General features: G+C 45.0%; 1 protein-coding gene across 1 annotated transcript; it reads right to left on the bottom strand.

Annotated features, from left to right (window-relative positions):
* Positions 1 to 4,607: 4,607 nt before the first annotated feature.
* Positions 4,608 to 108,456, bottom strand: C9H1orf21 (chromosome 9 C1orf21 homolog). Its single transcript, XM_059854541.1, has 6 exons — positions 108,323 to 108,456; positions 63,912 to 64,117; positions 45,621 to 45,715; positions 16,477 to 16,553; positions 12,697 to 12,757; positions 4,608 to 5,382 (listed from the first exon to the last, which is right to left on the bottom strand). Exons 2-6 carry the CDS (start codon positions 64,003 to 64,005, stop codon positions 5,344 to 5,346), a joined length of 366 nt encoding a protein of 121 aa, XP_059710524.1. The 5' UTR covers positions 64,006 to 64,117; positions 108,323 to 108,456; the 3' UTR covers positions 4,608 to 5,343.
* Between the last annotated feature and the right edge of the window lie 14,796 nt (positions 108,457 to 123,252).

The following is a 123,252-nucleotide window of genomic DNA, read 5'->3' as shown; positions in this document are numbered from 1 at the left end:
GGACAGAAAAGGCATCTCCGCCCTGTGCTGGCTCTCCGGTGCTTTTATGTAATGGAGCACGTGGCTCCCCACGTTCCCTGGGGGGCTGGACATGGGTTCTCTGGCTGCCAGGCTGGAGCATCTCCCTCAAATGATGTCAATCTTCACTGCACTGGCATTACAGCATCATAAAAAATTACAGAGCTGCTATTTTGGGTAGCATCTCTCTCCGAGTCAGTGAATAAATGCAGCTCCATATGACTCACTCCAGGGGATTATTAATAGACACAAAAGCAGAATGCCAAAACCCCAGGAATATGCTCTGTTCCCACATGGAGCTTTCTAGCTTCTTGCAGCAACTGCTCTTGAGAACTTTTTGTCTCAAAATTTAATTCAATACACAGATATATTAAAAGAATTAAATGTATAAATTTTCCGTTCAACTCGCACCTCGAAGGCTTTAGCAGGGGCTGTTCTGCAGAGATGAAGGATGGTTGCTCCAGGGTGTCAGGCTCCATCTGGGGTGGCAGAGCAGCAGGGTGGAGAAAGGGAGTCATTTCAAGGGGGAAGAATCACAGGCTTCTCCTTTTGCTGCCATGGGTGTCCCTGGTGTTGGAGTTGGCTTCTGTGAAGGAGGTCCCACAGTCCCACACGATGATGATGAAGATGATGATCCTGAGGATGATGATGGTGACTCTCCCATCTTCAAACTCGGAGTGAGCATTTCCCTGGATGTCATGGGTAGATGTGTGCAGCTAAATTGAAAGAAAATAATATCATTTTTTTATAAAGCAAATACATGAACATCTTTGAGTTCTATCAACTTTCCCATCTTGAAGTACCCTGAGCTGGGGCTTCTTTCCCTTTGCCACAACAGCACAGTAACAAGAATAGGAATTTCACTCAGGGCTTACCCAACTTCTTGGATGTCTCATCCCCCCAACAACAAGCAAATAGGGTGCCCTTACAAAGCCATCCCTACATTTCTTGTCTCCTCTTCCCCGAACTCCTACAGAATTAAACTAAACAGAGGGAGATTTCAGCCTGAAAAAGGAGAGTTGCCCAGCAGCACCAGGACCCAAAGCAGGGTCTTGCAATGTTCAGTTTTTCCAAAAGCATCTTCCATAAAGCCACATTGGCAGAAGTGCCACAAATCTGTGCTTTCTCAGTGGACACCCTAAAAATTGCCTGTACCACAGTGTGGCTGAGATCAAAGCTTTTGATTTTCCAGAGTGCAAGTGCCATTACTTCCCCCCTGGGCTGGGGCTGCCCCAGACAGGTAAAAGATTCTTTAGCACAGGGGTGTTGCTCAGACTCTCCAACACACCACAAAGGACTTGAGTCAGGGCACTGGTTCTATAATCATGGAATTCCAGAATGATTTGGACTGGAAGGGACCTTAAAAATCATCTTGTTTCATGGGCAACCTGGAACAAGGTTCCCTCCTGCCATGGGGACCTTCCACTAGCCCAGGGTGCTCCAAGCCCTGTCCAGCCTGGCCTGGGACACTTGCAGGGATCCAGGGGCAGCCACAGCTTCTCTGGGCACCCTGTGCCAGTGTCCCACCACCACAGTGGAACTGGACACCACCCTTTTTGTGCAAAGCCCATCTGACATCTGCTCCCTGACAGACACACACCTCACCCAGCCTCTCCCATCGTGAAGGTCTGGTGTGTCAGCCAGGCTGATCTGGAGTTGAGTCATTGCTGACTCCAAATGGAAGTGACAGGAAATTACTGCTTTACAGACCTGGTAAAACCAAAATAGCTGGGAACAGAATATTTCTCTCCAGGCCCATTCTCATGCGATGACAGCGACGTCTTCGGAGTTCAAACACGACTCTCTGGGGCTTCATGGGTCCCTTTGCTCCTGTCTCATCATCCAGACTTAAATCCTGCTGTACTCTGGGGCCAGTCATCAGCCTGGATGTCCTTACACCAGGAAAGAGGCACACTGCAAAAAACCCTGGGATTGCTGAAGCCCTGCTGCTCCTGCTGTTTACAGGGCATGGAGAGGTGCACTGAGCCAGCCTGGAGCTGGTGGCCCATCCGTGGTCACAAAGGGCTTGTGGCAGGGGAGGACACAGAGGTGGCTCTGCTGGATCCTGGCAGGGAGGCCTAATTCAAAAGAACCAACCTCTGACTGAACGCAAGGGAAGAAGTCAATGTTAATTGGAGGGTGGAAGGGGCTGGCAGGGGGCACAGGTGAAGTGGAACTGCCAGAAATTAAACAAGAGATACAACAGGGCCCAAGGCTGGGCCTGGGGTGGGCAGCAGCTCCTCAGTTTCCCCTCCCAGTGCTTGGGGCAGGCTCCAAGGAGGAAAACCAGCACCACTCAAAGGGCTCTGGACAAAGGAGAAAGCTTCTTTGGCTTTCTTCAAGGGAAGAAGGTTGATTGCAAAATCCCTCCAGCACCATTTTCTCCAAGATCCCAGAAAATGATGTGGAGCTTAGGAAATACTGCATAAGCCTCCTGAAGAGAGGCTTGGGCCTCAAATCACTTCCCTGGCATTTTGAGAGGAACCATGAAATCCCATTTACAGCCAAGCACAGCATACCAGATAGAAGCAAGTTCTCCTTCTCTTCCCAGCCTCCTCTTCTCCTCACTGCTGAATGTATTTGAGCAGAGCAAAGCAATGGGGAGGTAGAGCTCCAAGGAGAGATGCATTTTCAGCCAGAGCAATCTGCTTGTATTATTACCGACCTTCAGCTGCCAAATATATTTAGACTTCTAACAAAATCTGCCAGGGTTTTGCAAAGGTGGAAGAATCCCAGCATCCCTGGAGATTTTGCAAAGGTGGAAGAATTCCAAACCTCCTGCCCACCCCAGTGCCTCCCAGCCAGCAGCACCACAGCCTACCCAGGCCTTCCCAAATATTGCCATCTACAGATCCAGAAGGGAGGCTTTAACTCATCCAGAAGTCTAAAGCACCTGCTGCTGGGTGGAATACGAGCACAGGAAAGATGGGAATTGCTTCTCCTCTCTCACAAAACGTCCAGCAAAGCACAGGTCTCCAGTGCCAGCAGCAGCAGCAAGGAAAATGTTAAATAAAAGAATTATTAAAACTAAGAGGTGGCTAAAAGAAAGACCAGGGCGTGTCTAACACAGTGTTTGTGTGGGACATTTACACCCAAGATGTTCAGCACCCGGACAAGGAAATGTTCCAAAACAACAGACCCAACCCCATCACTCCTGCACTACTGTGAAAGCTTTCCAAAGTGCTTTGCAGAGAAGGGTTTGTGGGACCAAGCCCCAGGACTCTTTATTAATTAAAGTGTTTTAAATAATTGAAATGCACAGCCTCTCGACTTTCCCAAGTGTAGTCACCTGCTCAAGAGCTGGCATAAATTATGGAAAAAAAATCATATCCAGGAGGAGAGAGACATCACCTTGAAGAATTCATCCCAAAACCCAACAGCTCCGTAGCACTGAGAGATGCCACAGCCCCAGGAACAGCCATGGGATGGGAGGGAGGCAGAGAAACTTTGTCTCCAAGGGGTCAGGATACTCGGGAGGAGCTGCCTGGCCAATGCAGCTGCTCAAATGAGCAAGGATTTAGGGAAATCAGAGCTGGTGGTGGTTTTTGTCCATTAATAGGATACACCTGAATGTGCCATAGAGGACCCTGACACTCAGCGTTTATAGGGGAAGTGCTAAAGCTCTTGGGTTGTCTGAATCCTGGAATGCAGCAACCACTGGACTCAGACTGAGGTGGCCAGGGGCCTGGGGAGCCTGCAGAGCTCAGAAAGAGCTTCTACCTTTAGGAACAGGTTGATTTTCAGCCTCACAGCTGCTGCTGCTGGATGGGCTCACACCCAGCCCTTCAGGGACAACTGCCAGGTCTGTCCCCACTGCTCATCCCCAAAAGCCAAAGGTAAATCCAGTGCAGGGATGGCAGCAGAGGGAGCTGGGGGTTTCTGGAGATATTCCAGGTACAGACCAGTACTGGTGGGGAATGAAATCTGATGTGGACTGTCCAGCCCCACTCAGAGCCAACATTCAGGGAAACCTCTTTAGTCAAGAAACTCAGCAGTAACTTGGAGATTTGCAGAGGTCACAGGTGATCTTTCAGGGACTTAGATCCTTTAGAGGGATCTGTTTTTCAGGAAGCCCAGTGAAAAATGCCCAATATTTGGGCTGAGTGCCCCACTCAAGTGTCAGCCACATCCTAGGAGATGCTGTTAATGCACCCTCAGTCTGGTCCACACCCACCCCACAAATGAACTCAACACAATGAGAGCAAACTACACTGACAAAGCTTCTCCACTGGCTGCAGTGCAAACCCTGCCCCCATATGGCATCAAAGCTGGAAGAAATATCAGCACAGGTAACAATCTTCTTTGAAATAATAAATACAAAAGCTGTATTTTTTTCCTTTTTTCTTTTTTTTTTTTAACTCATGACAGCATTTGTTAAAAATATTACATCTGCTTTTGAGAAGGTAATATCCTCTCCATTTAATATGGAAAAATAAACTCTACAGGACACACAACACATCCCTCCAGTTGGCACAGAGCTGCTTTAAGAGATCAGATCCACGGGACACATCAAGGCAGAGGAGAGGCTTGATCTTCCTTGTCCCCAGACTCTTAAAACATCGTGTTGTAGGAATGGTAAAAGACAAGAATACATAAAAACAGTAAAATGTTTATTTTCTTAGAAAAAAAGAGATTCAAAATGATTGTGATCACACTCCCATTCGTGCTCAGCAAAGCCAATACTGCAAGCTTAGTCCTTGATTAAGATACCTTTTAAATGAAACTTTTTTTTTTCCTCTTAAAATACAAGTTCCTGCTCCTGTATCACTTCCAGTATTTCAGTGATAACATGCTTTTAATGGATAATAGTTTCTCAGCTTCTTCTCAGCTGAGAAACAAGGCCTGCCATGGCAAAAACATCCCATCTCCAAAGCTTGGAATCACCAGCACTAACAAGCACTCTGGCCCCAACACGGACGGACACACAGCTCAGGGGTGTTTCTTAGATGCTTGGATGTTCACTTATGGAAGCTTGGTATAACACTACCTCATCTGATAGAAAACAGGCCAGAGCCTCAATAAAATCAACAACGTCTTTTGGATTAACTTTTAAGGATTTGCTGCGTATCTGGACACAGAAAAAAGTGAGAAGTTGCAACAAGTTTTAACTAGCAGCAACAAAAACAGTTCCTTACGAGTTCTTAGCAATATTCCTCATGTGTTCATTAGGAAACACTGTAACTGAATGGAGCATATAATGTGGAAATGGTCTTCTTCTGTTATGGCGTGCTGTTCACTCGAGCAGACGTCCCAAAGGTTGTATCCAGAAGGCTGGGTTGGATCTATTTACACTGGAGGTGCTCCTGGGCGAGGGCAGAGCTGGCACTATGTGACATCCTCCTCCTCTGAACAGTAGTCACGACCCTGCAGGGACAAAGGCCAGGCAGTTGGTACTTAGAGAAGCACACGGGAATAAATCCAGGCAACACTTACTGAGAGCAGTTCTCTGAACCTGGGGGGTTTAAATTCAGAGCTGGGTAGAAACCTCAGACACAGGGAATTTGCAGGAAACCAGGATAGGAGACACTTCCCTTTCTGTCACTAATAATCTCATAAACATCATCTCCCAGATAGTGAATTCCAGGGTGGGCTCCAACAAACTGATTTACAAACCAGCTTTATGTAAAGATCCACCTTGATGGACACAGCCCCGAGATTTGTTGTGAAAGGATAATCTCCGAGGCAAAAGCAACAAAGCATATAATCCTATGAGCAGCACGAGGCAGCTGCTGTGAACAAGAATCCCTCATCTGATAACCCCAGCAGAAGTTCAACCCCAGAGCAAAAAATGCCATTCGTATTGAAATTAAGCTTGTACTACAGGGGATTCAGCCTAAGCTTCACAAAACATGGATTTCTTATCAGGCCAGTCATGTAATGCCTTCTATCCCATCCCAAACACAGGTGTGGAGCAGCATCTCTCTGGGCATCTATTCCCCTTGGAGAAGGCACATCCCATCCCTCCCTACCCAGCTCCTGCAGAGCAGCAGGAAAGGACCTGCTGGGAGCCACTGGCCTCGCTGCCCTGCACAAAACCAGCTGGAGCTGAGCTGCTCAGCACAAGCCACCCAGGGCATCTTGCATCAAAGTGCCTCAAATGCAGGACCCAAAATCTCCACCTCTGGACTGTTTCCCATTGTTCCTGAGTGCTGGGTGCATCACCTGAGCACCTGGAGAAGGAGAGTCAGATAGACAAAAAAAAACTGGGGAGGTGTTTTGTAGGAGTGATAGTTGATTTGGGACACACAGCTGGGCTGCACAGCTGGAACAAAGGCTCCAAAATGTCTCAGCAGTCCCAGTGTCAATGGTAGGACTGCAGAGCTGGCTTTGCTGGAGCCCAGACCCAGGAATGTGCAGGGCTCTGACAACTCCCAGTGGCCCAGCACTGAGAGCAGAAGGGTTTTCTAAGTACGTTAAAATAACCCCCAAGAGACTCATCAGCCCAAATTCCAACTCAGCTATCACTGACCTTGAAAGAAAGGGAAAAAATTACATTTTTTGAACTAAAAGCTGTAACTCAAAAAGAAGGAACACTGAAATTCTTTGCAGTGAAACTCAAATCTGTTGGTTTTCTCCAGGCCAGGGACCACATTTGGACAAATCCAGGAGACTGAGCTGGTGGGGATGAAGGCTTTATCCAAAATGCTTCAGAGCTGTGAAAGGCAGCAGCGACTGAGGGCTGAGCTCAGAGTATCTCCAGGACATCCCTTTACTCAAGAGGAGCCCCATGGCCCAGCACTCCCCACTGGAGGCCATCACTGCTATTAATTGCCCTGAGCAGACCCAAATCTGACAGAAGAAAAGCCATCCTGCATTTTCCCCTCCTACCCCTCCTGCTGTTCTCCTGCTTCTGGGTGTGCTCCTGGCTGCCAAGTGCATCATTCTCAAATGGACACCAAGAACTGCTCCAAACCAACGTGCTGAGCCAGTCCTAGCCATGGCACAGACACACCAGCTCCCACCAAGGCCTGAAGGCCACCAGGAGCTGGGCTGGTCCTTCCAGATACGTCACTTCCATCTGCACTCTGCTGGGGCTGGGGACACATCACACACACCTTCTGGTGGCCTGGCCAGCTCAGGTGAGTCCCACTGGTGCCCAACAGAGCTTTGGTATAAATGTTACTCCCCAAATGTATTTTTGTCATAACAACAAGGTCAGCATTGCTCAGGAAGATCAGAGAAGGAATGAAGTACCCTGTTGTTACAGCCCTCCCCACTGCACCAGAAATCCAAGACAAGGCTTGTGCCCTTGGTGCTCCTTGGGAGGGACTGCCACTCCCTGCTGGCAGAGCCAGCCACAACCCAGTGAAATACTTTAAAATGTCTATTTTTGGCCTGTGGGTTGTTTCAGAGGATGTCTGCCAGATGCTGGATCCCTTGATCAGTGAGAGACTGCAGTGCTTGAGATGGGCCTGGGAACACCTGATGGGAAATGGTCAGCTCAGAGCTGGCAGAAACCACACTGCTCCAGTGGAAGTGTCCCTGCTCACTGCAGGACTTGGACCAGGTGGCCCTTAAAGGTTTCTTCCAACCCAAAGCACTCTCTGATTCTATGGTTCCATGACTGGCAGTCAAATTCTGTCTGGGGGAGCAGGCTCCTGCATCCAGAGGGGCCAGAGGCACAGAGCAGGTGGCTACTGACAGGAAGGTATGGGGCACCCATGGACTAAGTAAGTTGTGGGGTCAATCTGCATGGGCCATTCACCTTAAAGTTGGACTCAATGATTATTGTGGGTCCCTTCCAATTCCGTGATTTCTGAGAAGTTTTAATGATTGAAAGTGTAAATGAACTATTTTGAGGAAGATGAGAACTGTGGTATGTGCCTCCAAGTCCAGCTAATCCCTGAGGAATCCCATCTCCCACCTCTGCAGTTTCAAAATACAACTGGCAGCTTCTGTAGATGTCCACAGAACACCAGAAACATTTCTAAATGAGTGAGTGAATTGAAGGTAAATTAAAAAGCAGTCTGATCTTCCTTTCCTGCTGCCTGCATGCAAACCAGAAGGGCTCATATCCCTCTCTCCCCTTGCTGCACCTCCAAAGTGCCCCCCTCCTGATGCCTCTCCAGGGGATGCTCATGGTATCCTTTTAGGGAATAAAAAAGAGAAAGAAAAATTCGCAGGAAAAAGGCCCTTTCCCCATTGTGCGGGTGGCAGGCCAATAAACAACCAGGCTCAATGGCCCCTTGTGCCTGAGGACTGGGCCAGGCAGGGGAGGGACAGGAGGACAAGGATGGAGGGGATGCAGGGGAGGGAGAGGTGGGAGGGGAGGAAGAGGAGGCAGGAGAGGCAGAGGAGGGAGAGGAGGCAGAGATGGAGAGGGCCAGCATCTCCTGTGGGCTGAGGACACAGTGGCCCCTTTGAGGAGAACCCTTTTCACCAGGCTGGTTTTGTTCACAGAGCTCCAGAAAGGCTGGGAAGAAAATGCTGGGAGGCGGCACTAAATCACTGCACAGCACGCTAATTTTTGTCCCTTTCTCATTTTGTTAGGGAAAAATCAATGGAGTTATTAAGAGCAATCCACTTTGCTAATGAGTTTCAGCCTAATCACCGTGCCCTGGGTCCGTGGGGCTGGCAGCCCGCTCCCAAGGGCACTCCCTTCCCTCCATCCCACACAGGGAGCTGCTTTGTGCCCACTCCCTGCTGCCATGGCCGGCATCACTAACCAGGGATGCAGGCAGCTGCTGCCAGCTGTCCTTCCCACGGCATGGGAATCCTCCCACCAGCTCCAGGTGAGCGGGCTGGTGCAGAAATCCCTGCACACCCACCCCAACACAAGTGCTGGTGCTCAAGACCAAGCTGACCCAGGAGAGAACCCAGGTCATTCACTGACTTGCCTGAACACCAACACAAATGCCCTGATACCAAGACATGTTTCTATCTTCTTAATCAGAGCTGATAGCTCAAAACCAGATCTATCCCACCACAGGAGTGCAGTGATTGTCCCAGTCCCAGCTGCAGCCAGTGGAGCCCATTTCTCCTCTGCTGGGCACAGCAGATCTCAGATTTATCCAGCAGCAGCAGAGTTCCCTTTAGGAGGACTGTTCAGTCGCTCTCTGCCTCCTTCTCTGGTCTCCAAAGCCATATTTCTGTTTATTTCTGTGTATTTCTGCCTTCATCTCTCAGGTCAAGCAAATCACTTGTACTCCTGACCCACATCTTTCTAATTTACTCCAGGGAACGCTCTCCTCGAGTTTAATTGCTGCTATTACCTGTTGCTCATCCTCCACTGGAATATATTTCTGTGATTTCAGGCTAATTTTCAATAAATGATGATAATGCTGACAGCAGATGAGCTGCCTCCTTCCCACTGCCTGTCTCTGTTCCATTTCCCCCTGAACTCTGGAACACAGGTGCTTTTTGTCTCCCAAAGCAAAGCCTGTGACTCCACTCCCAATAACCTCAGTGAGTGGGAAGCCCCAGCAGGACTGGCTGCAGCTGCTGCCAGATGTTGGGAACATTTCTGAGCCTGCTCTGCCACCACTCAGGGCCTTATGCTGCACACAGCTCCTTGGTCTTCCCCTCAGCCCTCCTCTCCATGCTCTGCCACAGGTCAGAAAGTGTTTGGCCAAGGCTTTCAGGCCCGTGGTGGGATTCTTGGGCTTGTCCTGTGAGCTGGACTCCACGGTCCCTGTGGGTCTCTGCCAGCTCAGGATATTCTAACTACACAGCACAGTAACTACAGCTTCTTGTGCTGTCCACTGCTCAGCTCTCTCCAGCTGCTCCCAGTCTCCCATCTAACCTCTAACTCCGGCTTCTCACCAGCTCTTGGGAGTATTTTTACCTCAAATTCTCCTGTTTCTGAAAGGACTGGGCTGACTCCAGCAGAACCAATATCTAAGCCTACACTGGAGACTGACTTACACACTCTCAGCCAGTCCCACCCCAGCCCTTATCCCAGTATTTCCTCCTTCCAGCAAACCCTCTGAATGGCATTAGCACCACCACAGGCAGCTCTGTACATGCCAGTTCAGCTCCAGCTCCTGAAGCAGGGACAGACTCACTCAGAGACAGAGCAGATGTCCCCCTCTGAACGACTCACAGTGTTTTGACACTGAATTTTGGTAGACAGAAGCTCCATGCTTCATGGCATTCTGTTTTTTCGGGTGACATTTGCAGGAGGCAGTGGAGCTCTGTAGGGGCAGCCAGGAATGCCCTACTGGGGGCAGCACTTCCAGAGAAACTCTCCAGACTGCTTCAATAAGGCTTTTTTTGATCTCCAGGACTCACAAACACTTCCTGTGTGCAGCTGACAGAACACCAGCCCGTGTTCTTTCCATTTCCCACTCTGGCTGCAGGAGTTTTATCCCACAGAATGGCTGTGCCAGGTCCAAGCCCCCATGCAATGCTCCTGCCCAATGCTCACATGTCAGAGCTACTGCTGGGCACTTGGATCTGGTGACCCAGCACCCCTGGGGATCTCAGTGGAGCTGAGGGTGTTTTGCTCCTGACTGGAGTCTCCATCACAAATGAAACAGCCCTGGTAACCATGGGAACACCACAAGGTTTGGGACCTCACCAGCCACAGGCAACACCCCCCACACATCCACAGACCTTTTCAGCTGCCACTGACACAATCCTTCTAAATGTTTGACTGCTGTCCTCCATCTCCCTGCAGAAGGGACTGAAAATGCTTATTTAAGGATCAGACAAAGCCCCTTATATTTTCCAATCTTTTTTGGCATTTGTGACAACACCTAGAAAAAAAATGTGTTGTGAGCAAAGATGAATTAAAAACCCCAGAAGTTCTCTAATGAAGACTATTTCCTCAGGCACAGGAGGTCCCCAGGGAACACAAATCCCACATTCAGCTGCACATTAACTCCTGCCAATCCCATCAGCTGTCAGCAGCTTGGTCTCTTTGACAGATAAACTGTGGATTTCCTCTGAACAGACAATCTCCTGATCCCCAGGATAAATTATCCCCAAGATAAATTAGCCCTGGAGATCACCTGGGAGCATCTCAAAGGGGATCCAAACAGCTCCAAGCACAGGAGACAGGGTCAGCTGCACTGCAGTGTGGCAGCTGGGAAATGAGGGTGTTAGTGCCCTGCCACTGACCTCAGGAACAAAAACTAACCAAAATTCATAATTAGATACAGCCTGATGGCATTGTCTGGTCTGCAGATAAGATACATCTTTGCAAAATCCATTTTACTGGAGATTCTGTGCTCAACATTCTGGAAGCTGATGATGTCCAGGAAAAGCAATCTGAATATTCATAGGGTGAATGCATTTTATTCAAAGGAGGTATAGCTGTATTATGGATATGTAGAAACTCTCATTTTAAATGCATTAGGTTACATAAAATCTTGCCCCTGTGAAACACTGGGTACAGAAATATTCTTCTCAGGAATCTATGAACTCCTCACTTTAACTCTTCCTTTTTATTTCTTTTGTTTTCATAATTTTTATTTTTTAAGAGGAAAGGAACAATTGTGTTGCTTGGGACAAATACAAGATGCACCCACTGCAGCACTCTGACTCCTGGGACCAGGAGCTCTGGCAAAAAAGGCAGAAGTTCAGAGCCAGGCAAGTAAAAATTTCCCTTCTACTCTGCAACCCATCATGACAACTTAATAGAACAGAACAGAAAAGAACAGAAGAATAGACTAGACTGGACTAGAATTATTTCAGTTGGAGGGCACCTGCAATCATCAACTGCCTGAGCACTTCAGGGCTGACCAGAAATTACAGCGTGTTGCTAAGGGCATTGTCCAAATGTCTCAAACACTGACAGGCCTGGGGCATCCAGCAGCTCTCTGGGAAGCCTGTTCCAGTGCCTGACTTCCCTTTCCATAAAGGAATGCTTCCTCATATCCAGTCTGAAACTGGGAGTACAAACTGGTACACTAATCAGTGTACTGCTGATTAGTAGTCAGTACTCAGAACAAATTAGTTCCTCAGTGTACTGCTACTGAGGAAGAAAATATTTAATATAAAGTATTTAAACAAGATGCACAACTCCCAGACAGGCAGTGTAAAGAGTAAATTGGTGTGTGAACATCAGCTCCCCCATCTCCCTCCCTCATACTCCCAGTATGAGCTGTGCTCCAGCTCCTTCACTGCTGTCTCACAAAGAAGCCAAGTGTGTCATTTAAAAGCTTTCTGAAACACAGAAGCTGCTCTTAGGACAGCTGAGATATGCAAAGAATTATTCATCCTCTTCTTCAAAACATCTCCAGCACCATTATTTCACTGGCACACCCCTGGGGCAGGGTTACCCACACTCACAGCCACACCACCCCTTGGAGCCAGTGGCTATTTGGAGGAGATTCAGCAAGAATTCCTGGGGTATCCCAGCTACTACAGCATTAATACTTCAGTTGTCTCCCAGTGAGATGAAAGATCAAATCAGCAATGATGTAAAACCCCACTGTGCTCTTCACCTTTACCTAGCATGTACATCCTGAACATCTGAGTTTGCCTGCCATGAATCCCAGACTGGTGACATTCCCCCAAAACAAAGGATTCTCTCAGTACCTCCTGCAAACTCTTCACCTCCCTGGTCTTCCTTGCACTTGAGCTATGTAACCAAGGAGCTGGAAGGGAAATCTTGGGCCAGACCCCTCCAAATCATGGAGGACACGGAGAGCTGCAGCAGGCAGGTCACTGTCCTCCCCATGCAGCTGTGCCCACCCCTGAGGGACACTGGATGCTCACATTACTGTGCCTTACCTTTTCAATTTTTTCATCAAGCATTCTGAAGAATTCTTGTTGGCTTTCAGAGATGTGCATGCTGGAAGGCAAAGGAACAGTATCAATACCAAATGATTTCCTCCATTACAGAACAGCCCAGGGTTGTTGGGGGGCCCAGCTGTCAGCTTCCACCACGGTGAAAAATAAATCACTTTATGCTTTCATTTACAATGCCAATTTTTAATCCTTTTTCCCCCCTGTTTTTCGTTTGCCCAGAAAAAGTTACTGCATTTAGTTCTGTGTACATGTGCAACACGTGCGGTGGTGTCTGGGATCCACATGCATCCAGAGGAGACTGTTCCCTTTTCCAGGCTGACTGCAGGAAGCTGATGGCACAGTACCTCTCCTCTGAGAGGGAGAGTGAGAGCCCCCTCTCCTTCAGGACAGGAGGTTTTCCAGAACTGGAAACCTCACCACCACAGAATGAGACACCCACAACATGAGGTTAAAGACTCTGTCCTCTTGTCCTGCCACTTGTAATGGGGGAGAAGAGACTGACAACTGCTGTCCCCTCCTGTCAGGAGTTGTGCAGAGCCACAAGGTCCCTCCTGAGCCTCCTTTTCTCCAGGCTGAGCCCCTTTCCCAGCTCCCTCAGCCACCCCTGGTGCTCCAGACCCTTCACTTCAACCAATTCTTCAGCACCAAGAGGCTCAGTGGCACGATTTTGCATTAGTAAAGAGGGCTGGAAAACATTCTTTTTCCATTGTCTGTAAAATGCTGATGGTCACACAAGACTACAGGTCCCCCCCCATGGGGAACTTGCAAGCAAAAAAACCCAGAAAGGATGAGGAGACAAGGGTGAGGATGGATGGCAGGTGTTTATTTATGGGGCAGGTCTTTATGGTTTTTTGGTGTGTTTATTTATGCTAGGGGATGGTGAGAGCCTCCCTCCTGCAGGAGTAAAACCCCTCCAGGAAGGTGAGGCTGGAGCATCCTCTGGACAAGCAGCAGGGAGGAGCACTGGGCTCCCAGGCAGCTGGGGAAATGTGCCAGGGACTCCATGTGCAGCACAAAAAGATGCAGAAAGGGGAGGATGGGGAGCGGAGCCAGCTGCGACAATGATGCCAAATGGTCAGAAGGACACACAGCTCTTGGAGACTTCCCCCAGCACAGAAAGCTGGCTCAGCTTGCTAAATTCCCACCCATCCCCTCTTCCTCAGAGTGATCCTTTCAGCTGTAATGAGTTAATGCTCTCCCCAAGTGCCCAACAACGAGCTGCACTTCCCCACAAAGCTCAGCATTGAGCCCTCCCTGCTATGGGCTGAACGTATACAAAGATCTGCTTATGTGGGACATAAATGGAGCTCAGTTCACACGAGGAGGGCTCAGAAATGGCATTAAAACCTAAAGCTGGTGATTCAGGAGCAGGAACAATTCACCTTTCAGTGGCTGAGGGAGTTCCTGTCCCCAGCTGTCTGCCTGTTCCTCAGGTTCCCACCTCCTCCTCAGATGGGGAAGAGATGCTTTTTTTGGGACAGCTGACCCCATCACCTGCATATTCAGGTGCCTTGCAGAGGGATTTTAGGGCAGTGCAGCCCTTCCTGAGTAGGCAAGTGCTTGAAAAATAGTCTTGCCTTTCCAACATCATAAATCCAATTTCTAATAAAATGAGATAATACTGTAGTGACTCACCCCAACCATAATTCGTACAAGAACTAAAAGAAGGCAGGGGGAAAAAAAGGAGTATTGTGTAGTCATATCCCTGAAATGGATTCCCACAGGATAATCCCACAGATCTGGTCCAGTGGAAGGTGTCCCTGCCCATGGCAGGGAGGTTGGGTTAGCTGATTTTTCATGTGCCAACCCAAACCATTCTGAGAGTTTGTGATTTGGCAGGGTAAGAGTGGTCTGAAATAACCACTTTCATTTGGTGCTTCAGGCTGCTGTCACTCCCTGAGTTATGAACCTGTCCCAGAGTACTTGGTGGGTGTGTTTGATCATTCAAGGTGCCAGGGGGGTGAGTTTGGTGATGAACAGGCAGAGCAAGTGCCTGTGAGCTCAGAGCAGAGTGCAGGGGGAAGCCCTGAAGGTGTGGCAGGTACCAGGACTGGGTGTAAAGAGGAAGGACCAACCCTTCTCCCTCTGCCAAAGACCCCCATAAAGCTACTGCTGGCTCCCTACATCCTCTGGTTTTACAGTCCAGGGCTCTGGATGGAAAAATCTAAATCCTCCTGCAGGGGGAAGAGCCCTTACAATCTTACTTTTCAGCTGACATCAAAATATTGTAAAAGAATTTATAATTTGGCACTTAGTCCATGTGTTTTTTTAGAAGTAACATCAATTGTACCAGAACAGTACTGTAAGATACATCTAATAAGCTATCTACTTATTGCTGCTCTTCCAGCTGAGTGGATCTTTTCCACCCCATGCCACCCCACCCTGCAGTCAGAATTGTCATGGTTTTTAGGTGATAAACCTTAAAAAAGAAAAAAAAATTGTACATCATAACAGCTGTTTGCTGACTTGGCAATTAGCAACTCAAACACACGTGGCCACTTTATAAACAGAAATGCTGTGGTAGGTTGGGCAAACAGCAAAGCCCTGGGCAAACACTGGAGCCAACAACCCAACAACCTTATGTTACATCCTACACCTCTCTGGGAAGTTTCCTTATTTTTGCAGGTCTGTGACAGAAATATTTATCTCTGTCAATGCAAGGTAAAAAACAGGCTTTTTGGTCAGTTCTGATTTCTGTAGGGACTTTTCAAATTAGAGTTTTATGAAGGAATGGAAGCCATGGCCCCATGCAATTCCTCTGCTGTGGGTGTACCAAAAGATGACCCAATGAAAGAACAGCCCTTTTTTATCCCAGAGTAATTAACTTCATGTTAGAACATCTTAAATACATCTCTGACCCTGCTGGGAAGGACTGAGCCACAATAATGAAGCACAGCTTTGCTGAAGAGTGCTTCTACCTCCACCTCCCTACCATGAATTTCTTTGCAATTGCATCCAAAGCACTTGGCTTTTCCCTTTGAAAAGAGGCTGAATTACACTGTCAGCTGATTAGGAAATAACTGAAGCTTCCAGACTTGAAATCATGCTCAAGGCACTTGAGAGGCAGTAAGTTTAGGTGAGTGCCATGAGGGCAGGGCACAAGGAACAGCATTTTCAAAACCCAAATCACAAACCTTTATCACTTGTTCTTCACAAACCCAGTATGTGGCTCTGTGTAATCAGTTATTCCTCAGCCAATTAGTGATTAAAATGTAACACTCAGTTAGAAAAGAAATTAGTTACTACTATCAATAACCAGCTCTGCCACAAGAGGCAAATATTTCATGTAACAGTGACTGACCCCAGGCAGAGCATGGGCATAGAAGTGCCAACCAAGCAGCTACAGAGCAAGTTCATTTATACAACCTGACCATTCCCAGTCCCAGGCAGAACAGCTGCTAATCTAAACCAGGAGCTAGCAAAAACCTCCCTGGGACTGACCCAGCTGTATTTAGGAACCCTAGTGGATGCAGAGAAGTTTGTTCTGTGTAAGTTGTACAGAAAGCTGAGAAATAGCACAGGGTCTTCTGTTTGGCACAGTAGAATGCATCTCACCTTTTTTCAAGTCCTGCATCTTTGCTGTGCAAAGGAGTGGAGGCTTCGAAGACTTGGGACACAGGTGATCTTACCTCTAGTACTCAACTAAGCATGACTTTGGGGCTGCTGGGTCATTTTGTCTTTGCCTAGGCAGTAACTGTGAACCTCACAGATACTGCTTGTGTTTATTTGTATTATGAATTAAACAACAAAAATTGAACTTACTTTGCTCTGGGTTGATGTACTAATCCTGGGATCTCTTTATTAGATTTAAGTCTTGAATTTGAACTGGCACTTTTTTCCTGAAACACACAAAGAGCACACAACAGCATCAGTATTTATGAAGCACACAAAGGTGACAGGCATTTGTCATCAGGGTGTCACACTCAGCTGGGTCCAGGCTCAACTGAATGAGAAAAGCTCAGCAAAAATGAAATTAAAGGTAACACAAGAGATGAAATGACCCCAGGTGGGCAATTTTTAAATGCCCTGGGCTCAGTGGCATGTCTCTGGGTCGCTGGATGAAATCCAGGGATCAAACTCCATGCTGGCTGGTAACTCTCCAGCAGTCCATGGAAAATGGGGGGTGCTCATATAAATCAATACCAACACCAGGCTCCACGTCCCCCAGAGCAAGGCAAAGTGCTGGGAAGGCAGTCCCAGAGTCACCCAGCACCCCAGGCTGGCTCAGAGCAGAGTGGGGAAACAGCAGCATCAAGGAATGTCTGCAGGAGGAAGCACATGTCAGATGTGCTGGGGAAGAGCAGCAACTGCTCAGCCACAAAACTGGGCACAAGGGGCCCAAGGAAGCAAATCAGCTCTGAAGATCCCAGAAATAAGGGAGCGAGGCTGCTGGAGAAAGTCTAGAGAAGACCACAGAGATGTGTCAAAGGGCTGGAGAGCCTCTGCTCTGGAGCCAGGCTGGGAGAGCTGGGAATGTTCACCTGGAGAAGAGAAGGCTCCAGGGAGACATCACAGCCCTTTCCAGTGCCTGAAGGAGGTCCAGGAGAGCTGGAGAGGAATCTGGGACAAGGGATGGAGGGAAAAGACAAGGGGGAATGGCTTCCCACTGCCAGAGGGCAGGGTTAGATGGGATATTGGGAAGGAATTGTTCCCTGTGAGGGTGAGGAGGCTCTGACACAGGGTGCCCAGAGAAGCTCTGGCTGCCCCTGGATCCCTGGCAGTGTCCCAGGCCAGGCTGGATGGGGCCTGGAGCAGCCTGGGACAGTGGAAGGTGTCCCTGCCCATGGCAGGGGGGGCACTGGATGGGCTTTAAGGGTCCTTCCAAGACAAACCAGTCTGTGTTTATAGATAAGAACACAACCCTGTCCTTTGCAGAGGACCAGAACCATTAAAAACATCTTTAAAAAGGCCTGGGAGGGGAGAGTTGAGAGCCAGCACTGCTTGGTAAGACCTCCTCATCATGGCATGAGCTTCTGTAACCCAAAACTTAGTGCAAACACGTATCTATTATCTCCATAATCCTTCAGAGGGATACAGCCCCTTCCAGATCTTCCCAGTGCCATGTGTTAGGGAAAGCTGCTGGTGCAGATGGGAGAGGTCTGAGTCAAATCTTAGAGCTCACCCACACCACAAATCCCTCTGTATTCCTTCGGCACGTCACACCCATGGCAATTTAAGAAACATAAACCCAAGAATTAGTGTTTTTGTGGGTAATTTTGGTGGTTTTATTTAGCCATATTTAGTCTTTGAATGTCTGAATCACACAAGATTTTGGAAAGGACTACTAAATCACTGATTTAAAAAAAAAAAAGGAGGCTGTCTAGCAGTTAATATTTTAATGAATAATTCTACAAGGGCTGTAAACATCAACTGCCTCAGCATATTTAACACTGTTTAATGCATATCTTCTAATCCTCCTAACCAGGGGACAGTGCCTTGCATGAAAATAGCAGTGAGAGAGAAACAAGCCCTTCTTCTGAGCCTTAACAAGGGTGTCTGTGTTTGCTACACCCCACCAGCCACTGCCTGCTCAGGATCCTGTGATATCACGCCAGAGCAGCAGAACAAAAAACAAAACCACTTTTTCCAAAGGATCTTCCAATCTCAGCAGTGCTAGGAGGGTGTGAGATGTACATGTTGTGTGTGATGAACACGTGTGTACACAGACACACAACCCATGAGCTCATGTCTGACTCGCATGGCTGTCAGAGCAGAACAAAAAGAGAGGCATGGGTCTCATGGAGAAGACAACAAAGCCCTAAATCAGCTAAAGCCCAGCCTCCTGAACATTCATCCTCAGATCTACTCCTTGGGATGGGAAGACTCTCGATCTACAGCTCCTGTGTTGTGATAAATCAAGGCAGCACAAACTCAGCTTTCCACACCTCTGCTCGTGGTTTGGTGTCAGCGCAGCTCTATCAGGAGCTGGAGTCAGTCCAAATCCCAGCTTAAAGAAACTTCTGGCACTTAGGAACAAATAGAAAGACACAAGAAAAGTATATGTTGCCTTCTCACTGTGGGTTCCAAAGCAATATTCAGAATATTAACTGACACGCATGGGAAAAGAGAATAAAATTCCTGTTTAGTTGACTTCAAGATTCCAGAGTTTACTCTTTCCCTCCTGTTGCTCTTGTTAATTACCACACCTCAATTATCTATTACAATTCTCCTATTAAGCAAAGAGTATGTTACCTTCTCCATCTGTTGCTCAGCAGGAACAGACAGAAAAGGAAGAGTTAAGAGAAAAATAAAACCCAACCAGGTCTCAAATTGGTTCATTGCTTTGTTTGTAACTCTTATTTACAGCAGTGATATTTCACTGCACTGATCAAAATATTGGCTTGGATAAAAATAGATATTCAAAAATAATTCTTCCAAATGCAAACAAATAAAATATTTTTTCCTGATAGCTCTGAAGACAAACTGACTCATCAGAAATTAATGGCTTGGCTTCTAATACCAAGCTAACAAAAACACCTTGAAATGCTTTAATGCAGTCAGATTGTTCTTCCAGAACAGACATGACTTTGGCTGAAGGGTCACTTCTGGCAGTCCAACCTCATTTTCTCCCTTATTTAACATTAAGTAAGCTACCATGCACCAAAAGAACTACAACTGGTTTCAGAGATCTAATCTGTTGCAAATTGAAATGAATATGCATAATGCAGAAGCTTGGTTTTAATCTAGCTCTGCTTATAAGGATTATTTACAATAAATGCAGTAAATGCTGCCTCACACCACAGGCTTGAAAGGAAACCCCCCAGCATGCTGCATTTGTAGAGCAGCAGTAGCAAAAAAAGAGAATAGTGGACATTTTATTCCACATTATTTTGCAATTAATCATTATCAAGGTAGGGCTGTCATCCAATCAAGGTGATTTCATGTGATAGATTTGTTAATTATTGTTAATTCCTCCATAAAGGATGCACCATCTCCAGGATTTCAGGGCACTAACAGATGGCAGTGACTCTGCTGCCAGATGCTATTAACACAGCAACAGCCACTACTGCCATTATAATTAAATATCTGTCAACATTTCCCTTGATGCCTCCCCTCTGACAAGCCCATTTCTAGAGACATGTGAACTTCATTTGAAGTACTTTGCTTTTCTTTAGAAGGCTGCCACAGATTGACTCAGGTAAGCTGCTAACAGTCCTTCTAAAATAATATTCCTGATTTATATCAAGATGACACTTTTCTTCAAAGGAGCCAACAGCACCTTTAAACTGCTTTCTAGACCTGAGCAAATCATCATTAAAGTCAGTTAAAGGAAAAATGAAGTATTTGCTTTCTTTTTATACCATAAAATATTCTTAAACATAATTGTATTTGAAAAGGAGGAACCAAATGCATCAGTTAGAAATGGACTGAATTATGAGATGTTAAATTTCAATATGCCAGCCCAGCACTTTTTAACCTCGCTCAGTCATGAGCACCAGCCTCAGGTACTAATATCTCACATGGGCTGTCTGCATCCATCAGGATGAACAAGGGAGAAGCACTGACCCGTGAGATTTACTCAAGTTTCCTTGCTTTATGTGTACTTAAGGGCTCATTTTTCGTGCTATCCTTTGGCAGGAAGAAAGCCTCTCTTCTTTTCTCTTCCTACCTGGGAGCAAAACCACCTGAAAACATTATTTAGGGTAACTTTATAATGAAGGGGAAAACCAAATATGGAAAAATCTCAGATACTAGTCAAATTGGATGCAATTTCATCAGAGGAATCACATTAGCCCTGCCAGAATGCATACAGGTATCCAGTCCAGGAGGGGGTCTGAAGCAGAATGCTTTATTAAATACTCTTGCTGTGCCAGGTCAGTATCTCCTCAGTCCAGCATGAAGAAGCTGCCCCACCCCTGTCAGTATCTCCATCCTTGGAGATGTCTAAAAGCTGCCTGGACTTGACCCTGGGCAGGAGGTTCCAGATAGCCCTGCTTGAGTCATGGGGCTGGACCAGATGACATCCAGAGGTCTCCTCCAACCTCATCCAGCCTTTACTTCTGTGATAAAGTATAATCAGAGCCTGGAAAAACCCACTTTTGAGTAGGTTTGTTGAGTTTTATCCCCAAGCAGCAGTGGGAGAGACTGAGGCCATTCAGGCATGCAAAGGAAAGGCAGCAGCAGACACAGTGCCTGGCATTCATTTTAGGAAAAAAAACTGATTCTGCAAACCCAGCCAGCACCATACAGTGAGTCTGCACTGACACAGGGAGTGTAACCCAGGCTTGGCAGGGAAAACTCCTCTGTTTTCATCAGGGACCCAAAATGTGTTCCAGAGGGCAGACCTCATCCTGAAACCAGCCACTTAATGGAGCTCCTCCTTCCCAGGGAAACTGCTGGGAAATTCTGCTGTAGGAACTCCAGCTCCTGGAATGCAATACAGAAAAGCAGGACTCGTAAAGCCCAAAAACCCCCAAACCATTACTCAAAATGGGATAAAAACAGGTAAAAAAAGAGAAATGTGTAAATCCTGAGCAGCTTTCTGCAGCCCACCAAAAGGCCTCCACTGCTGAGAAGACAGGGAATGCTGCTTTCAGTGTTTATTTACCAGTCATGCAGAGGGGCACACACAGTGAGTGGTGCAGTAACACACTGATAACTCTTTTAAAATGCTTTTGAAATGTTAAAAACTGTGAAGGGATTATTTTCAGAAGAACATATAACATGCCCTTTACACTCAACTCAAGCTGCAAGAGCTCAAAATTCACAAAAATCCAGCCAAAAGTATAAAGTCAGGGGAAAAATTAAGAAGAAAACAAGGGAAGATGAAGGGAAAAGCTCCCTCTGGAGTGAGCTGAAGGACTTCTGCAGTACCTAAATATAGTTCAGCCTCAGCCCAAGTCAGTGGCCTTTGAGCTTTGATGGAGGACATCACTGAAGAGCAGGAGACAAAAAAAGGAGGGCAATTCCCACCACTGAAGGGTTTTCACAGAGCATGTATTTATAAGTCTAATGGCTACAACTTTCTACACATCCTTATCATCTTTTCTCCCAGGCAATATCAGAAAGTCTGGGCTAATTAGTTACAGTAATTCCAGTTAATTCTGTCGAGTAGCAGCCAAACACCAGGGCTTTGTGTGAAAAGCAGGCATGGGAGCAGCAGCTGGCCTGATGACAGGAAATTAGGGCAGGTAAACAGATGAAATTACAAATAAGGCACATAAATGATAAATAAGTCCTACCAACAAATCCTGCAGGGAAACTCTTCCCTGCACCTTGCCACCCTGCTCCCTTTCAGAGCTCTGAGCTTTTATCAACCCACACGGGTGAATCCTTGGGGCTCTTTATAGCTTGGGACACTAAGGTCCAGAAAAATAAAATTTGGATTTCTATCTCAAAGTTCCTTTCTGCAGACAGACTGATAAACCTCAAGGTGTCCCCTAGAGAAAACAAGAGGAGTACTCACTGGTGAAATGCCCCTGTTGTGAAATATGAGGATTATGCTGCCCTGACAGGCAGGGTTTTCTGGTTCCTTCAGTGCTCCTCCACAGCACTCCGAAAGGTCAGCCAGGACAAGAAAATGAGCATAGCAGAGATAAATAAAGCCAGAACACTTGTCTCTAAAGGTGCATGAAGTTTCAGGTCACATGGGAAATTGCCGTGCTCCTGCAAGGAGCCCTGCCCATCCGTGTGATAACCCCAGAGAGCACGGGCGGGAAGCAGAGGAAGGGACATGTCTGCAGGACTGTCAGCAGGAAGGGATTTGCAGAATGAAGATGGGGAACATCCCCTCTCCTTGGCAGGAGGCTGAAAACTGTCCCTCACAGCTGTACGCCCCAGAAATCCAGGTGGCAAGGTGCCTTAGAGCACGAAGAACAGTGGCATCAAAAGATATCCAAAATACTGCAAACAAAATGCTACGGGCAGGAAGGAGACCTGCTCTCCAGCTCTCATTAATATATCTGATCTTCAATGGCTTGGGAACATCAGACTGGTTGAAACTTTAATCTAGCAAATAAAAAACAGACAGAAAAAAGTTTAAAACTCCACTGCTGATGACGTGGAAGACTAGGCTGACTCTTAAGAAAACCTCAGAGAATATTTGGCAACAAAAAGCACTTGGCAACCTTGCACTTCTGCAGGTATGTTGCTCTTCTGGATTGTAGAGCCCATCCTAGATAACAAAACCTGGCTCAAAAATGAATTTTCTGCTTAATAATTTTCTGCGCCATCAACTATTCTGCCTCTCTCACTCAACCAGCTTTTACAGAAATACACTTCTTTATAGTAAATGTAGATATTACTCATGCTCCCAGCTCCTCATGCGTGTCTCCTGAAGGCCTTTTTCCACCAAGTGCAGCAGCACAGAAAGAGCTGGCAATGAGCATGAAACAACAGGACTGGGTTAAGTCTGTCAAACATTTACAGCCAGGGACAAATGGTGTGAGAGGGTGTTGGGGTGTCGGGGTAGTCCTGCTCCATGAAGGCTCCTTGCTGGAATGGCAGGAGGGTCATAGCACCACAATTTTGCAGAACTTTTTACTGGGATGGTTTTGAAGAGTTTTATGCCCTTCAAACCTATATGAGAGAACACAGCTAGAGAAAGGGGTGTGCCCTGGTTAAATAGCTGGGTCTAAACTTTCATCAGCTGTAGCAAATTCTTAAGCTGCTTTTCTTGAGCCAAAACTGGTCTTCTTCAGCCTGTTTTTGGAACATGCTCTACTTTAACCCTCTGTAAAATCAGTTTCCTGAGAGATGCCTTCTCATGCAAGCAAAGCCTCCTATGATCTTCCTGTGCTGTCAGAACCAAACAAGACTGATGCAGACGCACACAGCTCCTCCCTCACTGCCTAAATGCAATTTTTGGGGTTTCACTGTAGGATGGGCTCATGGAAATGATGGTGACCACCAAACAGCCACATTGAGGAAGGTGGTAAAAATAGCAGTTGGTTCCCCCCAGCTGCAAACAACAGCATGGTGATGGTGCTTCCTCTGGAGTTAGGGCGGTCACTGGCTTTGATCTGTCAACTGCAGGTTTGGGCTGACTATGCTTATTACATTTTTTTTATTACATCCAAGCAGTTCCATAAAGTGCACTGACATTAACCAAGCCTTAAAAGGGAATTTAGCAGGATACACGTGAGATAGAGCAGCTTGGCCTTGAGGAAAGGCTGAGAGAATTGTGATTGTTCAGCCTGTGCAGTGCCTGAAGGAGCCAAAAGGAAACATGGAGAGAGACTGTTTACAAGAAATGGAGTGCCAGGACAAGGGGGAATGGCTTCCCACTGCCAGAGGGCAGGGTTAGATGGGATATTGGGGAGGAATTGTTCCCTGTGAGGGTGGGCAGGCCCTGGCACAGGGTGCCCAGAGAAGCTGTGGCTGCCCCTGGATCTCTGACAGTGTCCAAGGACAGGTTGGACAGGGCTTGGAGGCCCCTGGGCTAGTGGGAGGTGTCCCTGCCCATGGCAGGGGGTGGGATGAGATGAGCTTAAAGGTTCCTTCAACCCAAACCACTCTATGATCCTATGAAGATACTTTTCCCCATCTTGTTCTAACCTGGCATTTACAAAGGATGGCACAAGGGAAAACAAAGACAAAGTCCTCCTGGGTTTTTTGCTTACTATTAAGAGGAAAACCCGAACTAATTAAAGATGTGGTGCAAATGAAAAGATACTGTTACAACATAAGTAAGCAGAGTGAAACGGTAGCAAGAAATTAGGAATGATGTAACCATGAGAAGTGAGATAACAGAAAACCAAGAGGGGGGGGCTACTCAGCAATACACATACATTAACCTCAGGAAGGGTTTGTGTGCTCCAAACCAGAAAGAATTCCCTACAATAAGCTCTCATTCTCCCAGCACTGTCCAAGGCTCTAATTTTGAGATTTTCAGTAATTGCAATTATGTAAATGCCATTGCTGGAACATATTTTCAATGTCTGTATTTTGCTCCTCTCAACGTCTGTTTTACTTGCATTAATTCTCAAATTTGCACAAGGCATAAGATTTAAGACCCAAGAGAATGAATAACAGCTCTTGCTACATGGCAAATTCCAGCACGCCTGGGTAAAATGTGCATTTTAAAGGATGTAATAGCTAGAATATTATTAAGTATCACATATGTACTATGACACACATGAGAAACATTAGGATTGCAGGAGGAGCCTTACATCTGATCTGTGTATTTTGTACCACCTTCTCCTTGCTCTAGCTAGCAGTTCCTTTTGAGCAGCAGAAAGAACCACTCTTGTTCCACAGACTACAGTGGCCTGCTCACTTACTGCATTTCCAATCCTCAGCTGTATAAGCATGGATTTTGCCTGGATTCTCCCAACACATTTATCTGAGAGTAATACTGAGAAGAGAAACCATATACATCAGAATGGAAGACAATCATAAACGGCTTAAAAATTTTATAAGCCATTTAAATCAGTAATGGAGGCTGAGTTTTAAGTGTTTATCTCCTCTAAGTTTCCTTGGAAGAAGAGCAGATAAATAAATGTAACTCTTAAGTGCTGGCAAAATGAGGCACCAATATATTCCAATGAGGATGTAGAAATATAGCTCTGATGCTCAGGGTGGTGCAGGTTAGAAGATATCCAAACCAATACTGGGAGACGTAGCCTAAAATTCAATTACAGGCCTGGAAATACACAAGTTCAACATTTGGGACATTAATGGTTAGATTCAGTGACCTTAGAGGCCTTTTCCAACCTTAGCAATTCTATGATTCTGTCAGCCTAAGATGACCAGTACTTCAGAGTCCTAAAATAACTGTATGCCTGTTATAGCCTTTAATACCCACTCTGCTTTTCCATCCTCTCATCTTCTGCATCCCCTCTTCCCAAAACCACCCCTCATAGGTGGGAGAGGACATGGAAGAGACTCAAAATGAGCTCTCCCCTCCTCTTCCAGAAGGCAGCAAATCTTTCCTCCAGGAAAGGCTCAAAATTAGGTGTCAGCTCCCTTGGGAGCAACCAGCCATGGAAAAGGAGACACCATGGTATGCAAGATCAGGCAAGCAGGGATGGATCCATTGTTCACCCACAGAATTTCAATGTCTCTCTTGATCAGAACATGAAACCCTACAAGATCAGTCTCCTCAGATCTTCACCTGGTATCAACCATCACAAAAGTAAGATATTTCAAAATACCACCCAACTGCACCACCCCAGGGCATGGACCCAAACCACTTCAACAGATTTCTGTCTAACCTGTTCTCCAAACTCCCATCCCACAGGTTTTCCCAAGAGTCTGTCTTTCATTTCACCACTTCCCTGAAAGTTCAAACGTTTAACCTACTACCCAGCTTTAATCCTTGCCTGGTGCCTTCCTGCCTCTCTCAGGAGTCGTGGAGAAAATACGATTGTTGTGCCTTTTAAAGCAACCTTTCCTATACTGAATGACTCGTTTCCTTCTGTATTTTTAGGCTAAACAAGTCAATTCTTCCATCTTCCATTACAGCTCACGCTTGCTAAGTGTCCTATTCTTGTCACCCCCCTCTGGCTCTTCCCCATCTGCCCACATCTTTCCTACCAAGCACATTTCCAATTTCAGCCACAGTATTTAAAGCCCCTTGGAAGTCAGGATGGATCACATGCACTGCCATATGTATTTTTTTTATTCCTGTTTTTAATTCGTTACCTCAAACAAGCAAGGTTGACCTACAACAGTTACAGGGTGCACCTGTAAACTATGCATTCATACTCAAAAAAACCTAAGGTAAAAGAATGCTGAAGGAGAAATTAGCTAAGGTCTCCTTCTCTAATGGCTACAAAACATTTGTGGTACAGTGCTCAAGATGTCTCTCACGCCAAAAAATTGGTGGGGATGGTCTGTCTTACTGCCTCAATGCTTGAAATATTAAACAAAACAATTTGGTGCTAACATAAGTATCAGGAAGTAAAAAATCCCCATGTTCTATGACTCACAGATCATCAGGTCTCCTTAAAATTAACCAAAATCACATGTAACACGCAAAACAGGTGTTCTTAAATCATTTCAATTTTGCTATCTAAGCAAAACTGGCTTCCAAGTCTATAGCTGATTTCCAGCCACTTGCAGACAGTGAGTTTTAACACAAGTTCTATTTTCTTTTCAAGTGAGGTGAGTGAAAAGATAAGCATCTCTAAAATTTAACAGTGCTGTGCCATCACAGGAATGTTGAAAAAGGATGGACCAGCATATCCCAAACAAGAAAGCTCTCTGCCTGAGTCAGAAGTGCACTCCAATGCATGGTCATAGGCATAGTACTTACCATGAGGAGAAAACTCGAGTTTAGTATGGAGATGTGGCCTCACTTTTCACTGCAATGTTGTACTATTAGCATTCAATTACTTCCCTACACTTAATTAACTCCTTGTTGAATCTTAATGTGATAATGAGAACTTTAATTCAAACCATGTACCATGTCAATGCTATGATCCTAACAGCCAAAATAGATTTTATTTAAGTCACCCAAGCCCCATAATTCCTCTTCCTTTTTATAACACTGTGATTCATACAAAAGCACAGCAGATGCATCAGGACAAGAATCTTCCCTGATTGCCACTAAAAAGATTAACAAAATCTATTTTGAAATCAAAATCAGTTGGCTGTGATTAATAGTTCTCACTTGTTCATTTCTCTGCAAACTGAAGAGCAGCAGAGATGGTGATCAAGGCTCTCTGGAGACCCTGTATGTATGTTCAAGCACCTGGTTAGGTCATTCTTTCTGACAAAACTTTCACCTTTTGAACAACCCACAGCAGAGACCCCATGATATGAATCCCTCTCTTGGCCCTTCTATGCCTCACACTTCATGAACACTCAAAACTAGACTAGAGACCTACCAAACCCAGAACATCAAGGCCCAGCAAAGAGCTCACTTGACCTTCCAGCAGGTTCTTCAACTCTATAAGAAACACCAACAACAAACAGATCATGTAACTTTACAAAGAAAACCGGAAACATCACGCTTGGCACTTAGCAGCCAAACCTAACAACCTGACAAACCCTAAACTTCCCAACCTGAAGGGTTGCAAAAGCAGTTTTGAAACAAAGGGAGGCACGAAATGTGTGTGAGGATTATGTGATTCCCCCAGCAGTGAAATGCAGAACTGCTCTAATTCCCTGACTGCTCACCAAGAGCACAGCCTTCCACATCACCGAGGCTTTGGGACACAGTGGAGTATGTCCTTAACAAAACGTGCCTAAACTCCCTGCTAACAGTTCTCCTGATGTAAACTTCAACACTTTGCTCCTGGATCTGCAAAGCACTTGAAGGCCCAGAGGTCCTTAAACATCCCTAAACACGGAGGTGCCTAAATCCCCTGGAGGTCAATGGTGCACAGGCCCACTCGCTGCTCTCCTGAACCACGGCCTGCACAAGTCCTCCAGCATGTGCTGAAGACTTATCTTGCAGTTATTAAACAGGATGATGACAGGAATGACTCCGTGCTGGAAGGACTCTGTTTAGAACAGCTGGGTGAGGCCTGCAGGGAGGGAAGGCTGAGGGGGAAGATGGGCGACCAACCCGCCCCAGCAACAGCATCCTGTGCCATTGGCAAAATTGCTGAAATAACCTTCAGCAGAGGAAGGAAGGGCGAGCAGCAGATGGGGATCACAAGATGAGGGCACATTTTATGATGTTTAAACAACAGTGATCATCTGAGTGTAATGAGCAGAAGGAAATAGGCTCCTTTCAGCCAAGGCTCCTGTACTCCTTTTTTCTAAATGAAGAGTCACACATGGCCTAAACTTACAGCTATAAATAAGCAGGTGGTAACATTGCACTGTCCTAATTAAGTTCTAGGGTCATTAAATCCTTTCTGTTACTACGCATAGGGCTTGCTGCTTTGCCTCAGCCATTCCAAGGCCTTGGCACGCGCTGCTCACCCGAGTTCCTGCCTCAAACCTGAGCTCCTACACCCATGGACTCTCTTCTCCAGCCCTCCCATGGACTTTCCTGCTGTTTGGCAGCACCAAGTGAGCAATCCGTGACCATGCAGCCCAGACTGGGATGGCTCTCAGCGCCCTTCCCCATCCCTCACTTCCAAAAGGGCACATCACACAGCTCACTCAGCAGCTGGGGTGCAGGGAATGCTCAGGATGTTGTCAAGGCTTATCTGGGAAGACAAGTGCTTAGATGATTAGCTAGTCTCTCCATAATCCTCAAATTTGGAGTTTGGTTTAAGCCCCAAATTCCTGAGGCTTAAAATTGCTTTCAATTAATTTTAATACTTAGGCACGTTGGGCCCTACAGCCACCCCCATGGACACTCAGCACACGCTCTCCTGAACTGACCAGAAACTCTAGCCAGCATTAATAACACAATATGTGTTCTGAGAATATTTTTCAACATCTGAAGGTATTTATTTTCCTCTCAGCAGGTCCCTCTCTCATTAAGAGTGCAACCTCACAGTCAGTTTGGAATCATGGAGTGGTTTGGGTTGGAAGGGACCTTAAAGCTCATTCCATTTCAACTCCTGCCATGGGCAGGGACACCTTCCACTTTCCCAGACTGCTCCAAGCCCTGTCCAACCTGGCCTTGGACACTTCCAGGGGTGGGGCAGCCACAACTCATGGCCATTTGACTGAGGTCTGACACTAAACAAAGAAGACTGCAGAGGAGAAGCCACAGATGTATCAGGACTAAGTCCTTCATTCCAAACATTCAATAAGCTGGACTTCCCAAATGAATTTGGAAAGCAAATTTTGCAGCATAATTATCTTGCTGAAAGACAAAAGGATCTCTCAAAGTGTTTTTTAAAATTCTTTAACATTGAAGTATTGATTTAAACACTGTAGAGTTACTATTTATCACAAAAAACAGAGAACAGTGAATAATTGCAAGACAAGAAAACTAATAAAATAACCAGTAATATGATTTAATTCTACATGCAGTACTCTGCTTCTTGTTATATTTGGTCTCAGCTATCAGCCAAGAATTCTTCAAGCCCTGCCAGAGCTACAAATACTAGCCAGAAATATTTGTCGTATCACAGCTCAGTTTTCAAAAAGTAAGATGCTGGACTTTTACAGCCAGAAAAATACAAGGCGCAAAGGACAATAAAAAATGGACTTACTTAATATTGTTGGAATGCATCAGATCAAACGAATCCAAGTACTCTTGATCCTGCAGGACTGCAGCATGACAAATACACTTCATTTAGATACTCAGCCCCCGTGAGTCAAACCAGTCTGGAAGATTCAGCCTCACAATTGCTGGATGTTACTCAATTAGTGTGAGGCAATGATTTCCAGCCCTCAGCAACCGAGGCAGCCTCCTCCTCTGGAGAGCCAGACAGCTTTACCTTGGATTAAAGTGATCGATTTTTCCACTGTGTGCACAGAACAGCATCGTCAGGCAATCTGAGTTCACCGGCCACGTTATTAATGGACTTTGCTAATTTTTTCAAAGTACTCATAAAATACAAAAAACATGGTGCCTTGTAATGAGGTGCAATTGCAACAGCAGCTTCTGCAACACATGTGTCTCCAAGGAGAATGTGTTGACACAGACGTGCACTTAAGAAGTTTGGGCTTTGTATTTCCTTACTGTCAGGTACAATATCTTCAGCCACAAGCAGTCCTACTCATTTCAGCCAGCCCACCTGCTGCAGTAAGCCCTGCTCCCAGGAGAAAGACACCAGCAGGAATGAGTGTCTCCCAAGAAAACCTCTTTGCTGTGTAATTCAGAACCCAGACTTTCAGTAACACTAGTCAAGGTAAATCCATGCATGAACCTAACAAATTAGGAAAACATTAGGAACCCTATTTCTTCATCTTGGATCAGGAAAAAATTAGGAGCAAACCCAAATTCTGCATCTTGGCTCAGTCACAGGTGTGCAGATGCCCAGCCTCCAAGCCAGGAAAGCTGCTCGGAGATCCTGTTTTCACCCACCCGACTGTAAAGCATCAGCAATGCTCAGTTGTCCAACTAGAATATTTATCTATTTAAAGTGAAAAAATGCCCTGAAAACTATTAATGACTGGAATCAGGAAAGTTCTTCAGATGAGTTCATGTGTAAATATATTGAAGGTACTGACCCTGGAAGAAATGTAAAGCAGGATTTGTGTACTATTTTAAAGAGGATGAGAAAACCCTTCTCCAAGCTCATTTTGACATAATATAATGATGTCAAAAGTTCACTACTTACACGTCTGTGCTAATTGATCAGAGTGGCTGAATCTAAGCTGTGACTAATACCAAAGTGCAAAGCTGGCTGAGAAGAAGGTACTTTACAATGGAACATTGTTTAAATGGAGGAATACATCAAGTAGGATTTTGCTGGTATCTGTCCACAAGCTGGATTTTCACTAGGGAACTGCTTTCCAAAACTCCAGAGAGCACCAAGCCAGGAAAGACTCAGTTTTGCAGGATTCAAAGTTATCTTGGCAATTTGGAGAGATGTCCTGAAAAAGTCAGGCGATCATTCCCAGAAGGGCGAAGTCCTAGGTAGTACACCAGCAGAAGTAACCAACAGGATAGAATAACACATTGATATATCAATAATAAAATAACCAACATGGAAGCACTAGCTTATGCAGTAGCTCTGCTGGACATGATCTAGAAGCTTGCTGGATACCAGCCATCAGTATCCTGATCTTGCAACCAAGCCAGGCCTCGTCCTGATGCATCTAGAAGCTGGGATGGCTGAAGAATGAGTGACTTGGCTACAGGCACCAGGAAGGTGTCAAAGAACAAGAACGACAACAGCTCCACATGAAGTGGAGAAAACACTCCATGAACTAGAGCTCCTCAGCCTCCAAGGTGACAGCAGTGAGACACAATGGTCTCCTGCTCTCCATACCTACCAGAACCCCAAGGACCAACAAATGGGTCACCAACACGGGGATCTGGATGGCAAAGTGTTTAACTAATACTGTGATGGCAGAGCTCCAGCCCTTGCACTGTATTCTTCACAATCCCAACATGCCTTCTCTCCTCTATCAATCCTATTCCTAGCTATCAATCCTATTTCATACATTCTCAATCCTTTTCCTAGTCCACTCCCACAACTTTGCTCCTGACAACTTCTTCATTCATGTAAGGCAATGAGCTTGAAGCAAGAGCAGAATAATTATTTGGTATCTCCCACCCCAGAGTTAAGTTCCTCTAAACTCAATTAATCATGAAGAACCGCTGGCAGCTCCCTATTTGCCAGCAAGACACACCAAAGTAATAAGTGATTTCACATTCTGCTTTTGAAGGCAAGCTATTAAATTCACATACTGTATTACTTTAATCAAGAATAGTTAATTAAGCTGTTCCCCTGATATGAATTTTTATCATTCTGCACCAGCCATACATTACATTTTTACGACTCAGACCAGGCCTATGATGCATGTTTGCAATCTGTCTTTCCAAATTAATCTGTCACCACTTGTAAACTCAAAGTGGAACCAATACATTTGGTCTCAAAGGTAACTGGGCCGCGTTTGGGGACACTGGGGACTGGAGGGTGGGTGATGCTGAAGCACCACTTCACAAAAGGGTTTCAGTGAATTACAAGCCACCCACCATGACACAAAACACATTGTTAATATTTTAGTCTGTTTGCCTTGTTTTATTTCCTTCAGTGAACTCGGCTTCATGCTCTATGCTACCATTCATAAAATCAATTCAATAACTTACATGCTCATAGCAATCATCAGCATCCATAATGCAGGAGTCATAAGTGCAGGCCATAAAGCAAGGGAGATCTGGAGTGTCATGTCATTAAAAACATTAACATTTGATATGAATCTAAGTCTAAATTTATTACAAGCAAAATCCCCTCAACAACTTTCTGTTCCCGGAGCTTAAGGACAGGCTAAAATCACAATGTTTTTCTAGAAAAACAGACTTCAAACACAGCAGCCAAGGAGCCAGATATGGATCTCTTATCTTTTAAAGGTACTCACAGAAGTAGATAGCAAAAAGAAAAAAAAAAATGACGTCACCATTTGGCTATGTGACTTAATCATAAAAAAATAGGTTTATGAAGTAAAAAAGTGAACAAAATGAAAACTTGGACAAGTTTTTCAAATATTAACTGGGAATACTCTGTTATTATGCTGTGAGAATCAGCTGGAATTTACCCCCAGGAAAATAACATAGAAAAGATGTGTCATACCATCTAGCCTTTTGTGAATCTGGCCATCAAGTCAAGCCAAGCCTTCCATAATCCCATCCAACCACTTTTATTTAGGTTTTCTAAAAGGCAGACTGATGAGGCTGATGTGAACTGGCTCTTTTCACACCTGACATTTTTACATATTTTTTAAGGCAATACAACCAAAGGAGGTAGTTTAAAATGGGACTACTGGATCCCTACTTCCATCAAGAACCCACTGAGCTGGCCCTGGCAAAGCCCCTGTCTATAGAGACAAAAGGAGAAGCACATCAAGGTACTTAGGTCACTTATCTTTCAATGAAGATAGAAAAAAACACTATATTTTGTTTATTTTAGTAAGAAATCAAGTACAGCCAGAAAAACAGTTACCAAAACCCAAGCAGGCTCACAAGGAATATGCAAGTCTACTCCATGAGCCCTTGAATTGGCTCTTGGCCCTTCTATGTATTTTTCCCATTTAAGAGATTTGTTTAGATAAACTCACAAATATGGGTATTTACATAGCATGACAGAATGTATTTAGACATTTTAAGTAGAGGAACATTGTTCCAGGCCCATCATAAGACGAAAGCATGCCAAACTTTAACTAAAGAAACATGTTCTAACACCGAGAAACTTTTATAATTAATCCTCGCCTTAAATCATCTCAGAGAGAGTTATGAGTCTAATTACCATCAGTGGAGACATTGCTCATGTTACCGAAATGGCTGAAAGCAGACCCTGGCTAACAGACAATCTGAATCCCTCCCATCCCATGACCAATTTACAGCTAAGCCCTGACTCACTGCATTAAGTCCGAAAATATTTCTCGGCATTAGCGACAGCTCATTGCAGGAGGAACAACGGACACGGGCGTGGGGGAGAAAAAAAACCCCTCCAAACTCCACTGCTTCACAGAAGGGATGAAGATAATACATTGCTAAAATAGCCTTTTTTTTGATGCTGTGATTTTTTTTTTCTTTAAGATCACCAGGGCTATTCTTAGAGGAGTTACATGGTGTGCAGGTTGCAGCGAGCGAAGGCTTGGCCAGTGGCCAGCCCTGGCTGGGTTTGCTACGAGGCTGAGCGATGCCTTAGCTCGGGAAGAGATTTCTGCTTGCTTTTCTAATGAAGAAAAGGAAAAGAGGATGCAGAGAACTCCATACACAAGCAGCTAAGAACGAGCTGTACTCTGGAAAGATGTGCCACTGTCTCCTCGCCGTCACCCAAGGCCTGTTTCGGGGCTGAATGTTTTCCCCAGGAAGGAAATGAGTGTAAACACTTCAGAGGCAGCGTTCCCATGCGGATGTTATTCTTTGGAAAAGCTGGGCAGGATGCAGTGACTTGGAGAGCCAGGAGATCTCCAGCAGCAACAAATCCCACATATATACAAGCTGCTAAACTTGTGAATGCAGCCAAGCTCTTACGAAAAAAAGTAAGGCACGTTTTGACCTTGACTCACTCTTAGACACTGTGAAGCAACTTGAAGCTGGTTATTTCAGAGCCCCACCAGGCAGCTGAGATGGCTGAGATTTCCTATGCCTAGCTCAGGTGACTGCTTGTCTAAGGAAATGAGCTCTCCAACTCTACAAAGAAGTTGCTGATGCCAGAGAAGTTGCTGACGCCACTGGATCCCTGGAAGTGCCCAAGGCCAAGTTGGACAGGGCTTGGAGCAAACTGGGATAGCAGAAGGCGTCCCTGCCCACGGCAGGGGGTGGGACTATACAATCTTTAAGGTCCCTTCCCACCCAAACCGGTCAGATTCCATGATTCCAGGAAAAGGAAAGGGTAATGTGGCAAACCCACAGCATTTCAGCAGAAGTGCCACACTACCAGCATTGCTCCCACCAAAACACCCTCTGTGTTCCACCACACCTGAAAGCCAAACCTGCCCCTCCTCTCTCGCACAGCAGCTTTGTTTCTTTGAAAGGCTAAAGGAAAGGAGAAAACCAAGGGAAAAGGGCAGCCTGATGGCAACTCCCTACCAAACTGCCCCTCCACACTATGGAGCCCAACAGAATGTCCAAATGTCCACAGAATCACAGAGTTTGTGTTGGAAGGCACCTTAAAATCCACCTCATTCCACCCCCCTCCATGGGCACGGACACCTTCCATTATCCCAGGGTGCTTCAATTCCCATCCAACCTGGCCTTGGACACTTCCAGGGATCCAGGGGCAGCCAAAGCTTCTCTGGGCACCCTGCGCCAGGAAGAATTTCTTCCAAATATCCAATCCAACTCTGCTCTCTGGCAGTTTAAGGCTATTCCCCCTCAGTTGTGTCACTCCAGACCCTAGTGCCAGGTCCCTCTCTCTTGTAGGCCCATACTGGGGGAAGAGGACAGCACAACACCCCTGTGGCACAGAACTTTCCCCGCAGTAGGTTGTGCTTTATTTTTATCACCCTGGGCTCCGGAAACTCCCCCCAGCTCACTGCCCTGGAAGGATTTTGGAATAAAAGTACTCGTTTGGATAAAATTCTGGGGAGGAACTGGTCATATGCGAGCCCATTCTTGCTGTGTTTGCAGGCACAGCAGCTGCTTCTGATTCCCAACACTTGCCTTCAGGTGCTGCTGCAATACAAACTACATTTAAATACATACACACACACAATTATAATATGATTACCTTATTAAGAAGCACTGGCTTTGTGTTCCCATGCAGAGATTATCTGTTGGATTAATATATTTTTTTTAAAGCTGCCTGTCTTTGATGGTATCCCATGGAAAGATTACATATTAGATAGAGCAGCACATGGTCCACACAGACCAAATGTGGGAGATGAAAGCAGAGCACCCAGAGCTCTGTTTGAGCTCCAACATTGCTTTTTCCAGGAGCAAAGAACAAACAATTTAAAGAAAAAAAAAAAAAAGAAAAAAAAATTTCTTCTCAGTGAGAACAAACATGAAACTGCATATTAACTTAGGTCAGTATTACTTTGATATCTGTATAAACCACTGCTTTCTATCAGAAATTATTCATGAATTATTCAGGAGATTTTTTTAACATACCTACGTATAATTCAAAACTCTGTATGCACAAGAGTCTAAATTATCTGTCCAGCTTTTTCAGAATATTGAAGTACTTGCCTTTACTGGCACCAACTTACTTTCACAGAGATTTTCTTTCCATCCCTGACTTTTCTTACTTTAAAAAAATCCTGAACTCTTGAATGTTATATTCTTACATTGTTTCCCCTCCTCCCAGTCCAATTTCTTACTCTTCTTTCCACCAGCTGAAATGAAGAAATCCCTTCCAACACACATTTGAGTCTCCCAGCTGCCTGCAGAGCAGCTGGTTTTGGCTATCCACAAAATCAAAGGGAAACAACCAAAGACCAAAAGCTCAATTATAGTGAAAAACAGACGAGGCTGAGCTCCTTCCAGCCCTGCTCTAGGAATACATAATGCAGAAGGATGGACACACTCACTGTTTTACTCCTGGAGGTGGCTGAAGCACTTCTAGTTCAGCTAGAGGCAGGCCAGCTCCTTTTTCCTGGGGGGGCTGCACACCCATCCTGCTTTAACCTGCCACCAGGGATAAATCCCCCCTCCTGGGTCACCCACCAGCTCCCTGAGGGTCATGCCATGGCTGCACAGCACAGGGCAGCACAGAGCCCTGGGAAGGCTGTGGGTGAGGCTGCTGTGCCCTTCCCAGAGCTCCCAGAATGCATTCCAGGTCACACCAGGTCCTGGGGAAGCCTTGACATGCCAATCCTGTCACCCTCAGCACACAGCAATCAAGGCTAAAGAGCTAAAGGACCTGTTAATGCAGCTGATGAGCTTCCCCAGCAGCTCTCTTTCCCTTTCTCTAGAGAAGACACCACTAAATCAAGATCTTTCCTGCTGATGTGTGCCCTCACATCCCAAAAAGCCTAAGCTTGGGTAGCCCAGGCCCTGCATTTCCCTGGAAGAGTGAAGAAGAAAAGAAGTTCACTCAAAAATGTTCACCACAGTTTCAAGTAATTTTGAGCAAAACACCATTTTCTCCACAATAAATGTGAAACATTTCCCACCTTTGCTCACATCTAGCGGTGAAGCACAACCAAAACATGGAACAAGCAAACACGAAACTCCAGCTTGTAGTGGTGGGAATGTTCCTGCTCAAGGATGATGTGAACATAAAATTGCCTAAAAGATGGAAAGTTAACCAAAGCAGTGACTAATGAAACTGAGAGATCACAAAGGCTGTAGGGGTAAACATCTAATGAAGCACCTAGAGATGAATTTGTTGTTATCTCTACACTCTGCAACAGTCTGAAATTAGCACCTCACCAGACATGGAGATCCCAGACCCTACATTTCCACCACAACCACTTTGACTCTAGGAGTCCCTGAAAAAAAAGTGTGAGCAGACCACATTGTATCCATAATTAAATGTGAACAGATGAAAGGCTGAATTACTTTGCCACTATCACAAGGAGATCAGGAGATCACAGCTCACCACTGGTCAGGAGTGCTCCAAACTCAGACTCTCAGGCCATAGCAGCTACCTGCATTTACAGCTTCAGTCTCTATCAGTGACTTCTGATGATTATAGGTATTTCTGCACGATCCATTCTGCCTGTATCTTGCCTCATCCTCTGTTCCAAAACAGCACAGTTAATAATTAACACCTACTATGAAACTGCTGAATAGCAAGTACCAAAACAGAGGATACAGAGAGCCTCTGTATCCTCTTGCTGACAGATTGCAAAATCCTACAGCTCATCTTTCTTAAAGATTCAGTTCTGCAAGAGTGGAGATGCTCATGTTCTTAAAAAAAAAGAATAATAATAAAAAAAGAATCTGAAGGTTCCTGAAACTCACAATCATGGAAGAAACTCTTAAATCAAGAACTTGACAGACACCTTGCCATGACTGCTGACTCCTCTGTTTCACCAATAGCTCTGTGTCCACCCTCCTCAACAGCAGAAGCTTTCCCAGAGAGGGGGGGAAAAATCCCAGGCAGAAACTCACCTGTTAAAATGATACAGGCATGGAAAGAACACGAGCTGTATAGAACATGACCTGCTTCCACAAGTGACGGTGGGAATGTCTCTGCAGGTTTTGCAAGAATCCTTTCCACCAACAATAAGGGCTGGTTCTGAACCATGTTCCTGAGAGCTGCCCATCACTGCTGCATTTCCTCCACCATCAAGCCCACAATTACATGTTGCTCCTGGACACTGTTATTTTAACACACTTTGAAAGAAATAGAATGACATATTTTCAAGCTTTTTACTTTAAAATGACATTCATCAAGAACTTGAAAAATCATATTATTCTACCTCTCCACAGAGCACTGTGCACATTCATTCAACAAAGGGGAAAGACAGAAACAAGGTCTGGTCTGAAGCAATGCACCTGGAGCTCAACAACTTTTGTATGATTTTCTGAGTTGCTAAAAATATTTATTAATGATGTTCATTTAACTTCTAAATTTCCAAAATTAAATACTGGAGGAAAAATGAATACTTCTTCACCAGAACCATTTTAATGGAATCCAGAAGAATATTAATACCCAGTGCAATCTTTTACTTTGATGTCTATATAATATGTAGTGACCCGTAAGTGGAATGAGCTAAAACTGTCATAAATTCATTATGAGAAACCATTCTTTGAAGAATATCAATGCAAATTTGAAATGAAATGAGCAATATGGATATGAAATAATTGCACAGCGTTTAAAATAACTGGCTCCAGCAGCAATGTCCTTTCTGTGCATTTTCTATTTCAGCTGCAAAAAACACTGGAGAGGCTGGGTTATGAAAATTGAAATGCTGTAATTACTTAGTACTGATAGTGATAGGGCAGCATTCATTTAGAATCTTATGCTCTGGGGAAAAAAAGAAATCCAAAGGATGATTCTGTAATTCTCATTTCTCTGAGAAAGGGAACCTCGGATGGCATGCAGTGCCAAATGTGCCAACCCAGGTCCTGTCAACAAAGACTGGAGGAAAACACTGTATATTCCCAAGGAGTTTTCTAGGCATCAGCTTATAAAAGTAGAATGCCAAATTTCTCTTAGTATCCTACAAAGGTCTGGCTTGGAAGGGACCTTAAAGCTCATCCCAGTCCCATCCCCTGCCATGGGCAGGGACACCTTCCACTGTCACCAGTTGCCCCAAGTCCTGTCCAACCTGGCCTTGGACACTTTCAGGGATGGGGTACCAGGCCTCCAGAACTACAGAGGTATTTTCTTCCATGGGTCTGCAGTGCACCTTCCCCCAGTGGGGCCCAGCCCCTGCCTTGCCCTCTCTGTCCCAGCACTGCTCAGAGTGGCTCTGCCCGGAGGAATCCCCACCTTTGCCCTTGCAGGTGCCCGGGGCAGGGGTGCCCAGCCCACCCACCTCTATCCCAGTGTGAACCCTGCCACCTCGGGCAGAAGGAGCTTGGTGTTACACCCCTCCCTCCTGCACCTCCTTACTTTTGAATTTTAATCCCTGGCTTCTCTTTTCTCACTGATTTTGGAGTTGCACTTTTGTAGCAGCGGCTTTTGTTTTGTGGTTTATTTCTTCAGGTGGAGGGAGGAGAGTGCAGATGTGGAGCAGCTCCATGCTGGGCTGTGAGGAACCTGTGAGACCTGTTCCCACAGAGCTGCCCCGGGCCCTGGGCTTTGGCTGACACAGCACCTGGGCAAAGTGGATGCCTGTCCCTGTGGGAAAACATGCTGGGGAGCAGGCTGGCTTTGGAGCCCTCCACCCCCTGCTCTCTCCTAACTCTCAGCAGCACAGGAGCTGGATGGATGAACACCACAGGAACCTCTGCACACTATTCCATCTCCAGGCACATCTGCTGATGCTCACTTTGTCCTTTTAGCACTCCTATGCCCCAGGACCCAAAGAAAAAGGGCGTCTCAATTTCTTTTTCCCCTCCCACAATGACCCAAGCTGCATTTTGCTGTGGGTTTTTGTGGGTTTCACCCTGCCAGGACTCCAACACAAGAACCAACAACAACTCCAAGTTTTTCATTAAGCTGAGCCTATACATATATATACACATATATATATATACACACACACATACTTATGCTACATCTATATGTACTGGTACTCCATACCTAAAGAGGCTCCAAGAGAGATGGAGGGGGAATTTGGACAAGGGTCTGGAGTGACAAGACAAGGGGAAATGGCTTCAAACTCACAGAGGGCAGGGTTAGGTGAGCTACTGAGCAGAGACTCCTCTCTGTGAGGGTGGGGAGGCCCTGGCACAGTTGCCCTCTCCCTGGAAGTACCCAAGGCCAGGTTAGACAGGGCTTGGAGCAAACTGGGATAGTGGAAGGTGTCCCTGCCCATGCCACTGGATGAGTTTTAAGCTCCTTCCAACCTAAACCAACCTGGGAGTCTGTGATCTGAAAGCAGACAGGAAAATAAGGGGGACAAGATGCAGCGAAATTAATAGCCTCTCTTTTATATATAGAAAAATATATATATAGATATCCATCCTTTACAGTGGATAATGAACCAGCAGGATGAAGTTTTCCCAACACTTGAACTGGAGCTGACCCTGTGCTGGAGGAACGGGGCTCCTGGAGAATGTCACAAGCAGCAAGGAAAGCAAACAAGGGGCCAGCACAGGATTTAACACAGCCAAACTCCTCAGGATGGACATAACCCAGGAAAACCTCTTCTTTCTAAGGGCTTGAAGGCTCTTGAGCATTTTTGGTTTCTTTCCTCTTATAAGCAGAGCATGAGCAAGCTCTAACCTGAAATGCTGTGTTCCGAAGCACTGGCACGGCACAATGGTTTGAAATAAATAATAAGGACATTAGAGAGAGAAACCCTGACACTGGAATATGCATTGATATGTGCTAACTTCAGTTTTTAAAAAGATCTTCACCAATGTACTGCACCAGTGCTGAAATAAAAATGCAGTTATGCATTTACAACACTGCAATTCAAAGCTTACCTAGCAATAATAAGCAGCACAGGCTTTAAGTATTTTAAAGTACCAAATTAATTCTATTTCCATGCTTAAATTTGCTCTTGTGATATTTTACAGCTGTAGAAAGGAAAACACCACAAGTACCCCCAATAAACTCAGTGGTGGCTACTCTATTTCTTTTAGCTGGCTTATTTCATTTTTATTTAGTTTTTTTAGCACCTAGATTGGGCAGGTTGCTAATATAATTAAAACGTATTTTCCTAAATTGATGTGGAATTCAACATATACCAATCTTTGCACTGCACAACAAAAATATTTATGACTGATGTATCTATAAGATGCATTTTACATCTTGTGTATAATATATACATATATATTCAAATAGGGGGTCTTCCCTTTCACATATTACATTTTCTGTGGTTATTAAGGCATTTCATTCTGCATTTTCTGCCAGGCTTTTAATTTCACACACTTCATCAATCAGATATTACTGCCTACTTTAAACAAATCACTACAGAAAATGATAACTGGTGTTGAATACAGAGTCAGGGAGGCAGGGGGGTTGCAATTCCAAGCAATGTGGAGCTGGGTGATAAATAGAGAACAGCAGCTGGGCTGAGAAGCTCAAGAGAGACAAAAATCACATTTGCAGGTAAGTGGAGTGGAAATGTGTGGAAATTGGGTAAAACAAAAAGCAAAACATTGTTATTAAAGGTGGAGTGAGAGGTAGCAAGAGCAATAGAGAGGCAATTTTCTCCCAGCTCCAGCAGGAATTAATCTCAAGCTCTAACATGCAATTTCACTATGGAGCTCCAGGATGAAACACAGGATTATATCTAATTGTTTAAGGGGTTTGGATAACAAAGCATAAAAATCCCAGTAAGTGGCCTTTTGTGCCAGTACAGCCCAGAAAATGATGAATAAAAGTTATAAAAACATCCAAAACCTGAAGTGCAATAAATATCAAGATAACTACTCAACAGAAAAGAAATGCAGCTTTAGGGATTTGGTATTTTCAGGGATATCTGTACTATGACAGCCCAGTTCAGAGGAAAATTGATCCAGCTCCTGAAGTTTGCCAAAGCAAGGCTAAGCTGCAGGAATACCACACACCTTCTCATTTTACCTCTTCTGGCAGTAATATTTTACAATGGAAAGGCAGGAGTGCTGTGAGAGTATGGAAATGAGGACAATTAAATTTGCCCCATTATGAGTATAAAAAAGGCTGTTATGTAATTGTACTGTGTATATTTAACATGATGGTGTAAGAGCTCAACAGTCCCCTCCAAACAAAAAGTTAACAGGTCTTTATTAATATGTTATTTTTATTTAGGTCATACCTGCTTGTAAAATATTAATACTGCCTGAGTTTGGCATTTTAGCTTTCACAGTGACAAATCCACCCTTAGCTGTGGCTATTCCTTAGGGCCTAAAAACCCCATCCAGATCTGCTGAGTGGCAAACTCAAGGCTGGCAAAACTCCCTTTGTTTTGGAGAAGGCTTAGCATAAAACCTTCCCCAAAGATGGGGAAATGCAGGAGAGGTTTTGTAGAGCCCTTGTGGAGTCCCGGGGAGCTGAAGTTTAGTTTTAACACAAGCCAATGTGCCACATGTTCAGCACCACATGTGGCACATTGGCACCAAGCTGGGCATGGAGACAAAGCCCAGGATCCCCACAAACCATCCCAGGCAGGCCTTCTGCTTCTGAACTCACAAATAACCACCCTAGCTGCTCATTTACCTCCAGGAATAACAGCACCTTCTATGCATCACCTCACATGCACAGCTCCCATGTTTTCTTACATGTGGGTAAAAAAAAATAAAATATATATATATGCACAGAGCAATGCTTGTGGTTTAATAGCATATATAATATGTAGTACAAATTACTTCTGTCTTTCACTATCTGCTGGTTCTTCGCTGGTTTAGCTGAGCAGCCACCAAAGCAGTGGTGCAGTGACAGCATCCAGGGCAGCCCCAGCTCTGCAGTGCCCAATCCTGCTACATCCCATTCCCACCCTGCAGGCTGGGATGTGGATGGGATGTGGGACTGTCAGCTCAAGTGCAATGACTCTGGCTTTGTTTTGAAGGTGGAGGTGCTCTGGAAGGTGTCAGAGGTACCTGGAATGAAACCAGGAGCAGAGAGATCCCAGTGGCAAGTGGAGAACTGGAGAAACAACCTGACTAAAGTGAATGAGGCCTATGGATACTAAGGAACAGCAGGAAAACAAGCTCAGTTTATCTTTTCTTATTTTTTTCCCTCTTGTCAAAGGTCTACATTTTAATCCAAAGGGGCCTTTGATTCCAGCAGAAAATGTCTTCCCATGGAGCATCTTGTGTTTCCCCTGGCAGACAGCCCTAGTACAGCCATTCCTGCTGGCACTGTGTCTTAGGAGCATTTCTGCTCCACCATGCCAGACCTGCCCGAGTGTGGAGCCTTGCTCAAGCCTCAGGTGGAAGCTGAGAAGGTGGTGATTCACTGACAGATACCCACGCTTGTACCAGCCCTTCTCTGGCTCTTCCTCAAGCAGAATCAAAGCCTGGGGCTCAGGCACCAGTGGCCTGAGCACCCAGTGTGAAATGACAGCTTCCCTGATGACTGCCATGCCCTCCCATTCTCTTCATCTACTCATGTGACCTTCTTTCCCCCTGACTCAGAAATACTGCAGCACCAAAGGCAGAGATGGCAGCACATCAAAGAGCTTAAGTTACAAGGGAAGCAGGTTTATTTTCACTTAAGCTGAGATTTTTTTTTTTTAGGCAAGACTTCAAAATACCTTAAAAAAGTAACAGAGATGATAATGGGATCGAAAAATTCAAAGGCATCTGAAAAACATAATTCAAGCACCAGAATCAGGGGATAAGATAACCCACCCAGAGCAGTTCCCAGACACTGAGGTTACACATCTCATCTGGGCTGTGTTTCTGAAGGGGATGTGAATTTGCAGCCCCGTGGCAATAAAGAAATTGGGGTTAAGAAACAAGAGAGGAGGAAAAAGGGCCAGTCAATTCTCCCACCGCCTTTTCTTGTTCCTAAAATTTCAGTTGCCTGGAAATGGCTGATGAGAAGATGGGATTATGTAAGTGCTTGCCAGCTTCTCACACACTAAGGAAATTAAAGCCTCAGTGATGGGTAGCTTAACCCATCCTCTAAGCAGTGAGCTAAAACATGTTTACTAAGGAGAACTCCAATAGTGAAACCCCTTTAAAAAAACCAGAAGTGATGAGGACTTGACAATTCCCAGGATTAAAGAGCTGCATATATTACAGACAAGGTAATCTCCTTACAGTAAGATGAGGAAAAGGAAAATAAAGCCTTTTTGGTGGGCAAGACAGTTTTTGTTTTAAGGCATATCCATCCTGTCTGGCTGAAGACTTTCTTGTGTTATTGCCTTTTTTTTTTTTCCTCCTGATAAACGTGACAGAGAAGAGCTACACCAGCCTTCCAAATCCTTACTGTTCCATTTTCCAACAAACTCACTGCTCCCATCAAACATGACCCACCAATAATAAAACAAGAAGCACTGTGCTCTTCCTACATTTAACCAGGCGAACACTTGGGTGCTACAAGACAGCTAGCACCAAAAAAAGTGCAAAACAGCTCGAGCTAGTTTTGAATAGACATTCAGCATGTATGTCATCCCAGCAGACCTGAGCTTTCCTGAGCTTTCCCCTGCTGTCATTCCAGTGACATGGGACCTTCTGCAAATACTCTCATTTAACTACAGCTGAAGGCCAGTGGAAAATCTAACAGATTCATATTATATCCAGAGCTGGAAGGGACTCAATGGGATCACTGACTCCAACTCCCAGCCCTGCAAATGACTCCCCAACAGTCTGCTAAAAACCTCTAAATCCTGCTCCAAACTGAAGTTGCACCGCCCATTGGAGCACCAGCTATGTAAAATTGCAGGTAGCAAATGGCTGATCCAGAGGTTGAAGAAGAAATCCTGTTGCCTGCTGCTCAGCCACAGGACAGGGCAGCAAAATAAACTGCATTTGCTACTGCATTTGCTACAGGAATGCACCTGCACTTGTGTGAGGTAAGTATGTGTGTCCAGGAGAGGAAATATAAATAGCCAAGTTGCTGGAGCTCACATCTTCATCAAAAGTAAAAAATCCCAAACTGGCTTTTTCTACAGCTGCCCAATAATGGCAAAAGACAAATCCTCAGCTGGTGATAATGGTTATGGTTCCACTGGAATCTGCTGCTGCTGTTTCCCCTCTGGACCTACAGATGGAGGGGAGAAAACCCAACCATTCTATGTGAAGAAAAGCTGCACTGAATGAGTGGAACCGGACGTGAAAAGTTGCACCCAACTACAAGAACTGTGGCATGTCTTTGAAGTCTTCGACTGGTCAAAGCCCCAGCCAGCCAATAAGAAAATCTATAGCCCTTCAGCTTTGGAAGAGAAGAAACAACTTCTCAGAAATGCCAGAAGTGACTCAACCGTGATTTTTAAGCTGCTTCAACAACATCTTAGTTATTTCAAGTAGTCCTAAGAGTTTGCCTGTGATTGCCTTCCCTTAATGGAACTACGAGCTGGCAAAGTGCTCAAATCGGGGCAAAAGAAACACACACGATTGTTATGACTGCTGTGTTATGAATATATTGTTTTTTTCTGTTCCAAATTGCCTTCCCTGGGAATTTTAAAATACAGAAAACCAGCAAGCATCTACATAAGTAGGTCATTTTCTTAATGGCAAAGAAGTGCTGTTTTACTCCAGCTCATTCGTAACACAGACACACACATTTCCAAATGAAGAGCAATTTCGGATCTGCAAGGAAGGGGAGTGACTTAAAATCATGGAGGCGCTCACTCCAAGATCATGTAGAGTCTAATTCAGAAAGACAAGAAGGAAAAAGTTGTATTTTGCACCTTCCATGAGAGCTTTGCAGGGAGTGGTGACATTTTGGAGAAAATCCTCTTGCCGCGCACAAGCCGTTGCTGGAGGGTGCTGCATATTCCATTACAAAAGCAGAGCCACGTTAGTTCATTAGAGAAGTGATAAGTTCAATCCTTACCAAGTTTTCTTGGTTCCTGGCTGCTATTTTCTGATCATCTTCTCCCCCATTTTTCATGTATTTGACCTCTTCCACTGGTTTGATCCTATACTCATCTGAGCACCAAGAAAAAAAAAAAGAAAAAAAAAAATTTGAACCAGTGTAGTTCAGCAGCTGGGATAAAAACCAAACTAAAACCAAAACAGCTGACTAGAATAGACCCTAGTTAAGCAAAGCAACTAAAAATTACATGTATATCTTTTCAAAGGCTTACATGTGACTAATACAAAGGAAGTTTTTCCTGCCTAAAGCTTCAGTAAGCATTTCAGTAGCTCTCTGGTCTAGTATAGCCATGGCACCAGGAAAGAGGGATGTTTAGTGTGTAGTCTCTCCCAAATCCCTAGTTTTCTGTTTAATATGTTCAATACAAACAAGTTCTTTGCTCCTGCACCCTCCCTGGATATTTATTCTCAGTGGACCAACAAGCCACGGACTACTTGAGAGAAGGCTGCTCATGGGTGTTCCCTGCACAGCAAAGCTGATGGAAGATACTGAAAATGTAGGTTAAAAGCTGGAAAAAAAGCCAACCCACACCATAATCCCTTTGTCCTTTTTTAAATTTTGTTTTTCCTACCGACACAATGCACAGTCACAGAATGATTTCTGGAGAAAGGGCCCCATGCTGATCATCTTCCTCTTCCCACTTCCCCCACCAACCACCATTTTTCCTGCACACAAACATTACCCAGACAGAAATTCAGCCTGAAAATAAGTAAGAAAAAAAAGATTCTTGGTTTGTCCTCAACATTTATCAGTTCTTCAAATACTAGAATTCCCAGCTCTAATGCCAGTATGGAAATGTTACCTAACATAGAGGTGCTATACCACAGTAACCGCAAAGCTCCAAGAAGGGATTTTTTTTCCTTGACAGGACAAGATGGGATTTGAAGAATTATTCTTCCCTGCAGCCTGTGAATCCAGTTCTTGCAGGACCAACACTGCCCTTGCTCAGTCACTTTTTGCTCTGCTTATCTTTGCAGCATGTGAGTCTACTGGAAAAAAACACCCAGAGTTGTGCATCCACCCTCCTCCATCCAGGAAAAACAATGAAGGAGAGAAGCTCCATCCCACAAAGGTGGAAAATATTAATTCTAAGTGAAATGAGACATAGTTCACTTGGAATAAAGGGCAAAACCATGGCAAATTAGAAGATACTGCACAAACTTTCCTTATTTTCTTTGGGTTTTCAAGCAATTTCTCTCACTTATACTAAGAGAAAACAAAGCACAAATAGATTTTTCTGGGATACTGTATTGTTAAAAAAAGAATCAATATTATTTGAACAAAGTTGTTTTCAGGAAATAACCACAGAGTCTAGAAGTTAAATAAGCCTCGCTTTGAAAAGTAAGGCTTATTTTAAAAATAAACTTGTTTCAAAAAACAATCTTACTTTTTAAAATACATGACGGTTTTGCATTTGGACTAGTCCACATCTATACATTTTCTTTATCACAGAGTTCAAATAAACTGAATCTATCAAATAGAAGCATCTGAGACACAGAACCTCAAATCAGATGGAAGAATTTAAGACAATATTATCAGATTGGTAAATGTGAACAACTCAGAGGTTTTGGTTTTTTTTTTTTTTTCCCAGTGTAATTCAGCTAGTCTGGAGATGACAATTCATAAGCCCAAAAGGGCCGAACACAATAAAGCCTGGGAATTAGAAACAGTTGATTGACTGCAATTATCTAACTTACATTTTCCTCCCTGCCTCTGTGCTCTGTGTTGTGATTAGCAATAAAACCCACACGCAGAAAAAGCATCAAACTCCCACAGAGGCACGCAGGGATCTGAATGGGGAAACAGATGAGCAAGAGAAAGCAGCACAAAGGACATTTCCCCACCCACAGCCAGTCCAGGGGCACTGGAGGAGAGAGGAAGTTCAGCCCAGCCTTGTGGAAAACGAGAAAGGTGTGGAGGGGCTGATGTTCCATGACAAAAATATCCCTGAAATGTGTCTGCTGCTTATTCCAAGAGATTAATGGTGATTAAACACCACATCCAGGCAGCAGCTGATCCTGTGGGAATGGTATAGGAGGGATGCTTCCTTGGACACATCATCCCTTGGAGCAAGTCAACCAGGGCACTGAGGAGTCCCTGACTGACAGCCAGGAATAATCAGACTGACATGTGAAATTCTGATACACCTGGACAGGACAGAGTCTCCCTAGAGATCAAAAATTTTAAATTCACAATGGACATGGGCATCATTTGCCAGATGCATCAAGTAGCTCTGAACTGGTGGCCAGAAAACTGCACAGATTGCTTATGATATTTCCAGAGCTATTTCCAACAGTGTTAGTAAACTTCAATACTTTCCTGATGATACAATAAGTATTCAATTCTCTCTGGCACAGCTGGTGTTACTGTCCCCTCCATCCTACCAACTGCAGAAGGGCAGACAACTGGATAATTTATACCCAAGATATGCAGCAGCAAAAAGGTTTTGAAAAATAAACCTGTAATTTTCAAAACCTTTTCTGGATAAGTTGAATCTACCACAGCAAGTCTTACCCTGGAGAAATCCAACTTCTCCTTAGGAGAATGGCTTCCCACTGCCAGAGGGCAGGGTCAGATGGGATACTGGGAAGGAATTGTTCCCTGTGAGGGTGGGCAGGCCCTGGCACAGGGTGCCCAGAGAAGCTGTGGCTGCCCCTGGATCCCTGGAAGTGTCCAAGGCCAGGTTGGACAGGGCTTGGAGGAAGCTGGGCTAGTGGGAGGTGTCCCTGCCCATAGCAGGGGGTGGCACTGGATGGGCTTTAAGATCCCGTCCAAACCATTCTGTAATTCTGTGGATACAGATAAAAAAATCAGGAAGCCCCTGCAGATGTTGGCAGAATCAGCCTAGTAACAGAAAGTGTCTTACAAAATTAATATAAATGTCCTGGCTCTAATAGATGGTATGTGCTGGAGCAGAAGAAATCTCTGCTTGTATCTCAAAAAGCAATAAAGCTTTGACACAATCTAAAGCTGAGGATCTGCTTTAAAGGCCACAAGATTATCTCCTGGGATGAGACCCACTGGGGAAGGGGTTGAGGGGCTGGCACTCAGGCCCCAGTGGTTCAAGGAGTGATGAACAGCCCAGAGCTCCAGGCAGCTCCCAGCTCCAGCAATCCAGGGGCTCTCTGCACGCACCACGGTGAGACCACAAGGCAAATGCAGCACTGGCCTGTGGAAAGGCAGGGTTCAACTTCATTTTGGTCAATAACTGAGCCATAACAACTGTTTTATCAGCTACACACAGAAATGAAGGGAGCAGATCAGAGATTTGCTATGTTTGAAGCAACATCATTACTCATAAGCTCTCCTAGTTCCCTATCATAGGCAAAATCCCTTCCTTAAAACAAGGAGCACTGGTATAATACATTGGAAATATTTGTTAGTATTGAGTAGTCTTTGGCTGGAGGGAGGTATAAATAGATATGATTCCACTTTGCAAGGGAAAAGAACAGCTAAGTAATTATACAGAATTATACAGCTAGGGAGGACACTGCTTGCTGGTGTAACAGAGAGCCTTACTCACAGGTAAGACAACATCCTTTATTTCAAAATTATTAAACATAGGAATTAAAATAAAATAATTATTTCCAGAAGGTGGGTCTTGCACTGCATTATGTTATTTTTGGGAGGACACAATGATATATAGGCTTCTTTTGACTAGGTGAAGACAAAATTTGTCTTCTATAGATACTTTACACATAAGGCAAGGTGTTCAGAAACTACAGATTCTGAGCTATTTATGAGATTGTTCTTGTTCTAAACCTACTGTCAGGATGAAAGCTCTGCAAGTGCAAAAGGGATGTTTACACAACACACAGACCTTGAAGCAGATCATGAGGTGTATGGTCATTAATAGTTTGAGGTGAACATGAAAATTGGATTAAAGACAGGTTGGATGAATGGGCCCTTAATGCCTTTCCTGTAGGGATGTGCAAAAAACTGCTAACCTGGTTTTGCCCACTAAGTCAAGAGTGACCTGGAATTGAAGAAGTAAAAGGTGATAAAAACCATCTTTTGAGTTTTAGCTTCTGATTTCTACTGAAGTAAACACAGCATTTTGAGGTATTTTGGTCTGAGTGATCAGAAACAAATCCAGAGAAATACTGAAAGGTTGACTGAGATCAAGCAGGACCTCATGAAGTCTGCCAGCTAACAAGACCTTTAAAACTGTAAGATGTTCAGGATCAAGGAAATTTGTACTCTATGAGTATTTACCTTGGTCTTTTCCCTAAATACAGTTTTATATCAAAAAGAAAAGTGAAACATGTTCATGCTTCTTTCTTGTGTAGAACTAAAAATCAAGTAGTGAATATGATAAAAAAATAAGGACAGTATCACTCAGAATGTGATACATCATGGATCCTTATGCTCCTTTCAGGAGTAAAAACAAAATCAAGGCATTGTGTGGTGTATTATATAAAATGAGAAAATTTCCAATAACTCATATGGGGGAGGAATGGCTTTACAGGACTGTCACAGCAAATCCTGAGTTGAAGAAAAGCAACTCAATTAAATCAAAAGAAAAACAACATAAATGAACGACAAAAGACAGAAATATTGCGAGCATAACACCCACCACAAAATCACAGGATATAAACCAGAAAGCAGAAATGCTTCTAGCTCCAAACTGTGGAAAGGCACAGGGAGGAAGAATTTCGAAGTTGAATATGCTGCAAAAATTCTCAGCAGGCAAATCTTATGAATGAAGATCTCCATCTGGAAACAGATAATTCCACTGAAACATGTCACCCAGTTGCCATGGCAATGTGACAAAGAAAAACAGCACTCATTAATAACAATTTCAGTGATAAATGAGCATATCAACTTAGAATATTGAAACAATTACTGGGTGGGGGGCACAAAACTGTGGTGGTTCCCATGAGAAAAATGTCTTCAGCACTTCCAGACACGGCTGTAAGTGCCTTTACCACAGGAATATGGGCAATGACATCAATTCTAGCTCAGTTTAAAGGAAGAAAAAGCTTAACTTTGTCAAATATATCTAGAGTCACTGTGACTTTCAGAGAAATACTTGGTTAAACAGCAAGCCTTTAGATAAGTAAATGAATAGAATGCTGATTTACACTGATTCCCATTTCAGACATCTAAGGACAAACAGATTTGGTTCCACTGTCATCAAGAGGGACGACGGGTGAGCCTCTTCTATAATTTTAGCACAATATCAAGTATCAGGCAAGAGGTGAGTGGTACTTCAGTGATCCCACCAAGAGGGAAGTTTCTGAACACACCTTCATCTCCCTGTGCCACGTATTTTTCTGCAGTTTCTTTTGCCTTTCTATCACAGGACATGCCAGGATTTATCCTCCATCCCTACTAAACCACAGGTCTGTTCTGTAAAATAGGAGCTTTATGTCCAACAAATTCCTCTGCTCTGCACTTGGTTCTGCCAGGTGCAGAAAGTGCTCCTGCTGCTGTGAATGCCAAGGATCAAAGCTCCACGTGCTCCCCTCTCCCAAAGGCTTGAAAGCTCAAATCTATATTTAGATAAAGGACTGAATTGCTTTTTCTAAAAATACTTGTTAAGAACCGTAAGAGATTTTGATGCAATTTAACTGAAATATAGAGCAGCAGGTGAGCCACTTAGATGCTGAGCACAGAACATGCCAAACATCCCAGAATGGTTTGGGTGGGAAGGGACCTTAAAAATCATCCAATTCCACCCCCTGCCATGGGCAGGGACACCTTCCACTGTCCCAGGTTGCTCCCAGCCCTGTCCAACCTGGCCCTGGACACTTCCAGGGATCCAGGGGCAGCCACAGCTTCTCTGGGCACCCTGTGCCAGGGCCTGCCCACCCTCACAGGGAACAATTCCTTCCCAATATCCCATCTAATCCTGCCCTCTGGCAGCGGGAAGCCATTTCCCCCTTGTCCCATCACTCCACCCTTTGTAAACAGTCACTCCATCTTTTTTGTCATCTCCCTACAGGCACTGGAAGGCCACAATTAGGTCACCCTGGAGCTTCTCTTCTCCAGGCTGAACAATCCCATTCTCCCAGCCTATCCTCACAGCAAAGATGCTCCATCCCTTTGATCATCTTGATGGCCTCCGGCTCCAACAGCTCCATGTCCTGCCTGTGCTGGGATGCTGGAGCTGGATGAGCTCCCCTGGAGCCCATCCCCAGGGCCACAGGGAAGGAGGAACATTCCAAAATCCACAGCTGCCCTGTGGGAGGACATGAGCAGTGGTGGGCTCAGCTCTAGAAAGAGCCAGGCTACACATCAGGGGAAAAAACAAAATCACAGAGCACCAGGAGAGTCAAGGAGCAGAATTAGATTGCCTGGGTGGCTGCAGCTTCCAGCACCTGAGTCATCAGCCTTGAGTGCCATGGGCTCATGTGCATCTGCTCTGGAGGACTGGAAGGGTGAGATGAGCTACTCAGGTTATTCCAACCCTGTTATGGATCTGGGTATCAACTGCCTGGATCCCAAAAATCCCAAAAAAAGTCAACAGTCAGAAAAAGTAGTTGCAAAAATCCTGCAAATTAATATTTCTTGAACTAATTATTAAGAAATGGAGGATATCTAAGTTATCTTCTTAGGTCCAGCTTCAAGCACTCACAGAAAGCAGCAGCTCTATGATTCATTTGAGTCTAAAGACTTAAAGCATTTGCTCAGCTGTGGGGGTGGGTTTCTGATCCACTTGGATGTGGGCTGGGAGTGAAATTTCATTGGAGATCAACCAGTATTGGGTGAGCAGCCTGTAGTTTTCTTCATCACCAGCCCTCAAAGCTATCAATTCACAGGCAATTCCTGATCCAAATGATCATGGTTTTACTAACATTAACAGAATAATAAAAATAGCTTAGGAAATAAGCCAACCCATTTTTCTCAAAGGATTATCTGAAAATGCTCATTCAGATTTCCCAAATTAATTTACCTTACCCTAATCCAATCTAAAAATACAGCCACTGCTGGGAGTCGAGGCAGTGGACACCACCAGATACTAAACAGAGAACAGGTGCATGAGCAACACAGCAATTCTGCCAACAAAATCTAAATCCTCTGACAGAATAGCTCCTTAAAAATCAACACACCACACAGATCGCAGCACATCTGCAAAGACCACCCTCAAGCACTTTTCCTTCTTCCTACACAACTCTGACATGTACCCAAAGAATGCCAACAACTCCTGCACAAGGCAGATGTGACCACTAGGGCTGGTTTTTTGGAGGAAAAAAAGGGATTGAGACACTCAGTGTAACAAAAGCCAGTCCCTAAGTGGAGGATTCCTGCAGAACTGGAAGGACTTTCAGCAAGACAGAGGAACTCTTTCCTAAGCTCTCCAGCAGCCCTATGGCCATCCAGTGCTTCATGAAACATTAACTCCCTCAAGGGTGATGCTTACCTGAAGAAATTTAGCAACTTCCCTTCCACTTTACCAAACCTCCTTCCTGCAGGCCCAGCCATGACATCTTTCAGCAGCAATCCTTAAGGCCAACAGGTATGACACAACACAGCTCCATTAACTGCCCTGGACATCATCTTGATCTCTGCTGATGGAGGAGCTCAAACCCTCATGTTTCTGTGTTAGCCCACCCCTCACCAGTGCTGTCAGCAGCTTTCAGAGCTGCTCACAAGCTCTCCATCCCTTGGTAGCTCTGTCCTCTCCCAGCCTGATGTCTGCCTGTGGCAGAAGGTGCTGTCCCAACCCCTGCACTGCTGCTGCTCCTCAGATGCCTCAGTTCATCTATCCTGCATTTTCTGATTACTTTCCCCCCAGTTTAAAGGTGGCAGCTGATGATGAACCCATTAATTTAGCTCCCTTGTTTAAATCTATAGGTTTAACTCTCAAATTTGGCATGTGACTCGCAGAAACAAACCACTGTACATCAGCTGTCACAGCCGGAGATGCGCAGCCCAACCAAGGAGGGGGTTACTTGCTTCCCACCTTCACTTGGTTCCTTCTTAGCTCCCTCTACTTGTTTTTTCTTCTTGGTTCCTTCCACCACTTGGTTTCTCTTGGTCAAAACCTCCTCAAGGCTACTCTACATTTTGAGCTGTAATCTAGTGCAAGCCCTGTGAAACCTGGAGTTGTACATACAATTTTCCATCAAATGATGAGTTAAGGATTGTTTTAACTAACCTTACACCAGGGGCACAGGCCCACTGCTCTGTATCTGCCAGGACCCCCTTAGCTGTAGGTAGGTCAGAGGAACCACAGCCTCAGAGGCCATTTCATTATCTCAGGGAAGATTTGAAAATCCAACCTCAACATCCCCAAACCCAGTTAATGCTAAACACACAATCTCTGCCTCGCTCCCACTGCCTTTGTGCTCAGGATCTGAGGAAACACCACATGTGAGATGGTATTGAAAAAACCTGCCATGTGATCATATAATTAAAGACTTTTGTGCACTCCTCTGTAATTACAAAGCCAAAGAAGAGTGCTGGTGGTGTGCACTCACAACTATCTTTCAATTTCTGCTTGCTGAAACTATATAATTCGCATATACATAAATATATATATATATATATAAATATATATACACACACAGACACTTTTTTTTACCTTTTTGTTTTCATTTAATTAACATATAACTTTGAGGCAGACACCAGGTTTTTTAAAGGAAACCATTTCCCAGGTGGAGGAGATTACAGCCACAGTGCTTGGCAGGAAGGATACCCAGTAAATGCAATTAACTAGCCCACTAAAAAGATGAAATTGAGAAATGAAAGCAGGAGAGGGAACAAGCTGCAGAGAGATTAATTAAAGGAATGGACAAGAGGAAAACAAAGGGTCTGTGCCTTGAAAACATGACTGTTCATGTGAAGTCCCCAGGTGGGTGTCTGGATCCAGGCTGCCTTGAACACAGCACAGCATGGCCAGCTTGGAAAGGCTCCTTCAACTCCATTTCACTGCTCTGGTTTGAAATTCTCCCTCAGTAAGTTTAAAAAAAACCACCAAGCACAAAACACTTAATTCTCTTCAGGTTTTTCAATGTCATTAATGAAACTCCCAGTCTCTGCTGACCCTCCCTTCACCCCCATCTGTCTATGTACTCCACTAAACATTCCTCACTCTGGCACAGAACCTGTCAGGGACTATTCAGTTCCAGGAAAAACACCTAACTGGCCATTTCTGTGAGCATCCCTCGTGCAGCACTGCAGGCTTTGCCTTTTACAGCCCCTCTAAGCTATCCACCCACCCAAAACCACTCCTGAACGGAGCTGCCCCAAGCATTCCCTGGAAAATAAGTCATTACCACTCCACACCCTCAAAATTACACATCTCCTATTATTGAAAACACAGGATGAGGTGCCTTCAGTTTCCTTGTCAATAAAAAAGCCAATTCCTCTTTCCTTAACAAGCAATGCCATTCTCAATCAGTCAACTATTAAATGAGATTGTTGCCCCGCAACATATGACTTGAAATGGATTTTCATACCCTTTCTGGGATAGGAACTTTTTTCTATTAATACTGGGCTATCAAATTTTCCATGCTCATGGGCCTCAAAGAGTGTTTGTAAATCAGCAGCTATTTCATTTTTATTAATTCCAATATGGAAGGAACTGAATAAATACCCTGAGCCAGCAACATCTCCTCACTGTCAGTATCTCTTTAAACCAAGAGGGGAGATCTAAGGAAACCTTGATTTACAAAATACAGCACACATTTCCAGATGCAAAAGATACAGAAGTTAATTACATTATTTTACTTACAGACCATCTAGCAGCTCCAAAAGTAACCTATTGGAAAGATTAATATTTTGCTCTGGTTACAGATTTTCCATGCCTTCTTCCCTTCCCTTTGGGCAACACTTTTTAAAAGAAAGCAAAATACTGATGTCTGAAAGAAAAGAGTTTAGTAATAGCTAAAAAAAACCAATCCCACCCTGTGCATCCCTGGGAGTGCTGTCCAAACACTCCCGGAGCTCTGGCAGCCCTGGGGGCTGTGACCACTTGACAACAAAATACAGGAGATAACGTGCATGCAAATGCAACAACTACAACCATTACACAACTCAGGAGACTTCAGTGGAAAAAACCAACCCACTACACCCCCTTTTTTCCCTCTGAATAGCTCAAGATCATTCATGGAGCCATAACTCCTGGAACAAAGGTGACTGCATGCTCCTTCCCAGCACTACAGAACATGAAGTGCTCTGCACCCGAGCTGCCTGAACAGCCCCTGCAGTGCTCCTGTGACAAGAGCAGAAAGGAAAAAGAGAATTTAAAAGCACCCTAACCCTGATCCTTTCTGCCAGAGTCCCCACTCACACAGGTAAGAAGAAAACCTGCATGGCAGGGTATAACGACACCCCTCAGCAGAAGCCAGGCTTTGTTTTTCACAAGCACACGAAGCAGAAGTCTTGACATTTTCCATTTTGCTCCCATTTTTTTCTGGTGCTAGCTCAAGACAGAGCACTGTCAGTCTTGGGCCTCTGACCAAGGAGAACATGAGACCACTTGGTTGTAATATTTATTTAAAATACCCATGATGGCACAGTGTTTTTGAGAATTACCTACTGGAAAAACGCCTTCTATGCTCACTTCCTCTATCCCATAAAGGCACCTCTGGCTGTGCAGGCCAAAGATACACAAATACTTACTGGTTAGGTACCTTTCCTTTGTGTTTAACAGCTATTTCTACCAGTAGATATTTCCCACTACAAAATTACAGCCTTAAAAATTTCCCTTTTGTGTGGCTGAAATGAATACACATCCATGCAGCTACACAAGGCTTACCTGGGGAATTGGGAATTATTCCCCAGAGTGGGTCTTTTCCGGCCAAATTCCAGGCTTTGGTTTTTTTATTTCTCCAAATTTGTGGCCCAGGAGTAAAACACATGGAAAATGGCTAAAGGAACACTGCAGTAACTGAAAGTAAATGGCATTTCTACCAGGATTTTTCCTCATTTGCATGTCCAGGTAGGCAATGAATGCTGGAGATAGTCATGAAAAGATTAAGTGAAAAACTAAGTGTGTCTGCACCATAAAATAAACGGATTTCCTTTAGCACCAAGGCTGCCAGAAAACACATCCTGGCTCCTTCCTGGCCAGCACCACAGGCGGATGTATGGCCCTATTTATAGCCCACTAATGCAATTGTGAAATGCACACCCCTTGCACTTCATTCCTATGGGCTGGGACTGCACTCTCCATGGGGCTAAGCAGCTTGGAGGAAAGGTCACAGTGCCTGGAATTACACCATGTTCTCTCTGCCCACCCTCAGGGACTGCAGGGGTCCCTCAGAGTTCTCTGGGTGATGCTGATGGAGAGCTTGCAAAAGGGGAAGCTCACATGAAAATAAGCAGCAAGGAAGTGATTACCTGCCTGTGATTAATTTCTGCTCCTAAAACAGGGATATCAACTGTTTGTCCACCTTGGCTCACCTTCTGTCTCTGTACTGTAAATCCCCACTGAAGTGCTGAGTCCAACTGTGCCTGCATCTTTCCAAACCCAGCACTGCAAAGATCTGGGTAAAAACAGCTCCCTTCCACTGAGGAGAGTGACTGTGCAGAATAATTCCCTCATCTAACACCTTGACAAGGGGTTGTAAAAACAGAAGAAATCCAAGAAGATTAACCACCAGAAGAAGGTCACTATAGAGTGCAAGGGCTGTCTCATTTATGGATACCTGTTCTAAGTCCAGCTCTCTTTCAGGTAGGAAAACCTCAGCAACCTTTCCATGGCAAAGATCTTCTACCCATTCAGGAAAGACATCTCTTTTTGGGTCTTTCTGATTATCTTTTTCAAATAGGCACTGAGAAATCTCTTCAAACACTGTTGCCCTAACTGCCATTTCAGGCTAAATACTTTTCCAGCACCCAGATATCTAAAAAGCTGCTCTCCCATCACTTCTCAACTGGTTTTCTACTCTGCTGGTTTGGTGAAAATAGACACTGAAAACCAATCTTGCCAAAAGAGGCAAGGTACCTTCTTGGAGCCCAGAGGAACCTTTCCACAGGCCTGGATGTCACCCCAAAGGAACACCAGATCAGTATTTCTGCACTTCCAAGGGGGAAAAAAATGGGCAAAAGAGTAGGAGAAGGGAGAGCTATTTCAACCACTATCACTACATACAGACCACAATTAATGGACAGCTGCTGTCAGTCCTGAGTGCACTAAGAGGCCACAACCTTGAGAGCCTTGAGAGCCACCTGCATCTCCTGCCCATGGATCCAGGAGCTCTGCTTCTGCTGAGACTTGGGCCTCCAGTCCCTGCCAGAGCAGGTCTGCCTGCCTCTTGTCCCATCTCCTGGAGGAACCTCAGCCCCACATTGTAGGGAACTCCTCTCCCATCTCTCCTCTCCGTCTCAGCCTCGTCTCCTGCATTCCCTGGATCTGGTTCATTGCCACGCCTGGGACTGCTCTCTTTGTAATCTTTATATATCTGTATCTCTGTGCTGGAGAGGGAGGAAGAGCTTGTTTTGCTACCACTCAGAGCCAACCCATAGTCCAGAGCAGCCTCTTCCCTCTTCTGCAAAAGCAGCACTTTTCCCAAGAGATATAAAGATGAGCCACTTCGGTACATAAAATGTGAAAATAGAGTTTTAATTCATGTGGAAAACACTTTTTTTTTTTTGCATGTATTGATCATAAATACATAACTAGACAAAACCTGAGGGTGCGGTTTGGTTTTGTTTTGATTTTCTTTAAACTCTGTTGCTTCCTTATGGTAATAAAATAGTAAATTATTGACTTACCAAGGGTGTTCTCAGAGTTACACAAACACATCATAAACCCAGATAACACATGCAATTTTGTTACATTTCCCACATGAATATAACCAGGGTGGGTAGGGTTTGGTTCTATTCCTTTCTCTCACTTCCTGAAGCACTAGTTTAGAACTGCCCCCTGTTTACTTAGATAAGAAGCAGGCCATCAACAAATTGCTAAACAAAGCAAGGAAAGAGAATCACAGACTCACAGAATGGGTTGGGTTGGAAGAGGCCTTAATGATTATCCATCCCACCCCCTGCCATGGGCAGGGACACCTTCCACTAGCCCAGGTTGCTCCAAGCCCCATCCAGCCTGCCCTTGGACACTGCCAGGGATCCAGGGGCAGCCACAGCTTCTCTGGACACCCTGTGCCAGGGCCTGCCCACCCTCACAGGGAGGAATTCCTTCCCAATCCCTGATCTAACCCTGCCCTCTGGCAGTTAAAAAACAAAGAGTCCAGTACAGTTCTGGAAGATGCTCGTGCACTTCAACCCTCTGTTGCAATCACTCCCTCACTCATCTGCTGTTCTTCAGCTTCCAAGCACTGGAACAAGATCTACTTTACAACAGGAGCTGCTGGAACCATGAACAACATGAAACCTTCCCTTTCAGGAGCACAGCCAGAATCTGAATTCAAGCAATGAAAATCTTTTCCTTTGAAACTCACTGATATTTGGTTTTAGACCCCTGAGACTGAGTCTTCAGAGAGTGGGTGCCTACAGGCCACTCACTTCCATGGAGCTTGGATTAAGAACAAGTGCCTGGGATTGTACCCAAAATATTTTTCATGTTTGAAAATGTCCTTAAAAAAAGTTACAGTCTCAAAGTATGGAATTAGAACACAGGATGGGGTTGGTCCCCTTGTGCATCTGTCCCCAGAATGAGTAAGAGCTGATACTGGAGAAGATAGCAGGACAGCCACGTGAGCTGGAGCAGTTCCTCGTGGAGTGTTCATCAGCCAACCACCACAGCCATCAAATACAGGCTGCCAGGCAAAGGGAACTGTGTGTTTGGGTGCAGGGAGACCTTCTGATCCCAGCACACATCCACACTTGACAGGACACAAGTTCCATGGCTTAAGCTACAGCATTCCAGACAGCTTCAGTTCACTGAGGACAGCCATACTGTCTTCTAGAAAGAAGAAATTCTCATTTTCAATTTTAGATATTTTGTTTCCCCCTGACAAATGAGGGGAAGGGAGAGGAGGTAAAATGGTGTAACAACAGGAAGGTGTTATTCACTGAAAACACTTCTCAGATATTTTTCTGACTGAAAATTTTAGCTGAAAACTTTCCCAGTCCAAATGGCCAGATGACCTCCAGCATTTTGTGTACTGGAACAAGATGGGTTTAGAAGTTATCTCACGTTAATTAATAACATCTGAACAGTCTTGCTAGGCCTAGAGATATTTTGAATTTTCCTGAGCAACATCCCAAGACTGAAGTTTTCAGTAAGATGATACTTCTGGCCTGTTAAGCAAAGAGCCTTCAAAGCAAACTAACCTCTAAAAAGATCTGGACACACTATTTTTGGAGATGACAATGCTTATTTAGGAGAGGTACATAACAGTCCAAATTCCCCCTTGTTATTCTCCTGCTGCATGGAGTGGACATATTTTAAAGGTTTCAATTATTTTAGCAATTTGGCATTTACTTCAAATTAAGTCAGGGTTCTGCTGTCTTTGACAGAGACAAGGAAGGAAATACCTGTCACAAGACAGGGATGAACAGAAGGGAGACAATCCCACAAAACACACTGGGAGAAAGAAAGCAACATGAGGAAGAACACTGCCCTAGAGCTTGTGAAGCAATCAGATCCCATCACAGAATCCCAGAGGGGTTTGGGTTGGGCTTAGAGCCCATCTCTTAGAGCCTCTGGCAAGGCCATAGTCACCTTCCACAATCCCAGCTTGCTCCAAGCCCCATCCAGCCTGCCCCTGTGCATTAATCAATTTTTCAATCTCATTATAATACTCTACTGCTGAAGATTTCCTTTCCTAGCCTTCTCCCAGCTGTTCTGAGGTAAACTGCTTTATAAACTATTGTGTTTTGGGTTCAGCTTTATTTAGACAGGTTTAGCAACTGGAGCTGCTCTTAATAACAGAAATCCCACCATGACATTCCCATTTAGTCAGAAAATTCTGACCTGACATGTTCACTCCCCCTTTTGCAAAGCACCCAGGAGCTCCATGGAAACATCTGGATTAAGCCTCTCTGACTAATGAAGACATTCTAGAATATATTTTTCTCCCCAAATCACATTACCACTTACTTTCTTACAGAAAGAATTACTTCAATAACCTCCCCCTCAACGGAACATCCCATAATCGTTTATAGAGGCACAAATAAAATTAATCTACAGGAGATGTTATATTATTAAAACATATGCTGAAATCAACAATGCTCAAGGCTCTATCATGGCATTTTGTTCTTCATTGGTATTTACATATTACAGTTCTTATGTATTGCCCTGGAAATCAGCTTTGATGTGGAATGATGAATAAATGAAGATTTATTATTACTATCCTTATTAGAGGGATTTTAAAGTCATTAGAGACCAACAGACATAATAATCATATTATATTCAATCTTCTCTAGAACATCTCCTTTGATAGGCCTGCTAACTCAATTATTTAAATATATATTACAGCAAAATGCAGCATGACTCCTACAGCTTGGGACAGGGTGGAAATTTTTGTGTTTTGGTTTCATTTACCAGGATTTGTCCTTACAGAATTCATGGGTTTCATGATGGGTTTCTTGGTTTAAACACCAGGATTTCAAATTCACAGCAAACACCTGGTTCAGTGTGTCTGCTCAGCTAAAATAAAAGGTTAAAAAGCTGGGCAAGAAATAGGGTACAGGAGATCAATCTTAACCTGCAGTGACTTTTAAAAGTTAAAAAAAAGAGAAATCTCTCAGAAGCCATGATCTCCCAATAGTCAATAGACTTGATGCAACCAATCCCATCATGAAAGCAGAAAAAAAGATCCAGAGGTTCTGAGGAAGAGCCAAAGCAGAACTGCACCACTCCAAGAGGCTCAGAAAATTCTCTCTGGATTCAATGTCAGTCAAGTAAAAACTACTCATGGGGGAAAAAAATCCAAACACTGCTTAACTGGAAAGTACAAACCTTACTATTGACTCCTTCTGCCTGCAGCTTGTCTGGGGCAGGTGCCAGAGGAAGGAAGGTGACCTGCTCCCAGTGGGGTGTAGTCACAGAGCTAGGGGCAATTTCCTGTCAGCCACATCCCTCAGACCCCTCTGCCTGCCCAGGGAAGGCAGCACCAGCACTCTGCTCTTTTCCTTTAATCCTCTCAGTGCTGCACCAAATCCCTCAGGACTTCCTCCCCCAGTGAAAGATCTGAGGCAATGTGGCCATCACAGCCATGAGGCTCATCCCTGCTGCTTCTGCACAGGCACCTGAGGTCACCTTGGTCCCCAGGTGCCAACACTGCCTGTGCTCCCTGTCCATTCACAGCATGGCTCATGCTCACTGATATTCTCAGGGTGTTACTGACACATCAGCCACCTTCCAACCCCACCTCACTTCTGCTTCCTTTACTTTGCAGCCTCCTCCCCAAAAACTAACCTCTAATTCCCTCTCCCCCACCTCCTGGCTCCTCATTTCCCTACACTCACCTTGGTTTAGCTCAGCCTACTCCCACTGCAGGGAACTTTCAATCCCCACAGGCAGCACAGATACTCTCAGGGCCACTGGCTGGGTGAGACACTTCTGTCCCTCCCCAGAAATAAGAAAGGAAGCATCAGGGTGGGCAGGCCCTGGCACAGGGTGCCCAGAGAAGCTGTGGCTGCCCCTGGATCCCTAGCAGTGTCCAAGGCCAGGCTGGATGGGGCTTGGAGCACCCTGGGGCACTGGGAGGTGTCCTTGCTCAGGGCAGGGGGTGGCACTGGCTGATGTGTTAAACTCCAGCTCAGTCTCCTCCTGCACCCAGCTCCTGACCTAGAGGCTGTCTTTCAACAGCAAGGGGAAAATGTGACTTCTGTGGCTACCATTCAATGAGTTAAGTCAGACTCCAACTCTACTAAGAAGGAATCAGTCACGGACTCAAAGAGGAATGACAAATCCCACACCTAAACTAAAGCATGGGCCAGGAAATGGTTAAGAGCAGGTAGTACTCCTGACAGTAAAATACAGAACGATTGACAGCTCTCAAAAGGATCCCAAAATACCTAAATGATACTGCTGACACCAGTCCAGCTCTATAAATGGGAGCCTTTTAAAATCCCTTCAATCTTCTTGATCCTCTGACTCCAGAAGCTACTTTAAGTTTCCTGTGTTAAAGTTATGATCTTTGGCCCACAGCATGTGGTTAAACCACCACCAAAAAAAAAAAAAAAAAGAAAAAGAAAAAGACTGAGACTTACATTTTGCCAAAAATTGCTCCCTCACTAAGTATAAGCTAAAATCGAAACTGAAATTCCTCTGAGCAACTGACAGAATTTTCTGTTTATGACAGCACTTAAAGCCTATTTTAAACAAAAACAATGTACTGAGCTCACAGTTCCAAACTCAGCATCTCCCAGGGATAAGAAAGAGGGCTGAACAGTCCTGAAGTTCAACAACTCCCTTCTCTTCAGGTAACACCTCTGGGAATTCTTACTCTGGGATCCACTGGGAGACCAAGGCAGCCCTCAGGCAGGCTGGAAAAAACACCAGGGAGATTTGGTGTACTCAGTATGAAGGCACTTGTTTTAAGAATAACAGTACCAAGGCAGCTTATTCACAGCTGAGCTAACTTTCAGGCAGATATCCAGGCAGATCTAGAAATTTCATTTCTGAACAGTCTTTCAGATAATTCCTGACATTTTAAAATCTGTATTTAAAGATTTATCCCTTTATCTAAAAAAACCTTTGTGTATACTGACAGAACCTGGGGCAAAAAACCCCCCATGAAGCTGAGTATGATTTTATCTCCTATCACTTTAACTCTCCTGATGCACAGACCTGGATCACAGACCAGTCTTCACAGTGAACCAGATGTTTTCATCCCACATTCCCAGCACCACTAAACCCCTCAGTTTCTAGTTCCACTGTCCCTTCAAACCCTGTTTGCCACAGGACTTCAGAACTAATGTTTTATTGCTTTACAGAAGTGAGGAATTACTTTTCCTACCAATTCATATTTTTAGGAAATGAGTCAACTACGTTGGTACCCAATGGCGTATAAACATATATAGAGACACATATATAAATACATACATAAACATCTATACAAATACATATATAAATATATATACAAATACATATATAAATATAGATATATAAATACATGAGGGGGTTGTGCAACTTGTTGTCTTTGTGCTATTCCCGGACTTGTGGCGGTAAAGACAGCGTAGTACCGTACATCACCTAAAATGTAATTTTTTCACTAAGGATTTCCCCTCTGTTTCAAGTGTCATGGTACCCTCCCCTGGATGGACCAACTGCTCTGCCATTGTGTTATATTTTGAGAGGCATTTTGCTTTGTGTTTGGTGAAAGGTTAAGACTCCCATTTACACCTTCCATGGTGCTGGGACAAAGACAATCCCGCGACACTCACCCCCAAACACATCTCCGTTCTGGTAGTTCTTGCCCTTCTGAGTTTCCTCTTCGTTTTGAACAGTGGACACATGCTTGGCGGAGGCACAGCCCATAGCTTCATTCAGACAGCTCCAGCTGCACCGAACCACAGATCATCTCTAGCAACGCCCGCTCATCCTCGCAGGAATAATCCAGCTCCCCGCTCGGCTCCCGCGTGCCTTCCACCTAAACACGGCCAGAGAGAGAGGAAAACATTCACACAAGGCACCCTCCACACGGTGAGCTTCGAGGAGATAAAAAGTGGAGTTTGTCAGGAGGAGCACAAGGGCACAGCCTCCACGGCCTGAGGCTGCTAAAACCAAATTCCCGGTACACTCAGGTCATGAAAAAGGTGCTCCACCCTTCCCTGGGACAGAGCAGTTGAACTCAAAGCCTCTTCCAGCCTGATTCTTTAATTCGTGGCTTGAAGAAAGCAACATGCAGCTCTGTTTCCCACCCAGACAGCAATTCTCACAGAACACAGAGGGTTTTGGGAGAGGAGATAAGAAACCATCAATATCTGCTCCTCCTGCTCCTTTTACCAATCTACCCATCGAGCCAGATTTCTTAAAAGCATTTTACTGACTAAGAGCTGCTAATTGCAAGTGTTGGGACAAAATAACCCCTCTAAATCAATTAAAGATCTTATGTTCCCAGATGTGAAAGGCGATAGTCAGCTGTATTATCTTTTCTCCGCGTGTTCATTATTCTACTCAATCCATAAAACCTCCATCGCTCAAAAAGACAACCACCCCCATTTTAAGATGGAATAACACTCCCTGAACAGTCCAGATGTCACATAAAACAAAAGGGAAAAGAAAAATCTAATCCAGAACTGTAATATTTTAGGTTAAAAAGAAATTCAAATTAATGAACTGTTTATTGCTAAATGGTTCTGCACTGGAACAAAAGCTACCTCAAAGTTTGGTGAGATGACCTGGTTTGCCTTTCCACCAGCCAAACTTTTCAGAAGAAAAGCAAGAAACTCTCCCTCCTTTTGCCAAGGTTTTTAGCTGAGCTGTAGCATAAGATCATACATGCCATTTCTTAACTCATTTCTTCTGAGCATGTACTTTACAAGGCTGTGGATCATTTTGCTCCATGCTGACCACAAGTTCATGTGCAACATCACACAAATGCTCTTACCTAGGGAGAGCTGGAGCAAGATGATCTTTAAGGTCCCTTTAAGGTCTCCTTCCCACAGGACCCCAAGTATTCTATGACACAGCAGTATCCATTCCAGCAGAAATGTGTAATCCCAAGGGAAATGGTGACTTTCCTTCCCCTGAGCACTCAGCACTGGGCAGCTCAGTGACATACCAGCACTTGGTCTAGGAGGGTTCTGCTCCTGCCTCTGCAGGGATTTTCCTGCCCATCCCCAAAGCCACAGACATGAGGATGTGGCAGCCAGGCTCAGAGTGATTCCATTTAGCAGACCCTGGCTTTCAGCAAGCAAGGGGAAGGACTCTGGATGCAGAACCACCTCTAACTCCTACTCACAGCCAGCTTCCCCCTTCTCTGCACAGAGCAACAGAGCAGTGCTTCTCCTCCACTTGGCAAGGGCATTCCAGAACACACAGTGTGTATCTGCTAACCCCTGCTCCCAGCAGCCACCCCTCTCTAGTTTTATTCATACATCCCCCTGCATGCTGTGCTCCTTTTTTCCTTTTCTTATACAGGCATACCTGAGCCTGAATTTCTCATTGCCCAAGGTTTCTCTTCCCCCTTGGACAAAGCTAATTACTCACCCCAAAGCACTGGATGTTATAGGATCACAGAAAAATCAGGGTTGGGAGGGACTTTAGGTTCATCTCATTGCAACCTCTGCCATGGGCAGGGACACCATCCTCTAGCCCACGCTGCTCCAAGCCCCATCCAACCTGGCCTTGGACACTTCCAGGGATCCAGGGGCAGCCAATGTTTTGGGCAACTAACACCAGGCATTGTTGCTGTTAGTGGAAGGGAGTGAGCACACCCCTCTGGAACTATTTTTTAACCCTATATGGTTACATAACTTCCCCCCATCCCTGAAAACCTAGATTTTACAGGAAAAGTCATTATAAAGCCAGGGGAGCTCCTCAGTTTTTGCAGCTCAGGGAGGGTCACAGCTGACACTTCATCCTCTCCTGGGTCCAACTGGCAGCCTGCACTAAGGTCTTCATCCCACTGTTGGGGGGAAACAAGGATCCAAAGGGATTTAAAGCATCAGCCAGGCTGTGCTTGGAGATAGGTAAAGACACAGGGGTGTGGGAGATGGAGGAGAAACAACAGACTGGGAGAGGGAACTGCTACCTGGACTGGAAATGAAACAGGGACTTATCTTCCCAGAGGACATAAATTTGGTTAAAGACAAGAGCTTCTAATGGACCAGCTGAAACAAGTGAGGGGGTAAACATAAACAACAGAGTCTGGTTGTCTGACTGACCAACTGATTTCTGGTTTCAAATACAACCAGTGGTGTTATTCCAGGGCAAAGGGTGTGGCCAACTTTAGGAAAAGGAGCAAGGGAAGGCTCGATGTAACCCTGGAAAGGATGTGGAGGTGTTTGGGTGAGAAGGTGTTTGGGTGAGACCTGGGCAGGAGGCTGTCATGGGGGAACTACTGCCCACCACAGCTCAGCCTCTCTGAGCAGCAGAACTGCAGGCACAGAGGTACCTGTTGAATGAATTATGCTCCTGCCATATTCAATTATTTTTCCTGTTTCCTTTTCTGCCTCTCAGCAGGGACCGTTTACAAAAGGGAAAACAGCTGCTTAGTAATAAAACCCAAATGTATTTCCCAGAGGAGCAGTGGGCTGGGTTTAGGAAGAAGATTTTTTATGAATCCTTATACAGCCAGCATGCAGCACAACAAACTGCAAAATACGTAATTATTGATTAGTGCTCAGGATGGTGATGGTCCCAGGACCACTGAGCTGCATGAACAATCAGGAACAAGGAAATACAGAAGAGGAATGCAGAAGGATAAAGCTCTTTGGGGGAGAAAAGGAAAAATATCTACTGTCAAATCTTTCCTGCAGCATTTTGGTAGCACACATCAACCTCTAAAAATATGGTCAGGCATTTTGAAGGCATACTGTGATTAAAGAAAACAGATGGGGATACAAGATCTGGAAGTTTCACCTTTTACATTAAAGAACAGCAATCACAGCAGCACCTGAAAAAGCCATACAATTAATAGTTGGGTTATGGAGGCAGACTTCTCCTGGTGCCAATAAACTGGGCTGAGAAAGCTACTGAAAAATGACCTCCAAGGTGAGTCTAACACACACTTCCAGGCATGTTCCTTGGACTGCTGCTAACATAGTGCTGTGAGACACAGGTAACTAAACACAACCCAGAGACAGCAGAGCATTTAATACCAAGAACAGAGTGGGAGGAAAGCAGCATTAATTTCACAGGAGATGAAATCCACAGTACACAGCAGCAGGATGCTCCCGAGCCTTGGGAAACCTCCCCTGCCTGAGGACCAGAGTCCTCAGGAATGAACTCTGGGAATCACTCAGAAGAGAGGTGCTGGTCGTCACTCAGCGGGATGCCTGGCAAAGCTTTGGGGATGTGAAACACAGCACTTCACAGGGCAGCAGAACAACACATCCGTTCCTCCTCCTCTTCCCCCACTTCTGCACACATGTAATCTTCCCTTTTGTCTTCCACAGCATTTTGGGGGCACACAGATTTTCAGAAGCCAAAAATAAAAAGAAAACCTCAAACCATTTGCAGTTCATGTTCACCACCCACCATCACTAATTATCAAGATTTGAGAGGCAATTTGCAGGCTCCAATCTGCAAAACGCTGGTGAGAAAAATCTCTCAGGCAGATCAAAAGTGTCTACACCACCCCCAAATGAAATGCAGCAGGTTGAGGATTAACATCTTACACGTGGGTCAGAAGAAGACTAGAGGCACTCTCAGATGCTGTGCTTTGTACCCCAGGTTTCTTCTGAGCTAAAAATGGGGGAGCTCAACTCTCAGAATAGAGAGTACCTTTGGAAACCTTCAGCAATTCCTTTCTTCTTTCTTCTGAGCAATGCCTATGATGTGTTTTTTCTTTTACCAGCTCTTTCAACACTTCATTAATCCACTCATTACACCCTCACCTCTTATTTCTGATGGCCAAAGGCTGCATCCTTGACAAAACACATTTTGCTTCCACAAACGCTTCATACAAATGGAGGACTTCCAGTGATTTACAACAAATGCATGTTAATTCTTCTATTACAACAGGTGTATTTCTTTTCATCTTTATTGCATTGAGATAACTGAGCTTGCATCATCTTCAGGCTGCAGGTACATCCACAAGTTTCTTTCCGTGCTGACCACACAGGAAATCAGGTTAAAATTTCACAATGCTCAAGAGATCAAAGCAACAAGTTTCATGCAACCATGAAAAACCCCCAAGCTACAAAAGCCACCTATGAAACAACCTGTTCCAGGCAGAACTTGAGGATTTAACTCACTGCTACTCATTACATTTATCTCCTATAAGAAACAGTCCTGTTTGGTTTCCATTTCATTTTTTTTCCCAAGAAGAAGAAAGCAGAAATGAATTCTGAATTTGTCCTGCACAAGGGGTGCTGGTAGTTAGCACCCCTGGGACTTCTCCACTGCAACATCTCTCTTTCTCAGCTACCCTCCACCACAAAAGATGACTTTTTGGGTTTTATTCAACAGCCAAGAGGCATTTTTGGAACCAAAAAGATATCACTTTTGCCTTTGAAGTGCACCAATGGCCTAAGGAAGGAGGGAAGGAAAAAATTATTTTAAAAAAAAGTTCATATAAGGTCTTTTTCTCCTTCTTCAAACTATTCAAATTGGCATGAATAGTGCAGTTATATTGAAAACTAACCCACTGACTTGCTAAATAAGCAGGGCTAAATGAACAGCAGAATGAGTGGTGCAAACACTCTGGAGCAACATCTTCCAGTGGCTCTAGGGGGAAAAGAAAAGCCAAAGTGAGTGGTGACTTCTGTTCCTTGGGAGCCACAGACAGAACATGCTGCCCTCAGCCACTGGTACAAACAGCCAGGAAATGCAGCATTTTCTGCCCTTCTGTGAATGGTTTGCATGCTCAAGTCCTGTGCTGACTGCAATTCCAGCTCCTGCTGGAAGCAGGCTGTCCCAGAGGGGCAGGTGAGCAGAGCAGCGACTGCCTGGAAGGGAGGGAATCAGCTCCAGGCTGGAAAGCCAGGAGCACAGGGAAACACACCAAACCAGCCCAGCTGCCCAGGCCAGAGGGCTGCCCTGTGTCCTCCCTGGGAAGCTGCACTCAGCACCAATCCCTTTTCCAAGAGAAAACAGGGATGCTGCAACTTGACAGCTAAAACCACCCAGCATTACAGAGAAGATCATCTAGCTGGTTTGTTTTCTCAGCAGGGAGAGCCTGGTTTGAATTAATTCTACTAATTCACATCATCAGCTTAACAGAGGACAGCCTTTGCTCTGCTGAGGCTTAGATCACCTTTTTCATCTGCAAAATTTGCTGATCTTATTTTCTTTTGCTTGCAATCATGATTTCTGCTGATCCAGTACATGGGGTTTTGATATATTAAAGCAACAAGTGATTTCCAAATAGAAAAGCTCTCAACAGCACCATGATACTTCCTGGGAGCATCTTCTCCTTGCTCAGACTCTTAAGGAGAAACACCACCAATAAATCCATGGAAAAAGATTTCAAACATCATGGAGTAAAATGCAAATATGGAAAGGGAATTGCATTGCAATCATCCTCGTCATCCACACAGGGGGAAGTTAAAGTAAAATCAGTGTGAAAAGCCCAGCAGCACATGAGATGTCAGTCATACAACTTACCATTTTTCCAAAGAAAATTAATTACATTTCATTCTGAATTTCTTTTACCCTCAAATACTTTAGGAGTAGTGATACAAAGATTACCACCTCCATTACAGAATGCAGTTTTAATATTTAATAACTTCCCCCCCTCTGTGAGAATTAATAGACAAAATTTTGAAGATAGATGAGATTCAATTGGCTGGCAACACTGTATAATATTTGTTTTCATTTGCACACAAAGATGGCCTGTTTCAGGTGAGAACCCAAACTTCTCAAACATATTTCATCTGCACAACCTCTCCCAAACCAGCAGCAGTACCAAAGCTTGCCTTTAACACAGAAGCAGGTACTACTCAACCAGATTTCCAAAGATTCAGGACATTTACCCTCAGTATCTTCAGGAAAAACAAGAACTTTTCATTAAAAAATAAGACTACATGACAATATGCAGAGAACACTAAATATCTCCTGCCTCTGCAGCAGAGATTGCTGTGCTTGTTAGAAGGACATGGCAGAGAGATGTTCACAGAACCTTGGAATGGTTTGGGTGAGAAGTGACCTTAAAGTCCATTCCATCTCATCCCTGCCATGGGCAGGGACACCTCCCACTGTCCCAGGTTGCTCCAAGCCCCATCCAGCCTGGCCTTGGACACTGCCAGGGATCCAGGGGCAGCCACAGCTTCTCTGGGCACCCTGTGCCAGGGCCTCACCACCCTCTCAGGGAGGAATTCTTTCCCAATATCCCATCAAACCCCCACTAAAAAAGGCTACAGTCAACACCAGATAACTAAAAACCCATCAGCAACCACCACAAGGGATCTGATTAAAAGCATCAAGATCTTTCCACTGACTTGAAGTGGCCTGAGGTCACTTCCTGAAATTCCATTGTCATGAAACAAAAATTGTTTTGTGATTTATTTCCAAAGGGATTTTGGAAATGCATTGCTGGTGCTGGCACCCTGGGCTGATGTGATGTGAGGGACCAGGCAGGACCACAGAAAAGCCAGGTTCCATTTTCAGTGCATGACTTTCTCGTGTACCTAAGAATAATCTCCAGCATTTACTGTAATGGGAAGGTAGCTCAAGCACCTCTAAAGTATAAAAAAAGCAAGCAATAAGCTCTCCCATTTCATTTTATTTCTGTCTTCATGGTTTAAGAGTAAGATGCTTTACTGAGCAGGACACAGTAAAAGGCCCTGAGGTACAGGAACAGAGATTTATGCAATATTTAGCACGCTCTAAGCACAGGTCTGAGCATCATCTCCCTCTTGAAGACTCACTCCCCTTGCTCTGCCTTAATAAAACAATTTAAAGATGCAACCATTGCATCCAGGCAGTCACCACCATCATGTCAAATCACACTAAAATAATTGATGTAGAAGCTGCAGCCACTTCATCAACAAGACCCTCCCTGCTGCTTTGGAGGAAAACCTTGAGGGATAATTATCACACTGAAAAAACAGCCTTGTTCTCCTGAGTTCCTCTCATCTTCCCACCAGGGCTGAGGGATCAATCTCCAAATGTCAACACTGACTCTGGCCTGGAACTGAGCTCTTTTAAGGACTGCCCCTCTCCCACAAAAAGCAGTGGGTTAACGAGTCTCTCCTAAAGATGTGAAGCACATACTTCTTTATTTCAACAGGAAAAGCATCAAGGACCTCATACCACCCACTAGTGTAGCAGCAAAGATCTGGAATTTAAGCCTTGTCTTAATATTTGATTGTCTAATCTTCATTTTTTCTTGTTTCACACTTTGATTTCCTTCCCAAACTACTTCTTAATCTTTCCTGTGTGCCACTGTGAAGGCAGAAATAACCACTCTGAGATGGGTCCTAATGCAATTATCTGCAATTGCCCATTTGCAGGGTCTCACCTCCTTTCAGACCCACTGATTTACCATAACAGCTCTGTAACAAAAACCCCACAGTCAGCTGACTGGTTATTCCCTAGAAAATTCTTTAAAATGTTCACAAATGTGATGAGAGGCCCTGGCATCTCCCTCCATCTCCAGCTCCATCAATGAATGATGAATTCATACACAGAGGCAAGTCACCTCTCTGCTCAAAAATCCAGCACAGAATTACCCCACCTCACAAAACTGCTTTGACTCTGCCCTGAATATACACTCTCCAGTTATGCTGTGAGCTTCTAGCTTCCACCTGGAGAGCTTTCCATGCATGCTGGTAAGCTTGGCCAAACAGCATGTCTGGGCCAAATTCCTGCCCACAGAGGAAGAGGAAAGCAGCTGCAGCTGGAGAGGGGTGGCTGGATGTCCCTGGATGTCTCTGCACCCACTCAGAGCCCACAACCCACCCCCCACCTCACTTCCAAGGCATTTTTTAATCCAAAGAGCTGCAGCAGGAGCTACTTTATGTGCCACTGAGGATAAACAGAACACAGAACAACTGAGCTCTGCAGAAGCCAAGGGGCTGAGATGCTGGGGACCTGCTGCTGATGTGTCAGCAAGGAAACATTTGCCATATGCATAACTGCTGCTACTGCTGCTGTGCAGTTAGGGGATGGAGCAGCATCAAGGGGCCTCCTCTGCTGGCAGATGAGCTAGAGAAATAAGAAATCTTTCTTCACTAACCCGGTAACACTTAAATGACAGAATAAGTGCAGAGATGCTGCTCAAAGCCCCAGGAGGTGACTCATCCAGGCTGCTGAGGATCCCAGCACAGGCACCCATTCCATGCACGTCTGCCTCCACGGCTCAACCAGCAGCTGCAATCTTGCTAAAAATCAGCAGGTAAAATTCAGGATAAGAGCTAACAAAGCAGCTCACTTCACTCTTAGCTCTTCTGAACAACTGCACAGTATTTCTACTGTGTTTTTTGGTTTTTTTTTAATGATTTCCTAACTGTAGTCCCGTGGAAATGGCATGAGCAGGAATGAAAGGAATGCACACAGCAATCTGCATTCCCAAAATGACACTAGTGACTGCTCCCTCCTGCTTTGCAAGATGACTCCTCAGCATCAAGGAGGAGAACACAGGATTTTTGGTGCTGAAGGCCACAGTGCCTGAATGTTTGTGCTTGTATGGTTTGATCCAAGAGCTCTATGCTATTCAATCTCACACCCTATCCCACAGGTTGTCCCTGAGAATCCCCAGCTGGGAGGGGAACTGAGAAAGCTGCTCTGGGAGCAGCAGAGCTTCAGGAAGCTCCAGCCCAGAACAGGGAGCTGGAAAAACACAGGTGAGAGAGGAACCAGGTTCTGCTCCTGTAAAACCTATTGTGATCCATTCCCTATTTTCATCCCACCCCCCATGCAGTACTCAGGCACTGGAGCTTCTGGACATCCCTCAGAGAGGCAAAAACATTTCCTTAACACAGATTTAGGAGTTTACTCCAGTCCCAGCTTTGGGAAGTGACCTTCTCCGTTTTTTCTTTTTTTTAAATTTTAAAAAAAGTCTTAGAACATCATTAGTTACTGTTCCACGGTGAGATGCTGAATGGATACATCCATAACCAAGCCTAGATGTTCACAAAATAACATCTAAACCATGTTTCAGCCTATGGCATAATTAAATGAGCAGCAGACTAGCCAAAACCAATTGCAGTGTTTTCAGTTCTTGTTAACAGAGTTATAACTCAAGCACAACCAGGCAGGGCAGAACTGGATCAGTGGCACAGGAGCAGGGAGGGCTGCAGATCTCTCCTCCCACTGATGACAAGGAGCAGCCAAGACAGCAACAGCCCTCACAAGCATTTAAAACACAGAAACCAGCTTCTGTCTTTTTTTTTAACTACCTACATCTTATTCCAGCTGGTAGCATCCTGTTTCTGTATTTTGACTTCATGTTACATTTCCCAAAAGTGACCATGATAATTTTCTGTGTAGAGGGAGCAGGGCCTTCTTCTGCATTTCACTCACCTGCACAGTGCCCTTCAGCTTTGAGCCACAATCTAAGCACCTGTTTGAACTCAAAAACCACCATTTAAAACCAACTGTGTATAAAGCACAACTTTCTGTTTGATAGTGTAAATTTTTCCTGGATACCACTTGAATTTATTGAAACCAAATACCATGCAGAATAGTAATGATGAAGCAATTTTGGTACATAAAGAGGTTTAAGAAGCATCTTTTTAGAAAGGTCCACTAGATATTAATTAGATATTGAGTCAGATTCAGCCCCAATGCATGCAAACACCATGCCAGAGCTTCCTGCATGCACAGCATGGATGCAGGGACTGCATTAAAGGAAGGCATTACATAAGTCATCCTTGCAAAGTGTGTGTGTACCTTCACATCTCTGCAGGAACAGTGAAGGGTATAAACTTATCTGTGTTGTTCACCACCAAAAACTGAAACTGGAGCTGACCTGGCAACCAGGAACCACCCAAAACTATTCTGGGTCCTGCTTCCAACTCCCTTTAGGCAGCACACAGAGTGTAACCCACTGAGGAAGGAAGGAGCAGAGGGTCCCCTGTCAGTCCAGCTGTGGGATTGGGAAGCTCCTGGATGCAGGGAGATGAGCTGCTGGCTGGTGGTCCTGCAGTTGTGAAAGGTCTGTCCCTGAGCAGGGGCAGGCTGGAGGAAACAATCCCGAAAGAACAGGACAAATGGAGCGTTCTCCCACGCCCCCTCACAGCCACGCTGGGGCCAGACCACGGTGGCATTTTCCTGCCAAATCAACACATGAATAGGAGGAGGGGAAAAGCCCAGCTGGAAAGAGCCTCACAGCAGTCAAAGCAAGGAGAAAACCCATACAGAGCAGGGAAAAAATACAAATTCTGCTCAGCTGTAAGAGTGGAGAAAAAATGTATTATAAATAATTGAAAAGGCTTCCAAAGACCATTGAATACAATCAGTAGGAATTGAAATGTAATAGGATTTTTTTTAAGAATTGTAGTGTCAGAACAATACAAATGGCTACAGGATCATAATTCATGTGGAAAACCCTGGTCAAAATAGGCCAGAGCAGGCATCCAAACACGCTGAAGCTCTGCAGATGCTCCTGCAGTTTTCTCATGCAGGGAAAACTGATGGGGAGAAGAGTCAGTGCAACACTGTGAGAGTGGGACAAAATTATACAATGCCCCTGAAGAAATGAGAAATATGGATTGCAAAAGACTGAGGCAACTTTGAAAAGCAAGGACAACGTGAGTGCACAGTGTGTTTGGCTTGAGGAGGGACAGAGCAGGAACTGGCCCTGAGAGTGTAAATACATCCCCCAGGCTGGCCCACACTGGGACCCTCACTCACCCCTAACAGCAGAGGACAACATCCACAGGCCAGTGGAAATCTCACCCACCATACTGCTTTCATCATCTCGAGGACAACACTGTCTCAAAAGCATTTCCCAAGTTCTTCCACTGTGCTCCAAGCAGATCTCCTTTTTCATGGGGATCAACTGAGCTGCCCCTCTGGGAATTGAGTCCTTCTCCTTCTGCTCACAAGGATTCTCCTTACAATTACTTTATTATTCAAATGTTCAAATACAGCTGCTTTTCCAATTCAATTAGTTATTCTGTAATGTCAGTTATTACATAATGTCACTAGGTAAGGGGCCAAGGAACATGAACCTCTGTGAACTACCCACACAGCCATAAAGAATTCACCTCCAACAGCCTTCAAACTTTATGAACTTTGGCCTGCTGATTATTTGGACAGAAAACCATCACATTTCAAAGGTGCTCATAATCAAGTGTCCAAGGCCAGGCTGGATGGGGTTCTGACCAACCTGGTCTAGTGGAAGGTGTCCCTGCACACGGCAGGGCATGGAATGAGATGAGCTTTAAGGTCCTTTCCAATACAAACTGTTCTGGGATTTTGTGATTCAGTAGCACAGCATCAGCTCAACTATTTTAAAAGCCTCTCAAAAAGGTTGTCAAGGTTTTATGATCTTCCCCAGGGACTTGACTCTGAAGTTTTTTTTAACCCTGTCACATTTATTAATTTAAATTCCTTTTACATTTTGTTCCTTCTTTTGTTTTGTTGTTAATTGCCTCCTTGTGTCCAGCAAGGACTAACAGCAGTAACCTGAGGTCTCCAAATCCAGCTCTGCAGGTCCAGCAGAATCACTGAACTGTCCAGGGTCTGTGATTCCCTGTGACAGAGACACTTGGACACAGCTGTTAAAAGGCAGCCAGCCACCCAGCAGCTGGACACTGTGGAGCTCAAAGGCCCCTTCACTCCACATTTAGCTTTGTGCACATGAAAACAGCAGCTGCTCTCCTGAGAGTCAATTCTGCAAGCCCTTTATGGGCTTTCTCTCCTTCTTGTAGGGTCAAGTGTGAGCAGGATTCCTTTTTAAAATTAGAAACAGAGGTAAGTTTATGAAGGCTGAATCAGGCTGGCTCTCTTAGATCCACTTTTATTATGTTAGGAAAGCAATACTGAGACTAAATTCCAAAAACATTGACTTGGATAGTAAAAAGAAGGAGGAGGGGGGGAAAAAAGGAAAATGGGAGAGCCAATAGTGCAATGAGCAAGGTCCTGCAGCCTGAGCACCTCCCTCCCAAAGCCAGGCTGGGATGGTCACGGCTGCACAAGGAGCCCGTAGCTGGAAGCTGATTCAATGTTACTTGCAAGAAAAACCATTTAAGTGAGTCCAGTTCCCTGGAACAGCCCTTAACTCAAAACAACACAACTGGAAATGCCATTTATAGCACCTGTAAATCATCCACTGCCAGACAACTGATAAGCCCAGGCTCAGGAAAATCAGCGTCCAGAGCAATATGCACCAAAACACCATAAATCCTTCTCACTCTTACTGTATTTTTCCATCCCCATGTCATAAGCAAGTTCTGTGCAACTGAATTATAATACTGTAGCTGAGCAATGATATTTTAAACAGACTATTTAAAGGTGCCTTTATCCCACTGCAAAACACATCCTCAACACAGCAACAGCACAGAAGCATCCACCCCAGAAATAATAACTGGATTCTTCTCTCTTGACTTTGTTTCTCTTCAGTTTCATGTTTTATAATTAAAAATCACATGACAGAGAGCCACTATTTTCTCATCTCCAGTGAATCATTTAATACATATGTCAGTGCTCATAAAAAGCCCTTACTGCATCCAGGTGAAGTTGAGATCCTCAACTCCAAAGATTAAATCCAGAATGTCATAGTGAGAGCTTGAAGCTAAAAAACAGCAAGGACAGAAACACTGTCTCTGGTTCATCAAGAACAACCAGTTTCTGCTCAAGGCCAGGCTGGACAGGGCTTGGAACAACTTGGGCTAGTAAAAGATGTCCCTCCCATGGCAGTGGGTAGAATGCAATGGGATCCCTCCCAACCCAAACTATTCTAGGATTCTATGACAGGTTTTAAAAGATGCTAAAATAAAAACTAAAAATTTTATTTTTCCTTATTTTTTTCCCCCTCACTTCCCGATGGCTAAAAGAGAAACAAAGTCTAAGTGCTCAGGTTTACAAAAAATGCTGTTTAAAACCAAAAATAAAAAATATTCAGGACATTCTGCCAGAAATAATTTCACTTTGCTTTCTGATAGGCAGCTTTCTGTAATGCACCACTCCCTCATCTCCTTCCTTTGCTGTGTGGTAACACCTGAGCCCTCCCTATGTATGACAGCACCACCACCACCCCTGGAAGGGCTTTTTCAACACAGCCAGACCCAGGGCTTGGCTGGAGACCTGCCACAGGAGCTCACCAGGAATCCAAGCAGCTTGAGAAGCAGTTCTGATAAGGAATTTAGTGAAATCAGCTTTGTTTTGCACCAGTATCATCCTGCCCCCTCCCAGTGGGATGATGGGAAGTGACTGCTTACTGAGATAGCACAGACCCTCTGAAGTCCACCAAAACACCAGGGGAGGACAGAAATGCCATGGGAAGAAGGGAATAAGTTGCTTAGCAACTCTCTTATTCTGACAGCCAGTTGGATGAAAGAAGTTGAAAAGATAAAGGAATTAAACATAGAAACTTTGTTTTCTCCAAGGTCCTCGGCTGACCTGAGTCACATTACTCAGACGGTTTTTGATGGGCTAAATCACCCTGTGCCAGTTGTGGATGCAGGGCAAAAATAACAGGAATCAGCAGCTACCCAGTGAAGAAATAAAGCAGCAGAAACCTTGGGAATGCAGACTGGATCAGCACTGGGATCTACACAAAGCAGCCACTTGGATTTCCACACCCAAATGCCAACAACTTCCTCCCAAGCAGCCCAAAAAGTGAGTTCCTGAGCAAGAACCAGAGTTCAAACTTTAAATACAGCCAAGATGCCAAATCAGGATGGGGCATTTGCCAGCCAGCACCAGCTGGAATGGAGGCTGTAACCCCAACAGCTCAGTTAATCCTCTCTTTTTAGGCCATAGAAAGATCTTGCAGAGGCCTCTGAATTCCGAGAACAAATGATAGCATTAAGTTAAAATGTGGCAGGAGGAATGATGCGGGTGCTCACAGACCCCAGGGTTCAAAGCTGGGCTTTCCAGCAGCTTCAGCCTGGGCAGCACACAGATCCCCCTGCTGAGACCCAACAGAACAGAACTTGATGCAAATGAGTGTTGTTTCTGTAGATAGAGCAGCTTAAAAAGAAAAATAAAAGTATTGATTTTTGCTATTATTTGACAGAGAAGATCAATCTGCATGTGACTAGTGCATTTCAGTCTATAACATAACTGATAAAAGTGTAATGGAACATTAATCTTAATTTAGGGTTAAGTGCCTTATGGGGGGAGGAGGGAAGGATCTGATTTTATATAAGCCAAAGTACGGCCTCAGAGAGGGACATTAACAGATTATTTTATCAGTGTATAAAAACCAGTACCAGTATTTCAGAGCACAGCAGACTTATGAATAAGGAGAGGAGTAGGTAATCCAATTTCACATGATAAAATCCCAAATTTTTGTATTTTCACCATGGCACTTAGCTTCCCTCAATGGTTTGAGAGTGAAAAGCCAGCCCAGGCTGGCAATTTCCCCCTGAGCCCCCAGCACTTCTTTCTCTCCCTGCAAGCTGCCACACACCCTCACAGAATACCAATGACATGGGATGGGACAACTGGGAACCAAACCAGGGGCTCCAGAACAGGCCAGACAGTGTAGCAATAAAATCCATTTATTTTAGCAAATCAAACTAAAGATATGAGGTAAATACACTGCCCTGGTCCCTTCTCACCCACTGCACAAGGAGGAGTTCATGGGTGCACTAAGGCAGAGCTCGAGGTGCATGCTGTGCCCCTGACACTTCCCTGCTCCCCACTTGGCAAGAACACGGTTGCTTGGTTGATATAAAGCCATAACTGATTGGTTTTACTCACAATTTACCTGGGAAAAATATTCCACTTCCCATCCAAGCCAGCTAGAGCAGGAAACACTCTGGGAAGATCTTGAAAATTACAGATTGATCAGCCTAACAAGTTGTTTGAAATCAGAATTAATTCAGGATAGTGTTTGAAAGCAACTAGAAGAAGATGCTAAGAAATTTTAAGCTTCAGTCAGAGAAGTCAGTGTGCTTGGTTTTTTGGAATAAAGAAAATGTCATGTTACTTGAACATTCAAAAGTCAGGGACAGCAACTTGAAGGAGCTTTATTGGAGACATTTGGAAAGTGGCTTGGAAGGAAACCCCAGAATGTCACCTGGCCTGCCGGAGGGAGAAGAGGGAAATCCTCACAAGAGCAAGTTCACCCTCATGGACATCAGTGTAAGTGAGGAACTCCTCTGGGAACACTCCAGAGCCTGACCTGGGCCGGGCGAGTGGCCCTGTGACTTCCCTGGTCCTCATTAATCCCCCTGCAATCAACTTCAGTGACAAAAAACCACCCCAAAACCCCAGAGCAGCATTCATCCTTGAGTACAGATACGGGCTAAAACACATTTCCTGCAAGGAGTGGCCAAGGAAGAGCTGTACATCATGGGTGGTGCCAAACTGCAAATTCATCCAGACTAGAGAAAATGGCCAAGTCCCAAGGGGCCAGAGAACAGCCAGACAATTCAGCTGCCTGAATTTGAATTAACTTATCCTGACAAGCACAAGGTAACACAGATTAGAAGGAATAATGTACAACTGTGATGAGGGTGTTACTGTGGACAACTAATAACAATGTTTCATTGGGATCCAGAAAACTCAGTGAAAAACTGATAAAAACCAACACAAAGCTAGATCAGCACTGTGCTATTTTGTTTTATTCCCTCATTTCATTATTTACTATAGGATATTCTGAATACTGAGTTAAAATCATTTTTAAAAACTACAGCAAAACACGTGTCCTGGTTTGTATGACGAGGTGGGCTGTAACAGACACTCACATTTTATTTTGGTGATCAGGATTATATCTCCCAATCATCCCCACATAGACTCTGTTTATGCACATCAACAGTCAACTGGTCTCACCAGCAGAAGGCTTCACCCTGATAGACTGTAATTCAGTAGGTCTCTCACAAATTCTAAAAAGCCCTCTTGAAGGCACAGCACCATTTCACAGCAAGCTCTAGTCACGGAAAACACTCTAGAGAGGTGTCACGATGTGGCATCAGGACATGCCAGGCAGTCCTTGCAGATTATGCCTGTCTCAAGCAATCTCTGGTGAAAGCCCCATGAGCCCCTCATGGCTGGGACACCACCAGCAGACCCATGAGCTGCAGCTCCTCCTCCCTAATTTCCACCAGCCAGGGGACATTGTTTACCCAGATTAAATTTTCATGCTCAGCATGAGAGACTCCACAGGCACCCCCCATGCCTTCCCTAAGAGGGAGGCATTTGTATTCCCGAGCAGCAGCACAGGCAGCTCATACTCCCAGACAGCTCCTTGCCAACAGCCCCTCACTGATCTTCAGCTCAACCCTGAGCACCCCATCCCATCAGCTGCCCCGTCAATGGATGCTCTCCCTCCCTGTAAAGAAGCACAGTATTTCGTACCAGGAGGCTCAGTCAAAACAGCAGAGAAGGAGAGCTGATAAACAATCCTGGCTGGCACATTTCCTCCCACTTCCCCAGGCTGAGGGCAATGCACTCTTCCCACTTGGATCATTTCCTGTTGGTCCCACACACAGAGTCCGTACATTTTCAGTCGTCTCACAGTAAGAGTTACTTGAATTTCCTTTTTTCAAGGAGTATTTTTGTCACAGTGCAGCTGGGGCTGCTATAATGTATTTTGGACTGCTTTTTTAGCCTAGAAAACCTCTGGTGTAAAACCCTACATGATCTTATTTTTTTTCTTTTTCTCTCCTTAGACATTTTATGAAACTTCATTAGATGTTTCAAAAGCCCAGCCACCTTCAGCTCCTCTAGATACCCTCTTGGTTCAGAGAGCAAAATTTGTATCTTCCAACTCCCCAAGGTAAATGAGGCAAATCTAGGACAAGTCATGAATGAGCAAGTGAGCAGAAGCTGAGGGTACCTCTGAATGTGTGTTCCTGTTCTCCCCTACATCCTCCCCTCTGGCATGAAAATGTCACAAAGGTGTTTCTGCCCATACAGATATATAAAGTATGTGTACACACACACAGAGATATAAATATATGAGTGTATATCCTATAAAGGCAAACAAAGCATCTAGCAGGCACCAATACACACATCTCTGTACTTCAAAATCAGGATTCCTAAAAATGCCTGTCCTTTCCTCCTCCTCCCCCCATGGTGCCAGGCTCTCCCAGCTCAAACAGATTTAAGAGCACTTTGTGCCAGAGCTTCTGCCAACTGGTTTCCAGGACAGAAAACATCTCTCATCCTCTCAAACATCAAAACTGCTTTCCAGAGGGGCTGCAAGACAAGCTTTAAAACTACTTTCCGGTTAATTATCCCAACACTGGGTTTTAAAACATTTTCCAAAACCATTGCAAATACTTCCCCTGATTATAAAAGCTGCATTTATTTATTGCCTTTAACCTAAACCTCAAGTGGGGTTGATTAATAATAATCCAAGTGAGATCTCCCCCTCTAAATAACAACCCTGTATGGAAGTTCTAAATTAAAAGCAGTGTATTCTGTGACTGTGCAGCTCTCCTCCGAGAAGCTGGGGAGAACTGCCTGCAGGAGAGGAAGGATGGGGTGGGGAGGAAGGGCCCATAACCCTTGTGACACATGCAAGTCAAGCTCCCCAAGCCAAGGCACTCCCAACGATTCCAGATGAATTTCCAGTGATGCTGGGAGCCTTCATTTCTGATAGAAACAGCCCAAGCCTCCAGATTTATGTAACTCCTCCTCGATGCCAAGCAACAGCCAGCAGCCTCTGCTGAGCTGTGCTCTGATGGCTCAGGTTAAGAATAAGCCATGAAATCACAGCACTGTTCCAGATGCCAAGCAAAGAAATGGCTGCATCCTGCTGGGGTTCTGCTCTCCATGGCTTCCCAAACATGAGATGACAAATAACAAGGATTGTTCAGACTTTCAGTGCCTGGCTGAGCAGCAGATTCACACATCGAAGAGAAGTGTCCTGCAACAGAGCAAACATCTCTGGTTGCAACAAACAATAATAATAATGCAGGTTTCAATTGAAACACAGCTCTCCAGGAGTATCAGTTTGGTAGCTGCTATGAAAGTACATCACTTGGAAATTGTTTTGTTCAGGGTGGGTTTGGGGCTTTTCACCAAAAACAATGCACCTGTTATGCACTGACAATATTCTTATTATGCAAAGCAAAGCTTTTCATGCTGTACACTACTAAAAACTTGAAAGCAGGGGACAAGGACGAAGTATAAATGTTGACAAACCTACAGTAAAGAACACTGACAGAAACCTTCAGATACTGGTAATATCCTTTCTTAATTGTAGGCTTCTATTGTTAGAGCTTCACACTATGGTGATGGGAAACAACACATATAAAAAATAAAATAAATTTGAAAAATTGCTCATGCCATTCATAAACACGATCTATCCTATCCCCTGCAGAAAATAAACCAAGAAACAGATAATTCTATCAAAACAGCAGGAGAATGGTACAACTTTAAATCATAAAAAAGGTATTAAAAGTCTCCTGCTTGTTTGGTTTTACCCCTGCTTTAAATCTTACTCTCATCTGCTGAGCAGAATCTTGTTTTCCTTCTTTAGATAACAAAAACACACTTGGGAGTTTGATAGGATGCTATCACATGACCTCTCTCTACACCCAAAACCATTTGTCTCTGAGTGCATATATTTTACAACCTTGAATTCCTCTGCTTTAGTCCCTGCCAAAATCAGCCCTTCCACAAAATGATGAAATATTCACCGAGGGCCTCCTCGATTCATACCTGCAGCTGCTCAGGCTGAAAGGCCCTGCTAGAGGTGAATTATTTACAAAATTGTGTTTTAACAACCACAGCTGCCGAAGGAATTTGTCTCACCAGGTATAGCACCAGTGAGTGTCTGACCAAGGATGCTGAGCTGGGGGTGAGCAGCAAAGGTGAAGAGTGACTGTACCACTGAGAGAGACCAAATTAAAACTCCTGTGTAGCCAAACCTACCTGGCTCATCCCCCACACAATCACCCCAGGAGGAAGGAGTCAGCCTGGCATCACAGCCCTGCCACAGCTGACCACATCCACGCTGCTCCTGAAGGACTCAGGACAACACCACACGGTGGTTTTGACAATCCTTTGAGACAGTTCCCCTTCTTTATTTGAACATTTCTTTAGTCCGATGCTGCTTCATTGTTAAGGTTTAAATTTATAGCATCCTGGCCTGAGAGAAGCCACAGTTCACCCAGAGAGCTGAACCCTGGCTCCACTCAACAGGATTCCTGCATTGCTCAGGACTGTCACCACAAGAGGTGCTACAAGCACATGACAGTATTTATACTGTAAATACTAATTTTAAACTGTAAATGGATGATACAAATCAGTCCTTCTTTTACATACAGATGTTGCTGGCCTACAGAACATCTATCTTCTTCTAAATATCATGAATATCTGTTATTATGTCACCTTAGAGCTATCTCCTTGCACCTGAAAATGCCCTTCTGGTGTCTCTGCAGCCTCACTGTAGCTTCCCTCATCATCAGCCTGTTCTAGAAACATCCTCACAGGTGGATGTCCACCACACCTACCCAAACATGAGCTATTATGTTGTGATTATGTTATTATTGCCTGGGTAAGAGAATCATTCCACCAGGACTTAAACATTCCCCCTGCATTGTCTTGTATTACCCAAAAAGACTGCAAGTGTTTCACCCAAGGTGAAGGAGAACTTTGTCTTTCTCAGAGAGCCTCTGCTCCAAGCCTGTGACATGAGGCTGGTGTGGCAATGCCACCTGAATGTGTCTGACTGTCACTGACTCCACCAACAGCTGCATCACAAACCCCTGGCTTTAACAAAGCACAGGTGGAATATTCAAACCCATCTGGAGCTGCTCTACCAAGCACTGGAGGAGGACTGGGAGCAATATTGATCCTACCTGACTCATCTCCCTGGAAAACACAGCTCCTCTGGGCATCTCTAACAGCCCAAAAATTTGCCATGCAAAAGCAGAAAAATCCACTAATCCCTGGGATCAAAGAGAAGCTTAAAGCTTTGGGGATTTGGCTATCCTTGGAATGGTGCTCTTACAGAACTGTGTGTATGTCAGACACCTTCACTTAGGGCTTTTTTTTAATGGCATTTGGAAAAACAGTACCCCAGGTTTATCCTTCAAAATGGAGATATGCTGCACTTGAAGTCTGAGGGCTTTATACAAATCATATAATTAGTACTTGGACAAAAAGATCAAGAAAAATTTGTTGGTTTTTTTTCACTGTTTAAGTGCAGGTATAATTTTTAAGAGCAAGCTGGCTGTCTGCCAAGAAAAAGCTTGTAGCAGAAATTTTTCAGGGGAAAAGCATCACGTCCTATTCAGTTTGCAAAATCCTGAGTATTCCTGAAGGCAAGCAGAGTTGAGGAGCATTAGTTAGAGGATTTGATGGTACTGCAATGCAAATACTAAACCCTTACAAAAAGAAATTTTAGCAAACTCACTAAAATGCATCTTAACACTGCATCTTAAAAGATTATACTTGCCAGGCATCATGATGGCTTCCTGAATAATCTCTCTTAAGACAAAAGGTATGAGATTATGCAGTCAACAATTGCCAGGAGTGCAGCGACCTAAAGGGTGATCACTCCTGACACGTAAGGGACACAACCTCTTAATGGAATAAAAAAGCACTTTTATAGGAAATCACATTGATTTCAGAGCTGAGGTAGTAAGCTGTTATTCTGCAAACATTACTAACCTGCCCTATATACAGATAAAATTGTACATGAGGCATGCAAGCACTTTTCAGTACATTATCCACTTTTTAAAATAATTTGTATTTCAGCAGAAAAGCCAAAACAAAACCAACTCCGCCCTCCTTTACCAAACAGCCTTAACTTCAACTGCAGAGCCAGAGGTGTTCAAGTTGTAAAAGGTAAGCATTTAACAGTTAGACAGACTAGAGAATAAAAGCTCTGTGCAGAAAATGGTAATTGAAATAGCAAATTTAACATCTTCTCAGATTCATGGAGCCACCTTCAAATCTGGGGTAGAAGCTGGCAGAATTTGGATTCCAGGCACAAGCCAGAGGTGCCCACTGCCAGCAGGAAAAGGGTTTGGGGAACAAAGCACAGGGGCAAAATGCTAAGAACTTTAAAAAAGAAAAAAAAAACATTTTGGTGTTCAGTATTTCCTGTATCCCAAATGCTCAGAGAAGCAAAGAAAAAAAGAAGAAAAAGTTCTGTGGAAAAGGTGCTTCCCAGTGCCTAAAGGGGCTACAGGGGAGCTGGAGAGGGGCTTTGGGCCTGAACTAAGGATTACCCTCATTTTCTGCCTCATCCAAAACTTTACTGTGACAGCAAATCCATATCCCAAAAATTTAAATACTCACCCTGTTCAACATCCCCTCTCAACACGACATCCCACAGGGCTTCCCTTCTGATGCAAGTGGTTTAGTACTTAGAAGTCAACCAACACGCTCACTGAAGTGGCATTCCCTCAGGAAAACATTCAAATGAGCTCCTCTATTAAATTACAAAATAGAGCAGCCTACAGTTGTTTAACATGCACTCCAGTTCCTCTTACAGCAGGGCATCCTTCAGTGTTTAGCAGGAGCATGTTCCTCTACTATTCAATTATCTTCTTGCTGAAGAAACACCAGACCTCTGAAACGAAGGTTAAGCATTTTTTATCCATGAGAGTATTTAGGACACCACTAATGATTGCAATATTGCATTTATATGGAGTCTACCTGCATGAAATGCAATGAAAAAAACTGGCTGCAGGCTGCAAAAGCAGCTTTAAAAATGGATACCATTATCATTCAGCAACATTAAAATCCAAGGGAGGAGAAAACCCCACCAGTCTTAACTCTGTGGTCTGCCTTTTGTGAACTAAAAATCTACAGAAGGATTTTATTGCAGGGGTACTCCTGTGGATAAGTACCAATAACAATCCAGAATCCTGATGATCTGGATTAGAAGAAGGTTTCTGCATCCTCAGCAGGAATTTTTCTCTAGAAACCCAAGACAGCTTTGACCAAGACTTTTTCCACGACTGTGAAGATGCCTTCCCTGCAGAGAGGGGGGGAAACAGCTTGTTGGATCCCTTACCAACTCCTCACTCCATATATTTTTTTCTATTTTTTTTTTCCTGAGCTGTGAGTCCAGGTGAAGATGCAGAGATGCACCTCTAGGTCACAACGACACATTTATCACTCTGCACTTGGAAGTCTCAATTCCAGACTAGCTGGGAACATGGATTCATGCTCCAAGCATCCTGACCCTGGTATAAGCAGGAAGAGCTGCCACAAACTAGCTGTACTGCACAGCTGGAACCAGGACCCTCAAATGCACCAGGGACCAGGAAAACTGCACCAAGGCTGGGACAGAGCAAGGCAGGACACACCAGGAAGAACATCCAGCCACAGAGGTATCTGCTCTACCATGGGTCAGGAAGAAAAAGGTCATGGAACACTCACAGAGCACAGTGTGAACATAGGGGAAAAAAAATCATGGTGTTTCCAATCAATTGAAAAGAAGTCAATAAAGGAAATTATCACTGCTTTGGTAGGATTCCAGTCCCAAAAAGCCAACGAAATCTTCCCCTTCCATGTGCATGTGTTTTCTTTATACATAAAGAAGGAAGACAATCCCATTAAATGAGAAAATAAATGTATATAGTTCTCAGTATCAGGCTTCGTTTTCAGCCACTCACAAACCCCAAATTCTTGTACATGGTACAACAGGAATGCACTGGGAATAAGGGATTTCATTTCAATCCTACAGACAAGAAGCTCTGCCAGGCAGGTCAGCGAGACCTGAGATGGGAGAAGCTCTTTGCCAAGGCTCTCTGCAGATGTGCAGGACGAGATGCCCCATCCTGCAGCACCAGGAGGACCAGCACTCACACAGTTATTCACAAGGAACTCTGTGCACTTCTTCTGCCCTTTAATGCTCTCAAGGCTGCATCCACACATCTGAACAGAAACAGGAGCTTCAGTGTTCCCTCAGTTCTTGCACTTGAAAGGAAGTGTTTCAGATGACAGCAGAAGAGAAGAGACTGATAATGGGAAGCAAAAATTTGGTGGGGAGTTATTCAAATGTGAAACTGTTAATTAAATGTGTAAAATACTTCCAGAAGCAGCAAGGGATAGGAAAATAAACCAAAACAAAACCAAATGCTGCATCTACTGTAAACAAGTGTGAACACAGAGAATAAATATATCTACCTTCCAAACTGGGATTTGACTTTCTAATCTCTTGTCTACAAATTTCAGATTTGCTTCTTTTTGAACACATGTTCTGTGAAGGATGTCACTGCAAGATTAAGACAAGAAGTAAATATTTCAGCATTTAGAAAAGAAACAGGAAAAACTGTTTGTTGTTCAAGATTTCTTGAATTGCTCAGAACACAGCAAACAGCTTCTGCTCCTGTTTAACAGAAAGGGTTTACCACCATGTAAGTAAAGAGTGTCCCTTGTTACCAAACAGGCAGCAGGGAGCTGTGACAAGCTCAGAACAATTCTAGGCACAATTCACTTCTAGGGCTGCAGATAAGAAAGGAGGAGTTGAACAATTCAAAGCAGTTTGTGGAGGAGAGGAAAGAGCTGCACACAATTTCATTATTACTTCAAGTTCTGTAGTACGTGGGAGCAGCATGAGAAAGAATCCCTCTGTGCTGGACACTGTAAAATGGAGCAAGAGCAGGCTCCCCCCAAAAGCCTGTGATTAAAGCATAAAATAGAAGATAAACACTAGCACAAGGTCACACAGAAGACAATTTGCAAGTCCTACTCAAACTAATTTTACTTCTAGATACACAAACAACTTAAACAGGATTTAACAATAAGCACTATAACTATCATCCAGCCCCTATAAAATGCTGCTCATTCCAGCCACCAGGCCAAGCTTTCAGAATATGGTGGGTACCACACAGAAGATGGAGGGTACCACAATTCCCATCTTACATAGGTGCAAAGAGACACCTAAACATCATTGCAGTGGGTTCCAGATTAAAATAGATCAGCCCTCAGCCTGTGAACACAATGAATCACCCTCAGCTCAGAAGATGGTGTCCTGGCTGAGGCTGGGAGAGAGTTCATTTTCTCCCCAGTAGCTGGTACAGTGCTGAGGTTGGGATTCAGCCTGAGAACAATGTTGATGCTTCAGCTGCTGCTGAGCAGAGCTCCCCCCAAGTCAAGGACCTGCAGGGTCCCAGCTGTGCCAGTGAGGAGCTGCAGCAGGAGCTGGGATGGAACACAGCCAGGAGAGCTGATCCCCCTGGGCAGGGGATGTTCCACACCAGGGGTGGGAACTGGGGCAGTGGCCAGGAGGGGCTGAAGGCTGCTGAGGGAGTGGCTGGGGATCAGTGGGTGGGTGGTGAGGGATCACTCACTGCACTGGCATCACTCATCTGTCTGGACTGTACTCCCTTCTACAATGGTCTCCCTTCTCATTACTATAACAATACTAATAATATCATTATTGCTTAATTCAAGTATTAAACCATTCTTATCTCAACCCACAGGTTTTACCATTTTCTGATTCCTCTCCCATTCCTCCAGCATCTGTTAAACCAGGCCAGGTGGTTTCCAGAAGCAGATCCAGCCAGCTGAGGTCTCTGCAGCCAGCCTGTAGCATCAGCTAAAACATTCCATGCTCACAGACTGAACCAAAGCTCAGGACACTGCTGGGCTCCTGACAGGAGCAGCTTCATGGGGAAAGGGGAGTAAGCCTTTTGGGGGGAGTTTTATGGGGAAAAGGGAGATGGAGAGAGACCAGGATGACTCTCACACACACACAAACTGCCAAGGAGAGACACGCAGTGATTGATGCTGTACATAACAAACACAACTGGGAAGAGTCTAGACAAGCTTTCAGTGTGTAAATATCAAATTATATGAAACATGCTGGAGGGACTTGGAGCAACCTCTAATTTTAAGGTTCTACCTGAAATTTAAAAGAAAGGCAGCAATACCCTCCCTGGCTCCCTGCCTAAGCAGATTCTGCTGATTTGCTTAACCAGACAAATCACATAAACCCTGTGGTTTATAAACACTTTAAAAGTTTATTCTCAATGAGTAAATTGAGAAAACCTATGGGTCTGGGCTTTTTTCTCTGAAGAAAAAGTGAGTGAGGGAGGAAAATCCCCTTTGCCTTCATCCTTCCCCTTCATTCTTCTTCATTTTCATAGTGAGCTACAAAACTGCATTGTGCCCAGCACTGTCACTGTCCTGCCCAATGCTCACAGGATAGAGTCTATTTTCCCTTTGAGAACAACATGAAAATAGTTTCCCACTGCTTTCTTCCCAAACACTTTGCCTAAATTATTAAAAGGCAATGCTAACTGCTCCTGCCACAACCCTGGTGCTCTGTAAACACTTCCCACAGAGCACATCTGAACCACCAATCCTTTATCACCTCTCCAATTTCAGAAATCTATCAGTCCTGCAGTTAAAACTCCTCACATGCTTCTGTGATGGGCAGCAAAACCAGAAGTCAGTGGTAAACAACATAACCTGCTAAGTAAAGTTAAATTAAAGGTTTGGGGGGGAGGGGGTAGTGTCTGAAAAGGGGGTTTGATCTTTCACTAAATAAATAAACAATTAAATAAGCGACCCACAAGATGAATGCAGTTCACCCTGAACACAGGGAAGAGAACTCCAGAGGGATGACCAGGATTGTATCAAAAAACCTCAAGTTCTAAGAGCAACAGATGCTTCCTCTCAAATCCTTCCTTTTGGGACCAAAGACAAATCCTTGGGATTCTGCTGGATGCCAAGCCATCAGGTGTAACTCACCAGTCTCATACCAGCCACACATCAGTGCCAGCACATCTGGGCATCTCTACCATGGAGCATCACATAATGTGGAAGAAACTGGATTCTCCCCAAACAGCCTGCTCTTCATGCTGATTCCCTCTAAAAATTCACTTTTTTCTCTCTTCTCTTTACTTTCTGTCCTTCTCAAAAGAAAAGCTGGACAAGGAAGGTTTTAGCAGACCCATCTCAAAATGCTGAAATTGCTTCAAAGGCTCCCTGATGGAAAAAATACCAGCACAATAGTGAGTTTTCAACAGAAAACCTGAATCCCCTGAGAAAAGCTAGTATTTTCAGCAATTTAGCACTTCCCATCTCCTTATCAGAATAGTACTGATTTTCTTTTCAGCCAAAGCACTTCAAACATACACATACTTCAATCACAGCAAGCCTGAGGGCTCAAAGTTACACATATGCCAAGAGGGTCTGGTGAAAGACAACCAAAACCACCAGCCAAGACTTTTGGTCCAGTAGTGAAGTGCCCAGCTTGCCACAAGTACTTCCATGGCCCACAGTGGGCCAAAAGCAGCACTGAGTGTTTATTTTATTAACAGCAAGTTCACTTATCTTAAACATGCCTGACATCACCATTGCCCCACATCAGATGCCATTCTCCAGCTCTGTCTCCTCCTCTCCTCCAGGCTTCCAGTAAAATTAGACCTTGCATTAAACTTCCAGTAAAATAATTACAGTTGGCAGGTATTTTTCAACACTGATTTGGAAGCCAAGAAACCAAAGCAAAACAAAACAACATCAAGTCAAGCATTACTCAACTTCCCTCAGAAATAGCTTGTTCTGTAGATCAAATACTGTCACTGGCAGATGGTTCTGCTCTCCAGTATTTCATGTGCTCTATGAACTTCACAAAAGCATTGCCTGCATACCTTACAAAATTTCCCTACAATAAAATAGGGGAAAATGTCTCAAGGCCTTCAAAACAACAACAAAAAATGATGACAGAGAGAAAAATTCCTCTTCAAATGTAGCGGGCATTTTTATTGTGGAGAAAACAATGAAAAGAAAAAGGAAAGCAAGAAGGAGCTAGAATCCTTCACAAGATTTCTAAGCAGCATGCATCACCACCATCGCTTTCTCCTGCATGCAGATGATATGCTAACAAGCCCTTTAGATAATTTAGTCCATATATATGCTGTGTAGGTGTTTGCTAAAACACTAATGCCAGCATCCAGTCACTACAACGGGCATGCTTTCTACATTATTGCATTAAAAATTGTTAGGAGAAGTCACAGGAAAATGTGACAAGAAAGAGAACTCCATTTTCAGAAGTATTTTAAGTCAGTTCACCTCCATTTATTTTTCACCAGCAGCAAGGCTGTGGTTAGAGCTGTTTCCTCCTGGCATTGCTAACTCAGCATTCCCTTGATTCCCACACTTTATCATTCCCCTTTCCTGTTTTTGTACTCACTGCTGCCTTTTGAGGATGCTGAGCAGGGGCAGGATGAAAAATCGAGAGGCGAGCCCTCAGCTTTCTGAACAGCAACCTCAGGAAGCAAAGCATTTAACAAACACACTGGAATGTTGATCTTTAATCTTCAGGTCATTCAGCCAAAAACATGATGTACAGAAAGGAAAAAGTGATGTTCTAACAATCCTTGAGGTTTCAAAAACAACAATTCTGTCCATTCAGAGAATCATACCTAGCACTTTCTCCTCTGTCTATACCTACCACTTCTGTCTCATTCCACACTCTTAAGAAAATTCAGGATGTTTAACAAAAAGTCAATCAGGTTTGACTGCAAACATCTTTTGCCAGGATAACTCTCAAAATCGCCTAAGGGCTTGAGACACTCAGGTGCTTTAACTATCAATTGAACAGGACACTGCATTTTGTACAGCTCTGAGATGGCTCTGAGACCTTTGTCAGTGTTTTTTTTTTTTTCCCACATATACACAGAGAAAAGGATGGATCATTCTGGAGATGAGTCACTACTGAAACAACAGAATAAACTCCTGTGAAATGCTGTGAGGTTTCTGCTTCACATTCTCCAGCTCCTTTCTGGGATAATTTGGCAAGGTTCTGGCAAATGCTCCTCCACAGAAATCAAGCAGAGATTTTTGTCAGTGAAATTAACCTAGAAGTGCTTAATATTAATTTCAGTCTCCACTTACCTTCTCCTCCCGCTTCAAGTTTGCTTCCTCACAAAGCTGACAAAGGAGAACGGAAAGGCACCAGGAGCAGGGTGACTGCTGACACCAAACCCACAGCCAGGACAGATTTCCACACCCCCAGACAAAGCTCCAGCACATTTGCTACTGCCTGAATATGTACAATGCTACAAGGTGGTTTAGACTGGCTTCCACTTGGAACAAGTTCAGAAGGAACATCTTTTGGCCAAAGCCAATTAACACAAGTAAAATGGGGGGGAGTGAAAGGTAGGGGTAAGTGAGGCTTTGGTGCCAAGCAGTCAGCAGAAAACGACCTAAACCCAGAGCTTCCTGCTGCCATGGTCTGTCTGCACATCCACCCTCCCTCCTGAAATCCTGACAGACCTGAACACTCTCCTTGGGCACAGGCACCACACTCATTACTGCCAGCCAATCCAATCTGCACACAGATCACTAATTAACTCCCAACAGGCAGAAGGTACCCAACCCAGGATCACAGGTAATGTCCCTGTCTGCCACCAACGCTAATCTCAGGGTCATCAGGGGACACCGGGTGCTTACCTGGACAGCTGTCCTATGCTGCAATCTGCCCCACTGTCTCTGCATGTGTCCTGCTACTCATTTATCCCTATTACCTTCTTATTTATCCCTATTACTTTCTCATTTATCCCTGTTACCTTGTGGCTCTGCACAGCTCCCTGACAGGAGGGGGCAGCTGGGGGGGACAGGCTCTGCTCCAGGAACAGGGATGGGACAAAAGGGAATGGCCTCAAGCTGTGCCAGGCAAGGTTTAGATTGGGAATACTGAATTGAATATCAGGGAAAATTTCTTCATTCAAAGGGCAGTCAGGCCCTGGAACAGGCTGCCCAGGGCAGGGATGGAGTCACCATCCTTGGGGGCATTCATAAGACATGTAGATGTGGCACTTGGGGACATAGGTTAGTTGTCTTGGCAGTGGCTGGGGGAACAGCAGGACTCAACTTTAGAGACCTTTTCAAACTTCAGTGACTCTAAAATTGTACTTAAAAGCTTACTTAATATTATAGATTATTATTATTAATGTTACAAATATACCTTCAGTTAGGGACACTTGTGCCTTTTATTAGAGTTCCTCTGGAGGAACAGGGGCATTCCTACCATCCCTGCTCCCACATCTCCACACAGGCACTTCAGGAGACTGGACATGGCAAACCCTTTGTTCTCAGGGTCACTGCCCAATCACTTCAGTCATTTTATACTGGAATCTGATGGAGAATCGAATAAACTTCTTATTTACCATACAAATTATAGTAGGACTAAAAACATTCTGATTGGCTGTGCATAGTTGAGCAAGCAGAAAACAGGAGGAAAAATGCAATATTAAAAAAAAGTGATCAACTCTGAAAGTAAATGAATTTTTCTACTGGCTTCAAATAGACTAAATTAAGGGAGTTTCACCAAAACAAATCATTAACTCTATAAACATGAAAGTGAGTTTTGTCACTAGCAAACATTTGTACCCCAGACACTGAGTAAGAGCACACAAGGGACAAGTGCACTCACAGTGTGCTCAAAATCCACCACCTTGATTGGACTGTCAGTCCCTTAACAGATGATAATCCATCATTCCTCAAAGACTGCAGGAATACTAGACTTCCTTCAGCACTCATCAGAGAGGAAGATGAGAAAACAATGTAAAAGAAATTAAAGACAGGCAGGCAACCTCCCCCCCACCCCAAACCCAACAGAACAGCTGCTCCTTTTCATCAGTGGGGAAGGCACTTTACACCTTCATTCCCCTGTGCTGAGCAGAGCTGGTTGGCATTTTTACACCATTTCAGACAGGAAAGCAAAAGGCAAGTAGCACAGCAGAGGCAAAAGAGTTCCACCTTTCCATCCCTCTGCTCTTATATCCATGGTAGAAACAGGCTTTTTTCATTTTCAAATTTGATGGCAAACTTTCATTACATTCCTTTGCTTTCCCAAACCGTTGTTATCCCACAAGCTCAGCTGAAACAAAGAAAGAAGCAATTCCTTTTTTTAGGAAGCCTTCAGTGGAATCCCCCAATCCCCCCAGCCATCCTACACAGACCCCACAAGCTCACCCAAGACTTTAAAGGCGAGGTGACAATAGTTATTCCAAACAACTACATCCAGTCTGTGAAGTCCATTTCATCCTGCACCCAAGGGAAACCAAAGGCAAATACACGGGAAATGGTGTAGGAATACAGAAACCACCAGGTAGTAACACTCTCTCCTACCCCAACTCAAGCACCCCAACCCTTCTCTCCTCAAAGAGTAGCTAAAGCTGTAGGAAGTGCAAAGCAGCAAGTCAGCATGGACTGACCATCACAGCTGTTGGGCTCTCCTGTCCATTTCCTCGTTCCTTCCCTCTCCCACACCTTGTGAGCTTTGGAAAACCAAACTCCTTGCTGAAAGGCATGACTGCACTTCCCAGAACAACACCTGATCTCATCTGGGCTCTCCTAGCCCCAACATAAAACAACTGGCAATGTGGTGAGGGGAAGTTTAAGAAGAGGACATGGGAAATGGTGCCAGTGCTGGGAGAGGAAATTCCATAAGAAAAGCTTTTTGACTTGGAAGCAAAATTAATCAAGGAATTTCTTAAGCGCTTTTTAGAAACACCTTAAAGCTTTAACCAATAAAGAAGACCCCCATGGAACAACTTTATGTTGCCCAAGACTTCACAGACAGCACACACATGAGGTTCCCTGCCCAAAACCAGCACTGGAGCTCTTTGTCCTGGACACAAGGCCCTGCTGCACCAGCTCTGTGCCTTCCCTCCATTACCTCTGCTGACAAGCCAGCTCTTGTTCCTTGGTGTCCTGCCAGGACCTCTCCTGTCAAACACCCCGTGTGCCAGCACAAGTGGCAACATGAAACTGCACGAGAATTGGTGCTGCTCTGGCTTTTGCAGGTCACTGCAACACCATAGAGCACGGGTGGGGACACGAAACAGAAATACCAACCAGCCTGCAGCTAAAGAGCAGGGCCTTTAACCAGGCAAAGCTACTGGAATCACAAATCTCTACTCCCACAGCCAGCTAGTGCTCCCTCTTTCCCAACAGTGTGCCCACAACGAGCCTGATTTCTTCCATCAACCCCACCCCAAGTTTAACAAGTGAAGGCTCATCCATTAAATTTCACCTACACCCTCATTTCTCCCCCAAGAACACACACTCAATTAGCTACAGTTAAGGCACCACAATAAATTGGATTTTAATCAAATGCAGTTTCTTTTTCTTCTTGTTGCTGTTGCTTTGCCTTTTACTTACTTATCTACTTGTCTGTCTTGCAATCAAATCCCAGAATACAAAGCAGCACCACTGAGAATCAGGGAACTAATACAAGTGGTGATTATTTTGCTGTAACACCAGTTATCTAAGTGGTTTGTGGTAGAAAGAGAGAAGGTTTAGGGAACAAACAAGGGGTGCAGCCAGAGATCAAAAGAAATACTGCTCCTAAGTGGAATATTAACATTTCCCTATGGAAGAGATGACAGGAAGATCAGTAAAGCACATTAAGCAGAATCACTGCAGTTTACAACTGGAATATTTAAAAGCTTTTTGGATGATCTTTAGTATTTCAGAATTGAAGAAAAACCCTGACTGAATCTTTCCTCTTCTGCCTTGCCCATACCTAGTGGTGCTGTTCAGCATGATTCCAGGGACAAATTTTCTGTCTGGAAACAGCCCAACTCTATGTGACCCATTAGAAGAGAAGGGTGCACAATGGAGAAAAGCAACACAAAGCCATGGCAGAAATCAGCTCTGGCCCTGAGCACTCACTCAAAGTTTTCATTCATAACACACACCATGTGAAGGATGGGAGAAAGAAGCATTTGATCATTTCTGCCCCTGACCACACACTTGGGACAGCAATGCAGAGCACACATGTGCCCTTACACAATGTCCTTTCCAACACCAAGTGCCTCCTTCTGGTTTTGCTAGGCTGTGCCTTAGTTTCTCCTGCTCATGTCTCCAGCCTCATGCCATCAAGCTGTTTAGCTCTTCACATTCCATCTCAGCACTCCACCTTGCCTCCTCCTTGTTCATTACATTGATGAACATTATACTCCCACTCTCCATGTTATTTTTCTGGTTACTGACACCAGCTCTGGATGGTGACAACCCAAACACAAATGCTCAGGCTCTGCCTTTACCCCAAAACTAAGAGTCAGCCAAAATGAAATACCCAAGGCCAGGCTGGATGAGGCTTGGAGCAACCTGGTCTAGTGGAAGGTGTCCCTGCCATTCCAGGGGTTGGAATGATAATAATCTTCAAGGTGCCTTCCAACCCAGGCCATGCTATAAACATCTGTGAAATCTCCTTTGCTGGGCACCATGGTGGCCAAGCATTACTCTGAACTTCTTCCTATAAGTTAATTTTTAATGCATGCTAAGCCCAAGGTACCTTAAGACTCCAGTCTGTATGAGGTAGGTAGGGACTGCAGAAAGGTGGTGGGAGCTGAAGTTGGGGGACAACCAAACACCAGATGTGCAGAGGAGCCATACACCTTCGAAAGAGGGCAACCAGAAAGACATGTGCTAAACCTCATCTATACAAATTCTCCTATTTGTAAACAAATTAGCATAGCCACAATACATGACTGTACTTCTGTCTTCCATGACCAGTGAGTCAGAATTGCTGTTTACAGTTATTAGCAATGCAGCCCTGCAGTCCATCAGCACTGCCTTCGCCCTGCGGAGGCAGGTGAAGCTTCAAAAACCATCAGGAAATAGGGATGCACACCCCAGCCCCAGGACTGCACTCTGAGCATTAGTACTTGTCAAAGACAGCAAGAGGAAATACTCTCTGTCATAATTCTGACCTTAAAAATAGTATTTGACAAGCAAATCTATTATGAGAACAGAATTAAGATACTGAGGTTCAAGTTGATCTAAGGATTTTGAAAAGTAATCCAGATTTCACTCTGGATCAAAAACAAACAAACAAACAAAATCACTTCAAAAGCAAGAAAAAGAACCAGTTTTTATTTTTGTGATAGTAAAGCACAGAACAAGCTCAGAGCCTTACCACAAAGACACTGTGGTGGCTGCAGAGAGCCTGGCTGGGCAACTCCCATCACAGCAGCTCCACAGCCCCCTGGGAAAATGAGGTGTGGTCTCCCAGCTCCCATCCCAGTGCACCATTCCCTACCCCATGTCATTTTTCTCCTATTCCAGCAATATCTGGAAGCACATACATTTTCTCCTCCTTATCACAGTCTGTAAAGCTGTTTTACCAGGGCATGCTTGCTCTCTTTTCCCCCCAGTATTCCCTAAAACAGAGCAGCAAACAGGAGAGAAACCAGGGGAACTGCCAAGACAGATGCAGCACACAGCGCTCGTACGTTTCCAGGTAATCACAAACAACTGAAGGTCTAAGGCACTGCCCTGAGCCCACTGTAATTTCCACCAGTTTTCAACTCAGTCCTAGAGCACCTCGAATCCTTCAATCTACTCAACCTGGTTGCTAATGACTAGGTAAGGATGAGGAACAGGAGAGTGGAGACAGCTTCCAACCCCTACCACCAGCAGGCATACTCTGCCTTAAGGGCCAAAGTCATTCCCATATTCTGCTTTCCATCACTCCTTTGCCATTTAAATCAAGGCCCAAAACCAGTCCTGCAGTCTGATGATACAGAAAGGTCCCTGCACTCCTCCAGGGCTGGGGTTCTTCTCCTTCAACATTGGTCAGCATTCCCACAGTCAGCACCACAGCTCAGTCTGCACTTGGAAAAAACCTTATGGATATGGATGCTAGCTCACAGTGTTTGATTTCACTGGCACTGAAGCAGCAGGCTGAAGCTCACGTGCTACTTTCATTTTTACACCCAGTCACACTTAGTATTTTGAAAGCAATAAAACCATTTCAACACAAAAATTCAGGCATGTTCATGACATGTCAGGGGAGATGGTAGCAGGTAAGGAATGGAAAATTATAGACAAGGAAAAGAAGAATGGGAAATTGAACACTTAAGAAAGCAGAGAGGTCACCAATTTACCAATTAAAAGAATCCACCAGCAAACCAGACAGCACAATCCACCAGGTATCAACCATGAAACAGAAATCCAGAAGTCTTCAGAGCTGCCTCCACTCTTACTTGCAGTATTATTCCTGAGGATATTCAGTCACAACCCAAGATCAAAAGCAGAGCTGATCCCGCACACTAGGAAAGCTCACAGATTTTGGGGGATAATATCCTTATGGCATGGATAATTCACCTGGGATCTTCCCTCCCACCTCTGCCCAGGACTGCATCAAAACTTGCCTCTTGCTTGGCCAGAGACACCTCGGGAAGCAGCTGATGCTGCTTGTGGCCAACAACAGCCTGTTTGTGCCTTTTCAAAGCACAGGATGATGCAAAAACGCCCCAGAAAAGAGTTGTTTCTTCTGCATTTGGCTTAGGGCATAAAACATACAGGAACACAACAATTATCCTGGTTATTTACACTCCACTAAGGAGATAAGGGCTGTGACGACAAGAGCGAGCAAGTGGGTTCTTCATGAGCTTTCCCAGGATAGCAGCAGCTCTTGGGTGGAACAGAAGAGAGGAGGTATTGCCATCAGTCTCCATCACAGCCAGATCATTCTTGTACCTGAAATGAAGTGTTTTATTTCAAAACCAGGTCTTTGGGGGGGGGGGGGGGGGGGGGGGGGGGTGTTTGCACCTTGGGCTTTCTTTTAGAGGGCAGGCAGGAAGGAAAAGGCAGCAGTAAAACAACTACTTGCCTTACTCATCACAACAGGAGTGAAGAAATCTGTCCTCATATTTACATGGAGGCATTGTAAACCCCAGAAAACAGGAGCCCTCAGCACACAGTACACCTAATGAACATCTTCAGTGACCTCCCCCTTGTTTTGTGCAGCCTCCCTAGCCCTGTGCTGCTGCCCAACCTGTTCTGCCTATAAAGGAAAGCTGGGGCAGGGCCTGCAAGGGTTTGGACCAATTTTTCCCCAAGCAACAACATCGTTATGTGCTGATTCTGCCACATTTGTTATTGCTTCAACATCAGCGCCTTCGGAAGCCCAAAACCCCGAGGCTTTGCCTGGCCAATCTTGCCTGAGTGGGCAGGACACCATCCCAATCCCAGGGCAGGAACGCCATCCCAACCCCACGGCAGGAACGCCATCCCAATCCCAGGGCAGGAACGCCATCCCAACCCCACGGCAGGAACGCCATCCCAACCCCACATCTGCACCAGGACAGCGTTCAGAGCCTGGCTGGCGCTCGGACACGGGGCGGGAAGTGTGATGGCCCCGTCCCCAGCCCGGTAGCTGCTGGGTGGGAAGGACTGGCAGGGTCCCAATTTGCTATTGCTTCAACCTCAACACCTTCAGAAGCCCAAAGCCCCAAGGCTTTGCCCAGCCAATCTTTCCTGAGTGGGCAGGAACACCATCCCTATCCCACATCTGCACCAGGACAGGAGTCAGGGCCTGGCTGGCCCTGACGGACACGGGGCAGGAAGGGCGATGGCCCCATCCCCAGCCCGGGGTGGGAAGGACAAGGAGGGAGCCGGGGCACAGCCCTAACTCCCAGCTAAGTTGGGCGGCTGAATCAGCGCGGGTGGACAGCGAGTTACTGCTGACACAGAGCTGCAATAAATCACCACCTTTCTGGAGCAAGCAGGAAGTTGCAGGGGTGACTTAGTCATCCTCCATCCTGACGCCATTCCAGGAGCAGAGCCACATACGTCCCCTGGCTTTGGGCTGTGCCCGTGGCCCAAAAATAGCTTTTAAGCCAAATCCTGCAGTCATCATTCAAAGCTGAAACCCTTTTATTTACACTCAGCAAGAACTCATGTATGTTTTTGACGATGCTGAGAGTAACCAGTGCCTAAATTATTTGCTTAGCAAAGAAGTCTATTTAACTACAAGTTACACCAAGTATGCCATGTTTTCTGACCCACATAGAAGCTAATAATTTGCATTTTATGGAACCGCTTTGCATAGACAACCCATCTTAATGGCCACAGCTTACTGTACAAGAATTAATAATTGAAAAGCAACTCGTCAGCACTGTTATTTGTGTTACAGGTAACTCACAAACCTCATTACACTGTAGCATTAAATTTCCAATGACCTTCTGGAAAGCTGCTCACTCTGAGAGTCTTTTTTTAAGGCATGATCTCTCAGAATGCCAAGCAATTGCAGAGAAAGTATGTGACAGCTACCAAGAGTCTGTGGGAAAGGCCAGGCAAAACACCCTGTCAGAAATGTATCAGCCTGATCCCCCCTTTGGCTGAAGAAGTGACTTTGACTTCATCAATCCCCCCTCTCTCCAGCCAGTCACTTGACCACGCTTCTCTCACAAATTTCTGCCTTAATGCCAGATTAATCCTACTTCATCCAGTCCCCAGACATCTAAGAAGCTCCAGCCCCTTTTCTCTCAAATCATTGGCTTCCAAACTATTTCTGTTGTAGCACCCAAGCATTTGCTGTGGATGAAAGAAGGCTCAGATACTAGCACAGAAGTGTAAAGGCAAACAAAAATTACATGGCAAAGCCTGGGATTTTCATAGTCTTAGGGAAATTAGGTCCCCTGAATCCCACGGCAACTCTGAGAAGAGTCGAGTGCATAATTTTCCATTATGCTTGTAAAAATCCCCAAATAAATGTACAACTAAATGCAGCTTCACAAGGCTGAGCGTTTCTTATTCTCCTAAACGTCGTTACTAAGCCTGAGGTCTCTTATTCCACGTTTTAAGGTCTGATTTTTCAGAACACAGCTCAGAATGGTAGTTTCAGGAAAACCCAGCTCAGGGCCCTGTTGTTGGGGAAGAGCAGCAGAGCAGCCCCACATCTGGAGCTGCCTGTCCTGCTGACAGAGGCTCTCTGTGCTGGCACCACAGTCACTCCTCGCTGTGACGTCTTTGCTCAGGGCTGTGCCCCTATGCAATCTGCTCCAGAACATGCTCGCTGACTCCTGCCATCCCCAAAGCTCCTCTGGCATGTTTCTGCCGACTGAAGCAGGAAGATTTGGGGCAGCCAGGGGCTTATTTATCCCTGTGTGAACGCCTGCGGGTGTAATTTGTGCAGCTCTCCCAAACAAAACATTTTCACTGCCATAGCAAAGGCAAACTTGCCCAAATCCAATTTGTTTGGTACTTAATTAGTATCGCTGCTGCAATGCTGGAGACAAAAGAAAGAAGCACTCCCCTCCTCCCATGAGCATCAGGACTTTTTAGTCTCAAAGATACACCTTATCCAACATGACCAAAGCAGAAAGAATACAGCTTCTTCTTACTATTACACAGAGATCATCTCAGGAGCTTGTTCATCACGAGGTTTTGATTTTAATTTCAGCAGCTCTGGCTGATAGACTCCCACACCTGAAAACTAGGGAGTAATTTAAAACCATAAATCATAAGAAAAAACAATTATATCCATTAGACCTTTGAGGGGTAAAAAGAATAGAGATGGGATTAGAAAACCCTGTCTGGCTTTCCTTTCACCCACTAATAAAACAATTCCTTGAAGTACTCGCAGGAGTTTCTCCTCTCCACATTTCTGTGGCAGCCGAAGGGGGGAGCCAGATGTGCTCCCCGGGATTTGGTCTGGCTTATTCAGCAGCTTCAGCTCTGCTGTTTCAGATTCCTGCAAAAATAAAGGCTCGGAAGGGAAAGCTGAGCCCCTGGGCATCCACCAGACCACAACTTCTGCACGCACATAGGCTGCACTGGGAGGAGAGGAGCAGCAGCCTGTCCTTCAGCATCACATGGCTGGCCAAGCTCAGCAGCCCAAACCACAGCCTGAAACTCAGAGAACGCCCTGGAGCTGGGCACAGCTATCACTAACAAAAGAGCAGCTCCTGCACACTGCCAGTGCATTTACTGCAGTCAGCCTCTCCGTGCATCTACTGCACATCAGCCTCTCCATGCATTTACTGCAAGTCAGCCTGTCCCTGCATTTACTGCACATCAGCTGTGCTCCCTTCAAGATGCATCTGGGGAGAGCAGGCATGTAGAAGAAATGAAGCAGCAGGATCCAAAGTGGATATTGCCAGAACAGAGAAACATCTTAGTCATCCCTCAAAGCTGAAGCAGAAATGGGCTTAGAGCCCATTACCAACCCTTAGAAAGACAGCATTTGTTTTGGTTTACCAGCCCATTCCTCCCTCAGACTGTTTTCCACTGCCTAAGTGCAAATGTCTGCTATTCAGAGCTTTACTGAACAGCAGTCTAAAAGGAATTCTTCAAACACAGGGGCGAACTTCAACAAGCCTGCTTCCCCAGGAACAGCACACCGACATCATGAACGTGTACAGGGCATGGAAAATGCTGCTGCCACTGTAAGAAAGGGAAGACAAGTAGTGTATTCCTTCCTCTGTGTCTTCCTGCAAAAACAGCCTCCCTGCCCAATATCCAAAATTGCACAGGCTCCAAAAATCTAATTAGCCATGACTCCAAAACGCAGAGCTCTAAGTGCATAAACATTAAAATTGTTTTGCTTTTATTAATAAAATCTTGGGACAGGATGAGATGAAAATCCTAAGGAGGAAAGTCCAAGAGGTAACTACCTCCCCCTCCCCAAGTAAAGAGCTGTCTTTGTGTGAATAAACTGGGCAACCTAGATAAACTTTTCCTTGTTTATTATAAAAGCACAAGTCCATCAAGGCCCTTTTATGTCCTGATGTATGAAATTATTGCAGCTATATATAATTTCACAGAGTCAAAGGGGTGAGGCTATGGTATTTATAGACTCATTCAGGGCTAGAATTTTGGTTAGCAGCAACATTTTTATGGCCTCAGCACCTACCATACTTTTGGGAAAATGCCCACCTGTATATATAGATCCTGGGAAATTTTCCCTATTAAATACATATTTCAAGTGAACTTGCTCTTTATCTTTTTCCAACCTTGACAGATAAAGCCTGTGCTTTTCTCTTAGAGATACAGAGACAGAAGGAGAAGAAACTGAGGCCACTTTCATAGCAAGAGGAAGGTCTCTAAGCCCATCCTGATGCTTTCAGACATGTTCAATGTTTTGGTTTATTCTCCAAAACGGGGCCTCAGATTTCCTAAGCACATGCCACACATTAAAACATGAATCTCTGTAAACAGCTCAAAACACCAAGAGACAGACAGGGCTCCACAAAATAAGAGGAAGAATAATTTTCTCTCATTCAGGTAACAAATTAGGAGCTCACAATGGTTTAAAAATCTGTTTCTCCTAACTTCTAACCCAGAGCCCTGTATAAAATCTGCTCAGGACTGGATCAATACTCCAGTCAAATCACTTGGCACTGGCATCTCTTCACTCCAGAATTGCCTTCCTTTGAAGCAAGCAACAGCAGACATGCAGGCAAGGGATGCTGTTAGATTAACATTGCTCCAGAGATCTTGTCCATATCCATATACTGTCGTTTTGTATAGCATCATTATGTAAGCCTCTCTATTTTTAAAACAAAACATTTGTCTGGTCAGTCTCTACTATTATCCCACCCCTAAACCATCAGGCTGAAATTCCACCCACTTTAATCATAAGTTTACAGGCTTAAGGGTGGAAAAGTAGTAGAAATTACAAGATCAAGAATTTCTATTTGCTTTAGAAACACGAAAATTCTACCCTTTTTTATCAAAAGGATTTCAGAAGCCACCACAATAAGGGCACTGCCCAGGCTTCCCAGGGCACAGCCCCAAGGCTGCCAGAGCTCCAGGAGGGTTTGAACAATGCTCCCAGGGATGCACAGGGTGGGACTGGAGGGGTATCTGTGCAGGAACAGGGTTGGACTCCATGATCCTGATGGGTCCCTTCCAGCTCAGGATACTGTTTGTATGATTCTGAATAAATTACCAACCTTTGAAGAGCTTATTTTAATAAACCAAACACAACTTTGCCACCAGCATCTGAAGTTTGTGACCCAGAGGGCTCTTGTAACCCAGACAGACTCCTGAACCACCAGCACAAAAACAAATACTGTAGGTCAATTCACAGGCAAAGATCCTGCTTCCCTGCCACACAAAGAAAAAGGGAAATTTAAACCACAACTTTGTTACCACCCATCTACTCTTGAAATGGTCGAGGATGGTGTGGTGGAAGCCAACCTATAGAACAGTTCAGGGACTGAGTTACTGCTTTTCCTGCATCATGCAGCACTTAGTGGAATCTGTATTACTTAACTTCAAGCTCTTTAATACAACTTTTAAATTCTGTTCTCTGCATTCTTACGCACGCCCTAAAATGTCGCACCAGATCCCTCGCTAAGATTTACTTTGGTAAATCTTCCAACAATGTTGCTGAAGTTGCTCCTTGGCTTGCAGCAACTCTTTTGTCATCTCAGAGTTTCCGAGTCAAGACTCACCCCAATCTATGTCAAGGATGCACAGCTGCAGAAATCACTTCTTGTATTTGAACATTTTTTTGCATGCAGTCACCTAAATATGACAGCCATAATGGTACCTATGCATGAAATGGGACTGCAAACAGGGCTGGGATTATACCTCACTGCAAATATAAAGCACTCACCTTCTAAGATCAATGAGCACCCCCATACACAGTTAATTTCTGTGTGAAAATCTAAAAAGAAATATATTATTCTAGAATTAAGATAAAACCAGAAGGACTTCAAGTGGAAAACCGTAAAATGAAAATATAAATCCTTTTCAAACCAGACAATTATACCAGAAGCTCACCAGCACTGGAGGTTGTGAACACTAATGCCGTGAAGTTTTTCAAAACTAATTAAGACATCAGCAGCTATTAAACACAGTTTAATTCCTCCCTGGAGCTGCCAGCCCAAAGGTCTCCTAGACTGGTGACTGCTACAAGGGTTTAGCAGGAGGACAACTTCACTGCTCCAGTTTTTCAGTGCACCTGGGAGTGGTCCCATCACAACAGCTACCGAGCCAGACAGACCTCTAGTCTGACAGAGAAAAACTGCTCTTACTTCCTTCACAAGATTGAAGATGACAAGAGAGCAACCTGTTAATAAATCAGAGCTGAAGTAAACTCATACCAGTAAAAGAAATAGTCTTAACATGACTGACTGCATATCACATTCTACACTGCCTCCTCTGAACATCCTACAACACAGCCTTAATAGTATTACCTATTCCCTGAAGCACCTCTTTAGATTCCAGTGTACCCAAAATGTGCTTGTGTACATTTATCACAAATGTTATACAGCACACAGAGTAGACAGTAGCACAGTGATAGACATTCACAAGTGCCTGTGAAATCCCTTTGCAATTACACACCTGCTTATACAGAATTAAACACAGCCAGCAAGGAAATAAATAACAACAATAATAATAAACTCTTTCCAGAGTATTTTTGGGCATGCATTCAAAATGTTCCATCCTCTGCTAGAGGATGGAAAAGCAGCACCCTCAAGGGTCCCCTACCTTTCCTAGAAAGAGGGGAAGATTGGAAGGCTCAGGCTCCACATCAACACAAAGGCCTCTGGAAAACTGACTGCAGGAGTTGCTTACTCCTTGCTTCTCCCAAAACATTTGATGCCATCACACCCTGTATTTTCAGAAGCTGCCCTCTTGCTCGCTTCAAAGGAAGGTAATTCTGGAGTGAAGAGATGCCAGTGCTGAGGGATTTAACTGGAGTATTGATCCAGTCCTGAGCAGACTTTAGACAGGGCTCTGAGTTAGAAGTTGCCACCCGGAGCAGCAGAGCCCAGGTGAGCCCACCGCAGTTCAGCTGCAGACGGGGGTCCCAGCACACACCTATGGAGAGGTCCGTGCTGACCAACACTTCCCTCTCCTCCCCATGCTCTGGATACTTCCCCACACACCAGCCCGTCCCCTCCAGCACGGTGGCGATGCCCACGCCAATCTCTGCCCGCGTATCATCGCCCGCTCGCTGAGCAGATCCAGGGAGACAAGCCCTGAGAACCTCTCCTGCAGCAATGCCACCTCCACACCAGCGACAAGACATGGCCAACTAATAATGGACCAGTTGAGGGGCTGCCAGCTTCAGCAAACACAGCTGGAATTGTATTTTTTGTTTAATTCAGGAAGCTTCCAGTTGAGCATTGGTCATCTTGCTTGACCCAACCCCTGGACTGCAGTAGCCCAGAGGCTGCACAGCACCCCAGGCACCAGCAGCTGTGCACAAAGACTTTCCACGAGGCCTTGGGTTGTCAACTAAATGAAGCCAAAAGTAAGTTTGCCCATGCGTTCAGGCAGCACCTAAGGCGCTGCAGAAGCTCCTGGAGCACTGACAATCGATAGTAAATACATCATAATCCCAAAGAGATTGCTGAAAATTTGTTTAGTACATTACTAAATGTCCACTCATTGTGTTTCCATCCAGTATTTGCAACACGCCAAGTGCAGATCTGCCCGATGTAAACAGCTGCCCTAATCCAGGCTGTTCTATAGATTGTGTTTACCCAAAGCTGAATGATCATTTCAACCTTTGTTAATCTGATTGCATAACAAACCACAGCAGCCCGAAATAACCAAGCTGCTCTCTTCGACACACATTAGTTGAAATCAGTCATTTCAGCACCCCGCTTCTTCTGAAAAACGGAACAGCCCAGATCATGGAGAAAGAAGAAAACAAACCGAGTACCTAGCCGCTGCTTTTGCAGCCAAGCACCAGACATATCGCAGCACACAGATGCCACGGGGCACATTTGCACCTGGAGCGGGCTGGGAGCACAAGGCAAAGCAAAATGTTCTCAAGCCCTGAGCTCCGCTGCGCAACTGAAGCACATCCTGCTGGAGCTCACTCACAGTCCGGGCGCAGGCTCGAGAGCGAACTACACGGCATGGATTTCCAAAACATGAAATTGCACGTACATAAACAAAGGCTGTAATTTACACAGCGAGATCCTATGAAAGCTTATCTAGCACATGACATCACACCCATAAATTACAACTTAAAGCACCTGTGCCAAACTGCTCCCACCCCAAAAGGAACATGATTAATATCATCTGCTCATCCATGCCCATGCCTCTTGGGAATAAACACACATGAAGTACCTCCCAAGACAGAGCAGTATTTAAAGATTCTTCAGACAATGAGAAGATTTATAATTATTATTGCATTGCATCATCACAAAACCTTAAACAAATCAAGCTGCCTCATCATATGACACCTAAGATAATACAAGGTTAAACAGCATTAAGCAGTATCGCTTAACTTCACTTGTATGGAAGGGCAAATACCCCCAGTGCCTGGGCACGGGGATCTTCAGCCTCACAGCTGTTATTAAACAGCAAGTTAGACAAGCAAAATCAAAACACACTGATTTCCTTGAACAGGCCCAGAATCAGAATCTTTCCATTGAAATCCAACCAAACGGGGCATAGGGAAAGTGAAGGGCAGGCAAACAGGGAACTGAATAAGATGAGGGACGTGTTTCAGCATCTCTAAGCTTTAGTTCACTGGTCCATGATCAGCTTGGGAGAAATCAAGAGGCGGTATCAGGAGCTAACATTACACTGCCTATTGATCACAGCCAGCTTTCCACAGCACGCAACAGAATTCCTCCTCTGGACTGACGATAGCCGAGGAGGTTGCCTTATGGCACAACTGGCAGACAAGACAGGCATCAGCCGACTCTCTAACCAAAACCCGCCTGAATACCTTTGTAAGGCAAAACCAGCCAAGTATCTCCGCTCCAGGCATAAATATCTGCTCCTCCGAGTCCGCAGCTACCCACAAATGATTGCTAATTATCGCCGTGCCCCCACGCTCCGCCCGCGCCGGGGCACTGCCCCCGCAGCAGGCCCTGCGCCGGGAGCGGAGCGGCTCCGCCGGCTCTGTCCGCGCCAGCCGGGTCTGTGCCGTCTCCATCACGCTCTGCCCGCACCGAATCCCTATTTCTGCGCGTTATTACCAATCTGACATCACCCCAGAGCAAGCACAGTCTGACATCTACAGTTAACTCGGCGATGGTGTAAGTGCCGCCCGGCGCACGAGCGCTCGGTGTTGCAATACGCCGCTGCCGAGCATCGGAAAAGAACGTAAATAGACACAGATATCGACACACAGCTATGCGTACAAAACCCGCCGGAGAGCGGCTCGCAGGGCTCGCTCCCGCCCCGGCCGCGGAGCCGCAGCCGAGCCCCCCGGTGGCGACGGCCCCGGCCCGGCAGCGCCGGGGGGGCTCCGAGCCGCCCACCCGCAGCCATTTCCCAGCCGCGACGGCGGGTCCGGCGCTCCCGGCGAGCCCGCTCCGCACAAAGCCCGCTGGGCCATGAATAAAACATCGCCCGGAGGCGGCGGCGGGGGGGGGTCGGGATACGAGAAATAAGGGAATGGAACGGGGAGCGGGGGAGCGGCCCCGCGGAGGATGGGGGCTCCTCCCGGCCCCTGACCCGCGCTGCCCCGGCCCCGGGCGCTCACCTCGGCAGCCGCGCTCGGAGCGGCTCCCTCGGGCCGGAGCGGGCGGCGGGCGCGGGCGGCTGCGGCTCCCGAGCGGCGTGTGGCGGCGGCGGGGAGCGGAGCCGAGCCGTGCCGAGCGGCCTCTCGGGGAGCGGGCGGGGCGGAGCGGGCGGGGCGGGGCGGAGCGGGGCCGTCACCGCGGGGAGGAGCCGCCCGCCCGCCCGCCGGATCCCCGCGGACTGCGGGGGTACCGGGAGTGCTCATCCCGCACTTGGACCCCGGGGTACCGCACCGCTCATCCCGCACCGCTCATCCCGCACCGCTCATCCCGCACCGCTCATCCCGCACCGCTCATCCCGCACTCGGACCCTGCTGTACCGGCACCGCTCATCCCGCACCGCTCATCCCGCACCGCTCATCCCGCATTCGGACCGCGGGGTACCGGCACCGCTCATCCCGCACTCGGACCCTGCTGTACCGGCACCGCTCATCCCGCACACGGATCCGCGGTGTCGCAGGGCAGGGGCTCTGAGCGGGGAGGAAGCAGGCGCCCGATGAGGTCACGATGCACAAAAACAGAATCATAGAATCGGTGGGGGTAGGAGGGACCTGTGGAAATGTTGCAGTTCAAACCGTCACCAAGGCAGGGTCACCCGGAGCAGGTGACACAGGTGGGTTTGGGATATTTCAGAGTTGGAGACTCCGCACCTTCCCTGGACAGCTGTTCCAGGGTTCTGCCACCCTCTATGGAAAAAAGTTCTTCCCCATGTAAGTGGAGGGTGAGCTCCAGTCTCTGTTCTCTGTGCCCAGGGACAGGACCCAGGGGATGGCTGGAGCTGTGCCAGGGCAGGGTCAGGCTGCAGATCAGGGAAAGGTTCTTCCCCAGAGGGAAGAACTGCCCAGGCTCCCCAGGGAATAGGCACAGCCCCAAGGCTGCCAGAGCTCCAGGAGGGTTTGGACAAGGCTCCCAGGGACGCACAGGGTGGGATTGCAGGGGTGTCTGGGCAGGACCAGGGGCTGCACTGGATGACCATGTGGGTCCTTCCAACTCTGGATATTCCATGGTTCCAGGTTGATAAACTTCTCATGTTTTACTCTTTGTCCATTGCTCCTCGTCCTGTCACTGAGCACCACCGAAAAGAGTCTGGCACCATCCTCTTGGCACCTGCCTCTGGGATACTTATGTGGCTCTCAAACACAGCCCCCAGTGCCTTTGACATCCATGGCCCACTCAGTAGGAGAACAGCAGAGTGCTTCTCTTCCTTAGCATGGAAGTTGTTTTCCCAGGAATGCAATGCCTATCAGCTCTATGGCACCATGTACCCAAGCTTTCACAGGAAACCTCTGTTTTTCTGTCCACAGAGGCAGAGTTTTTCATGAAAACAACTGAAAAACTGGAGATGGAGGTGAGGCCTCTTTGAAGATTGGGTTATAAAAGCTGTCTCAGACTGTTCCTGCCAGGAAGTGCTACCATGTGAAGTAGAAAGACTCCAGCAAGCCTACATCCTTTTCATCACTTACAGTTTTAGTATCATCCAATGAACCAGGCAGATAAGTTTTCATCTAAGGACATTTTTCCTTCAGCTTGATGAAAATGTTGAAATAAATAACAGTTTGTTTGCCAAATCCTTGGCAAGATCCCATTTGAAGTAATTTCTACCTTCAACTTTCTAGCAATTAATTATTTTTTGCTGCACTGGAAATCACTACCAGAAAGGTGCACATAAACAACATCAAGACATTCCAGAAGAGGGAATATTTTCAACTCTAGGTTGATAACTGTGAAGTTTGGCCAACTTTGTTTTTCTGCAGAGAGCCTGATACTGTTTCCAAAGAAACCTGGTGCTTTTACAGTGAAACATATATGATTGCTATGCCTCTATAAAATGTGCTTCCAATAAAAATGCCCATAAAAGAACAGCAAGAAGCAAACATATTTTGTTTAGTTTCCACAAGCAAACCTCCCTGATGTCTTCCTGATGATGTGTGCAGCTAGTTAACATTCATAATAATTATTTACATGAAAATCCATTTCCTTATGCACAAATTCGTGGATGGAGTCTTTGTCTGCCACTCTCATGTAGTCAATGATATGTTTAAAAGCAGAAAATAGTTATTTCCCTGATTTCTGGTGTTTGTTTTACTCATTTCTGAGATGAGACAGTGCATACTGGAGAGCTATTTTTATAAGCTGAAAAATGATAAACAGTGTAAACAATTTCTGATATCTAGGACAATTTTGGTACTAAGAGTACCATCAGCTGGGCCTTGTGCTCTGTCCCTGCCTAGTGATGCTCAAACAAGGTATTAGTTGATTAACTCACAAATAAATTACAGGTTTAATATCAAAACCAAGTGCTGGGGGTTGTTCCTGCAAGAGGAGGATGAATTTCATCCTGACTTTTTTGTACATGAGAATAGAAATTGGTTTTCCTTCTTCCGTTCTCCTGCTGCTGTAGGAATGAATTGACTTGGATCTGGGAGAGTCATGGACTAAAAGTAGCCAGAGAAAAATATTTGCAAAGATGAAATTATTGTTATTTTTATAATAATAAGCCCCTCAAAACTAAACTCTTGGAATTATGAAAGATGAGGATATATTTGAGTATGGAAAGCCAATGGCTTGTACCTGGTTGCCTTCTTTTGAAAGCAGCTCCCCCTCCGTGCCAAGAGGAAAGAACAAGCCTCTTAAGGTAGCAGGTAAAAGCACCAGGTAGAGGTGTAGAAGCACCAATTTGGCCTATTTATGAGGGGAAAAAAAGATTTATCTTTCATCACAGTACTGCAGTGCAATCAGTGTGTGCATGCCTCTCATGTTGCCTCAGTTCTATCAATACAGCAATGCTAATGAGACTCTGTCTTCCCCTAAAAATGGGAATGCAGTTCATTGTTTATGCCAAAAGTATGTGTATTGTACCTGTGTCCTACTTGTTATGGGTGAAAAATAGACCATTTCTTGGATCAGGTAGCTGCTATCAGCACAACTGTCTATGTTTCAAGGTGAAAACTGTTTCAAATGCCTAAGTTACCCTGGTTCATTTTCTGAAAGGCACTGATGATTTCCTGATACTTCAGTGAAGCTCTTCACTTCAGAAATGGGAGAAATGAGAGCAGTCATGGCTCACCTTATAGAAGAATAAGTGAAATTGCTGCACATTTTTCCCAATTAACAGGAGTTCAGAAGAAAAACTAAAATGCTGCACAAGCTGCTGCCAGAAACAGTTTAGGGATTTTTGTTAATTGTTATCACCTTGGCCCTGGCTGTAGTAAATCTCACAACGATAAATTCATTTTCCCTTCATGTATTGTAGTCCCAAAACATTGAACTATTTCCTAACTGTGCTGATATTCAAGGATTTTTGTAAACACGGTGCCTGGGGTTGGAAAGTGTGGTCACTGTGCATGGACTCTGACTGCCAGGGTGATTCCTCCATCCCCCAGGACTGCTGGAGAAGCCAAATCAGGCTCACATGGACCACACTGCTGTTGCTGCTGGAGAAAGAATAAAGGGCACAGAAAGGCATGAGCCCTGCAGATGCAGCTTCTTCCCATGGATTTTGCATGTTCTCTAAAATTTGAAGATGTCAGGTACCAAATTTTTTTATAGGATGCCAAAGTTGTTGAGGTGAGTTTGATGCAGCAAACCAACAGGCTGCTCTTTGAGCTGTTCTGATGCTTGACAAGTGACACAGGAACAGATTTGTGAACTTCTCAGCTCCTTTTTAATGGTGTATGAAGATCAAAGACTAGCTTTACATATTTAAAAGGCTACAAATTAGCAGACATTTGTTTTGCACAGTCTGGCCCTGCTTGTTGCATTCACTGTCATTATTAAAATGGAAATGGATGTTAATCTGCAATACAGAAAAACATGGACTGCAAATTCTGGGCTTATAAGAGAATGCATTTTAACCAATAAATAATTATCTCTGAATAAATAATGCCCTTGGAAGTAGGAGCTGCTGCTCCCATTCACCTCACCCAGCACTACACCTGTTCAGAGGGCAAAAAGGAGAATGAAATATTTTAAAAGAGTCAAAGATTATTCTGCCTCCCTTAACGCTGCATAATCCTCCAGAGTTTTCTGTTTCACAACTTCATCATTACAGAGCAGGGCCTACACCAAAACCCTGGGACACAAAGCAAGCCCAGCTGTAGGAGAAACCTACAGAAACACCTGGGAATTTTTCAGGCAATCTTTACTGCTCCCAGTTCTATGTGCATGCTTGTTTATTTACTCTGCAGATTCAATTATTCTGTTTATACCTGAGCTTGCAATTAGGAAAGATAAGACAAAATAGGCAGATAAACCCCCCAGTAAACCACCCACATTTTGGAAGCTGTATAAACAAGAAGAAAAGGTCCATGGCAGAGCATCCAATCCTGAGGTCCTAATTCCAGATAAACAGTTTAGCAAAACTGTCTGTTAATTTCAGGCAAGGGCTGAGAGAGGAAAGACTAAGCAGGAACTTTAATTTTCAACTGTTCAACATTTGGATGCAGCACAGGTACTGCCAAAGTCACTTGGGTTTTAGCCTGAAGAATGCTTCGTGCTGGGACTGCAATCATAGGCCATGTGCCTGTGCTAAAATAAGATAAATCAGTGAAGATCACAGAATCATGCAGTACTCTGAGTTGGAAAGGGCCCACAAGGTTCATTAAATTCAACTCCCAAGATCGACTTTTATTTGTGTGCCTGAAGGTCCAGTTCACCAGAACCCCTCCCCCTTTTATTATGGCACCTCTCTAAACAGACAATATCTGGTCTGAAAACCCAGGGAAGGAGTGGCAGGTGAGGACTGGGTGCTGTGGTCCTGTTCAGGTCAGCAGCAGAAGGTGCCTCTGCCTTTCAAGGTGCAGAATTGGATGCAAACACAGGCTGAGTTCTGCTCCTGACTGAGTTAGCACCAACAAAGCCAAGAACATTTGTTTCTCAGTGCCAGTTAGGCTTGCACAACTTTCTCTTTAAGCCACTTATGCTTTAACACAGCTCATTCTAACACTAAATTATACAGAGAACACTTGTGTGAGCTGTTCTACCTCCTCCTGGGGAGAGGTGCACATCTTTTGAGAGGGACACTGCTCACTGGTGATTTCTTCTCTGGCACAGCTGTTTGCAAAGCACAGAACCACTCCCACCCCTCACCTCCATCAGGAATATACACAGTTTTAAGTTAAACAGAGTTTTAAGTGACAAAAAGAGACCCTGTCCCAATAACAGTAACAGCAGTTTCCTTGTTAAGATCTCAACTGTATCTCCTACATTAGGAGATAAATACTGTTAAATTTTATGTAAATCAGTCTTTCAGGGGCTCATAAAAATCCTGCTTGCAAGAAGATAAAGCAAAACCAGGTGACTATAACAGTAATGAAGAATTTGGGGATTTTTTTCATGTATTTTATGCACCAAAAAAAACTCCCAAACAAACAAAAAGCCAACAAACAACATTCTAAGTTCATAACTAGTTGAAGGATGGCTTGGAGCAGTAGAACTGACATGGGTGAAGTCATCATTTGTGCTCTACCCAGGGCGTTTATCAGCATCACAGCCAGGGACTGTGTGCCATGTGCAAACTTAAACCTGTACACAGCTCTTATCAGATCAAGTCTCAGGTCTCAGCATCTCAGGCTGGCAAACAGGGATTCAATGAGTAGCCTAAAGCCCAGAGTGGGCTGAGAAGAAAAGCTACAAGCCATGGCTGAGTCCCTGTTCTAACTGCTGGCACAACTTCCCCCATTTCATGCACAGGAAGTGGGCATTAAATAGAAATATATAATTGGGTTTTCCTGCATCCCTTTCTGTACCAGAAAGGAGAACACACTGACTTGAGCATACTGCTGTCTGTATGGAATTGAAGGTCTATTTCCTTGTGCACCAATGTGTGTTATTCCCTTTTAATTTCCAAGCTGAGGAAATAAAGAAAAAATATTCTTGTCATTTGCTGCTATTATGGCAGAGAATTTAATTGCATTCAAATCAAGGCAAAGTAATGATTCCCTTAGAAACTGTAACTTGGTCCAAAACACTGAGCTCTTCTGGAGCAATTGTTGCTGCACACATTTAGAGAAAACATTAAGCTGACAGGAAGTGTGTGTTATGGTTCATAAGGGAACTATTACATGGAAATCCCCAGCTTGTAAGGATATGTGATTAATCACAAATGCACTTTCATCATAGCTTTTACATACAGGTGATGGTACAGAGCTGTGCGTTAGGATGTGCCTGCCTTCTCCTGACATCTCAGAGCTGATACCTGGGCTGCAGCAACTCCTCCATGGATCCCTTTAGAGTCAGTGAAGGGAAACAAGGACCTCCAAAGGCTGGTTGGGGTTGAAATGACGTGAATGACCTTCCAAAGGTTTGTGCTTTCCTGGGATAACTGGCACAAGCACAGGCACCTATGTCCTGATGTCTGAGCCATGTAAGGTGAATCCCCCCTTGGGCAATTTGATGGTGTTTAGGAAGGCAATAATTTCCTCATCAGTTTTGGGAACTTCCTCTCAACAAACATATCAAAAGTCTTGCCTTTCTTTCTCCCCTATGTTTTTAGTGTCTATCTATCCTTCTTCCTCCTTGTCATTTTCAACTTGCAGATCTGTGAAAATGCTCCCACTTCAGCAGTACCTACTGAAAAAAGGGGTTTTAATTCATTATCAAAACAAACTCCCTTGCTCCCTAAGCTGCTCAAAAGGTTCTGTCTGTGAGGAAGAAGGACAGAGTTAGTAGAGAGGGATGTTCCTTACAAAAAGGCAGGGATGGCATCACCAGCAGTTTCGTCTTAATCATCTCTGTAGGTTACACACAGAAAAGGGATCTGGAATGGCAATAGGAGACATTAAAAGGCAAGTCTTCCACAAAGTCATAATAGAAACTCAAGGTGATTTAAAGTTGCAAATCACTTAGGAGTTCATTCCAGGTAAGTTTAGCTGGTTTGGGGACAAGACAGACTAAGTGTTTAAATTGAAATGTGTTAATATATGACACATTGTTTGGGTCTTATTATGCATGTTTAAGCAGAATGAAAAAATTCACTTTCCATTATAATGTCTGGACAATGGGAGACCATTATGAACCTAGAAATTCAGATTCAATGTCCCTTTCAAAGATTTATGCATCCCAGAGGGAAAGAGAGAGAGAGGCTGTTTGGTTAAAAATTATATGAAAACATTCTGGCCACTCTCAAACCAGTGAAAGGCAGTAGCAATATGCAGTTCTATGTTGTTATCACAAAATTCAGCTATATTTGTTTCTTTGAAGTCCAAAGACCTCTGTGAAGTGGGGTCTTCTCACCAGCTTCTTCTGTTGCTGAACAATTAGGAGAGGTGAGGGGAAAGCCAGGACAGGTTGACAGGATGATGGGGAGAAGGCTGAACATCTTGCCCAGCCCTCCCTGAGTCTTCTTTGGTACAACCTTTTCTGAAGACCTGCACAGAAAATCTATTAATGTCCCTTAACCTGAGCAGGGTCCCAAATGGATTGAGTGGAGTGCCAGTCGCCTGTCACCCCCTTCAGAAAACATCTCTGCAACAAGGAGAGATTGAAGTCTGCCTCAAATGGGGGTCAAATGGTGCTTTTCATGGCAAAAAGACAATGGATACCCAGAAGAATGTCAGTCACCAGTGACCATGGGGACTGGAAGGGAATGTGACCTTAGGAATAAAAGAGAGAGACATTTCCTCCACAGTCTGAGCCTGTGGCAGCCCATGTTAATTGTAGTTTTACAAAACCATCTGAGGGTCACTAACAACTTCCCTAAATTGCTGAGCCACAGCAGAGGAAGGAGTTGGGCACATGACTGTGTATTAATACCAACCCAGGTGATCCAGCTAAATATAGGGATAATGCAGCCTTTCCTGGGTGGGGGTAAGAGATGAAAGTCTTACTGACAGTGCTAGAGGAGAAGAAAGGGAAGCTGCAACAGTTCTGCATCAGCTCCAACAGCATCTGCAGTGTGCTGCTGCTGCTGGGATGGGGAGCTTCAGGCTCCAAAAATTATGGAGGAATCTCCCATAAGGTTACTCTTGCCCTGGGAGTCAGAAGAAACTGTAAGCCAAACTAAATATTAACCTGCCTCCAAGGACTGTGGCAGTGTCATTTTTTATGGGTATGCTATGTCTGAGACCATGCAAACATCTGTTACTGGTTTGTTGTTTGTTTTGAGTCTCCGTGTTTGTGTGAGTGTGTGTGTTTGTGTGCATTTTTCAGAGGGGGAAAGAACTGCCAGTCTCTGGAGCTTGCTGTGATTCAGAGGCCCAGGTGCCGTGCTAAAGAAAAGTGGGATTGAACCACATTAAAAGAAAACACCTAAAAGATCCTTAAACAAGTCTCTGCTAATGTTCAGAGGTGGACCACTCCATCTGGCTTCTAGAAACCCTTGATTTTCATCATCTGTGCAATGGTCAAGGGAGATTTCCCACCTTTGCACAACTATGGTAAGGAAATGCAAAGTGTTGCTGCCTCCCTCGGTGGCCTTGGGGCTGTCCTGACCTCTGTGACCTGCTCTTGGCTTTGCAAAGGTGTGGGGCAGACCTGAACCTACAGCTCATGCCATTTGTGACTTTTGCTCTCGAACATAAAGGGGAAGGCAGTTCTCAGTACCCAGTGTCTGTCCAGCAAAGCCTCTCACAAATGGAAGAACACTGTCCCATCAGCTTTGTTGGAAACCTTTCTCACAGTTCCTTGTGCTTCTCCTTTCGCCAGATATGTCTGAGTGGTGTGCAAGGCCTGATTGAATCTGAAGTGTAAAGACCAGCTGAAAACTCGGGGTCTAAAGGCACCTGACAGCAGTGGCCATGGCATTTGGTGTCATAGCAGGGGTCAGTCTGCCCTCAAACATCTTCCTCACTCCATGCCAGGCTTTGATGTGTCTGGATGAGCAGGACCTTACATTTCATTAGTTCATTAATGTGCAGAAGGTGGAGGAAGAAGCCTTGCCTACTTTACTCTTTTAGGAGTTGCCCACGCTTGTGGCTTTAGCTGGTGGTGGAGCAGTTAAATGAAGGAAAAACAGAGTAACTCAGAGATTGAGCACATCCCAGTTATCAAAAAGCAGAGGATGACTGTTTTTGTGTTTTTGTTTCAATGAGGATCAAATCAATGTCCTAAAACACATCTCAGTAGCTGGGGAATGAGACTACTCAATTCATCTCTGCAACCACCTGTGCTCCTGTACTTCCTTTTGGAAAATAACTGCCCCATTAATCTTATTCCATTTAACTGGATTAAGTGTCATCTATATTTTGTGTTCTGTGACCAGAGAGGAGCCTGCACACCATGCATAATCTCGTTATGCATTTGTGTACAACCAAAGAAACACTGGAGGAGGTTCAGCCTCGCCCAGCTCCGTGGTGTTGGACAGGGAGGAAATCAGCCCAATAACTTCTGAGACTGCATGGAAATACACCAAAGGTTGTGTTTCTATGGTCCAAAATTGCATTAGGTCTCCTTGGAGTGTGACTAACCATTTCCAAAATAAAAGGAGCCTGTTCTTCCCTCGCCATGATGGGGGCCAGCACTGATGTCCCACCTGGGCATGTACAGGGTTTGGGGGGACACAGTGTCACTGTGGCCACTCAATTTCCATTGAAACAGCAATAAACTCTTCTTGGTTCCCTGCCCCAATGGTGCAAAGCTGTATTGGGCTGTATTTGAAGAGGACTTTTAGGATACAAATCCCAAGCATTATGATTTGTTTCAACATGCATGTCCTGCTTGTAAAGTGCTGTGTAAAACCCAGTGTTGCTCTCAGCCAAAAGGGTATGAGGAACAATGCAAATGATTCAGAAATGTGAGTGCTGCAGAGCCCATAAAACACAGCAGATGTAAATAAAGCCAGCAAAAGAAAATCTGCATGCTACAAAGCTGTACTGCAAAAGACTCTCATAACAATGGTGGCAGAATATAATTTGTATTGTAGGACAAGCCCATGGTATCCTCCATGGCAAAAAAAAATCGTATGTAAATCACAAGAATCTTTTCCAAGATGCTCTAAAAGTACATAAATCTTGCAGGCACGGAGATGAGTTGGAGACTGGTACACAATTTGCCCTGCAGCAGGCCAGGGAATTTGATCTGCTGCTGAAAGAGAAACGATTTTCCTAGATTTATAGATTGTAAATATTTTATTTACTCTCCAAAGAAGGAGTCCATAGAATGTATACAAAGGGTGTGCAGGGCTGTGTCTTCTTTGGTTTGGTGTGGCTGTGAAAACAAATTGAAGCATTACTGGAAGCCAAGGGAGTTCAGGTGTCCTTTGGTCCCACTCTCCACAGGGAGGGATGGGAAGATTCCTCAGGCACATCCATCCTGCAGTGTCCTCCCACACCTCTGACTGCAGGAGGAGTTGTTCAGGCCTTACTCTGAGCTGAGAAAGTACAGATGAAACATGAACACAGAGCATCCTGGAATAATTTCCAATGCACGGGCTTGTGTCCAGCATTAGCTGAGAGCTCTTTCTGCTTTTAGTTTTCTTCCAGCTGGGTCTAAGTGAGCTGTGAGAGAGCACAGCCCCTCCCTTGCTCTGTACCCTCCAGGCTGTGCCTAAGGGCAATGAGCAGGGGTTGCTGTGTGCACTCTCCAAGTCTCATTGGAGGTAGCACTAATATTTACCTGTTTGCATTTCAAGTGAGAGGGAGTCTATTTAACATCATCAGCAATTTGGTCAATATTGACAGGTGGAGAGCTGGATGATGTTTTCATTAACTTCAGTGCCCTACAGCTCTGTGGATTTCCCCAGGAGATTGTTTTCTGTCACCAGAGTGTGACCAAGGCTGTGGAGGAAGGGCACTTAGAGGGCTGTCTACTAAAGTCTCAGGTTGTTTCCTGAATGATGCTAAAAGGCCCTCCAAGGTTTATTCTCCATCACTGCTGCTTCTGTCCCAGAAACCAGATGTCTGTGCTTGGTCCATTAAGCACCTTCTCTTCCTCCTCCTTCTCTGTGGGCTCAGGTTGAGCCCCACAAATCCTCAGCTCCACATGGAGAACTCCATTTTTGTCCTTTTCCTGCCACACCACCCCTGTCTGGGGTACAGTTGATACTTGTCCTTCAGCATCTGTGTTATAATAATAATATAGTTGTGACTGTAAATCTCCATTCCTAGGGTGTGGTTAGCTGGGAAGAGAAATACAGTGGATTTCTTTATTCATGGGTACCCTTGAGAAAGCACATTATGGAATATGCTGATTACACTGCAGTTTTCAGGGGCAGTCATCACAGCATTCTGTAGAGAGAAGTGGATTTGTTCTCAGATTTGGTCCAAGGAAATTGGTCCTGATTCCCATGCTAGAGATGGAAAAGCAAAGGCAGAAAAGCAAGATGACTTGCTTGAGGAGTTGTCTGTGGAGGAAGAGTGGGAGTGGAAATCCCATCTGCCAAAGAAGGGATTAATCCAGACTACAGGAAACGTGGGAGATGACTCAGCTGTAGATGATAGGAAGGTTGAAATGCAAGTGAAAGCTGGCCTGAAATCTGGATCAATGTGAGAGAGAGGAGCTGCATTTTTGAAACGGTGCAGAAGAAAGCCCCTGTATATGTGCAGCTGAAAGGGGAACCAGTGCCTGGGCTGGGCCTGGGTTTATCAGGCAGAAAACAGAGACTGTGAACTGCAAGGTCATCTCCACTTGGCTGGAGCCCTGCTGGGCAACAGGCTAGGAGCAGAGCTGCCTGCAGACAGAGAGGCTAAATTCCAGCCTCTGAGCAAAACACCCTCCCTGGATCAATAGTTCTGTTCACAGCAGAGGTTGCTAGACAGGGTCACAAGAAAGGAGTTGTTCTTCTCCTACTGAAAATTCTCCATTTCTAGCCAGTAACCATTGCCAGTTTCTGTCTGTTGTATGTTGCTGGGCTTAAGTTCATGTTACTTCACATATTTTAATATTTTCTATCTTTAAAAGTCATGGCAATATAGACCTCTGTCATGGTCCTAAGTGTTTTTATCATTCAGGTTTTTTTGCATAGTGGCAGAGATTTAGGTGAAATCTAAAATTACAGACACAAATTATTCATAAGCATTTCAGAAAGTTAATCTACACTGGACAAGTCTATCACTCATCTATGGTAGTTTTTCACTTTTCAAATATTTCCCAGGCAAACAATTCCCAGGAAGATTATTTCAACTCTTAACTCCAATCTTTGTATTCAACCACCAAAACACACTTTGACCTCTGCATCATCTGATGCTCCTACTCAGGTCTTTGATAATTCACAGAATTCACAGAATGACTGGGTTGGAAGAGACCTTCAAGATCATCGAGTCCAACCCATGCCCCAACACCTCAACTAAACCATGGCATTGAGTGCCACATCTGGTCTTTTTTTAAACACATCCAGGGATGGTGACTCCACCACCTCCCTGGGCAGACCATTCCAGAACTTTATCACCCTTTCTGTGAAAAACTTCTTCCTAATATCCAACCTATATTTCCCTTGGTACAGCTTGAGACTGTGTCCTCAGGTTCTGTAATCCACACTGATGTTATGAAAGACATCACAGTGAACAACATAGTGAAAAAACCAGTGAAAAACCCAACATAGGGAAAAAACTTTATTCCTGAAATAAAAAAAAAAAAATGTGTCTTGGGCACAGGATGAAAATTTCCTGTCAGCAATGACTTAGCTCAGCAACTGTTTTCTCACTGGCTTCAGGATTTCACAGTGCTCTTAATGAAGAAATATTTCACAGTGCTCTTAATGAAGAAATATTGCACAGTGTGAGTAAAACTCCAGGCTTGGATCACCCAGCACTGGAAGAACTCACCAGTGCCTTCCTTCCAGCTGCTGGCAGAGCAGACACCTTGGTGCAGAGCAGTGCCTAGAGGAGCAGGGACTCTGCAGGAATGAGCAGAGCCCAGTGAAATGTGAGCAGGAATGTTTTCCCTGTTCTGACAGCTCCTGTCCCCACGTGGGCTGCAGGCTGGGGGCAGAGATGCTTTCACAGCAGCTCTTCTGAGTTGTAGAGAGCAGAACACGAGGCAAATGTAAATCCTCAGGACAGGGCACCTCAGGCAGCTGAGTCTGGAAAGCAGCTCTGGCTCACTTGCAGGGAAGGCTGGTGGGTTGGCTCCAGCAGTTCCCTTGGCAGCCTTGCAGCAGATGAACTCTCGGTTGTGGCCGTGGTGTGAGGTGGCTGCCTGTGTTTCTGCAGCTCCTGTTTGTGCACACCCTGGGGCTGCAACGTGCTGCTGCTTCTTTATCTTCAGCTGAAAGGGAAAACAAGGAAGTCTCGCCTCCCGTGGCCCCAGGATGCTGCATCTCCTCTGAGCCAGACCAGAAGTGTCCTGAGCTCTCCCCCTTATCGTCCACTGGCATCTCTTGTGACCACTGCCCAAGGATTAAAATGTGCTGTCTAAGGAAACAGAGCATTCCTGCTTGATGTGAAGCAACTGTCCTACCTGGGATCTACACCTTCCTGACAGAGGCATTTGCTGATTTCATTAGCAGAAATAACCCTTCCCTTCTGATAGTTGGTTTTAATTTACCTCATCCCTGCCACAAAATTTCCTCTGGACACCAGTGAGGGGTGAAAGAAACTTCAAGAAATAAAGACCCAATAAAATATGAATAAAATATAACTCTAAAGGGTGTAGTATTTTAGAAAAAGGCATCCTTCAAAGCAGTCCAGTGGGTAGTGAACATGATGCCTTCAAAGCTGGCAAGCACCCAAACCAGCTTCAGTGTTTGGATAACTGAACATCCTTCTTTGGAACCCGACTGTGGGAGAAACTGATGCAAAGATAAAAATTTCATTTGCAAAGAAGAGAAGAACTGGCAGAGACATACACATATTGAGACCTGAAGAGATAATTTCTCTATAAAATTACACATTGAGCTGGTTTTATTGCTGTGGAGTTTGAAGTCTTGAATGATGCTGTAAATGCCCTGGTACCTTTTCAGTCCCTCACAGGTCAGGCACTGCCCAAGCTCTCCAGGGAATGGGCACAGCCCCAAGGCTGCCAGAGCTCCAGGAGGGTTTGGACAATGCTCTCAGGGATGCACAGGGCGGGATTGTTGGGGTAGGGCCTGGGGTTGGATTCTGTGATCCCTCCCTGTGGGCCCCTTCCAACTGGGGATATTCAATGATTCTCTCACTAAACCATCTGTAGGGTTGATGTCAAGTCTGTCACCAAAATTAAATATTGTAATACAGTTTAGTTCCTGTAGTCCTTAGGGCCACAATACCACTTTTATCCTGAGTCATTGCTAGCAGCAGCCTGCCCTAGGTTTAAGGGCAGTTGCAATAAATTTTTGACTGGGTCAATTCAAAATCCTGCCCTTTCCTGAGGTGAGCTGAGGTGTAATTCCCACCTCTGTGCAGCACCCAAGGCTGAGCAGCCAGCTCGGGATGAGTGCTGGGCAGGTGAAGGGCACTCATCAGAGGGACAGGGCAGGTGCTGATCTCTGCCTGGTGTAAGCAGCCACACTAGAAAGCTTTGCCTGGTCTCTGCTTGCAGTCAGGAGGGTTCACGTTTTGCCCAGCCCAGCCAAGCTGTGCTGTCTGGGGAAGAGGGGTTTTTAGCATTCTCCTAAGGCCCTGGAGCTGGATGCATGGAAGCATAAACCCCCCCCAAGGGACACAGTCACCTTGCATCAGGAGAAAAGCTGGTGGCAGCAGCCTGCCTGTGAGGATGGGGCAGGAGCTCTGCTCTCCAGACAGGCACAGTCCCTCAGGAGCGAGCCACAGATGGATGGAGAAGTCAGTGAAAACTGAGGAAAATGTTTAGGTGTCACATGGAATGAAGTCAAGAAGATAGGAATTAGCTTAATAATTGGGAAATTATTAGTTTTCAAAACAAAAACCCCATGGATTCAGTCCTCAGCCCTCGCTGTGTTTCCATACAGGACCAGAAGTTTCTCTGGGGAAACCTGTGCAGAACCACACACCTGTGGCAAAGTGGGCTCCCGAGGAACCCACCAGCTATTGCTTCTTAATCCAATGCTGCAGCAATTCCTTGC

This window comes from Haemorhous mexicanus, chromosome 9, assembly GCF_027477595.1.
Source record: "Haemorhous mexicanus isolate bHaeMex1 chromosome 9, bHaeMex1.pri, whole genome shotgun sequence".
In the NCBI taxonomy this organism is placed as follows: Eukaryota; Metazoa; Chordata; class Aves; order Passeriformes; family Fringillidae; genus Haemorhous; species Haemorhous mexicanus.
Note: the sequence above shows the minus strand (reverse complement) of the source record. Positions and strands in the feature narration are given on the sequence as shown.

Excerpts from the sequence above, each read along its gene's own strand:
- C9H1orf21 (XM_059854541.1), bottom strand. The coding sequence starts at position 64,005 with ATGGGCTGTGCCTCCGCCAAGCATGTGTCCACTGTTCAAAACGAAGAG. Across the intron at positions 16,554-45,620 it reads CCAGGAACCAAGAAAACTTG|GAAAAAAGTGCCAGTTCAAA; the intron begins GTAAGGATTGAA and ends TGTGTGTTTCAG. Across the intron at positions 12,758-16,476 it reads GTACATCAACCCAGAGCAAA|CATGCACATCTCTGAAAGCC; the intron begins GTAAGTTCAATT and ends TTTGCCTTCCAG.